The sequence below is a fragment of the Equus asinus genome, chromosome 10 (genome assembly GCF_041296235.1).
Source record: "Equus asinus isolate D_3611 breed Donkey chromosome 10, EquAss-T2T_v2, whole genome shotgun sequence".
Taxonomy (NCBI): Eukaryota; Metazoa; Chordata; class Mammalia; order Perissodactyla; family Equidae; genus Equus; species Equus asinus.
In genome coordinates this window covers 12,063,864-12,204,066 of record NC_091799.1, presented here as the reverse complement: position 1 = coordinate 12,204,066, position 140,203 = coordinate 12,063,864, and the positions used below count along the sequence as shown (strand labels likewise).

The 140,203-nt window shown below is 56.7% G+C and overlaps 1 protein-coding gene and 1 long non-coding RNA gene across 6 annotated transcripts; both read left to right on the top strand.

The window, feature by feature from the left end:
- The first annotated feature begins 66,182 nt into the window (after positions 1-66,182).
- On the top strand, positions 66,183-105,270 carry OLFM1 (olfactomedin 1). 4 transcript variants are annotated; one of them, XM_070518408.1, is made up of 6 exons: positions 66,183-66,679; positions 82,262-82,411; positions 87,368-87,523; positions 89,939-90,158; positions 98,010-98,116; positions 104,296-105,270. In XM_070518408.1, exons 1-6 carry the CDS (start codon positions 66,584-66,586, stop codon positions 104,968-104,970), a joined length of 1,404 nt encoding a protein of 467 aa, XP_070374509.1. In that variant the 5' UTR covers positions 66,183-66,583; the 3' UTR covers positions 104,971-105,270. The 4 variants fall into 4 exon arrangements, with proteins under 4 accessions (XP_070374509.1, XP_070374511.1, XP_070374510.1 ...); XM_044778432.2 differs by lacking the exon at positions 66,183-66,679 and adding an exon at positions 79,940-80,222; XM_070518409.1 differs by lacking the exon at positions 82,262-82,411 and having other exon boundaries at positions 66,199-66,679.
- Positions 105,271-115,960: 10,690 nt separating this feature from the next.
- LOC139046318 (uncharacterized) lies at positions 115,961-126,140 on the top strand. Of its 2 annotated transcripts, none has more exons than XR_011506178.1 (3): positions 115,961-116,510; positions 124,973-125,126; positions 125,455-126,070. It is a non-coding gene; the product is annotated as an uncharacterized lncRNA (long non-coding RNA). The 2 variants fall into 2 exon arrangements; XR_011506179.1 differs by lacking the exon at positions 115,961-116,510 and adding an exon at positions 120,740-121,651 and having other exon boundaries at positions 123,210-125,126; positions 125,455-126,140.
- The last annotated feature ends 14,063 nt before the right edge of the window (positions 126,141-140,203 follow it).

Here is a 140,203-nt window from a genome sequence, read left to right as displayed (position 1 = left end):
CCAGTGCATGCCCGCCCCTCCCCTGGGCACCAGCCGCCCGACCTGGCTGCCGGAGAATCGGTTTTCTCCGTGCAAAGGTCCTGGGCCCTCCTGAGCAATGGACTCAGCTCCAGAGCACAGGATGGGCCTGGGTGGACCGGAGGGGATGCCTGCACTGTCCAGAGGCCTGTTCCTTGCTCCTTGGGAGAGAGTGCTGTCCTGGGACATGTTCCTCCTCCTGGTCAACCCAGGGCATGACCAAGGAGAGGTGCATTTCAGCCTTGGAGTTCCTGAAAATCTCAGTTTTCTCTGCTCTGCTCTCCCTGCGAGACGTGAGCGCGAGGAGGCGAGGAGAAGCAGCGCCCCAGCCGCAGCAGCACTTTCCACGCAACAGGCGAAGTCTTGCTTCTGCGTCTCGCTCCCATTCTTGGTGGGGGAGACACCGGGTGGCTGCTCCTGCCCCCAGCCCCCAGGCTCCTCTGTGTCCTTGTCAGCATCAGCCCCTGGCATGGAAGGAGGAGCACTCACTCACCCCCTCACCTGGCTGGGCGAGTACCCTGTGCACGGATGAGTTCCAGCGCCTGGAACACAGAGGGCTCCGCGAACGCTCAGTGGAGGAACAAGACACCAACCGAAACTCCCACAGCTCACTGAAATGGCTTCTCTAGCCGAGCTCCAATTTTGAGAGATGACCTAGAAAAATGGGGGGTTTTAATCCATGTAATCCCAAATACGTCTGACTGACCCTTTGTCCCAACATCCCTTTCAGCCGAGACACCTAGATTGTTCCTCGTACCTGTGGATGCTCTGTGCACGTTTGTTCGAATGACTCAGACTCAGGCGGCCCTGGGGTAGCCTGAGCCCGGCTCTCAGCCCCTCCCCGGGCATGTGCTGCCCTTCTCTTCCTCCCACATCGCACCACCCTCCCGCCCAGAGCCCGCACTGGCTGGGGTGCCCTCTCCACCCTCTGTCCCTCTCCTGCTTCCCTGTAAGCAGCGCCACCACCACGTGCTGCATAGCTGGATCCGCCCTGGAAGCGTGAGCCGGGCACCGGCTCCCTCCATTTCCCCAAACTCCCAGCAACCAGTATTTTCCTGAGTAGCACTTATACTTTTCCTGCCCTGTGAACGAACTTTGTTGGCTCATTGGTCCTCTTTGTTTTTGTTTCTTTGTTGCTTTGTCAGCTCAGCCCTCAGTGTAGACTGGGCGGGGTGTGTGAGCTGGGCGGACCTCTTCCTGGCTGCTGGGCTGTGGAGTGAAGTGGCTACAGTTTCAAGCCGGAGGGAAACAGTATCCCCTGGGGGGTTAGAGCAGGTAGCAGGTGTTCCAGAGGCCCCGCCTGCCTTCCTCTGCCACACCCTTCAGCCAGCAGCTCCTCGCTCCCCACCTGATGAATACAGGGGCCGTTTGGACCCACTTCCATTCTCTCTACCTGATTCTGCAAACGAACCCATCCTGACTCAGTTCCCAAAAATGTACGTGGCGGGAATCCTCACGTTGCTTGACCGCATCTGCTTGGACACTGTCGGCTTTTAGCACCCTCAGGTATCACAACCTTAACTGATTAGCTAATTGTGAGATTCACTTAACAGCCCTCTCGCCTCTGAGGGCGGCCATCCTGTCTGTATTCACGGCGCCTCCTCCCCAGCCCCGGTCCGCTGCCTGGCACATTGACATTCAGTGAATAAATATTTGCCGAATGACTGTTTCCAGCAAAGCCTTCCCTTGGCTGGAGAACATTTAAGAATTAACATAGCTCCCAGCCAAGCTGGAGTAACAGGAGCCACAGTATTCTCCCTCCTGAGAGCTCAAAACAAGCAAACAAAACCCAAAATACTGGATAAAATATAGCAAACAATGGTTCTAAAGAGCTTGGACATCCCATGACGAAAGAAACACACCCTGAAAGGCTGGGAACAGAGGAGGCGAGCCCTTCGGTGCTCCAGCTCACTGCCTGGGGACAGCTTCCAGGCTGCCAGCAAGAAGGGGGAGCCTGGAGGTCCCCAAAGGGGAGGAAACGGAGCTGGGGTTCAGGGGGCCAAGGTGGCAAGAGCCCACAGGGCGGAGCACCCAAGATGGGGGAGCACTGTACAGAGAATTCTGGAAACCAGCAGAGGGACCCTAAGTTTTCAGTGAACCGGCACAGGTATGTCACGAGACTCCCTGAGGCCAGGGGATAAAACCACTCAGGATTACAAGGGACAATCCTGGGACACGCGCAAGACTAGGAGTAGCACCTGTTCCCCCAGCTGGAGGGTAGGCCATCATGTCACAGGGCCTCGAAGGCCACACTCAGGAGAGCCTCGCTCCCATAGTGAGGAAAACCAGCCCTAGAGAAAACTCTGCTCTGTTTTCATCTGAAAATCTCACCAAAAGGATAAAATGTTTCCAAGTAATTAACTGTGTCCCAGGATAAGCTCCGGAATATTTATAAGATTTTATAATCTTGAGTATCCAATAAATTAAAATTCCCGTTATCTAGCATCTAACCAAAACTGACTAGGCATGCAAAAAGCAAGAAAATACAGCCCACACTGAGGAGGAAAATCAATCATTGAGGGTGACCTAGAAATGCCACAGAGAGTAGATTTAACGGATAAGGACATGAAGTGCTTAGTACAACTGTATTTTATATGTTCAGAAAGCTACAGGAAAAAAAGAAGTATATTAAATAGAGACCCGGAAGGTGTAAGAAAAGAGCCAAATTAAACTTCTAGACGTGAAAACTGCGATGTCTAAGATGAAACATACACTGGATGGAATTATTGGCAGAACTGACATTGAAGAATAAAAGATTTGTGAAATTTAAGACATAGCAACAGAAACTTCACAAAATAAAACACATAAAAAGAAAAAGACTGAAAAAAATAGCAGAGCATGAGTGAATTGTGGGACGGCTTCAAGCATCCTGATATATATGTGACTGAAGTCCCCAAAGGAAAAAAAAAGAGAAAGGGGTCAAAAAAATATATGAAGAAATAAGATACAAACCCTTTCTAAATTTGATGAAAACTATAAATCCATAGATCCAGGAATCTCAATGAATTTTTTTATGCTTTTTTTTTGATGAGGAAGATTGGCCCTGAGATAACATCTGTTGCCAATCTTCTTCCTTTCTTTTTTTCTCCCCAAAGCCCCAGTACACAGTTGTATATCCTAGCTGTAGGTCATTCTAGTTCTTCTGTGTGGAATGCGCCTCAGCATGGCCTGATGAGCAGCGTATGGATCTGCGCCCAAGATCTGAACTGGTGAACCCTGGGCCGCCGGAGTGGAGTGCGCGAACTTAACCACTCGGCCATGGGGCCAGCCCTCAATGAATTCTAAGCACAAGAAACCCCGAGCATAACTACAAAGGCACAAAATAATCAAATTGCTTTAAACTAGTGATAAAGAGAAAATCTTAAAGGCAGTCAGAACAAAGAGGACACATTACATCCAGAAGAACACAGCAGATCTTTCATCTGGGACAATGAAAGCTACAAGAGAGGACAGCAACATCTTTAAAGTCTGGAAGAAAAGCACAACTGTCAAGCTGGCCGCTTTTGTCTAGTGTTATCGAGAAATAATTGATCTATAAGTTGGGGTTTTTTATTTTTTATTTTCGGATGTACATCGTAATACATTTTGAATTCTGTGTAGATTACATCATGTTCACCACCTGAAAACTAATCATAGTGCATCCCCTCACATGTGAGCCTCATCACCCCTTTTGCCCTCCCCCCCTTCCCCCACGGTAACCACCAGTCCATTCTCCGTTGCTGTGGGTTTGTTTGTCATTGCTTTTATCTTCTACTTATGAGTGAGATCATATGGAATTTGACTTTCTCCCTCTGACTTATTTCACTCAGCATAATATCCTCAAGGTCCATCCATGTTGTCACAAATGGCCGAGTTTCATCATTTCTTACGGCTGAGTAGTATTCCATTGTGGATAAATACCACATCTTCTTTATCCATTCGTCCCGTGATGGGCACCCAAAGTGTACAGCATGATGGTTTGATTTACATATATCGTGAAATGATTACCACAGTAGGTATAACTGACATCCACCATCTCATATAAATGCAATAAAAAGAAAAGAAAGAAATATTTCTCCTTGTGATGAGAACTCTAAGGATCTACTCTCTTAGCAGCTTTCCTGTATATCATACAGCATGCGACCCATAGTCATCATGTTGTACGCTGCATCCCTTATTTATCTTTATTTTATAGCTGGAAGTGTGACGCCTCCAGCTTTGTTCTTCTTTCTCAGCATTTCTTTGTCTATTCAGGGTCTTTTGTGATTCCATACAAATAGGAATTTTTTTTCTATTTCTGTAAAAAATGCCGTTGGAATCTTGATGGAGATGACATTGAATCTATAGATGACTTTTGATATTATGGAGATTTAAAAAATATTATTTGTTTTGACAATATTTATAGCTAATCAGCCAATAAAGGAGTTAAGTGAAATTTTCTAAAACACCACATTTGCTTTTTAAAAAGTTGAGGAAGAAAACAAAGAGAAAAAAGAATATATGGGATAAATTTTTTAAAAGTACCAAGACGGTAGATTGAAAACCAATAATTAAATGTAAATGGTCTAAGAGCCTAAATGAAGAGGCAGAAATGGACAGATTGGGTAAGTGAGCAAGACCCAGCGATATCCAGCTCATACGAAACCCATGTTAAATATAAAGACAGAAACAGGCTAAAAGTAAATAGACCAGGAAAGATCCGTCATGCTACACTAAGTGAAGCAATGCTGATTTGACTATATTAATAGAAGACAAAGAAGATTTCAGAGCAAAGGCATCACCAGGGATAAAAAAGCTCTTTTCATAATGATAAAGGAGTCCATTTATAGGGGGACATAAATTATGCACCTCAACATTTATGCGCTTAATAACAGAGCTTCAAAAACACACAAAGTGAAGGCTGATAGAATTGCCTGGGAGCTAAGGGCTGGAGGCTGTGTGCTGCCCACTGCCCAAAGCTGGGCAGCCTGGCCGTCCTGAAGGGGGTCTGGGCCGCGCGTCTCCGTGTCCACCCCTGGGCCCTGGGGCCCTTTGAGTTCCCCTGGGGGCCGTTCATCCTGGAATTGAGCGAGGACAAGCTGAGGGCCGGGGGCAGCAAGGCCGGGCTTCCCTGCTTGCTTCGAGCTTTAAACGTGCTGGGTTTTGAAGCACAGACCAAACCCGCACATAGAGACCTGCTCAAGTCCTAGACCCCCGAAGACTGCCTCCTCCGAGGGTGAGGGTGAGTTCCCCTCCCTGGAGTGTGCAAGGAGGGGTCGCCTGTTGGGACATCACAGGTGGGGGAGGGAGCGTGTGACTGGGCGTACAACAACAACAACAAGACGGGAACTTCATCGCAGGGCATGGTGCCCGCTTCACAGATTATCTCTGGAAGGTGCCCATGAGCCGTCGACATATTTGTTTAGGTGCTGACAAGACCTAGCTTCATTTCTCTTTCCCCTGGCTTAGAAACAGGGGGAGTCTGCAGAGGGTCCCCCTTCTCTGCAGGGGGAGGGGTCATCTCCTCCTGGTGCAATGTCAGAGGAGCAACCCCTCGGCCTTTCCCCACTCCAGAAACAGCAGGTGCAGGGGGCGGGGGGTGGCAGAGGGTGGGGAGGGGGCGGGCACTGGCGGGCAGTGCAGGGAGGGAGCCTGTGGCGTATCCGTCTTTCCCTCGCTGCCAGGGGGATCTGAGCAGCCTGGGTTGCAGTAACCTTGCCCTCCCCTGAGTTTCCATAGTTGCTGCTTTGGCCTGCCCCCGGCTGTCTCCCATCCTCCTCCGGGCCGAGCCAGAATGTTGTCTGTCGACGTCCACCGGCCCCGGAGATCCCTGCCGGCTCACAGGGTCTGGGCCGCTGCGCGTGGGATAAAGGCGTAACTTTTCAGCATGGAAACTTGGGTTTTCTGTGATTTGCCGCCAAACTCTGCTTTCAGCCCTGTGGGGTCGTGAGCTGGCTGCGATGGGGCCCAGCCCTTACCCCACTGGGAGGGGTGGCCCCCGAACCCAACTTCCTGTAAAACTAGTGGCCTCCTGTCTCCCCAGCAGGAGGGGCTACACCCTGGGAACCCCAGGAGCCGGGCAGCTGGTTTTCCCAGCCTCCGCCGTCCACACCTGGGACCCAAGCAGGTCTCTCCCCCATCTTCTTCAGAATGAGGGGCATCAGGGGGCCGCCTCCCTGCCCAGGTACTTGGGCGCATGCTTGCCTGGGGCTGGGGATCGGGGACCAGGCACCCTCCGCCCTTCTGCCCAAGATCCCAGCCTGAACTGGGAGTGCCGTGGGCATCTCCCTAACCTGCAGCCCTGACCGCGGCAGCAGCTGTCTTTTCAGGACCCCGACAGAGTGCTCGGAGAACTGGGCGGGGGGTGGGACGCTTAGCAGAATTAGAGAAAACCAGCGAGCATTCCTTCTCCTTTCAAGCAGAGTTTCGATCTGGGAAAACAGACTTGGTCATTGAAACCTGAGCAATCTTGCCTCTTCTGGCCACGTTGGAGAAACAGCCTCCCCCGCAGCATCGAGGGACAGTGGGTTGAGGGGTCACCCGGGGCCTGGGTTGGGTTTGGGGCGTACATACCCACCTGGTGCTGTTCCACTTCTCAGAGCCCCGTCTCTCTCACCTGCTGAGGGAGGGCTGTGGGACGCACCACACAAGGTCATGGTCACGGCCCAGCCGGTGGAGGGGCCGGTGTCCATGCTCACTGACTTTCTTGCTTCTGCCGCATCGACGGCGCTTGTCTGACTTTGCCCCCAGCGCCGGGGGGCCACGCCGTGGGCCGAGGGCGCCAGGCCGACCCCAGAGGAGTCAGGGGAGATGGAAGGTGAGCCTCCCCCGCGCGAGGTACTCAGCACCCGTCCTCATTTAAATTTGTACAAAAGAGATTTATGGATTTCACCGTAATTTAATTTTAAGACTTACTGCCTAATTAAATAGACTTATGAAGCCGTCGTAGTGTGTTTTAACATTCAGCCTAGAAAGCAGCCTTGAATGTCATGAGGGATTTTCATGTGGGATTCCAGGCCGGGTGGCCTCGCTCTCCTGTTGCTTGCAGTGTCCTGTCCAGCCAGGCCCCTGGCAGCCGAGGGTCCACGTCCAGGCGCTGGGGGCCGGCCGGTGGGCAGCAGCCCCAGTGCTGGCTGACTTCCTGGGGACACGCTGGTTTCTTCTTGACACAGGTGCCTCGACTCCGTAAGGTCTGAAACACCGGCCTGCGGGCGGGAAACAAAGGGTCCTCCTCCTCAAGGGGCCTCTCATGTGTTCGGGAGAAGCTGGAGGCCCCGTCAGCAAGGGGATGCAGGAGAAACGGACGCACAGGGAGAGCCAGCTTCCGGCTCAGAGCAAACGCCGCTAGAGGCAGAACGCATCGGACGGAGCCCAGGCCCTCTGTTCCCCTCTCACGCTTGCTTCTCTCCTCCGGGCTGCCAGTGGGCGGGGAGCCGAGAGGGCGTCCGTCTCGCGGCACGTGCAGCCAGGCGGGAGGCAGAGGGCTCGCTGGGCCCCCGACGGCCACTCCGTCCTGGGGTCTCAGGGGAGGGCTTCGAGGCGGGAGGCTGGGCCGGGGGATTCTTGAAAGGCTTTCTCCCCAGCCTCATGACTGCTTTGTCTCTTTGCACTGGAAGTAACAGCAGCACTAGGCCAGACCTCCGGGAAGTGTGTTCCTCCTTCTGCCGATGGGGTCTGTCGAAGAGCTTAGAATGTCCCCTGTCACCAGCACCCATCAGCTTCTTTTTTTGTCAGCATTCTGTTCTTTTTGAGTTTACCCCCTGCGGCTGGCATTATACGAGGCACTGGGAATTTGGAAAAGAAGATGGAAACTGGTGCATGCGGTGCCCCCCCGAGGCTGCGGGGAGCCAGACGCACACGTAGGTTCCGCGTCGTCCCCTGCAGAGCCCGGGGTTCAGTGAAGAGGCCATCGCTGCTTTGGGAATTTAGTGGGGAGGGGACGGAGGGAGCTGGGGGCCAGTGGGTCAGGGGTGCAGGCAGCCGGCTTCAGGCGGAGCACACCCCGCGCACGCCCCGTCCTCCCGCGCGAGGCCCAGCTGCCCAGAAGGCAGTCGCCCCATTTCCTCGGTCTCCCCCTCCCAAGCCCGCGCTGGGCAGTGGCAGAGCCTGGCTGGTGGAGCGGGCGGGGAGGGCCTCCCAAGTGCCTGTGAGCTGCCTCCCCACCTGCCACGGCGCCCTCCCCCTAGGAGACTGGGGAGGAGAGGCGTGGCAGGGAGCCCTCCCAGAGGGCCTCCTCCCAGGCGGGGCTCTATGCTCTGAACGTGGTAGTCCACCCAGTGGCTGTCCTGCAGCGATTTCTAGAAAGACTCTGCGCAGATCCCTGCCGAGGCCCACAGCGCCAGACCATACTCCGTGGCTGGTCTCACTAGTGCTTACTGCGTACCAGGCACCCCCTTCCGTTGGGTTTAATCCTCAGGATGCCCCCACTCTGTGGATGAGGCACAGAGGAGTTGAGTCACCTGCCCGAGGACACACAGCTGTCTGTAGGAGAGGGCCCTCATCACCAAGGGTCTGCATGTGAAACTCGGAAAGAGCCCCAGCCTCCCTGGACCACAAAGTCCTCTCGGCTCCTGGCTGTGAAGTCCTGACCCAGGGCTCTGCTCCCGGCGCCTGGCTCGGCTCTCCAGAGGGTTGAGGTTCCCGGGACCCAGGTGCGTCCTGGCGCCTCTCAGGAGCAAGCTGTGTGCCAGCTGTCAGTGCCGACCAGCTCACTAGCGGGGCGCAGGCTTCACGGCAGAAACGCGGCATCTGTGGGCTAGTGCCAGTTAGCTGAGCCTTGAGGCCGAGGAAAAGGGTGTCTCAAACGGTACAGATTAGATTTCCTTTGCAGCAAGGAAGTGTCAGTGGAGGTTGGCTGGAGCCCCGCCCGGGAGGACCTGAATCCACAGCTCCAGGCGTGGCCGGGCACCTCTAGTTTATTTACTTGTTTTTAACGTTTCATCATGAACATCTTCACAAACACCCAAACAGAGAGAGGAGAGCATATGCATTCCTCGCGTGCCCATCTCCAGCATCCGAAATGCTCCGCTGTCATTGTCTTTGCACAGAATGACTCTTGTTTCTTGTGGGAAAGTGGGGCTACTGGTCATTTGTCAGGCGGGCGGGTAGGAGGACTGGGCAAGGGGTGGCAGAGGGCCTACTGAAGAGGGACTCAGAGCAGAGTCTCAGTCTCTTTGCTGTGTGACCCTGGGCGGGTTCATTAACCTCTCTGGACCGCAGTCTCCTCCCGGGGAAAATCACAATAATGAGACCTCCTTCACAGGCTTCACTGCTGGACAGGACACTAACTTCTGACGTGCTCTGCTCAGAAGTTGGCACACGCTAAGCACCTGATCATCCAGAAGCCTTTTTACAATGAGAGCGTGGACGTGAGAGAGCCTTGAACGCTGTGCTCGATGCCTATGGAGGACGTGCCCGGTGGCTCCTTGGAAAGCTGAGTCACGCGGGGCCCTGAGCTCAGGCCGCAGTAGGCCCGGAAGGAAACGGGTCATTTTCTAGCAATGGGGCAGCCCGCCCAGTGGAGGGGAAGCCCCATTCCCACCTTGACTTAGGTTCCCGGTTCCCTTAATCGTTCTCCCAGCCTTGTTCTAGACAGATCTAATTCTCAAGCGTGCATGGGGGAGAAATCCCGATGATCGACGGCCCTCCACGAAGGAGTTTGCTCGGCTCCTCCCTCCAGATCCTCCCTGACCAGTCTCATCGACCGTTGGGATCCACATCACCAGGACAGCGGCTGCCGCCTCTCAGGACAGCCTGCGAGCAGCCGAGTGCCTGGGCAGCCAGGGGGCTGGGGACGCAGCCGAGCCGGGGACCAGGGTCCGGCGGTGGTGGGTGACGCTGGGCTGTGGGTCCATCCAGGGAGGAGTGTTGGCCCTGAGAGGAGGTCTCCAAGGCCAGTCTCAGAGTGCGGCCCAGACTCCATGGAGGCTCATGCACAGAGTCTGCGGGTGCATCCTCGTGCAAGGGTGACACTGCTGTCTCTTTACTGTGACCCACAGGAGTCGGAGGATTGAGAGAGGGGAACAGAAGATGCTCCTGGCACTTCAGTGACCCTCCCCAGATCCGGGGAGCTGATGGGCTCTGAGCTACAGCCGTGAGCTGGCCTCCTTCCCCTGGCCATCCCTGTAGGGGGTGGGTCAGGTTCTCATCTGATGGCGGAGGAAAGTGAACTCCAACAGGCGCAAGACTTACCAAGGCCACCTGCCCAGCGGACTGCCGAGGCCGGGCCAGAGCCCAGGCAGGGCCGACTCCAGAGCTTGGCTCTTAGACACAGCTGTCGAGGGGCTTGGATCAGGACTGAGGAGGAAAGGCAGGCTGGCACCTCACAGTGTCCTGGCTGGCCGGCCAGAACCAGGTGCGGCCCAGGGCTTCACAGCACCCTGTCCTCAGGTCAGGCTGAGTGGACCAGGGAAGGGTGACACGGTGTCTGGAGAAAACTCTCCTTTTCCCATCTTTCATTCCCTCCTCGCTCCCTCCTCCTCCTCCCTCTTCCTCCCCCCTCCCTCTTTCTCTCCTTCCTTCCCTCCTTCTTACTGCAAACACTTGCTGTGCATCTGTCAGGCACAGGGCTCGAGGGAATGCAAATTTGCAGAAACCTAGTCCCAAACCTTAGCTTTACTCTGTGAATTAATTCCCCTGTTTGTTTATTTTAAGATGTTCCCTAAGCCCCAAGGGCAGGCACTCGGCCAGGGAACGGGTCCTCGCCCTCATGGGGCTGACATTCAGGGCATGAGACCCACCATGAGAACTTGAACGTCAGTGAGGACAAATGCATCCGAGGCCGTGTTTGGATGTCTGAGTCAGAATTGGGCTGAGGGTCAATGGTGAACAGGATATAAGGACTCATCTAGACCGGAGACGGCCGAATGTCCAGCCCCACACTACCTTGGAACCAGCGCTGCAGGATGGGGTGGCGCCTGGCCTAGCCACTCACCAGCCACGTCAACTTGAGCCCTCGCCCCACTGCCCCCACACGCAAGTGGGATGGCATGCTGCAAGGCCCCCAGGGCCACGTGAGTGTTGAATGAAACTCTACTGACGACGTGATGTCTGGCGTCTGGCACGCAGGAGTTGCTGGCAGATGTTGAGTGAACCTGCTCTGGCAGAGCCGGGTGTCCTGAGCCGTCGCCAACGTGATGGCCTCCTGGCTGCCTGGGAGGGTGTGATCCTGATGTGACGCTGGCCACACCCTGGGACCCCGGCCCGGTGAGAGCCCGGCCCTTCAATGCAGCGTCCTCAATCCCCCACCAGCACAGCCAGAGTCTGTGTGACTTGCAGGGGGCATGGGGACGACCGGGACCTCTGCTGGGTTTCTCCAGGGGTTCTCACGGGGCCTCCTCCTGTCCCTTTATTGCAGTGACTCTGGAGAGAAAAAAAACGGGAGGTGCTAACATTTGCGAAATTCATCTCAAATAGTATTAGAGGGTGGTAATGAAAATGACTCATGTTGCAATGAACTGAGCCAAATCAATCGTGTTTAGGAAATTAAAGCCCTTTCTGTCCTCGGCAGCGTGGGCTTTGGGGAGCAGGGGAGACGATGAGCCTGCCCAGGGGTTTTCCCCGCAGGGCTTGGAGGACTCAGCTGGGATGGAGCCACCCCCCGGGGCAGATCCATGGCATGTCCCAGCTCTGGGTTCAAAGGGCCTCCTTGTGGCCTTGTCCCGGGACCTGGGACCTCCCTTGGCATTCGACGGTTTGCGCTCTCAGTTTTGTCCGTTCCTAACTGACCCTAAAGATTAGCGACATTTGTAGAGAAAGTATTCACTGAATCCTTGCTATGTGCCGGTGGGGGTGGGAGAGAACAGGGTAAAGGAATGAGACCCTTTCTGGGGCTGGGAGGGGTGAGGATCGGGGGGTGAGGATGGGGGGGTGAGGATGCAGGGGTGAGGATGGGGGCATGGGCGCTAGGAACGGAGGGAGGGAAAGAGACAACAAGTAAGCGAAGTGTGAGGAAGGTAATTCTCTAAGGTATTAAGAGCCGAGAAGACAAGATGTGGGGTTGACAGGAAAATAACCAGCTGGGATGGGGGGGTGACTTTAGATGGGGGCCCCTGAAGAGGTGACACGAGTGGAGAGCTTTGTGGTCAGGGGGCATGTGGCAGGGCCCGGCCCGGAGCACGGAGCACAGAGGAGAGCCGTCAGGAAGGGGCAGCAGAGAGCGGGACCAGTGGTGCGCCCTGGTGGTGGGGGGACGGGAGGGGGCTCCTGGGTGCAGCTGGAGCCCTGGAAGGTGCTGGGCACTGAGCGACTTGATCTGGGCTCTGCTCTTCAAGGCTCCGTCTGCCTCTTCTGTGGGGACGGGTCATGGGGCCGGGCAGGGCCGCAGAGTGCAGGTTTGCAGGGCGTCCAGGGGCTGTCCCAGGACGGTGGCCTGGCCAGAGTGCGGGCAGGAGGCAAGGAGAGGAGGACAAATGTTCAATGTATCCTGGAGGTGGGCTGACTGATGGAAAGATGCGATGATGTAGACGGTGGGGAGAGAAGATGACTCAGTTTCTGACTTGGCCGAGGCAGTGCCGGTGGTGTTCTCTCAAGGTGGAGACTGCTCAGAGGATGGGCTGCAGTGGTGTAAACCAGGAGCCATGTCTGGAACCTGCTGCCCTGAGATGTGTGTTAGGAAGCGCAGGGTGAGGTCAGGCGGGCAGATGAACAGCTGAGCCGGAGGGAGCTTCGGGCGAGGCCGGGGCCAGAGAGAAACGCACGGAGCCACTGGCCTACAGATGGCATCTTGAGGGTGCCCGTGGCAGCCCTGGGCCAGAGAGTGGAGGGGAGAGGGCAGGGAGGAAGCACTGGGCCCTGGGCATGGTCCCAACGGGCAGTGGGGCGGGAGTCTGGAGGAACACCTGTGCGGTGAGAGGAAAACCGGGAGCACGCTCCAGGAGAGAGGAGACGATCCCAAAAAGCCGGAGCAGAGGGCACGGGGTGTCACTGGTCACTGGGCAGCTCATCAAGATCAGTGTGGACGGTGCAGGGGCAGAAACCCAACCATAGCCGTCAAAGCTGAACTGCATGCTTGAGAAAGGAGTGAGCCCCATTGCGAGCAGAAGCCCCTTCCACCCTGGTGTCCCCGCCTGGCTGTGCTGGGTGCTCTGTGTGCAGCTCTGGGCCAGAGTCCGAGACAGCGAGCGCTATTCCCACAGGCACAAAGCCAGGACCTGCGAGGCACAGCCTGGGAGGCACAAACTCCACCTGCAAGAGACTGGGAGGGAGGGCTTCCTGGAGGCGGTGCTGTGAGTGGAGGCTCAGGGTCCATGTGTATTCTCTAGGTCAAGAATGAGGGAGGGCATGAGGTAGAAGGAACAGCAAAGCAGGGAAGGCTCTGGAGAGATGTGGGGTGTTTGTAGCTGGAGGTTGGGTGGGGAGGAGGGAGGAGGATGGGGGATCCTGGAGATGAAGCTGGAAGAGGCAGCTGTGTCAGAAGACGAAGGACCTTGGACGCCTTGCTAAGGACTTTTAACTGTAAATAGAATACGTGAGCCCAACACTTCCAGAGGACCACCTGGTCTGCACCATAAATGTATTACGTACTTTTGTCCATTATAAAATAATATGTATTTGTTATGGAAAAGACGCTATGGTGGGCTGAATCACGCCCCCATGAAGATGACGGTGCCCGAATCCCCAGTGCCCGAAAGGGACTTTGCAGAAGTGATGAAATCATGGATCTGAGGTAAGAGATTATCCTTGATTCTTTGGGGGAGCCCCTGTCATCACTGTGTCCTGATAAGAGGGAGCCAGAGGTCGGAGGAGGTGGGACCGTGGAAGCAGAAGCTGGAGCGATGCACTTAGAAGATGAAGGGTGGGGCCGTGAGCCAAGGGATGTGGGAGGCACCTAGGAGCTGCCACAGGAAAGGCGACTGATCCTCTCCTGGAGCCCCGGAGGGAACCAGACCTGCCGACAGCCTCATTTCAGACTCTCACCTCCAGAACTGGGAGAGGATAAGCCGTGTTGTCTGAAGACACGGCCTTCGCAGTGCTTTGTTCCAGCCGCGGAGGAAAGGAGCACGGAGGCCCACAAGGAGAAAGGAAAATACCGTGCCCACCGCTGCCCTTCCCCCGTGGGCGGCATCCTCACGGAATTCTGCTGTAAGTAGTTAAGACCAGACAGCTCGATATCCTGCCTTCTTCACTGAACTTTTACGATGAGCATTTCTCCCGTGTTGTTAACACCACTTCCCAACGTCATCAGTCTTTCAAAGTAAAGGGACGACATGGTCCGGACTGCCTTTGGAAAGAGAGCTCCGCATCCTGCCCCAAATCCTGGAAGCCGGGTGGCTCTTAGCGGAAGCCCCTGGCTGGCAGGGGTCATGGTGAGGGTCCTGGTTAGAGCACGAGGTCTCCAGGCCCCAGTGTCAGTTTTCAGTCACGTGAGGTTAAGAACCGGGCTTCCTGGTGGGTGGGTGACCTTCTCAGAGCGGCGACTCAGGGCACAAGCTCTCTCCCTCTTGTGCGTCTGTTGTCTTTGCCCGTGGCTTCCCGGGTCAACCTGCTGAAGGAGCTGCAGACGTGGAGGGCCTCCCTTGGGAGAACATGCTGGAAGGAGATATAGACAGACAGGGAGGGTCTAACTGGGAGAATTTTTTGGTTCCTCGTGGAAAAATCTCATCACCACCACAATCTTCCAAGCACGTGGCCACACCTAAGGGCCCCGAGGCTGGGAGACAGCGCCCGGCAGTGAGCCGGCCGGGGGAGGAAGCAGCTTAGAAGCCTGTCCAGCCGTGTCCCCGAAAGTTCAGTGATGCCCCGGGGAGGGGGGGGTGGTGGGAGCGCCTGTGTGTAAGCAGAACGTGGAGGCAAAGGAACTGATTGTCCAGCAGAGGACGGGAGACAGCGCCTGAGACCCTGGGAACAAGGAAGGACACACGGCCAGCAAAGCCGGCCTGAGTCTGGAGCAGGGAGCGCACGCTGTGCTGGGCGGGCCAGAAACAAGAGGGAAGGCAGAAAGCTCTGGATGTTTGACGGCCTGTGGAGCCTCCCTGTGTCAGAGCAGAAGGTGGAGTGGGCTCAAGGGCGGAGGGCGGCCTCCAAAAGGTAGCTCCCCTGGGGGCTGTGGATGTATCCTTATTTGGAAAAGAAAAAGATCTTCATAGATGTAATTACGTCAAGGGTCTGGAGATGAGACCACCCTGGATTACCTGGCTGGGCCCTAAATCCAATGGTGGGTGTCCTTCTAAGGGACACACAGAGGAGAGACAGACAGACGCAGGGAGCAGGACACGGGAAGATGGGGGCAGAGGCTGGAGCGACGCTGCTACAAGCCCAGGAACTCGTGGGGCCACCAGAAGCCGGGAGAGGCAAGGCAGGAGAGACCTGACTGTTGTAATCATCAAGTTTGTGGTCGTTTGTTACGGCAGCCACAGGACATTAATGCGGAGCGCAGTGCTGAGAAACTTCCCCCGACCCCTCAGGAAACTGATGCTGGAGGGAGTTGCGGTACCTTCCTGACTTTTCTGGAGTCTCCGAGAGCTCCAGGAAGAGGACCAGCTTGGTTTCTCTGCATCCACCGCCCTGCCTGGCCGCTGTGGCTCTGGGCCCGGGCCCTGCTGAACTGAACCGTGGGCCGGATCTGGGGCTCACCAGCCACGTGTGCGAGGAGGGCCAGGGCAGCCCTCGTGGAGGGCGGGGGCCTGGACGGCACTCGTGGCCTGAGCAGCAGGCCCAGGCTCAGAGGGAAATGGCCACCTCCTCTTTCCCAGAGACCGAGGCCAGAGCAGCCATCACCACGTGCAAAACAGGAGCCGTGGGGGTGGGCCGACGATCAGCACACGGGAGCTGCTTTCAAACATTGCTAATGTTATAACTAACGAAATAATTTCCCAAGAGAAGCTTCCTGTCTAGCAGAGCACTAAATAATTTGTTATTTTGAAACTTCTACAAGATTTATTTGATTAAAAAACCATCGACCATAGTTTTTAATCCACACATCCGCAGAAAATTCTTGAAGCCTCCAACTTATTAAAATGGAGAAATGAAGTTCACAGCGTGTCCCAGATGACACCCCGTCCCCTCCCCGCGTTCGGTTAGCCACCTGCCCCCAACACCTCGGGATGTGCGTGCAGGACAGGCCCAAGATTAATTTTTCATGGGGCATTGGACTGTAAATGGTTTTTCTATTTACTTATGTAACTCGTACATAAAAGATGATGGTATTTAATCAAATACAGGCCAACTGCAAATTATGTTAGACAAACAGTGTGAAAAAATTCAATATGCTAGTGACTGTTTCTGTACACACATATACATTATTGATATATATTTAAGAGTAGCAATCTAATTCATATCGTTAACCCTTGGCAAATACTTTTACTTTTTTTTTTTCTTTGAGGAAGATTAGCCCTGAGCTAACACCTGCCACCAATCCTCCTCTTTTTGCTAAGAAAGACTGGCCCTGAGCTAACATCCATGCCCATCTTCCTCTTCTTTATACGTGGGACGCCTACCACAGCATGGCTTGCCAAGCGGTGCCATGTGCGTACCCAGCATCTGAACCGGCGAACTCCTGGCCGCCAAAGCGGAATGTGCGCACTTAACTGCTGCGCCACCGGGCCAGCCCCAGTTTTACATTTTTGAAGTGTTGGCTTGTGGTTTAGAAAATTTTAAATACCAGCGCGGCGGGGGATTTCCTTGTATTCACTCCTCCGGGAACTTCAGCACCACAGAGTTCCAGGAAGACCCTAAAACTCCACTTGTTTTCACCTTTGCCTCTCTAGCCTCTAACACAGGGGTTCTCAAGTGGGGGAGACCCTGCCCCCCAGGGGACATTTGGCCCAGAGATATTTTTGATTGTCACCACTTCTGCTGGCGTCGAGTGGGTGGAGGTCAGGGGTACAGCTAAACAGAGAATGATCTTGTCCAAAAACGTTGGTGGTGCTGAGGGGGAGAGACCCAGCCCTGGCGAGAGCAGTGCCTGAGCCGGGAGCACATCCGAGCAACGGAACACACGCTGGAGCGTCACCTTCTCCTAGTCTGTGCACCTGCTGCTCCTGCGGCCGGGACCGCCTTCCCCGCTTCCCTGCTTCTCCTTTGGGACACAGCCCCGGGATCACCTCCAGGGACAGCCCCTCCCTACACCAGAGCTCAGGGCTGTCTCCACAGGGCTCCCAGGGCACTCCACACCCCCTTTGAGTAAAGCCCTTGTCCCAGGACACTTGCTAGTTAGGCTAGTGTTAGGCTAGAGTCTCCTCCCCAGAGGCTCTTGAAGTTCACTGGAGTAACCTCCATCTTGTTCATTTCTGTTTCCCCAACAGCCAGTGCAAGGCTCAGAGCCTACTGGTTCTGAAAAACTGTTTGCTGGCTGGCTGGTTGGACGGATGGATGCATGCATGCATGTATACATGAATGGGTGGATGGATAGATAGACAGATGGATGGATGGGTGGGTGAGCAGATACATGGATGGGTGGATGAGTGGATTGATGGACGCATGGGTGGATAGATGGATGGATGGATAGATGGATAGATAGACAGATGGATAGACGGATGGATGAGTGGGTAGATGGTTGGGTGGGTAGATACATGGATGGGTGGATGAGTGGATTGATGGATGCATGGGTGGGTAGATGGATGGATGGATAGATGGATAGATAGATAAATAAATGGATGGATGGATGGATGGATGGGTGGGTGGGTGGATGGATGGATGGACGGTAGGGTGGATGAGTGGGTAGATGGTTGGGTGAGTAGATACGTAGGTGGGTGGACAAGTGGATTGATGGATGCATGGGTGGGTAGATAGATGGATGAATGGACGGATATATTGGTAGATAGATGAGCAGATGGATGATGCAGAAGTGGACGGGTGAATGGATAGATGGATGATGAACGCGTAGATGGATGGATGGATGGATGGGTATAGTGGGTAGGTCAGGAGACTTGGCTGTAGTCTTCTTTCTGCCACCAGCTGGCTATTTGACTGTTGAAAGGTCAAGCGTGCTCTAGGAGTGTTTCCCCATTTAGAAAGTCGGTCTAAGAGCCTGCGGTTCGCTTCCGAGCAGGGCTGTGAGGCTCCTGAGAGCTCTGTGAGGTGGCCCTGGGGCTGCCATGGGGAACATGTCGGGTACCTGAGAGAAGGGTTGCCAGATAAAATACAGAACTCCTAATTAAATTTGCTTTTCAGAAAAATATCACTAATTCTTTTTAGTGTTTCTTAAATATCACATGGGGTATACTTATACTAAAAAACTATTCATTGCTCATCTGAAATTCACATTGAGCTGGGAATCCTGTATCTCCCTTGCTCTCCTGTGACTCTGCCTGTGAGGGAGGGAGGAGGGGAGGGAAGGTGTCCGTGTTTTTCTCATCCACATACTGTGTGAGGTTCTGATGCAGACTTTGAGTATTGCTGGCAGAAAAGATCTTTAGGTCCCTTGTAGCAGCCCCCGGGTCTTGTGAAGCTGGCAGAAGGAGCCTCTGCCACTGTGTGTGTTCCTCACGTCCCAGATGGCATGGGGTGGCCATGCAGAGGTGTTTCCGTTGGCATCGGAAGCTGCACCGGGCCCACCTGCCCCGTCCTGCCCCATTCTCTTCTGAAGCATCCTTTCTCTGTTGGGCCAGATCTCCAGCCCTCCTTCGGCCTGACTCCAAGGCCTCCATGGGCAGGGAGGGGCCTCTTCTGGGCCTTTTGAGGACAATTCCAGGCCCTTTCCATGTGGTCCCTCCCAGCTCTGCTTTGAGATGACAGATAGAATAATTAACTGCAAAGCAAACAGCAAGAAGTCCACTGCAAATTGGTATGTGACTGTGGGTTTTTACGAGCCCCAGAAAACCAACAAGTACAGGTTCAGAGAAGTCCCTGGCCCTCCGCGGAGAGTTCCAGCTGGGAGGCCCGGTGTGCGGGGAAGTGGCTTCCGGTGAGCAGAGAGGGGCCGCCCGTGGACGCAGACAGGACCAAAGGCAGAGCTCAGCCGGGTTCTCATCAGCAGGGGACAGGGGACAGAGCAGCCCTCCTGCGAGTCTTCCTACTGCTCACCCACCTGAGCACCAGAGACCAGGGCCCCAGCCAGCCCCTGTCTGGGGTGGAAGCTTTATCAGATGCCCCATTTCCTGTCTGTTCAGTAACTATTGACGGAGGCCCCCTCCGTGCCGGATGCTGAGAGGCACGGGCTCCAGGCCCTAGACCCCCGGGGAGTCAGCACAGCACTGCAGGGTGGGCCAGGGCAGGACTCAGCCCGAGAGAGTCAGGGGTCGTCCCCAGGAAGCGCTTTCTAAGTTGAGTCCTGAACACTGGCCAGGTGGCCTGGGAGGCTGTGGGTGTCCAAGCAGGGAGCGGGGCCATCACGTGGGGGCCTGGAGGAGGCGGGAGCTGGCAGAGAGGAGAAGCTGGCTCTGACCTGCAGGTGGCTGTGGGTGTGGGGAGCGAAGGGGCAGGAGGAAGAGGGTGCGATGGGTCTGAGATGCCGGGGCAGCATCCAGACGGACTAGTCCGGAGGGTTGTGGGTGCCGTCCCTGCTCTCCCAGGCCTTCAAGCTGGTGGCATGTTAGCATCACGGGGGCACTTTGAGAAAGCGCAATGCCCGGCCACAGCTTTAGAGCCCAGGGTGGGACCCAAGCGCCGGTAGCTTTCAAAGCTCTCAGGGGTTCCACCGTGAGGCCGCGGTGGGAGCGCTCACGGAGATGGACCACCTCAGCACATGCACAGACGAACCCGAGACTTCATGGTCTTTCTCTGCTGGGTGGTAGGTGAGGGGAAAGGAACCTGACACCGGAGGTCATGCGCCCTGAATTGATAGATCAAATCCAGACTCTGCTGGGCTTGTAGCTTTGCCGGTGCACACATGCATCCCCTTCCATCGCCGCTCGTTACGGTGGGATTAACAGCACCCTCGTCAGCAGGGTCTGAGGAGGAAAGGCTGGCTGTTTGCAGATGTCGGTGAGAGCCTCGGAGAAGTGGTGTGTACGCCCCGGTTCTCCCTGCTGAGGCCCCAGGGCCTCCTCTTGGCTGGGGTCTCACCAGCCAGGGGCAGCCAAGGCGACCCTCCCTCCAGGCAGCCCAAACCAGGGATGCAGACCCTCCCTGCGGGGCCGGGTCTCCACGACGCCTCCCCTCCTGGCTGCCAGCCACAGTCTCCCTGGGCATCTGCAGCACCGGCTCAAAGGCCGCTGTGACCCTCGGCACCGGTTTAACTCCGTTCCCCCGATTCTGAGACTTAGTGACCGTTCTCTGCTGAGTGGTAGGTGATGAGAACTGAAGCTGACACTGGAGCTCCGCTCGCCCTGAATCGATAAATCAAATCCAGACTCTGCTGGGGTTTTAGCTTTGCAGGTGCGCATATGCATCCCTTTCTATCACCGTTCGTTAAGGCAGCATTAACAGCACCAGAAAAGTTCTCCAAAAATAGGCTTAATAACAGATGCACCATGCAATTATTTTTCTTCGGGATCTTAACAATTCCTTCTCACAAAGATATTTTTTGCTTGGCTGAAAATATCCTCCGCTGAGCACGGAGACGGGGCCTCTCGGCCTTGACCGGCCAAGTTACGTCGGGAAGGTTTATGTGACAAGGACAGGCCTCCGTGGGGTGGAAGTGAGGTGGGTGCTGGGAGGTGGGATGCCTGACAGGGAGCAGGGCCCCCACGGCCTCTCTCCCCTCCCCTCCCCAGGCCCGAAGGTGGGCAAGAGCCGCCGACACCACATGGTGACGGTGACGAAGGAAATTAGAATGAGCCCTTGCTGAGCTGCCAAGAGGGGAAAAAAAGAAAAGAGAGGAATTTTCTCTGACAAAGACCTGGGAAGAGTTTCAGTAGGTGTGGGGCTCAGACCCCCTCTCCCAGTGCTGTGCGGAATTGCGCCTCCTCCCCCAAATTCACATGCCAGTCCTAACGCCGTACTTCAGAATGTGACCTTATTGGGAAATAGGGTCGTTACAGATGTCATTAGTCAAAACAAAGAAGCCAGGCTGGAGCAGGGTGGGCCCTAGTCCAGTGTGAGTGGTGTCCTGATGAGAAGAGGAGACACAGGGCGGGAAGCTCACGTGAAACCAGAGACGCACAGAGGGAAGCCAGCCTGTGACCAGGAGGCAGAAACCGGAGGGATGTGTCTACAGGCCAGAAGCTGAAAGAGGCAGGAACAGAAGATGCCGAGGGCCTCCAGGAAGACCCAGTCCCGCCCACACCTGGATCAGGACTTTATTTCTGTCGTCGGAATCCCCCAGCTTGTATGAATTTGCCCCGGCAGCCACAGGACCCTGACACACTCCGTCTCTCTTGCCCCAGGCATAACCAGGCCTCTGGGCAGCCTCAACTGCAGCCCCTCCCCTGGGTCAGGGGCTAGTGTCCCCCCGGGCAGCGGAGGAAGAAAGGGCAGCCAAAGACGCAGCTCTCTTCCTGACCAGAATGGCAGTCCCTTCACTTCTGTGTCCACTCGACATGGCCGGAGAGATTTGAACAAAGAGCACCGTTGTCAGCCCCAGGGGAAACGGGGTCTCATCAGGGTCCCCGCCTCCCAGCCGCAGGCCCATCTGCTGGCGGGTGACCCACCCTCTCAGAGGCGCACTTCCTCCGCCCGTGCAGTGGGGCTCCGAGCACCGGGACTGCCGAGAGCACTGAAGGCCGTGGGGTGGGAAGCTGTCCGAGGAAGGTGACTGCCTGTGGGGTGTCGTCACTCAGGGGGATTGGTGCTTGTAGCTGGGTCACCCCAGGTTCTAGACGCCCTGCTTGTAACGGGAGCTTCTGAAGTCTGGCAGATGTGGAAAAACTGAGAGATGGGGGCTGCGGCAAGCTCCCCTGGGGGGACAGGAGGCAGCGGGGACTTCTCCCTGGGGGAACCGCCAGTGGTGGTCTCTCCAGGGCAGGTGACTCTGGGATCTCATCAGAACAAGGCTGGGAGGGACAGCACACGCATCCGTCACAGCCGTCGTCCCCGAAGGTCCTGCCTGCTCCCTGCAGACGGTGACAGTCCTGCAGCAGGAGAAGCCTGCGGGGAGAAGGAGTAGACAGAGATGGGAGGACAATGTGCACCTGAGACACCCAAGATGGACCCAAGGTCACCAGTGGCCAAATGGGCCCAAATCCAGTTGGCTGGTGGCTCATGGCCCAGTGTAGGCAGATGTGGGGATCCCTGGGGAACCCCCAGGCATGCAGATTCCTGGGCCCCAGATTCTGGTTCAGAAGGGCCGGGCGGGCCCAGGGATCCCCCTGTTTGACACGCGGTCTTGCCACCTTTGCTCCGTTTGACTTCTCTGGATCTGAGAAGCTGACCTCTCCCACCACGCCTCTGGGCGGCCTGTCCATCTGTAGGGCTTGGCCCCTGGGCACACCCACGCACAGGTGGGGGAGCATCCACTGCTCCACCCAGAGCAAGTTCTTGACGCCCCGTGCCTCGGTTTGATCACTTATTAGACGGAAATAACCACGCTGCCTGCCTCATCGTGTCGCTGTGAGAACGAAAAGAGGTTTGGGCAAAGCACAGCCAGTGCAAACCCCATGTTGGCGCCACAATTGCAGGTCCCGGGAGCTCGACGAAACACCCAAGATAGGATAAGGGGCAGATAACTACCAGAAAGCGAAGCCTGCCTCAAAAGCATACAGAAAGTTGGGGACGACAAATGACGGTTTTAGATTCCAGCTGTGGAGCTCCCGTCAGAGGCTTCAGGAACAATCTTTCTTGGGTTACTTCACCCCTGGAAAGACGATCAGGAGAACCTGTTTCTCTGGGGAGAGCTGTTTTCCTTTGACACCAGCCTCATCCTGGAAGGGGGTCTGGATGTGTATGTAGGTAAACACGTGTTCATCAACGTATTTTGGACTAGTTTTAGATTTACAGAAAAGTCACAAAGATAACAGAGAGAGTCCTTGTGTGTTCCTCACCCGGTCCCCCTTTGTGAACATCTCACATGACCAAGGTCCATTTGTCACAGCTAAGGAGCCGACAGTGTCACTACGCCACCGTTAGCTAAACTTCAGACTTGATTCTGATTTCGCTGTTTCCCTAATGTCCTGCTCCATCCCGGGATCCCATCCAGGACCCCACATGACAGGGACTCATCCTGTCTCCTTGGGCTCCCCTGGGCTGTGACCGTTTCTCAGACCGTCCTTGTTTTTGGTGACCTGGATAGTTTTCAGGAGGCCCGGCAGTCCCTCCATTGGGGGACGTGTTTCTCCTGTCGTGGCGTTGGGAACAAGATTCCTTGGGCCACTTCTCCAGACTCCTCAGTCTCCAGATTAGACTGGGGTGACGGCTTTTGGGAGGAGGACCACAGAGGTGAGTGCCATTTTCATCATGCCCTGTGGAGGTCGTGCTGTCACCATGACCATCACTGTTGACGTTGACCTGGATCGCCTGGCTGAGGTCGTGCTTGTCAGGCTTCTCCCCTGTGAAGTTACTTTTACTTTTCCCAAAGGGGTGTGTTTTATCCTCACTGCTTCCTGTAGACACAGACTCATAGGCAAGGGGCCCTCCCCCCGGGCCCGAGAGCCTCCTGAATCACTGGGGACAACGCATTTATTACCTATTATTTCTTCGTGAGATGCTGGTGTGTATGTGGGAGCCATCACCTTCAGAGCATCCTAAGAGGGCCTGTGACCCCCTTCCAAAAAAGAAAAGACAATTAAAAGTGAGGGCACCCGTGCCTGAGGATTCAGGAGGCTGCTCGACGCAGGAAAGCTGCCCGGACCCAGCGGCTTCTCTTCCGGGCGCTGTTCCCCCTCTGCTCCAGGGGGAATGGGCTCGCGCTGGCCCGTCTGCCCCCCGGACACCTGACCTCCCTCTCACGGGGCCTCACCCTGGGCACCGGCTCTGCTGTGGGGGGTGGGTCAGCAGAGCTAAAGTCTGCACCAGCGAAGCCGAGGGGTGCCGTTCCATGGCTTCTTGATTATTTAAAATATTTATTTCTCTGTCCTGCCATTTTGACTTTCAAGGGGCCAAGATCTGAAAAGAGCGCTTGATTTAGTGCTAATAATGGCAACCGTCTAAACCGGGGCTGCTTCTAACTTCAAGTAAAATGACAAGAAAGGGGACAGGGGCTGACTTACGGAGCCCTTAACTGGAGAAGCAGCACTGGGTGGGGGGCAGTGAGCTCAGCCCTCGGCACATCCCTGATGTGGAAATCACCCAACAGGCCTGCGCGGGAGCCTTGCCGGCACATCCGAAGCCAGCGTGCTGCTGGGGAGCGGTCACCCCTCTCTTCCTCCCCGCAGAGCCCCCGAGGCCCCGCGTAAGCCATCTCCAGGGACGAGCTCGCCAGCCACCTTCACATCTTCTTCCTCTGTCTCTCTCCTTAGCTCCATCCTTCTGCCCTACCTGGATGTTCTCCGGGATCCTCTTCCTTCCCGGAGGTGACGGCCCATCCCCAGATAAAGCCCCAGCATGACTTTCAGGTTTGGTTCACGTTATGGGCTGAATTGTGTCCTCTGAATTCACGTGTTGAAATCCTAACCCGCAGGATCTCGGTATGGGACCGTATTTGGAGATAAAGCCTTAACAGAGGTGATTAAGCAAAACGAAGTCTTCAGGGCAGGCCCTGATCCAGTGTGACCGGTGTCCTTATAGAGGAGGGAATTTGGACGCACAGAGAGACACCAGAGACGTCACAAACAGATGAAAAGCCGTGCGGGGACACAGTGAGAAGGAATGTGCCTGCCGTCTGCAGGCCCAGGAGAGAGGCCGCGGAAAAACCAGCCCTGCCCACACCTTGATCTGGCATCCAAGCTGGGAACCTCGAGGGCACAGGTCTCTGGGGTTCAGGCCTCCTGGTCAGCGGGGCTCCGTCACGGCCGTCCGGCAGGAGCCGGCAGCTCGGGGCTCTGTGAATTCTTGCTTTCTGTTTCTACTCGCCTACTCACCGAGCCACATGTGAAGGCCCAGGGCCGGTATTTTAAGGCACCCATTTCCTCTCCTGTTTGTGGGGCCTGCCTGGGGTCCCTGGGGTGCCTAGGACACCAGCCGGGGGCAGAGGCCTCATCCTTATGCTGACCACCTTGCCCCAGAGTTGAGGCAGGTGGAGCTGGTGGCCCCTCGAAGGCCCTGCATGTAGGTTTGTAGGGGGCCAGGGACAGACAGCAGCCACTTCGATTCATTGCATTTGCTGCTTTCCAAAGTGGGTTCAGTTCCAGTCCTGGGAAGAAGCCCCTGGGGCCCCTAGGTGGATGTCCACCCCCACCTGCTGCAAGATGCCTGCATGGGCGGGGCCAGATGAAACACAGAACGTTCTGTTAAATTTGAATCTTGGCCATATGACCCACTAACTCCACTCCTATGTATACACCCAAGAGAAACGAAAACACAAAATCCTGTGCACGAGTGTTCAGACAGTGGGGTTCATAATGGCCTGAAGGTGGGACACCCCAGAGGTCTGTGTAAAAGAAAAAATTTGCAGCCGGCACGGGTTAGAAACATCAAGACAGATTTTGTCTGAGCTGCTGCACTAAGGAGAGATGCTTCAGTGCAGAACTGGGCTCGACTCCGAACACAGCAAAGGCGGCCGTGGACTCGCAGCCCAGGAGCAGAGCCGGGGCTCTGTCGGCCTCCTGTGAAGCAGACAGATTTGCCCACACTTTACAGAGCAGGAAAATGGAGCTCAGAGAAGTTTCGACTTGCGGAAATGGACTCAGCTCTCAAGTGAGGGCCCTGGAGAGCCGGGAGCCCCAGGACACGAGGAGGAGAAGCTAATCCTGCGTCGCTGACGGCTGGATCTGAAGGCGGCGGGTGAGGCCAGGGCCTGGAGGTTCAGTTAGACACCTGCCGGGGCTGGAGTACATGGACCACCACCTGCTTCTTCTCCTCACGGGCCCAACAGAGAAAAGGAGTCAGAGGCATGAGCCAACCCCGAGTCTGGCTGCAGGGCTCCGTGAGGACGCATCTGACGCATCTGATGCCCCGCAGGCCTCGGGCCCCTCCCCTTTCGCCTTCCCAGGGCCAGGGCTGGGTTCCTAAGTCCTGGACGGCCGGTGGAGCTCTAGGGCGAGCCCGTGAGGACGTCACCACGGGTTACAAATCAACAGGAAGGTCAGGAACGGGGCGGCAGATCTGAAGGTGCCCCGGGCGGGCTGCTCGGAGGGCAGCGCTGTGCCACCAGGAAGGGAGCCAGCCTCCTTGTCCCAGCGCCTGGAGGGTTCCGAGGCTCAGCCGCACGAGTGCCCCATAAAGGGAGGCAAACAGCTTCTAGGAAGCGCTGCCTGCTGTCCTGAAGGGAAAAGGAGATGAACCCATAAGTGATGCACTAAAAAGCATCCATTAGGAGGGAGAGTGAGAGAGAAGCCAGCTCTGCTCGGGGCTGAGAGCTGACAGCTGAAATCCTCTCTGTTTGTATTTGCACAGGTCTCACCCAGGATACGCGCTCGTTGCTTCCGAAGTCCCGGCCCATGGAGGCTTCCCTTCCTTGACACCCTCTGCCCGGGTGCGGGTTGGCCAGAGCCCACAGACAACCGGTGAGCAACAATAAGGAGAGCGAACCACACGGTTAAGAACTATGACCCTCTTCGTGCAGGTAGGTAAACAGCAAACAAGAAATGAAGCCACAGGTGGCGCGCACGCGTGTACGGGACGGGGCAGGAGCATAGACCCAGCTCGTTTCCCTTGAAATCGTGTGCTCCTTAAACTATGTTGTTCGGACGATAAATTCCTTGAAAACAACTACACACGTTCTTCCACTTCTCAACACGAGACGAGACTTGGCAGACAGTATGTGTCACCAATATCATCGCCGTTTACAGAGCCCCAGCTCCGTGCCAGGGCTTTGGGCTCTGTCACACGGGGGCCACCTGCCGGCACTGGGCCACTTGCATTCCTTGAAGTGCCATCAGATGGACACTTGAGGTCACCAGAGGTTGGTCACAGGGTCCCACCTGCCTTCTATGCCCTGTTAAATGTGTCACCCAGAAGGCATTTCCAGACCCACCCACAGCCTCTCCCTGAGCAGCAGAAACTTACATTGTCCAGGCCCAGTGTCACTGTCGCCCTCAAAGTAAGTGGGGGGGGGCAAGGACTGAGGGGCTGCCTCTGGTCTTCCTGCCAGGGGCCAGGCTGCCCTCTTGGGCACAGGGAAGGAATGGAGGTTCTTCCAACTCCCCTTCCAAGTCATCTCTTCCCGAGGTGGCACTTTGGCCCCTGAACAGTGAAACTGCAGCCTCTCGGGGCGAATCCCCACCATCACCCTCTCCTGTCCGAATGCTGCGTCCTCTCTGTGCTGCATGAGGGCAGCAGAGGCAGCTGACTTTCGCTATGCAGATCTGGGAGATGAGGCCATCATAGTGTGGCGAGGGGGCCGCATCTTCCTGCAGGCGCCGTGCAGGAGTCTGCCTCTCTGAGCGACGGTGACAGCTCTCCCTGCCCGGGTGTGCAGGCTGTTACAGGGAAGGCTGCTGTCTCCAGGCTGGCCTGTGGGCTGGGGAGCCAGGTGCCATCGGCTAGCGCCGTCTGTTTCTGCAAGAAGAACACTCAAGAGGATATGCCCAAAGGGACCTGTATCTCAGGGTCCCGAGCCCCCCGTGGTCTGGGCTGGAGATGGAGATTTGTGGACGGGCTGGTTAGCTGCAGATCCGGGCCAGGGCTGGGAGAGGTGGCCCCCGCAAAGGCAGGTCAAGGCAGATGATTTAAGTATCATTGTCACTCAAGCCACAGAGTTCTTTATTAAGGAGCCATCTGGGTGTCACTGGGTAAAGAAATCTAATCCGCCCACACATGGGAGAGGAAAGTGGATTCTGGGGAAGAACACTGGCCTGAGGGCAGGTCGCTGGGTCCCAGCAGAGACTGCCATTGGCAAGATGTGGGACCAGTCCTCACCCGCTCCATGGTGGCCACTGCGCTCAGGGGTCTGGTCTGTCAGCAGGTATAATGCCTTGCCCAGACCCCTCCCTGGGCCGTGAAGAGCTGGAGAGATAACGGATGTGTGACAGCTCTGAAGCTGGGATGCGTCACACCAATGGGAGGTGTTATTAAACCAATTTATTACCTGGGACATCCCTTCCAGCCACATCCACCTCAAACCAATTAGACTGAGAAATGGCTGCAGAGAATTATGCACTGGGAGTCCACCAGCTTGTTACGCTTGGGTTACAGGATTCTGCTTTCAGGGGTCCCTGCTGGGTCAGCTCAGCCTGCTGTGGCCCCCAAAAATATCAGATCCCAATTCCTGGAACCTGCAAATGTTCCCTTAGACAGAAACAGGATCTTAAGGATGTTGAGATGAGGAGGTAGTCCTGGGCTATCCAGGCCCGCCCGGTGTTATCACGAGGGTTCTTGAAAGAGGAAAGCAGAGGGACAGTGACACAGACACAGAGGAGAAGCCACGTGAAGATGGAGCAGAGGCTGGAGTGAAGCGGCTAGGGGCCCAGGAGTGCCTGGAGCCCCTAGGAGCTGGGAGAGGCAGGAAGACCCTCCGCTGGAGCCTCCAGAGGGGGTGTGGCCCTGCCACACCTTGATTTTGGACTTCCAGCTTCCAGAACTGGGAGAGAATAAATTCCTGTTGTTTTAAGCTGCTGGCTTGTGGTACTTTGTTATGACAGCCAACACACTGTCCCGGGGGAGGAAAAGACTCATGGGACCTGAGTGGATGTCTCTCCTGTCCCCGTGGCCTGGGGTTTTCCACCTCCAGGCGTGGACAGAGGACGGAAATAGCGGTCCAGGGCCCAGGCCGCGTGCACCTGCCCAGGGCCACCCTCACTGGGTCTGACTGGTGTGGGATTCACTGGTCATGAAGATCCCGCCCACTTCCGTGGGAATGATGACACCTCAGTGGAGCCTCTTTTCCGGGTGAAGAGAGGATACTGTGCACGCCTGAGTTAGGAGGCTGACTCCTCAAATAAGACCCAGAAAAGTCTTAGCGGCCCTGAGGCCAGCGGCAGCCAGCCTCCTGCACACAGAGCCCTGGGGCTTGTCCGCAGTCCAAAGTGACTGGCAGAGCTCTGTCCCGCTGCTGCCTTCCCAGCGTCCACATGCCCCATTTCACCAGCAGTCCCCGAGTTGGATGACTTCAGTGAGGATCGAGGGAGCTAGCTGGGCTTCCTGGTGGATGTCAGGGGACTGTCCCTTAGCCCCTGTGACCTGCACTGGTCAGTCACGGTGCCCCCAGCTGGCCTAACCCTTTAGTCACCTGCTCACGCTGCTGTAAAGAGCTTCCTATTGTCCTTGGAGGCGTGGGAGAGCCCAACAACGGGGTGGGCAGCTGGACACCAGGGAGAAGGAGGGAGCCCAGCTCGAGGACACGGGGTGATGCTTGTGGCTTCTGGGGTGGAGGGGCTTCTGAGGCTGTGGTGGATGACTAGATTGCTGGCCAGAAGTCAGGGCAAAGCTCTCCACAGCAGCTGCTGAATTCCAGGAACATTCTCTGCACGCCTGGTTCCTGGAGGGGGTGACGTTAATGAATCGTTGCCCCGGGCCACAGGGGTTTCTTAGGCTTCCAAATGCCTGTCTGAGGGCCCGCTGCCAGTCTCTCACGTGGCCCTTGGGCTCATTCACTCAACCTGTGTTTCCTAAGCAGCTGCTACAGGCAGCAGAGCATTCAGGTGGGACACACGGCAGGGAGGGAGCAGACCATCACAGCTCTCCTCGGCTCTCTGGCGTGCAGTGGCCCACGGCTCAGCCCCACAGCCTGGCCCTGCCACTCCTTCAGGAACCTTGGAGTCCTGCTCCAGCCCCTGCGGACCCTCTGACCTTAGCTCAAGGCACCAGCAGCCACAGGGTCAGAGGGCTCTGACCTCCAGCTAGACTTAGCTGGGATGCCAATGAGCAGCCCGTGGGATCTGGGCTTGGAAAGGCTTTAAGTAACAATTCTTGCTTCCCTTCTCCTAAGCTGGATTCTATTAGGGGGAAAAGGTGGTTTGCTGACTGCCTGCTGGTCCAGAATTTCCAGAAAGCCTCTTCCTGATTGGATTCTGTCCTTTTATCTCTTAAGCCCCAGAGTCCGTGAACGCAGCAAGGGCTGGGGAAAAGCGTGACTTAATTTTTGGCAGATGACTTTTCTCTGTACGAAGTCAGGTCTTAACGTGTGTTAACTCAAATACATTGATAACCAAATACCTTTGCTTATAAGCCTCTTTCCTCTGTGGATTTCAAAGCATTTTCGTGCTGAAATATGAGGATTTTTTGGCAGATTAGGCTCTCCCGGCAGGCCATCCATCATCCTTGTGCACTTGGAATAGCAATAATTGCAGCAATAATAATAATATTAGCTCACATTTGCATGGTGCTTTATGGCTTACAAAAGCACTCTACATGTTTCATCTCATTTCATCCCAGCAAAGACCCTGGAGGCAGACAGGAGAGGCGTAGAGCTGCCCTTGTGAAGAAGAGTGTGAAACCCACAGAGGCAGAAGGACAGCCCTCAGGTGTGCCAGACGGTGGCCCAGGTATTGAGACCCCGACCAGGGACCCAGGCCTGATCCTTCCCACCCCCTCAACCCTCCACCCTTCCTGGGACCAAGCATCCAGCACCTCTCTTGGTCCTCCTGGTCCTCCTCCTGTGTCTCTGACTGTTGCTGCTCAGCCTCTGACTTGTGAGCCACCCCCACCCGCACTTCCTGCAGTGCCTGAAGACGGGCGGGCAGCCGGGAGGTGAAGGCAGGAGCCCCAGCAGCCCTAGTGCCTGGAAACACCCCGTCCTAGTGCTGTCAGCTTCCCCGTCAGAGCCGAATGCATCTTGGACCCCACCTTGCCTGTTTTCAGATTTGAGAAGCTGAGGGGCAGGGGAGACGGAACGCCAAACCTCTGACTCCCCCTCTGCTCCTCCATCACCTCCAGGCCCAGGCTTCTCTCCAGCTGAGCTCACGAGTGGTTCTGAAGCCTGGGCCCCAGTGACGGTGCTGTCTGAAGGCCCCCTCTGCACTGGGAGTGGGCGCTCCCTGCCCCCCCCCCCCCAGGGCTGAGGCCATCAGGAGGGCTGCCCAGGAAAACGAAGCCCTCGGCAGGTGCCTCCTTTTCCTCCCAGCACCCCCGCTCCCCGAGGGCAGAGTCAGCCCATACCTGGGCCCCCGTCAGGGTACAGCGGGGGGCTCGCTCCTTCCCTGCCTGGCGAGCCTGGGACTCCAGAGACGCTCTCGCTTCCTATTACTAGAGATGGTTGAACTTCCATCCTGGACCACTGATCTGATGGTGGTCATGTGTCCTTTCTGGAGACCCTCAGAGAACCCCTCCCTCCAAGCCGAGAAGATGCTTCTTCCCCACTCCAAGCATCACCTGGATTTCTCTCCAGCCAGGGGCCCTGTAATTGGATAAATCAGAGGCAGGGGCTGTGAGCCCCTTCATGAGGCATTTCCCAAAGCTTGTTCCCTGGCCCACGGGGACTGAGAGGTTTGCTAGGAAGTGGCCGGCCTCATCTTTCCAGGGCAGACTCACCACAAGCAGCTCTGCCTGGACAGGGAAAAGTTGCCAGAGGCCATGACAATAACCAGGACCCCCTCGCCAGCAGCTCCTGGGGGAATTGCTCAATGTATTTTGGGAGGGTGCACAATGTTAGGATATTACATGGTAAAGAAAAGATTCACCATTTATAGATGCAACGAGACCTCAGCTCTATATACACAGACAGGCGCGCACACACACACATGCGCACGGTAGAAAAAGTGCTGGACAGAAGTGCTCGGAGCTCTGAGAGGGGTGACCCTGGGAGGCAGCAGTGGGAGGCGGTGCAGGCCGAGGCGGGGGAGGCTCGCAGACTGGGGCTGCCGTCCAGACTTCAGCATGTGCCCCCAGGCGCGCAGCCGTGTACAGGCATGTCCGCTCTCTGGCTCCGAGTCTCCTCACTGGTACCGTGGCGCTGGAAGGCTGGAGAGACCTTGCACAGCTTTGGGAGGACCGGGAGACGAGGCACGGGCTCCCGGCACAGCGCACGCCCAGCACGGCGCACTCCCTCGGCCCATGGTGGCTGCAGTTGCCATCTCTCCCTGGTGGGATGACAAGCTCTCCTTTCCATCTTTGCATCATGTCTGTTTTCTGCATCTTCTCTCGGGGTTGGGGATCGCTTTCCAATCAGGAGACGCTGAGGAACAGGAGGCCCAGCTGCAGTGCCCGCCCGGTGCGGCTGTGGTGGGGTGAGTCCGAGAGCCCTTGCTGGTCCCTCCCGGAGATGGTGCAGTGCCGCTCCCCCGTGCCGGCCCCTCAGGGTGGGTCCACCATCAGAGCGGCTGGGGAGCACTTTCTGGATGGCACCTGGTCTGTCCCCTCCCTCCTGTTGCAGCAGCTTCCTGGCTGCTCTTGCTAATTAGGGTTTGTTCATTATTGTGCTTCCAGAGGGAACACCTGTCCCCTGCTGGCGGTGGTCGGGCCCAGGATCCACTCTCCACGCCCTGCGCTTACTACCAGGCGGAAACCGATGGCCACCTCCTTGAGATGGAAATACCGACCCACATGCTTCGAAGCAAGCACGGAGACCGCGTCTGCCGGCACTGCCTTCGCTGTCACTGGCTTTCCTTTTTAAAGGGCCGTGAAGGGCGTTTATTCCCAGAATTTCTGACACATTGATGCCACATCTCCTCTTCGAGCTCACTCAGCCAGTGCAGACCCGGAGGGTCTGAGAACGCTCCCATGGGGCTGCGGCCAGACCGGGTCCTGGCAGGAGGGAGAACTTCCACTTTACGTGGTGAACTGGGGAGTGCGCGCTCCTGGGAGAGGAAACGGCACGTGCAGAGGCTCTGAGTGCTGGAGGCAAGGTGGCGTCCTCACGGACCAGGAGGAAAACTTCTCAGAAGGGAGGTAAAGGCAGGAAGTGGAGCAGCTGAAAAGGGCCCTGGAGTCCCGGAAGCTCGGACGGCCTGTGGACGGAGGGTGTGGGGACTGGAGGTGACGGCAGCCGTCAGTCAGGAGAGTGACAGTCCCTCGGTGTCGAGCCTGAACTGGAGCCTGGCGCACATCCGCCTGGCTCAGTGAGAACAAGCTGCCCCCCACCAGAGAGTTCCCGACACCTGCTGCCCAGCTTCTCAAACCCCAAACGTGCATCAACCCAACTGGGAGTGTCAGCCTCGCCTGGAGGCCCCAGGCCCTGTGCGTGCACGCCTCTCACACCCTCAGAGACTCATGTGCCTCCTGCCTGCTGTTGGCCACCCCACAGATGTCCTCCTCACCTGGAATCTTGGACCAGCGTGAATCCGGCTGAACTCATGGCCCAGCTCTGCCAACCCCCCATCCTCCTCTCATCCTCAGGTTGAAGAGTGGCGCCAAGCTCCCTTCGGGCACCCGCGTCTCTCCAGGGTCATCCCGGCCAGCTCTCCAGCCCCTGCCTCCCCCACCATTTCCGGACTCTGTTCTTTCCAGTTCCCAGATGCCTCCTGCCTCCGCAGTCGAAGCTGCTGAGTTCAGGCCACCTTGTTTCTCCCCCAGCGAAGGTCACAATCTGCTCACTGTTCTCCTTGGCTCCAACTTCACCCTCTGGGTCCATTCTCTACCTGGCTGCCAGAGTTCTCATTTTACCATGTTCACTCCTTCCACAGGCCCTTTCGGCACAGTCAGAGCACAGTTGGCCACGTCTAGAAATGTTTACAGATGTGTGTGTATGCACAGGTTAGTACACACAGGTAGCTCCTGGCTCTGTCTGCTGAGAGGGCCTAGAAGCAAGCACACCCCAAGGGCCACGAGCACACCAGCGCCCAGAGCTTGGTCTCTAACACCTTCCTCCAATGAGAGGACCAGGGGTCCCTGAAGAAACGGCTGATACTGAGACTGGGCAAAATGAGACCGGAGCATCTGGTAGTACCAGAAAGTAACAAGATGCTCACACACACACACACACACGCAAATCCCCAGTGATGGGGCCTGTCAAAGGGGCACAGGGACCAACCTGAAGGAGCTTCCAGTGGCCAAAGCTGGAAGAATTTGAGCAAGAAAATAAGGTAGTGTCAGGTTACATCTGACAAAGTGCAAAATAAGTATGCACACATCCTTACTGATATCAGAAATGATCGAATCGATCCAACAGCGGGGAAGAGGAGGGGCGCCTCTCCTGCAGAAGAATTCCAGATGATGTCCGCAGGCACTCCTTGCTCAGGGAGGCAGAGGCCAGCTCCCCGCTCCTGGAGTGTGGGCTGTGCATCGTGGCCTCCTTCCGAAGAGCCCTGGACCTGTGCCTGAGCCAGGCCACACGCAATGGCTGCTGCTGCCGCTCCTTGGCCCATCAATCCCAGAGTGTGGGGCAGGCTGAGCAGGGGGCTTGGTGGGCTCCGGATCAGTGGTCAGCAAGTGTCAGACCCCCCATGATGATGGGACCCCGGGCGTGGCTCACCACGTGGTCTCTCCATCTAAGGGGAGCGGCCGGCAGACCCTCGTGGCCCCTGCTCCAGGCTGGCGTCCCTCAGAGGTTCTCTCGGCAGGATGGGGTAAGGGTGAGCTGGAGGTACACAGCACAGGGCTTTGGCAGACGCTCCACCGCGGGCAGCCTCGTCCAGGAAACACTCCTGCCATGAGTCAGTCGTCCCCAGTGTGTCCTTCACATGCTTGCCAGGACCTCTGGCAGACATGGGGGAAAGGGCCGGGTGTCTGCCAGCCCCGTGCGCTCACCTTGACGGGATTTGAGAGAACAAGACGATGTTCGAGCATGACCTCTGGCTGGAGCCACCTCACTCTCCATCCTCTGTGCCGCGTACCTAGGGTGGCGAATTTCCCATGGGCGCCGTCTCAGGGAGCAGGGAGATTCTTTGCCCGAGGCCAGTGGGATTCAGAGGTAGAATGGCTGTGCTCTGAAAGGCACTAGAAGATCTTTTCTGAGTCAAAACTCTGTGCTCCAACCTCACGACAGAGCCTGAAATTCCACTGTGGAATCCCACTTGGGCACACGCATGGTTTCCAGAAGGTTCTTGCATGTCAGTTCCGTATGTCAGCACAGGAGCTAGGATGCTCTGCAGCTCCCACAGATGCCTTGACCCACAGATGCAGTTCTCTCTGCCTGGGCTTCCCGACACCGGTGCCCCCAGATCCGATATGCTGTTCAGACCGCCCTGCCCCCTCCTCCCTGTGGAACCGCCCTCTGCGTTTTGGCATCCTCCCGTTAGCTTTGATGGGCATGCCCGCCCCCATCCCTCCTCCTGACCCTGGACCCCACTCTCTTGGAGCCGAGGGCTGGGCCCAGGGCAGGACGTGCGGTGGGCGGCACATCCTTTATGACAGTCACTTAGTACAGGCAGGGAGAGTAGGACGGGGGCGGCTAGGTTTGGTAAGTGTGAAGAGGGGAGAAAGGCTAGAACCTGGGGCACCCACGGTGCAGGAAGGCAGCCTGGGTGAAGCCGCAGAGTCTGCGGCCGAGAAGTGCTTCTGAGAGGCAGGAGGAACCAGAGTGGGGCTCGGTGGAGATGGCCCGCTGTGCCACCCTCCCCACGAGCACCCACACCCTTGCCTGGCCCAGAAACTTCTGCCAGACTCCAGGCCAGGCACTGCTTGGCGCCCTTCTCCGGGGGGATGTTCCATGAGCGCTCAGCAGACTGCGGTGACTTCACGCTGCAAATGGGTATGAGACATGACAACCTCATGAATATGCAGCGTCGCTGCCTCAGTCGCCCTCTGCAGCTCTCAGGGGAGCAGGTGGCCCTGTGCAGGGTGGAAGGAGGGCAGAGGAGGAGGAGGAGGCCAGATCTGAGGGCCTGGCCTGTGGCGTTAGGCCGTCTTGGGTGTGCCGGGCACTGCAGACCCATCTGACCCCTTTCTAGGGGACCACTCTTTGGGGACCCTCTCAAAGATGGAAAACAGGCTTCCCTGGGCTGGCACTGTATTCTCCCAGGAAACGGGCTCTGGGGAGGAGGGGCAGAGCAGACTGTGCGTGATAGAAAACATCCTATGAGGCCCGTCTGCCCCGACGGCCTGCTCCCAGCAGTCGGGCCTTAGTGAGGGACGGCGGGCGTGCTCACACCTCCAGGTGCAAAGCTGTCCCTCACGGCATCCATGTTGCAATGGAGAAGGTGGAACTGGCCTACATATGCAATGACCAGGGGCTGGATACAGGCTGTGGGCGCCGCAGCCCCTGAGAGCCAGCCCTCAAACCCGTGCAGGGGCCTGGCAGGCTGTGTGCATGCAGTGCAGAGACGGCTGCCCCGGACGGATCTGAGCAGGGAGGGTGCCCCTGGGACCCTTTTTCCCCCTCCCCACCTCTGGTCCTGAGCTCCTGCCACATCGCCCGAGCCTGGGAGGGGAAGCACAGTGTGTCAGGCCTGGACCGGAGGCTGCTCGGCCCCCAGACTTGGCTCCGCTGCTCCTGACCTTTCATCCTCAACCCCTTGCCCTCGCCCTCGCCCTGCCCTCCAGGCCTTTGCCAAGTCTGGCCCCCTCCAGGTGAGCGCCTTCTCCCTGACCTGGGCCCAGATCCGAGGGCGCCAGGGTCCCTTGGGTGCTTTTGTTCCAGAGACCTGCGTCTGACGCTTATTTGGGCCATTGAGCCAATTTGCCTCTCTGGGTGGAGAACCAGGCCCAACTCACATCAACTGAACTATTCTGCCAGAAATTTCTAGAAAACACAGTGCTATGTCCCTGATTCCCTTCTCCAACACCCTCCTGCAAAAGCAGATGTGGCCAGGAAGAGACACCCACTCAGAGGCAGCCAGTTCATCTGCCTGTCGGCAACCAAGTGGATTCTTGTGAATTGCGAATTGGCAGACCTGTTCACCACGGTCGGCATGTGGGGGGAACACAGAGAGATTGGGGGTGTTCCGTCCCCACACAGGCCTGGATCCTGCCCCACCTCTGGCATCCTCTATAGGCTGCTGGGCACACCATCCCCTGGTGCCCAGGCAGGGGGCTCTCCCAGTCTTGAGGTCAAGGTCCTTCCTCCACCACCCGCTTAAGGGGCACTTCCTGCCCCAAGGGGAGCAGTTCCCACCCCTCCAGATGGGGCGGTTGGACCTTAACCACTGCTCCTGCCTTATGCACCATATCATGGTATCCACAGGGACAGCCAGTTGCAGTTCGGGGGCGGGGGGGTGTCTGTCTGTCTCACCGGCCTGTGAGCTCCATCATCTTGATTTGGGGGTGATTCTTTCCCAAGGCAGGGCCCCCTCCCTCTCCTGTGTTGGTGGCAAGGCTTTTCGTCTCCTGTCTTCATCCCCCAACAGTCTCAGAAATTGCTGAGCTCACACTCTGTCTCCTTCCACAGGTTGTTATGGATCAGAGCACTAGGCTTCCATCTGGGGACGCTCGGAAGGGCGAGGGGGGACCAGCTCTTGGAAACGGTGCTCTGCAGGGTGCTGAGCAGGAGTTCACAGTGCCAACGACAGACACAAACCTCCGCCAGAGCCAAGAGACGACTCCAGGGCCTGGGAACCGTCGGAGCACCAGCGATGGGGATGTCAGCTGCCCCAGCCTGGAACAGTCCGTGCACAGGCTCGGTGGTTCAAGAATCGTCCCAGCCCTCAGACCACCCCCTACCTCTAGTCCCACAGTCCCTGAGCTCCTGGGATGGGCCAGGCGGAGCCTGGCGTATAGCAATCAGGCCGTGTTTGCCGACTGCATTAAAGAGAAAGATGCTGGCATGTCATTTTTCAGGGGGAAAATCTGAGCCACAAACTCAGTTTTATAAGAACAAGGTTCTTATAAAAAAAAGAAAGGCTACATGGGAACTGGGTTATTAACACATTAGCGTCTTTATTTGGCCCATATGAAGTGTGTGAAATGAAGGTAACGATAAACAGGAATTTATTTCTCTAAGTGGTTTTGGCAGAAACACAGGTGATTTTCGCATGGCCGGCCAGCCCTCCCTCGCTCCGGTCTGCTCATCCTGGTTCTAGCTGGCAGCCTTCCCGGGGCCGCCCGCCGGAGTAACCTCTTTTCCCCTCGTCACTGCTTCCAAAGAAATGCCCTTTATTATCCCATTTTGCAGATGAGGAGACGGAGGCCCGGGAGGGGGGACTTTCTGAGGTCACAGGACAGATGCTGACTCGCCACACCCCCGGCGCACCTCTCACCTGCACCGTTCTTTCCGAGTCACACTTCGTGCCTTGTCGATTTCACTGGGCACAAGTCTCATCTCCTCCTTGGGCAAGAATGGTCCAAGATGTCAAAAGACAGCCGTCTCTGAGATCCACCCTCCACCAGGCTATGTGAGCACTGTTTCTTGTGGTAAACACACATCACATAAATTTTACCATCTTAACCATTTTAAGTGCGAGGTTCTGTGGCATCGAGCACATTCTCATTGTTGTGCAGTCCCCACCATCATCTCCAGGACTTTCTTATCTTCCCAAACTGAAGCTCAGTCCCCACTAACCCCTCACCCTCTCCCCTCCCCCAGCCCCGAGCCCCACCATCCTACCTTCTGTCTCCATGGATTTGACTGAATCGTACAATATTTGTCTTTTTGTGACAGGCTTATTTCACCCAGCATCACGTCCTCAAGCTTCCCCCGTGGTGTAGCATGAGTCAGAACGGCCTTCCTTTTTCAGACTGAGTAATGCTCCAGTGTACGATGGACCCATCCTGCTGTCCGTTCCTCTGCCGACGGACATGTGAGCCGCTTCCACCTTTGAGCTGTTGGGAGCAATGCTGTTGTGAACACGGGTTTGCCAACACTTGTTGGAGCCTCTGCTTCAGCTCTTCTGGGTGCACGCTCAGGTGGAGCGACAGAATGGTTCTACGCTTAGTTTCCGAGGCAGCGTCACATGGTCTTCCGGTGGCCGCACGAGGTGCCCAGCACAGTGCATGGGAACCCAGTTTCTCTGCATCCCCGCCAACCCTTATTTTCTGCTGTCTTTGTAACAGTCATCCTAATGCCTATGCTAGCATTTCACACGCTATCTCAGTGACTCTTCTTCTCTGAAACAGGAAGCTAGCGACTTTCTATTTGCAATTATCCCCATCTAAGGTTGAGAAAACTTGAGACGGAGGGGCTGCGTACGTAGCATGTCCCATGTCGCATGGCTACTGAGTGGCCGGTGTGCCCGAGCCCGCTCTCTCAGCCACTCCAGGTCTGAGCTTCTGCTCCAGTGGGGACACTTCACTTCTCACACAGCACGGCCTCAACCTTCTCTTGTCAAATGAGCACATCCCTGAACAAATGAATGGTGAATGAATGAATGAGCACCAGCGTGTGTGTAGGACTAACCAGTGGCCACCGTGGAGTATGGCTGATGGCTCCTCCTGAGCGAGGCTCTGGCTGGCAGGACGGGACAGCCGGCGGCTGGGCTCCGGTGAGCAGACCCTGGAAGGGAGGGGTGCGGAGGGATAAGAGGCTGCAGAGAAGGGGATCAGATTCACCTCTGGGGCTCTGAGAAGCCAGAGCCCGGCCACAGCGACCCTACGGCAAGAGGCCAGGGGAGCCAACCCAGGTGGGCGAGGGGCAGCTGGCAGAGTGGAATTTGCTTTTTCCCCAGAGACACTGGGCTGACTTTCTAGGACAAAGGAAAGGAAAGCTCTTTGAGGGGAGGGAAAGTAGAAGGCAGCTCTCGATCAAAAAATGAATTAGTCCACTCGATTTGCAAGCCGCTGTGCCTCCATTTGCCTGGCGTACGTTAACTGGTACGCTGCAGTGTCTGGAACCGATCAGCGTGGCTAGCTGGCCTGGCCCTGCTCCAGGTTGGGGGGGGAGGGATGGAGGGGTACCACACACAGCCCCTCCCCTATGTGGGGGAAGGCTGCCTCTGGGAACGAGCATTTGGGGCTCACACCTTGAGCAGCCTAAACCTCAGCCTGAACATCGTTACAGGATTCCTCAGCCAGCCAGGAGCTCGCCAGCGGGAGTTGCTGGAGGAGGATGTTGGGAGGGAACCTCTGTGGCTAAGAGCTGCATGTAACCATCCCATGTTTTATGCATCACCTGGAAGTCTGTCCCACTGACCTCCACAGGGAAAGGACGGGGCAAGAAGGACCCAAGGATCTCCAGCTGATCCCAGCCTGGGAGCCGACGCCTCCCTGTCCGTGCTACCAGGAAGCAAGGAGTTGGGGCTGGAGGGGAGTCCTGCACCCTCCCGTCTCCCCAGGAGATGCACACACGTGTGCACACACACTCACGCACATGCCCCTGCACACACACACACTCATGCACACAAGTGCACACCCAGCATTCTGGAACACTCTTGCTGCATCCCTACGGAGTGTGTGGTCTTCTCACACCCCTCGAGGATGGGGCTCCCGCACCATTCTGAGGCCGCCAGTCTTTGGTGGCCCTGACTGTTGGCTGCAGCCTTGCACAGAGGAGACCCGTTGGCCTCCTCGTCATGTCCCTCCATTGGTCCCAGTACAGACTCTGGGGGCCAAGCAGTGCTGTGTCCCCTTCTAGGGAAGACACCCGACACTAGAGGGTGGGGGGAGGCAGGACCCTACAGAGGGAATTCTAGCTGAGGGTGCAGGACGGGTCTGGTGGTCCTGGGAGTCAGCCAGCTCTCAGGGTTCTGAGATTCTAACCTAAATATGGACATGGGGCCCCTTTGCATAAAACTCATAGGTTCTACCCAACCCAGGCCACACTGTGCAGATGGCACCTGTCTAAGGCCAGGCAACAGGGGAGGGTGCCAACCAGAGCTGCAGACACACACAGCTCACCAGTGTGGTCTCTGCTAAGGTCACAGTGCCTAATCCTCATTGAGCGCTGACTCTGTGCCAAGCACTGTTCCAGGCCCTTTGTAAGCCTAACTCACCGAGCAGCTCTGAGGGATAAGGAAGTTGACACTCAGGCGGCATCTCTCGCTCAAGGTCACGGAACAGTCAATGGTTGGGATCTCACCTCAGGCCAGCTGAGTCAGAGCCTCTGGAAGGGGCAGGGGCCTCTGCTGTCCCCTGGGGTCGGGGGAGGGAGGCTAGCTTCCAGATGCCCGGAGCTTCGGCCAGCACCGAGTCCCATTTAGGGCACGGGGAGTGGTGGAAGGGTGAAAGACTCTTGCAGCTAGGTGCCAGGCCAGAAGATGAAAAGAATACGATAAATAGACAAATTCTTTCATTGGAGACAAATATTTATTCATTTGTTATTTTAATGAACAAAAGCTTTCACCATGAAATTTTCAAACATACGAAACAGTGGGAGAAGTTTGATGAGGCGCGCTGTGCCTGAGACGGGTGAAGCGACCGTCAACGCGCAGCCCCTTTCACGGGCTTGCTCCATGCCCTGCCCCCTCCTCAGCCCCTCTGGATCATTCGAGAACAAATCCTGGGTTCATATCCGTTCACTGATAAATACTTATGGATGTTTCTCTAACAGATAGAGACTTTAAAAATCATCTGGTAATACTGTGGTCATTCCCAACAAAGCGAACACAGTTCCTCAGCGTCATGGATGGGAAGTTCCCGTCCCCCCATTGTTTCTGAAATGTCTCTGGAGGGTATGTTTGAAATAGGATCCCAAGTCCTCATGTTGCATTCCACTGGCAGGTTTTCAGGGGCTCCTTCAATACATGGGTGCTATGGACTCTTTGTATCCCCACTGAATTCATGCATTGAACCCCTAACCTCAACGTGAGTGCATTCAGAGGCCCCCTGGTGGGGTTAGTGTCCTCATGAGAAAAGAACAGAGAGCTCTCTCTCCACCGTGTGAGCACACAGCCAGAAGACACCTGTCTACGGGCCAGGAAGCAGGCCATCCCCAGACCCGGATCTGCAGGCACCCCAGTCCCAGACTTCCAGCCTCCAGGGCATGCAAAATAATCTTCTCTCATTCAGGTCGCCGCATCTGCGGTTTTCTGTTACGGCAGCCCCAGCTGACCAGCACAAAGGGTCTCCCGGCTGGTGTTATTTCTTGCCTTTTTTATATGTTTTCGGTGGAAGGAATGGGATCCTTTGTCCTCTAGAATCCTCCCCGGGCTGGCGTTTGCTGACTGCACCCCGTCTCGTCCTCTCCTGTCCCTCTGTGCCCTGCGTTTCCTACAACGTCCTCAGAACTGAGGCCTGACGGGAGCCGGCCTCCATCTTTCAGCGAGAGCCCTTCCCTTGAGAGGGGAGTGGGCGCTCCCCACCGCACTGTTGTCCCTTTTTAGGGCGCGCGATGGGGTCAGCCTCGTCTATTCATTAGGAGTCCTCCGGCAGGTCCCGGCCGCACTGACGAGCGTGGCCCTGGTGGCTGTGCTTGCACAGGGGTGTAGCTGTCACACTCCACGTTTCTCAGCTGGAGCGTCTCTAGAAGGAAGAAGGTTCCCACCGAGGCTTGGTCTCCTCAGGAAAGGACAGAGGGACGCTCGACCCTCCTGGCATCAGCCTGTTTCCAGAATGATGCGTCTGTGCCCCAGAGTCCTCCTCAGGCACCGGGATGGCTTCCCTCAGCTTATTTCTAAGCTCATGAATTTTCAGCATATTTGATGTGTTTCAATCTACGACAGTTATTTTTATGCCCAAATTGTCTCATCATCGACTCAGTGGGAGCGTCTTCAAGCTGTCTCCTTTTAAATATGCTGTGCTTTTAAAAAATCTTTATCACTCGCCTACAAATCAATTTCCAGTTTGTGCAGAGTCAGCCTCCGATGGGGACCCACAGGTCACGATTCCCGTGCGCCCCTCGTCTAACCCACATCTCCGATCTACTCCACGGACGCCGCGCCCCTCTGAATGTCCGCCTCCCTGGGCCTCCTGCTCTGGCGGCCTTGGCAGGCGATGCCGTGGTCACCACGTTCTCAAGGGCTGAGTCTGAGAAGACTCGGCTCAGGTTCCCCCCAAAACAGCTCTGTGGACCCATGGAAACAGCTCTGGGAAAGAAGAAAGAAGGAGCAGCTGCCCGTGGGCTGTGGGCCCCTGGTCTGGCCTCCACCCCTGGCACAGCGTAGTGGTTAGAGTGGTCAGGTCTTGCATGAATTATATACGTATATTGCAATTTTTATCCTAGGGTTTACCGTCAGAACAAGAAATGTACAGTCCTCTCAACCTTATAAAGCCCTGGATGCTTTTGGCTTGAGGTCCTCCTCTTAGGCAGCCAGTTCTTCCGGGACCTGGACCCCATGCTGACCTTTTCTTTGGAAAAGTGAGATCCCATTTGCCACCCAGCTCACCTACTCTCTCCTTTGATCAGATTTCCATGAAAAACCCAATCAAAATAAGGCTGACGTTTCGCTGAGCTATGCGAGACGCCAGGATTTCTGGCTCATGTTTTCTCAGGTTTCGTGCCTATTCGATCACCGCCCAGAACTTTGCTGGGCACCTGCTTTGTGCAGGAAGTGTGTGTGCTCAACGCCGAGGGGGAGCCTGTGCGTGCGGTGCCAGTCAGCATCCTGTCTTCACAGAGGAAAATATGGGGAGTTATTCGCTTTCATTTGCGGTACAGAATGTCATTTTAAGTAAGATAAAAAATATATCAAAAAGGGAAATATGAATACGCATACATTTAAAATTCTGCAGCATATACCAACAAACAAGACTGCAAGAAGAGGACAGACCAAGAAATATTTTCATTACATAAAACTGAAAAAGTCGACATTAATTATTCATCACTTATTCCTTCAAAGAATATGCCTGCGTACTTAGTCACAGAAACAGGCAGGAATAATTTATTCACCCTCCGTCTCCCCGGAGGTGATGAAGGGGGAGGAGCCCTCGGCCGGTGGTCTTGGGCTCCCACCTTCTCTGGGGCACTGCGGGGTTTCCTCCTCTTCCATGAGTCTCTCCCAGTCTCCCAGATTAAGCGTCTCCTAGGCTGAGCTGGTCCTTCACAGCACACGCGAAAATTCCACTGAACCCTCCTCTCCCCACCTGTTCAGAGTCCCTCTCCCAGGTAACTTCATAAAGGCACAGGCTCTGTTTGCTTCTCAGGGCCAGGCCCCAGCATCAAGGCAGCACGTGAGGGCGTTGCTCAGTGAAGTCTGGCGGATTCACGTGCTTCCCATAGAGAATTTCTAAAGAAAGCACACGTGCAGTTTAAAAAATTTCCCTGTCTCTGTGTGACTCAAGGGACAATAAAAGGTTAAAAGGAGAAATGATGACGTGGAAGGGTGTACAATACTCATGAAGGCATGGAGCAGGGTGGGAGGGATCCTGTGTGCTTTTTTATTTTTGGTGAGGAAGATTGGCCCTGAGCTAACATCTGTTGCCAATCTTCCTCTTTTTTTTTCTCCCCAAAGCCCCAGCACATAGTTGTATATCCCAGTTGTAGGTCATTCTAGTTCCTCTATGTGATGCTGCCACAGCATGGCCTGATGAGTGGTATGTAGGTCCGTGCCCAGGATCTGAACCGGCAAAACCCCGGGCCATCAAAGCAGAGCATGTGAACTTAACCACTCGGCCTCAGAGCCAGGCCGCCTGTGTCCTTGTAACAAAAGCTCAGTTGCCTTTGATACATCTCTTGCTTTTTGCACAATAAGATGCTCCAGGGTCAACATCTATGGTTCTGGGCCCCAGACTGGACCAGGCATTTCCTGAAGAACTTTGGGTCCTGCAACTGGGAAAATAGTATCTTTGGACCATAATCTGGGTGCCGGCATGCGCATTGCTACTGAATTGTTGCTTCTAGGCCTTTTCAGTGGGCAGAGCGGATACAAACACACACAAACATGCACGCAAACACACAGACTTTTATGAGAAAATATATCACAATATCCTAGTGATATTTCTGATTCAAATATAGGATTACTGGCTTTTTATGTTGTTTATTTCATTTCATATTTGTGTCACCTTTCTCTTGCATTCGTCTTTATTCACAATTGCTTTGTCCCACTAGCTGCGTATGCACCCCCTACACCAACATAATCTTTTCAGAATAAGCATGTCAATATTTTCACTAACAACATGGTTTCCAGAAACAGTCTAAGATTGCCCTGCCTCCTGATCGGCAGGACACGTAAGATAGATCTCAGCGGCAGGCGTGGCGTTTGGAAGTTTCCTGAAATAATTCACCAGAGGACACGTGCAGAAGGGCCAGCTTCTCTCCCTGCCTCCTCCGCTCTGTTGCCTCCCACCATAAGTAGCTGTTTCACTGGATTTTAACATTTACTCTTCCATTTTAAACATAAATAACTCTGTGTGAGTGTGTATTTGCATATACTCTCTGTCTTCGCAGCCCCCTTTCTTAGATTAAAGGTGGCCCGCCCCACACGCAGATCTGCATCTTTCTTTTTCCGCCTGTGACGCGTCCTCGGGGTCCTGCCGGGGCAGGATGGAGGGGACGGCTTGGTTTTTCCCGTGGCACTGAACAACCGAGGACGTGCCATGCTTTGCTCACCTGCCCCTCACCGACAGTCTTGTGCCGACATCATTTTATTTTGTTGTACCGTACTTTTACCAGATTTTGCCAAATTTCGCTCCTTGGGGATTACAGCATTTTACGCTCTGCATAAATTTCCAGATGCTGCCGTAGCAAAGTAGCACAAATGGACGGCTTCAGGCAGCAGAAGTGTCCTGTCTCACAGATCTGGAGGCCAGAATGCAAAATCAAGGTGTGGGCGGGTCACGCTCCCCTGAAACCCACAGGGGAGGCTCTTTGCCTGCCTCCTCCAGCTTCCGGTGGATGCCAGCAATCCTCGGCGTTCCTTGACTTGTGGATGCACCACCCCAATCCCAGCCTCCGGACTCACACAGCTGTCTTCTGCCTGGTGTCTCTCTCATCTCCTTTAAGGACAAAGTCCTCTTGGATTGCAGCCACCCTGATGGCCTCATCTTAACCTGATTACGTCTGCAAAGGCCCGCTCGCGAACAGGCCAATCCACAGGTATCAGGAGTGAGGGCTTCAGCACGTCTTTTGAGGGACACAGTTCATCCCAAAATACATTCCTGCCAACAAGTACGGGGACACCGGCCTGCCCAGTCTCGCCAGCAGAGGAGAGGTCAGATGTTGAGAGTGTTGTCAATCTGACAACTGAGAAACGGTGTCTCCACGTCATTTTAATTGGCATCTCTCAGATGATGAGTGTGGCTGAGCGTCTTTGCAGACGGCTAAGGGCCAATTCCATTTCACTTCTTTTGAACGAGAAAAAGTGTTTATTGAGTCCCTCCATGAGCCAGGACTGCTCCAGGCGCCAGGTGTATAACCATGAGCAAGCAGACTCTATTAAGCTTGCCTTCTACTGAGGGGAAAGATGACAAATAAACGAGCAAGAGAAATACATAGTGTGCCAGATGGGTGAGCTTCCTGATGCCACTGTAACAAATTTCCACCGAGCTGGTGCTCATAACAACACGGGTTTGTTCTCGCACGGTCCTGGAGGTCAGAGGCTGAGCTCAGTCTCCGGGGCTGAGTCTGGGTGGGGGCAGGGCTGGTTCCTCTCGGAGGCTCCGGGGCAGAGGCTGTTTCTTGTCCTCTTCAGCTTGAGTGGCACCTGCTCTCCTCGTCCTGTGGCCCCTCCCCCCATCCACAAAGTGCGTCCCTCCAACATCTGTCACTTCGTCACATCCCCCTGACTCCTCTTCGGAGGACCACTGTGGTTATGTCAGGGCAATCTCCCACCTCGAGATCCTTAATCACCTCTGCAAAGTCCCTTTTGCCATGTAAGGCACGTTCACTGGTTAGGACGTGGGCAGAGTTGGGGACCACTTTCCAGCCCCCCACTCCAGGTGGTCGTAGATGCTCTGGAGACGAGCAAATTGGGGGAGAGGACAGAGGTCGCTGGGAGGGGGTGAAATTTAAGTGAGCCTCACTGATGAGGTGACATCTGAGCACAGGCCCGGGGGGAGGGCCTTCCAGGCAGAGGGAACAGCAGGGTGTGCTGGGCGGGCGGGGGCAGCACAGCACGCAGGGCGGGGGGCAGAGTGAGTGGGGGAGCTGAGGTCATGGAGAAGCTCGCCGGCCACTGCAGGAAGCTCAGGTCTTTCCCTCAGGGACGCGGGGCGCAGAGGACAGGCTGGGCAGAAGGGGGCCGATACGATATGAGCTTTTAAACAACGTCTCTGGCTGATGCATCAGGACTGAAGGATGAGGGCCAGGCACCAGGAGGACCATCTGCAAGGCCTCTGAGTGATTCATTAAGGATGTCCTTTATCCCAAGGCATGCGGCACTGGCACACAGTTTGTGGGGCCCAGGACAAAACGAAAATGTGGGGCTCCTTGTCCAAAATTCAGGAATAATTTCAAAACTCCAACAGCGGAGCATTGGGCCAAGTGCAGGGCCATGGGGGCTGCACAGGCCACGCACCTGTGAAGCCGGCCCAGCCGTGTGGCCGCGGTGCTGCAGAGTGGAGGGGCTGCAGATACACTGTGATGGTAGAGCCCTCGGGATCTGCTCACGGACTGGGTGTAGGAAGCGAAGCATCGAGAAGAGCTCTGAGGTTGAGCCTGAGCAGCTGGAAAGACAGAGCTGGCGCTCCCTGAGAGGGAGAGGGTCAGGAGGCGGAGCTGAGCACGAGGTCCGGCTGGGGAGACGGGTCTGGGAGCGGTCACTGTGCTGGTAGTGTTGAAAGCCTGGAGCTATGGAGACGCCAGGCCACGGAGAGACGAGCTCCAGAGAGCAGAGTCAGGAAACAAGGACAGGACGGGGGGCACCCCTCGACGGGGGCGAACCAGTGGAAGAGAAAGAGGAGTGACATGGAGACAACCAGGTGAGGGGTGTTTTCAGAGCAGGGAGAAGGTGATGTTTCCAAGAGGCCACCATCAGCGGCTCCAAATGCCACTGAATGGAGTAAGTTGTCAACGGAGGATGGACCTGGAGATTAGCCACAGCGATGGGAGGTCGTGCCGCGTGGGCGCTGGGCCAGGGAGGGGATCCTTGAGTGGTGGAGAGAGGGGAACTAGGGACAGCGAGTCAGACTGCTCTTTGGGGTTGGTTTAGGGTAAAAAGGGGAGAAATGGAGCAGAGTCTGCAGGGCCAGTGGTCTGGATGTCTTGGTTTCTCATTGTTGGCTTTTGTAAGACAGGAGAATGCCACGTGCATCCGTGCTGGTGGTGATCCCATAAATGTTAGCGGGAGTGAGGGTCAGGAGCCGAAGCCGCAGGCACAGAGGCTGCCCAGGCCGTGGGGTGGGGGTGGCTGAGTGGGTGGGCCGGGGGAGACGCGAGGCTGGCTAGCGGCTGGGCCTGGCAGTTTGCTGGCTGCCACCTGCCCTCCCAAGGATACAATGCTGTTCAGCATCTGTCGGCTCCCATCAAGGGCCATGGTAATGAGCAGAATGTCCTGTACTGTGTAAGCATAGGGTCTTTTCTGCCCTTCCGATCCTCTGGCTTTCACTGAGCTGCTGCTGGGCTGGAATCTCACCACCAGCGTCCCTGGTCATAGCACGCAGTCTTGGGCTGGACCTGGGCAGAAGGGGGTGGGGTGAGGGACATTCACTGCTGTCTCTCAGGTGTGTCCCACCCACCAGTGTGCTGGGCTGGCTGATGGAACATGCTAGAGAGTGAGAAAGGGGTGCACCAGTGACCCCACAGAGCCCCTTCCCCTCCTCCCACTTCGGGCCTGCAGGGAACATTCTAAAGGATGAGAGGGAAGAGAGAAAGGGCTGAGCATCCAGCAGGGAGTAAGACTGGGCCAGCCTCCCACGGGGCCAAGAGCCACTCCTGTCCAAAAGTGCACCCTTCTGCCTGCCCAGGGCCTGAAACCTCACCCTGGGGCATTTCTGAGACGCCCTCGCTGTCCTTTTAACGGAGATTTTCTGGTCACTTGAGGGCCTGGAACATGGGATGGGCAGGGGTTGAGGGGGACAAAGCGGTCATGCTGGCCTGAAGCAGGGAAGCGGGCACCTGGCCAGGAGGGCAGGAGACCCTCTGGGCTGCAGCTCCTCGGTGTCCCGGCTGAGGCTCTCAGCCATCAGGGGCTGGCGTCCGAGTGCAGGCCGGCCGAGGGCGCAGACGGAGGGCAGGGCGAGGAGGCTGGTTAGGGCCTGCAGCTGTCTTCCAAGGAAAGGACTATTTAGCTCCTGACAACTGCCTCATCCTTGCAGACTGAACCTGGACAGCCCGCGTGGGGACAGTGGAACAGCCCAGCTTCTCCCCGCCCAGGACGTCCCCATGCACCAGGGAGAACACATGGGCTTCTGGCTACACAGTCCCCTGCAGGGCACAGCCCTGGCCCCATCAGGCATGACAAGCCCTAGAGCCACAGGGCTTCCAGCGGCGTGGGCCTGGTAGGCGGAAAGACAAATGGACCCATGAAGGGGACCAGCATCCTGAAAGGAGATCCAATACCCAGAAGCTGATCCACAATAAAGGGGTGTTTCCAGCCCGTGGGAGACGCTTGGCTTATTCCGTGAGTTGGGACAAACTGGCTCAAACGGGTCCCCATCTTACTCCCTGCACCCAAATAAATTCCATAAGAGTAAGGAATTAACCCTAAAAGATGAAACCATGATCTTACTAGAAGGAAACAGATTTTGTAAAATATAATCTTCGAGTGGAGTGGGCCAGAAACCAAGAATCCATGAAAGAAAGATGGGTAAATACCCTATCACAACAATGCAGTCTTTTCACACAGCAGACGACGTCTCAAGCCAAATGGTAAACAGAGAATAAGGTGCTTTCGACAAGTGACCAAGGCTTAGTTTCCTCAACACTGAAGTTCTCTCACAAATCCTGCAGCGAAGAACCAAGAACTCGATAGGAAAAATAGGAAAAGTATATGAACAAAGAGTTAACAGAAAAGGATGTACAAATGGCTTTTAAATGTCAGGAGAAATGTTCGATAATTTTATCAGAAACATGAATTAGTGATCCCACGTGTGACTGGAGCATGCCCATGAGGTTTTGGAGGAAGTGTTGACTTGACTCTTTGGAAGATGGTTGGATAATGTCCCCTGGAAATAAGGATGCCCTTACTCCCGGTCGAACAGTGTAGTCTTACCCATGCACCTGTGCCTCACGTCTCTCCCTCACCTGGAAGGTGCCACACTCTCGCCATTCCCTGCGGCCAAGACCCAGAGGGGACAGAGGGAACGGGTTAAGCTAATCTGAAGCAGGGCGGAGGCCCACTGGAATTTGGAGGGGGCTATCAGCTCACCAAAGACGACAAGGCCCCCTCGGTGGCATCGCAGCTCCGTGCAGGGGCACGCAGGCGGACAGGCACAGCAGAGGGATTAGCATGCACCGGCAGCAAACAGCGGATGCCTAATGAGCACCCACACGGACAAGGGGACGACCCAAACGCAGACCTACCCTGAGAAATGCAACTGGCCGACAAGCGAGGCCGAGCGCGGTGCGGGCGTCCTCCATTCTCCCGGCGTGCTGAGCCATCCCGCATTTCCACAGCTACACACGCCGTCGTAAGAGCTGAAAAATCAATTTCAATGGGAACTTGCCTGAGTACGAAACGTTTCGTTTCACTGCCTCTCTTCACACTCCAAAATTTGTCTGGATGGGTAATTAAAGGACCTATTTTCTTCTGCTGTTTGGAGAGCGAGAGGCTGCCTGCAGAGAAAGGTGCTCAGGGAAAAGACAAGGAGAAAAGCCCACTGACCCACAAAACGCGGGATGCCTGCATTTCCACAGCAGCTCCCTAACTGGGGGAGAGGGGCCCTGATAAAGGACACTGCCTGTTAAAAGAATGGCTGCCCCATGTGGCAGCAAACGGGGATGGATTGACCTGTACCTGCCAAGAGAATTGCGCTGTTCAATCAATACTCTTCCTCTGTAACAAAACACAGTGTATCACATAATTAACCATTGCTCCCTGAGTAAGCACTTGGAAACTGGATCCTGGGGAGACGCTCATCTGAAAGTCAGTCTGGCTGCACTGTCTGCAGAAGGGAGATCTGGCCACTGCCATCTCCACCCGCATCTCCATCTCCCCCTCCACCTCCATCACTATCTCAATCTCCATCTCCACCTGTATCTCCACCTCCACCTCCACCTCCACCTCCATCACTATCTCAATCTCCATCTCCACCTCCATCTCCCCCTCCACCTCCATCACTATCTCAATCTCCACCTCCATCTCCATCTCCCCCTCCACCTCCATCACTATCTCAATCTCCATCTCCACCTCTATCTCCACCTCCACCTCCATCTCCATCTCCACCTCCATCACTATCTCAATCTCCATCTCCACCTCCACCTCCATCTCCATCTCCACCTCCATCACTATCTCAATCTCCATCTCCACCTCTATCTCCATCTCCACCTCCATCTCCACCTCCACCTCCATCACTATCTCAATCTCCATCTCCACCTCTATCTCCATCTCCACCTCCATCTCCACCTCCACCTCCATCACTATCTCAATCTCCATCTCCACCTCCATCTCCGCTCAGCTCAGCTCGGCTCGGGCCTGGGCAGAATCGTGTGGGGATTTCGTGCAAACCCCACTCCCATTTCCAGGAATAAAATCAGTCCTGTCCATAAACCTCTCCTCACGTCGTGTCCATGACAGACTGACTGGGAAAAAATCCTTGTGAGGCACCGTTGCCCGGCCTGACTACAAGCCCCACACTGCCCCACCATCGCTGCTAGCACCCCCACCTCTACTTCTGGTTCATGTGCAAAGCCGAGAAAACCGCAGACTCTCTGTGACCAGAAAGCAGGAAGCCGTCCCCGGGTGCACAGCAACCGTGCTGTAGGTGACACGGGCGTGATCTGCCATGTGGGTGTCCCCAGACCCCACGGAGCCAATCCTTGGTAGAGGAAGGTGGCCCTTCCACTCACGCCAAGACAGGAGGGCCGGAGATCAGGTTCCTGGTGTGGAGGTGGGCCCTTATCTGTGGACTCAGTGAATAATGTGGGGTTTTGAAGTGAAGAGCAAGACATGCAAACCAGTGTGGCAGGAAGACCACTCGTATGGCAGACATGGTGGCAGGATGGACTTAATGTGGGAGAGACTGGGGCCGGGAAAGTCCTGAAGTTCACTGCAGGGGTTTAGGTGACCATGACGGGACCACTGCCCAGGTCAGGACTGGGCGGGATGAGAGATGAGATGTGCCCATGCTCCTGGTCCTCAGCAAACTACCGCCTGCAGGGTTAAAGGATGCCCATGTGACCATCACGGGTCTTGCCTACTGATGTGTGTTTGTCTGTTCAGAAGCCTTTGCCAGCACCTGCTCCAGATCCCAGGCACTGGGCCCATGCTGAGCAAGTCAGGGATGGCCCGCCCGCCACAGCTCGCTGATGCTTTCACTTCCGGCGGACGCAAAAAGATCTGGGCCACTCTCGTTCCGAATCAAAGCAGTATTCTAGAGAGGGGAAAAAATCATCTAGATATTTTCAACTAAATGACCCGCCACAGAGGCCCCTGCCCTGCCTTCCCACTGATGCTTGGCCTGCCCTCTCTGTGCCCTCTCACCTCACGTCCCAAACTTGAGAGGGGCCTAGCCTTGTGACAGCTCTTCCCCCTGCTGCCCCATAACCCTGGGCCAGTTGTACTGAGGCCTGCATGCTTGGGGTCACCAGACCACCCAGGGGGCCGGACACTCAGGAGGATGAAGGAGAAAGGAGGGTGGTGAGCCAGGCAGTGGTGGAGAGAAAATGAATCTCGAGGCACGTGTGGGGATCTTTCCTCAGTTGCAAGATTATCAGACCTCGAACTCCGGAATGCATGCTTTGTCCTTCTCAGAGACAGTTGGCGGGTACCAGACTAAATGAGTTCATACCTCTAAAGCCCTGTAAAAGGGCCTGGCACACCGTAATTACCATGTGAGCACTGCTTTATATAATGACAATGGTTATGAGGATTAGTTGAAGAACAGCAACCTTGAATAGTACCTAGCACAATGCTGCAAATCAAATAAGTGTTTAGAAAAATAACTGTTTTGGACAATCCGATCTGAGCGCTCTAAAGCAGAAGACAGAATAGTCACTTATCCGTTATCATTATTAACACTCGCTCGTTCATCAGATGCTCCCTGTGGCAGACTGTATTTTCCAGATCCGGCCAGTCCATGATCTCCTCTCCCCCACGCTCCTCCTCCACCATGCTGGCTCCCTCCTCTCATCTCACGGCCCAGCCTGTGGTTCCTCTCCTTGGACACAGACAGACTTTCTGCTGCCCCAACCACCAGGGGACGGAGGAAGCGATGCCAGTCACAAGATGCCCTGCCTTTCCTTCTACTTGTCCTCGTGGATGGCCTTCCTTCGCACCCAGCTGCCATATTGGGAGGAAGCCAGGCAGCCACATGGACAGGCCAGGTGTAGGTACCCTGGCCGACAGCACCCCCAGCTGTGGTCCCAGCTGACAGCCAGCATCAATGGCTGGCATGTGACTGACGAGACTTCAGGTAAGTCCAGCCCCCAGCACACGGGTCTTCTCCAGCCTTCACGCCATCCCAGCTGATGCTGTCGGGAGCAGAAGCCTTGCTCAAAAGGTCAATTTGTGAGCAAAGTAAATAATTGTTGTTGTTTAAGCACAAAGTTGAGGTGTCTTGTTAAGCATGATAGGTCCCAGGGCAGAGCACGGTTCCCGGAAGTGGGGAAACTGCCATAACCCAAACCTAAAACATATGACGTTGGCTTTGACACCAGGTGGCTGGAGGAAGCTGGAGAAGCAACGAGGAGACGTTTGGTCAAGACCAAAGGTCCGTGAGAGTGCTAGTGGACAGTAAACGGACCTGCGGAGGCTGACGACAAGGTTTAAAGGGAAGTGTGTGAATGCCGCTGGAGGCCTCGAGGCCTTGCTGTGCTGGAGCAGAAAGGCTGGTGCCACTGCCGCCTGTGGTTTCGTGGAGAAATAAACTTGATGAACTCAGTGAACTGCCTGAGGAGTTTCCAGACAGAATATTCAAAGTACCACCTAGCGACTTCTGGAGCCAACAAGAAAACACTGGAGGAGAGAAAAGTGTAAGGTCGACCTGTAGACATAAAGGGACCAGAATTGGCTGCGTTTGGGACAAGCACAGCCTCCCCCACCTCCAGGTGGTAAGCGATTCTAAAAGAAAGAAATGGCGTCAGGGTTCCATTTCCAGTGCAGATGAATTAATAAACCGATCCTCTCGCAAAAACCAACTGTAAATGCTGGACAAAATACAGACAATTAGCTGAAGGCTCTGGGGAGTGGGCTGAAGCAGGCAGCTGTGGGGCAGGATGCAGGACGTGGAGGCCGAGTGCGTGGGCTGAGTCTCACGTGTCCGCAGCTGTGTCCACAGGGCTGCCGTGGTCACGGGGCCGTGCCGGGCAGCGGGAACGCTAACGGGAGAACCTGCCATCCTTCTGGCTGAGGGAGCGTGGGAAGGAGCCCCGGGTAAGCAGGGATGCTGGAGAGCGGGGCGGGGCTGGCACCCAGAAAACGAGAGAGCCAAGGAGGGGCCCACATTCCACGTAAAAGCTCTGCCTGGAACTCTGAGGGACCCTGAAGTGCGTGGGTAGGGCAGATGGAAAGCAGGCTGAGCTGAGACTCGGGCTCCTGACGTCCACAGGGCGACAGAGTTTACCATTTGGGTCCGGCCAAGCAAACTCCTGTTAGGAATACCGACCCTTTGGAGCAATATGACAGAGTCCAGGGTCTCACAACAAAGTAATAATAGTTTCCAAAAGCATTCCACAGTTGGAGAGTAAGGAGAATGTGACTCATTTACAAGGAAAAAGACCCTGAGATGCACCAAATGCTGGAATTACTAGGTAAAGACAGCCTTTTTTTTTTTTTTTTTTGGTAAGGAAGACCAACCCTAAGCAAACATCTGTTGCCAATTTTCCTCTTTTTGCTTGAGGAAGATTGTCCCTGAGCTAACATCTGAGGACAGCCATTTTTGACTATGCTCAATGAGGGAAAAGAAAATACCCTCACTATGAATGGAGAGATAAAAAATCACATAGAGAAATAAAAAATAGAAGAGGTATCCAAATGGGAATTTTAGACCTGAAAAATAAAACATCATGAATAAAAAGTAAGAATTCACCTGATGGGCTTAATCGGTAGATTGGAGATGACAGAAGAAAGAATCAGTGAGCTTAAGTATAGAATGATAGAAATCATACAATGTAAAGAGAAGAGAGGAAGAAACACAATGAGATGCACAGCGTCTGAGACAGCGTCCTTAAAGTCCTGAGAGAAAGCACCCGCCCAACCCAGAATTCCACATCCAGTTAAAGTAGCTGCAACAGTGAAGAATCAGGGCATTTTCAGTTAAAGGAAAACAAAAAGAATCCTGCCTAGGGTCTACACAGCAAGGAGCGCTAAAGCGGGTTCCCTTTAGGGGAGTAACGATGCCAGGTGGGAGGGGCATCTTCAGGGATGAAGGAAGAGCCGCAGAAGTGGCGGGCAGACAGGTAAGCAGAAAGCGACTCTTTTCCCCTTAATTTCTTGAGAACACTTATGACTGGTTAAAGCGAAAAGTGGACGTCGTCTTTGGGGTTTATAATGTGCATGAAGTAACACATTTGACAACAACGGCATAAAGGAGGAGGATGTGAATGGACCCGTAGTTTGTAAACTGGTGCAACATTAACCCCAGCAGACTGTGAAAAATTAGGGAACGTATATGGTAATCCCTGAGTGACCACTGACGTGACAACGCAAAGACGCGTAACTCAAAAGTCAAGAGGCAAATTATAATGGAATTATTTTTAAAAAATAGTCAAGCAATCCAAAAGAAAGTAGAAAAGGAACAACAGTAACAAACAAAAACCAGAAAACAAATCTAAACAGTACATCTAAACATTAATCAAGGAAGGGCTCCAGTTAAAAGGCAGAGTTTGTCAGAATGGATTAAAAAAAAATGAGACTCCACTCTCTACTGTCTACAAGAGAAACACTTTAAATATAAAGAAAAGAACAAGTTGAAAGTCAATGGATGAAAATATGTACGATGCAAAGAGAAAGGAAGAGAAGTTGAGGTGGCTTTGTTAATATGAGATGAAATAGACTCCGAGATAAAGCCTGTTGCCAAAGATAAAGGCGGACATTTCATAAAGGTCAAAGGGTCAATTCATCAGGAAGACAAAACGATCGTAAATGGTGTGCACCTAATAACAGAGCCTCAAAATCCACGAAGCAAACCTTGACAGAACTGAAGGAAGAAAAACAGCTCCACAATAGCAGTAAAATATTTTAACACTCCTCTCCCAAAAATGATAGAGGAGCCGCAGGAAAAAAGTCAATAAAAACGTACAGGAGGGGCCGGCCCCGAGGGCAAGCGGTTAAGTTCGTGCACTCTGCTTTGGTGGCCCAGGGTTTCACTGGTTTGGATCCTGGGTGCGGACATGGCACCACTCATCAGGCCGTGCTGAGGCAGCATTCCACGTGCCACAACTAGAAGGACCTACATTTGAATATGCAACTACTTACTGGGGGGCTTTGGGGAGAAGAAGAAACAAAATAAAAGAAGAAGATTGGCAACAGATTTTAGCACAGGTGCAAGTCTTTAAAAAAAAAAAAACATAGAGGAGCTGAACGACACCATCCATCACCTTGACATAATTGATACGTTTCAGACACCACAGCCCACAACTGAAAATGCACATTCTTCCTAAGTGCATGTGGTCTGCTCACCAAGACAGACCATATTCTGAGCCATAGAAGAAGTAAACGAAATTTGAAAGAATTGATGTCAGACAGAGCATGTTCCCTGACCACAATGGAATTAAATTAGAAACCAATAATAGTAAGATGTATAGGAAACTCCCAAACATATGGATGCCAAATAACCCATGCTCAAGGAAGAGCTCACAAGAAAAATTAGAAAATACTTCAAATTGAACGGTAATTAAAATACAACATATGACAATTTATGGGATGCAATTAAAGTAGTGCTGGGGGGGAATTTATAGCTTTAGATTTCTTATGTCAGAAATAATTAACTTAATGCCAATAAATTCAACATTAAAAACTTAACAAGAGAATATCATGAAAAAATGTAGGCCAACGAATTTGACAACTTTGTTTAAAAGGTCAAATTCCTTGAAAAATACTACTCACCAAAATTTACACTAGATGAAAGAGATAATCTGAATATCTTTATAGCTATTTTTTAAAATGAGTTTTTTAGTAACAGCAAACCAACCTTCCCATTAGGAAAATTCCAGGCCCAGATGGTTTCACTGGTGAATTCTATCGAAACAGTCAAAGAAGGAGTAATGTCAAATTTGCACAAACCCTTCCAGAAAACAGAAGAGGAGGGAAAGCTTCCCAACTTGTTTGATGCGGCCAGCATCGTCCTAAGACCCAAACAGACAAAGACATTACAAGAAAAAAACAACTGCAACGACACACCAATATTCCCCATGATCAGAGACATGAAAGTCCTTAACAGAATGTTAGCAACTCAGGAAATCTAGCAACGTAGGAAAAGCTTGATACATTCTGAGCAAGAAGGGTTTATCTCAGAATGCAAGGACGGTTTAACATCTGAAAATCGATCAACGTAACGTATCCTATTAACAGAATAAAGGAGGAAAACCATAGGATCATTGCAATTGATACGGAAAAAACATTTGACAAAATTAAATATCTAATTATAATAAAACTCTCAGTGAACTAAGCACAGAGAACCTTAATGGGGAGCTATGTGAAAGCTACAGCTAGCTTCATAGGTGGGGGTGCATGCTCTCCCCCAAAGATTAGGAACAAGGCAAGGATTCCCACTCCTGCCACTCCTATTCGATGTTTACTGGAAGTTACCAGAACCTCCAGTAAAAGGACGACAGAGAAATAAAAGCATACAGACCTGAAAAGAAGTAAACCAGCCTCCACTTGCGGGTGAAATAATTGCTTGTGCTGCAACCACGGGAAAAATGACCAGAGACCTCCTCTGCAGCCTCAGATGGTGCCGGCCCCTCCTGCATGTCTCAGTTCCTCCCTGGAAACTCTGAACCATCACTTATGGAACAGAAACTCCGGGGAGGCCTCTGACGAACCCTTCCTTCCTCTGGGGCCCTGAAAGTGCCCCCTTTCCAGTCTCAGTTCCTCCCACTTCATGCAGCAGTCAGAACTTCTTTTCTTTAACTATTTATTTATTATTTTTGGTGAGGAAGATCGGCCCTGAGCTAACATCTGTTGCCAGTCTTCTTCTTATTTTTTCCCCCCCAAAGCCCCAGTGCATAGCTGTATATCCTAGTTGGGAGTCCTTCTGGTTCCTCTATGTGGGACGCCACAAGAGCATGGTCTGAAGAGCGGTGGGTAGGTCTGTGCCCAGGATCTGAACCAGTGAACCCCAGGCCGCGGAAGCAGAACACGAAAGCCCAACCACTTGGCCACGGGGCCGGCCCCACAGCCCAAATTTCTTAAGTGAAGCTTTCTCACCAAAGCAAGGACTTTTAGAAAAGGGCGTGGAGGTCGAGCGGTTACCTACTCCATGTCCACGCGTTGGAACGGCCAAGGCTGTCAGTGATGTCTCCTAGACAGCAGGTTTGGCACAGGCTATCTCCAATTCTTCTTGTTGTTGTTGCTGACAAAATGCTAGCTCGAGAGATCATGGAAATGGACGTGTCTTGTCTCCTTTGCCTTTCTTTCTAAACGAGCCCCCTTCACCAGTGCATTAATAGCCTTTGATTTTATGTCTCTGTCCTCAGATTGCACCAGCAGAGGAAGCCTCAGACATCTGAGAGAGTGCATCTCTGCAGATATACGTTCAGGGTCCAAGTGGGGCCCCTCTTGGGGGCGGGTGGGGGGCAGCTGTAGGCAGGGCAGCCGGGCAGGGGAGAGCCCAGCTCCGGATCCTGGGGGTCCAGTTTTCAGGCAGTCCCTGCCACATCCAGGCCCTGGGACCCTGAGCCAACGACTTCCCTCGTTTCTGCCTCAGTTTCCCCATATGTAAAATGAGGCAACAGCAGGAGAGAAATAGGGCTGTGAAGAGCATGGCCCAGGGCTGGCCCAGGGTAACTGGTTAGGAAGTGGTAGCTCTCCGACCATCTGTGTGTCCCCTGATGGCTGTTGGCTACAAGATTGGAATTCGGAAGCAGGTCTCCAGCTCTGGGAGAAGGGTACAAGATCAAAGCAGAGCCTAATCCCAGCAAGGCCGTGTGGTGGGTGAGTGGGGCCCTGGACCCGCAAAACTGCAGCTCTGCCGCCACCCGGGGCAGGGCGCCTAGCATTTCAGGCCTCGGTGTCCGCCCTGTGCAAAGGTGGAGGGAGCGTGGCTTAAACACAGAGGCAGTGAGCATACTCTGCAGGGCGGGTACCCAGCACTGTGATGCACAGAAGGTTTAATAACTGGGCCATCCTTTCCCTCTCCCTCCACCAGGAAGAAACCTGAGCACCTGGCAGGCTGCCCCTGTCTGGGAACCCTGCCCCAGAAATCAGCCAGGCCCCGGGCCGAGGATCTGGTCTAGCTCTGGGGCAAGAGGCGGGGGCCGTTGAGCTGGGACCCAGCCCCACAGCGACAACGGATGGCATGCCCTGGCCTCAAGGTTGGGCAGGTACGGGGCCTTCCACCCAGGTTCTCACTGGTTCTGGAAGGCAGGAGGGCTAGCCCATTACCTGGAGCCCTCCACCCTGCTTGCTGAGTGCCCTCAGGCTGCAGGGCGCCACGTCAGCCCAGGACCCCACCAAGGATGTCCTAGGGACCGCAGGCTAAGTTGCTCCCAGGGCTGCCTCACGACCCTGGACTGGGGGCTGGGCTCTGTGGAGGACCCCTCCTCTGCCCTCAGCTCCCGCTTCTCCCCAAGGAGGGGTGAACGACTCATGCTCTGCCAGTCTCTGCATCGTGGTCTGTATGACTTCCCTGCTGGGGAGGCCCATCGGGTCCCCGGGGGCTGCCTCTTCCAGCCGTCCCCCTCCACCTGTGGTCATGCCCTTGGACGGCAGATGGCCCCACCAGCATGCTACTTGGCTTCTCCTCTCGGCATCTCCTGCCAGGCTTCTCACACCTACGACACCCGACACGGAGTTCCTGACTCATTTCTTTCTGCGTGTCCTCCATGCAGTGGAAGCCCATGACCCACCTGGAGCCCCAAACCAACACTTCTAGAGGATCCTGGTCCCCGACCCCACCCCTGGCCACGGGCACATCCTGTCTCCATCTCTCAGAACAAGGTCCTCCACCCGTTACACGTCTCCCTTGGCACCACCACCACGCTCAGCCAAGGCCGCTCATCTGTCATGTGACTCCTTTCCGCGGCCCCAGGACAAGAGCCCGCCATGGTCTCCCTCTGGCTCCCCTGCTCCATTCTCCACAGAGACCGGAGGTCTCAAGATGCAAATCAGCCTTGCCACTTCCCTTCCTAAAACCCTGCTGGCTGCCTCTTAACGAGAGCCAAGTCTAAGGGCCTTTCCACAGCTGCCAAGCCATCTCCATTCCCCACACCTCTGCCCGCACCAGCCACGCGGGCCTTCTCTCTCTTTCCCCAAAGTCACCAGGTCTCACCCTCTCCCAGCCTCTGTAGGATGCTCCCCTCCCCTTCCTGGGTTCCTTCTGAGGCTCCTCCAAGGGCCCGGCCACCTCTCCATGTGACTCTCGGCCCAGCATCCTATTTATTAACTTCACAGCACTCGCCACAATCAATATTTACCAAGTTCTTTCATTTGCTTGCTTGTTTATTTTCTGTCTCTGCTGTAGGCTGAAAAATGGCTCCCCAAAAGCTGTCCACATCCTGCTCCCTGACCCCTGTGAGCATTACCTTCCATGGAAAAACGGTCTTTGCAAGTGTGATCAAGTTAAGAATCTTGATGGGGACAGATCACTCTGGATTATCTAGGGTGGCCCTAAATGCCATCACAAGTGTCCTTACAAGAGGGAGCCCGAGGAAATTTGACACACACAGAGGAGAGGATGATATGAAGATGGGCAGAGAGTTTGAAGATGCTGACCTTGAAGACTGGAGGGATGTGGCCACAAGCCAAGGCTGCCTGGAGCCTCCAGGGGCGGGAAGAGGCAGGAAAGCTCTTCCCCCAGAGCTTCTGGAGGAGCTCAGCCCTGACGGCACCTTGGTCTCAGACTTGTGGCCTCCAGGACCGGGAGAGGGTAAGAGTCTATTGCTTTAAGCCCTGAGTCTGTGGTCATTGGTTATGGTGGCCACAGGACACTAATACAGTCCCAAAAAGGACATAATTTGCTTTGCCTTCAGTGTGCTCTAGTGGGGGAGAGAGAGAAAAAATAAATACATATTATGCCAGATGGGAAAAAGAACCAAGAAAAAAAGCAAGTCAAGGGCTGGAGAAAGCTGGGCCAGACGAAGATGCCCTGCACATCAGGAGCTCAGGGAAAGGCTTCCTTGAAAGGTGACAATAAGCTGAGGCCTGAGTGACGCCAGTGTGGGAGCCACGCGGGTGTCAGGACAAGAGAGTTCCCGAGGAGGGAACAGCAAGTGCAAATGCCTTGAGGCAGGTGTGCCCTCGGTGTGTCCCAGGAAAGCAAGGAAGACGGTGCAGCCAGAGAGGACTGAGCTGGGGGAGAGGGAGGGGCAAGATTAGGAAGGTGATGGGGCCTCATGACAGAGGACATCACAGGACAAGGTAAGCAATGACCTTTGCAGGGTTAGGAGCTCAATGAGGCCCGCATCGGGCGGCACTGGCTGCATCCGGGGGCTGGAGTAGAGCGTGTGGAGCCGTGTCTGGCCCGTGGTGGCTCTTCTGAGAGCCCGATTTCCTCGGTGCTATGAGAATCGCGCTACCGGCTGTGGACAGAGTGTGGGGAGGGCAGCATGCGTGTGGGAGTGGCCAGGAGAATGGGAGCTGGGGGCTGAGGAAGGACTCCTGGGAGCCCCGGGTGCCCTCAGGAGGGAGGTCACGAGTTCCAGTGGGACCGAACTGCACGGCGGTGACCATACAGCCCAGCTGGCCACACAGGAGTGGGAGGGGGGGGGGAAGGCCAGCTGCTGGCGGCTGAGAGTGGCTCCCAGGATGGTTCCTGGAATCCCAGCTGGACAAGGAGGAGGGGTGGCCACAGGGGAGGTGACTGGAGCCAGCGGAGCAAAGGTCCCAGTGCTGCTGGCTTCTTGAGGAAGACCTGCAAAGGACGGCGTGAGCGTCATATCCCCTAAGGCCCTGGGGCTTCTGAGAGAAGATGGGCCTGCCCTTAGCACAGGCTGGACGCACAGTAGGGCTGGGAATGGTCCAGGCAGTGAGCTCTCTGCTGCCATGACCGCCAGCTATGCAATGACAGTGACCACGTCCAGGAGGCAGGCCAGCAGCTGTGCAGGACCAGCTGCCCTTTCCCTCCTGGTGACTTCTTAAGGTTAGAAGCCAGTGGCAGGCAGGCACAAGTTCCCAGAGCTGATGAGGGGAGGCAGTCTTGAGTCCTGGGTGTGAGCCCGTCACCATCGGCGCCTGAAGCCCCCAGGAAGCCCTCTGCTGGCCCCACCTGTCACACAGTGGGTTCTCAGTCAACACCTGTCATTCACCAGAGTCAGTTTAACAAGGACTATGAGGGGGCCGGTGGGGGGCAGGGAGGCTGAGAAGGAAGTGGAGGCCCAGGGCTGGGGAGGCTGTGCAGGGTGCTCCGCTCAGCACAGGGAGGAGGGTGAAGCCAGGCAGCCCGCCGGCTCTGAGCACAGGCGGCCGGACAACTCACGTGGGTTCGGGCCGCGTTTGCTGGGAAATTTGCAGAGAGGAGAGGGGAGAGTTAGTGCCGTTGCCTTGGCAACCATGCTGTCACATCGTAATGAGGCTGGCGGTGGAAGGAGGCTTGTCTTGAAGGAGTTCGAAGCGTATCGATTTGGTGGCACCCAGAGGAGCTTCGGCAGGAACTCGGCTCCTTTTGGGGCACTCGCTGGCCCGAGTTCCATCAGCAGGACAGCAGGGGGCGGGGGGCGGGGGGCGGGCATACCCTGGGACCTGCTGTACAAGCTGAAGAACAAAGTGGCATCTGAGGGCTCTGTACCCACTGGGTCACGTCCCAGCACAGCTCGGGGGCTCAGGGCTGGCGTGGAGGGACAGGAGGCAGAGGCCACCAATCTGGGGCTCTTCATGACTTCCCACATGAAAGCCGGTGGGGTAAGAAGAAAGACAAGAATCTAAATTGGCCAGCAGAGAGGTGTGGCAGTGCCGCTGGCTGTGGCCGTAGAACCCAGAATTCAGCCAACCTGAAAGCGGGGAATGGAAGCGAAGAACTCAGGAGGCGCTGGCCCAGGAGTGGCATCGGATCCACGTAAATCCAGAACTAGCACCAACCCATGAGAGATATTGGTTGCAGGAGTGCATGTAAATATCATAAACCCCGTCAATGTAAAAATAATATAAACACCAAAAATTCGGGGAAGGCAAAGGGGAGGCCAGAGGAAGAGGAGGCGAAAATCTCCCATCTTTCATATCGGACGTGGTTAACATGGTGAGAATGGAAATATGTCTGACCCCAATGGTTAGCGGTCGACACAAACTTTTCTCTCTTTCTGTTGGAAGCTTCTCCTAGGAGATAACATTCTGTGTGGTGAAGATAAATGGGCTTTTACTAGCAATTTCTCCAGTTTTGCTTTGGTTTCCCATCCCTCTCTTAAGTTTGAGGACAGTCTAGGATCCTAAGTGGCAAAGCCTGTGAGGGATGACCTCATTCCCTCACGGCAGAGTGTTGATCATCTTCACCACGAGCCTGCCTGTCCTCTTTGTTTCCAGTGCTGTGCCATGCATGCCAGGCTCCATTTTCGGCATTTCTCATGTTGGGGTTATTCGCTCCATCAGCTGGCAGGTCGGGCTGGGCCCGTCAACTCCCCTCCAAGAAGGTGGGGGCACAGAGGGTGACGTGCCCACAGTCACGGGGTCGGAAGTTGGTTTGTGGAGGACACAGCCCTATATTCTTCGTTATCCTTCCTCTGCACACACGCACACAAAAATATCTGCATGGTGACCCCCAGTGACCACACGGGTTATTCTGGGTGGGGGGCTCTTGTTGCTGCTGTTACATTCCTCTTTGGATTTTAATTTTTTTAAGCAATACAATAATGTCTGTATAATTTTTAAAAATAGCTTTATTAAGATACAATTCACATACCACACAATTCATCCTCTTGAAGTATACGACTCAATGACTTTTGGTATATTACTTTATTATTTTTTAAATTGTGGTAAAAATCACATATATACAGCAAAATACATATAAATTCATATGCTAAAATTTTAGCCATTTTAAGTGTACAACTTAGTGGCGTTAATTGCATTCGCCATATTGTGCAACCATCACCACTAGTTCCAAAACTTTTTATCACTCCAAACAGAAATTCTGTCCCCATCAAGGAACACTGCCCATCTTCTCTCCCTGCAGCCCTTGGTAACTTCTTGGTACTTTCAGTCGCTGTCAATTTGTCTCTTCTTGGTCCCTCCTGTTAACTGGAATCGTACAGTCTTTGTCCTGTTGTGACCGGCTTCTTTCACTTAGCACCATGTCTTCAAGGCTCATCCACGCTGTAGCAGGTGTCAGAATTCCCTTCCTTTTTAAGGCTGAATAACGTGTATGGACATACCACATTCTACTTATCCATCATCTGTCGATGGACACTTGGGTTGTTTCCGCCTTTTGGCTGCTGTGGATAACGCGGCTAGGAACACGGGTGTACAGATATCTGTCTGAGGCTGCTTTCAATGCCTTGGGTATACACCCAGAAGTGCAATTGCTGGGTCAGACAGTTGTATGACTTTTTTAAAATAAAAGCAATTCTTGCTAAAATTCGATCTTGGATCTCCGTCCCCCTGAGGAAATCACCACAGCCTTGCTCCCCAGTCTCTGGAAACAAAACCCCAAACACCGGGCTCGTGTCCCAGCTCCAGCGTGTGTCGAGTCCCTCCCTGAGCCTCTGTCCTCTTCTGGACACCGTGGACGGCAGCAGGGACCCCAGGGAACCGTGAAGGCTGAAGGAGAAACTCAGGTGGAGGGCCCGATGGCCTGAAGGCGCTCAACGACTCGCAGTGCCTTCCTCCTCGTTCTCTCAAGTTTCTAAATGTGCCCACCTCTTCCTGTATCTGATCTTCTCAACAGCCTCTGAGATGCAGCGCTGGGATCCTTCACTCCCATTCTATGGGAGTGCAAACTGAGGCTCAGAGAGCCGCCACCCGGAAGAGCCTGGACAACAGCCAGTCCCTCCAGCTCCCAGTGCGGTGCTCTCGCCACCACTTGCTGTCTCGATGGCGATCACCAGGAGGCCAAAGGGCCAAAGGGCCAAGGGGCTCACAAACACCTTTCCAGCATTCACACTGAGGACACTCCGCTTGATAAAAACAGACGGGGGTGGCAGAGAGAAAAGGAACTCCCACAGCTCCACCTTCATTTTCTCCAGCACCACCTCGTCTCGGCATCTCGGGGTCCTCCCCACCTGAGGGCTCACCACCAGGACCTCTCTCTGCTTACATGCCTCCAGGGGAGGGAAGCTCACTCCTCACCAAAAAGCCCAGCCCCTCTTTCCTTCCCAGTAACATGTCCCCTGGTTGTAGCTCTGCCCTCTGGTGCTCAGAGAACAGAGTTCCTCCATGGCAGAGCCCCTCAGGGGAGGCCATGGCCGCTCCACCCGCCGTCTTCTCTTCTCAAGGTACACATGCCCAGCTCCTTCACCCAACGCCCAGAGAGCACCTCCTCAATGCTGGGTGGCACGGTGATGGGGCAGGAGCTGGCATCTGGCCCTTGCTCTGGAACTCTCTGGGTGAGCCCCTCTGAGTTACGCCCCCCAGGGCTCCAGTTTCCCCATCCGTGATATAAGAAGTTCTCACCACACCCCCTTTGCAGCCCTGCATTCTGTGATTATTGGGTCTGGAGCCTCTTTCCACCAGATATTTTCCTTATAGATTTTATTTTCCAAAGACTAAATAGTAAACAATAAGAGAGATGCTTCTAAATACCTATTGCGACTTTGGCTTCTCAGAAAACTAAGGTGCTTAGGGACTTCTCCCCTGCAAAATGGGGAATTTAAATGCAAAGTGCAGTCCCCAGGACAGACTCCCTGTGGTCTGAGACCTGGCTCTCCGGCTTGGCGTACATGTGAAAGGAGAGCAAGGGTGACACGGAGACAGGGAGAGAGAAGGGCATCTCCATACCTCCTGGGGTTGATCTCCAGGCCTGGGAGTACGAGGACAGGCAGGGCTCAGCGGGTTCTGGAAGCCCACAGTGCTGGCTTGTGAGCTCCTCTCCTAGGTTCTGGGGTCGAGGAAGGCACCTTGAGTGGGCAAAGCTGTGTCTTCTGTATCCATGTGAACGCAAGCACACAGTGCAGACCCACAGGGACACTTACAGGCCTGCAGATACCCACCCCGCATGTATGCATACAGACCATGAACACAAGGACAGACCCACAGCCACACGCTCTGCACCGGGATAGGAGCTGTAGCCCGCAATGTCTGTTCCCTCTCCATCCCATGCTGACCATCCCAGGAAGACAAGAAAAGGGCCAGTCAGCGGGCCAGCTGCCCTACTGTCTAGCTCTGTGCCCATCCTCGCCACCCTGCCCCTGGAAGCATCCTTCCTGGTCTGAGCTTCATCGAAGGGTGACCTCTAAGGACACATGCAGCTTTTGCCTTCGGTGCTTCCTGGAGACTCCAAGCCTTTGGATCCTAGGCCCGCGCCCCAGATCCTCCCCCAGCTGTCATTCCCACACTCCACTCTTCGGTCCGCTCTAGGGGCCCATGTCCCCAGCGCTGGCCGCCCCTGCACCGCCATCCCGGGTCCCAGGGGTCCGCAGTCCCGTAGCAGCTGAGGCCAGTCAGGAAAGAGCTTTCTCTCCGAGTTAAATTTCCCCCGCCTTTTTGATGTCACATCCTGTCCCAGCCTGCTTCCCCGCCGGCCGCCGCCGCCCTCCCCCTCCCGCGCGTGAGCGTGGCGCCCGGGTCCCTCTGCGCCACCCCGCCCCCGCCCCTTCCCTTCCCTTCCCAGCAAACTTTTGGCACCCACCGCCTCGAGCCGCGCATCTGCGCTCCGCGGGGCGCGGGAGCCGTCAGGAGGAGGGGCGGAGGAGGGGCAGCCCGCCGGCCCCGCCCGGCCCAGCCCTGCCCGGACCGCGCGGAACCGCGGGACGCGATCACTATGCAGAGCGGAGGCTCCGCGCAGCAGACCCCGCGCGCCGCCTGCTCCGGGTGCTGAAGGCGCGGGGACACGGCCAGGCGCCGCGGAGCCAGCAGAGCCGGGAGCGCGAGCGCGTCCGCGTCCACGCAGCCGCCGGCCGGCGAGACCCAGGGCTCCCTGCATGCCAGGACGTTGGAGGTGGCAGCGAGACATGCAACCGGCCCGGAAGCTCCTCAGCCTCCTCTTCCTCATCCTGATGGGCACTGAACTCACTCAAGTACGTGCACCCAACGCCATTTTCCTCCCTGCGTGCAAGGCGCCCGCCCGGCCCCCAGGGAGCCCGGCAAAGTCGGGGAGCGGTTCCGCGCAGCCCCGCTCCCCCTGCCTGGGCGCCCGAGCTCCGGGGTTAGGGAGGGAGCCAGGGCCCTACCTGGGTTGGAGGGAGGGGTGCAGGCTGACCCGAGACTGGGGCTGGCCTCCCAGAACCCCCCAGCCCTGACTCAGCGGGGCTGCACAGCTGCCCCTCTCTCCTAGGACTCCCCAGCCTCCCACTCCCGCTGAGAAGTTCAAAGGGTAGCACGAGGGGGTCATTTGGCTGCTGTTGTCATCTGGGGGGAAGACAAACGGAGCAGGGTGTCTAAGCCCCTGGCATTCTCAGAGGTGGATCTGACCTAACTCCCACCACCCACACCCTGCACCCCTCTTCTGGAGCATCCTGCATCCCCGCCTATGGGTATAAGGCTGCCCTTGGGGCTCCCCAACCAGGCAGTGGGAATTGTGCCGTGGAGACCAGACAGGGAAGGGCAGGCGGTCGTTGTGTGTGGGGCTGGGGTGTATTGTGGGCTCAATGTGGAGGGCTGAGGGGGTTGTGGCCACATGCGCGGCGTGAAGTGTGAGTGGCAAGCCACCGTGTGCGTGTGCGCGGACCACTGGGCATTTTAAGCAGGCTTGCCATCCCCTGAACAATGTATCAATAGAGAGCCTGTCTCAGGCTGGTGTTCTCCATTTTAAAAATTCATTTCGGAGCTGGCAGGGCTGGGGGAAGGAGAAGGCTGTCTGGGAGCGCCCGGCTGGGGGTGTTGCTTTGGCACCAGGGTGCTTGGAAGCGTCTGTCAGCTTCAGGAGCCAGGCTGCACGGGAGTGACATTAAAATGCCCTTTGGATGGTGCCACTGTGCCACGCTCTGAGCTGAGAGACGCTGGTCCTTTGGAGCTGCTTGTCCAGGAGGTGGATGGGCTGCCAGCTCTTGGCCCCAAGCCCCAGCTGCCCCAACCCTCCTTCTCTCCCTCCCCGCCTCCCTCCCTCTCAGAATAAAGGAGGAAACAAAAGAGAGAAGAGAGAGAGAGAGGTGGATCACAGGAGAGAAGGCTCTGGAACAAGCTTCCCTTGTTTTGCCTTGAAGCCTTTGCTGGCTCTCTGGCTCTGCCCAGGAAGTGCAGCCCCACCCCCAGCCTCTGGAGGGTTTTGTTGTCACCTACCCTTAGAGACCGCTGCCCTGGTGCCACCCGACAGTCAGCCAGTTCCCCTGGAGAGGCTCTGCCTCATCCCCGGGAGAGAAGTTTTCCTGGCAGTGGGGAAGGCCCTTGTGAGTGGTGGGCTCGTGCACTGTGGGGGGACAGTTGCTTGCATGCACGTGCACACTCACACATGCTCACACCCACAGCCATGAGCACACACGAGCAGAAGGGAGCCAGGCAGGTTCTGATTAGCATGTGCCTTACTTTGACGTCTCGGGAAAGAGATGGCTGGTCCCAAGGGCCCTCCAAGCCTTAATGGCCTTCTTATTCCAGGCACTCTGAACTTCCATTCCCAGACCACAAGATGCTTTTCCGCCCTAGGCGTTCCTCTGTGCACGTTTTTAAAGACCCCCTGTGCTTGGAAGAAACTTTTGGTTCAACTTCAGTTGGAAGCTTTGTCTCAGTGGTGAAAGTGCTTGTCCGTCCACACCGTAGGCGCCGGCCATCTGACTTTAGTGCCAGCCCCTGCACACACCCCTGCATCCTCACCCTGCAACCTGACTGTCCCCTTCAGCACCCTGGTCAGCTCCCCGGGCTCGCAGCCCTCCCTGGGGCCGGGAAGGGATGATGTTGTTTTCTTTGGGGGGTTCTTCTTTCTGAAGCTGAGCTGTGGGATCTCTCAAGGGAGTGAGTCCCTTAATGCAGCCAAGAGGCACCTCCCCCCTCGAGTGTGGCCCTGCCCTCCCCGGGCCTGCCTCTGAGGTTAGGTTTTCAGAATCTTCCGTGGGAGGCCTTTTAGCCCTAATTGTAGCGGGATTCTGGGGCAGAGGCTCAGCTGGCAAAAATCGCTGTAAGCATTTCAAGTCTAAGAAGGGATCAGAGAGTGGCGGGCTCGGACCAGCTCCAGAGAGGCCGGCTACCCTGGTCCTGCCCAGGTGAGCCCCACAGGGTTGGACGAGGTGCCTCTCACCTGTAGCAGTGACCTCTAGCGTGGGGACTGGGGTGGGAGTGGGTGTGGGGACAGAGGAGGGCTCCTCTGAATCTGAGAGCTATCTGGGGACATCCATACCCAAGAATCTTGTGACTTACCTTTGTGAAGGAATACGATCCCTCTGGGCTTTAGGAAAAGGAGAACAGAGCGTTGGTGATTGAGTTAGGTTGAATCCGTCGCCCACCACCCTTTTGCGCTCCCTCTTTAGATAAATTGCACCCACAGCCACACCTCACTTTTAGGGCCTTTCCAGGGACACAAGCGTCCATGGCCGCTGTATTTGTGGGTGAGCACGCATCGTAATGGGGCCAAGTCAGAAACGTATGGATTTTACCTGTGCTTCGCAGATGCTGCTTGAAGGATTCAGGCAGCCGGGCGGGGGAGTGGAGCACATGGCCGGGCCATCTGTTCTCCTGACAGCTCACTTACGAAGAGCCACTCAATCAAATGCCAACTGCTGATCGATGGCCTACTATGCGCCAGGCTTGTGGGCCCAGCTGAACTTTGTTCTCAGACAGAAAGACGTTTTCCTTGGTCCTCTTCCACGACTTTCAGTGAAAGACTGGCGTTTCATGCTCCTTGAGAGGCATCATAGGGAGCTCCCCAGCCAGAGTGCAGAGGAGTTGCTTTCTCTGTCCTGAGGGAGGTGGGGCAGTGCTGGACCTGCCTGAGCTCCTGGCCCAGCTCTGGCCCACCCCAGCGGTCCATTCAGATGGAAGCGTGTCCCCTGTATGTGATGGCCTCAGAAGGCTGGGAAGCTCTGTACCATGACCTTGAACCCAGCTGCCCGGACCCTCCCACTCCCAGCAGGCACTGTCTGGTGACCTTGAGAGAGGCTCTTAACCTCTCAGCCTGAACTTCTTCCTTTTTAAAACAAGGAGGATTAAACTGGATGATTCTGGAAGGTGTCTCCCACTGCAGACCCCCGCCCTGCTCTTTCAGTGGCTCACTCACCCGTCCCTCCCACCTGCAGCTCTCGGGGGCCAGCTGGTCGGGTTTAACTTGGTCAGACCTGAGCTTACGATGCTGAGTGAGTCCGAGCCATGCCCGATGGCGTCTGGGCCGCCGAGCTTTGTGGGAAGACCCGGGGCTCTGCCGTCATCATCTGCTGTAGAGGCATAAGAGCTATCCGAGCACTCTGGGATGGGGGCGGAGGGAGGAGCGGTTTCTGCCTCTCGAGCTGGAGGAAGCGTTGCCGGAGGAGTGAGGTGTGAGCCGGGTCCCAAGGTGGCCCCTGGGTCCAGCACCGAGCCAGGGGCAGGAAGACAGGGAAGGAACAGGTGGGCAGGAGGGAAGCTGCACACAGAGGCTGCAGCATGAGAGGGACCGGAAACCTGGCCCTGGTGTACGGAGCTCAGTAAAGGTGTGTTGAAGAACTTGACTTATTTTAAGCATGAAGTAGAGCCCTTCTCATTAGCTACGTGAACCCCAGGCCGGGTGTGGCCTCTCTTAACAATGTAACATCCCCCGACACCCTGATGTGGCGCCAGCTGTAAGTCGGCACAGAGCGTCCTGGAGTGCCAACTGTTACTGTGGTTGTTGAGCGCCTTCAGGCTTTATGGAGTGACTGCTGTGTGCTCCATCCCCAAGTTTGACGGGCTGTTTGCTGGTCTAGGCGCCTGAGTAGAGATGTGAGCAGACCCTGGACTCTGCTCCGGGGGGAGGTGTGTGGGTGCTGTGCACGGGCAGGGCAGGGGTCACAGAGCAGCTGGCGTGGGGTCAGCCCCCTCAGAGTCCCACTGAGGCCCAGCGCCTCAAACCTCTTCTGTCATCCTCAGATTCAGCTCCTTCTACAGTGGAAGACCCCAAGCCACTCCCCTGAACAAATTTAACGAGAATAAAACAGCTGAATTTGGTCACCTGCTTGAGGCTAAGCTTGGGCCATTGGACCCCGCTGACTTCCTGTCCACCTGCCCCAGCCCCTCAGCCCCCAGCTTTGGGCCCACATCTTCCCTGGACGCTGGAGTGCTAGTGCGTGTCAGGGGGCTTGGGGAGCACTGGGGTCTCTTCCTGAGCCAGTTAGTTCCCAGCGCACGGAGTCTGTTCCATCTTTGCACTGCTGATGGCTACTGCCTGGGCAGCCGGCCTCCGGGCCACGAACAGCGCTCCGGGAGAGGGGGGCTCCCATCTCCCCTGCGGGCCTGCCTCCCTGGACCAGAAGGCACCGTGACACCAGGGGGGCATTAAGCTGTAAATGCTCAACATGAGGCAGCTGCTTCGTCTCTGAAAGCAATTTGCTTCTCATTCCACTGACTTCAACCTTCCCCAATAAAAAGAAAGGTAATTTTCTGCCTTGGGTTGTATTTATTACTAAAGTTATCAGGCCCTGTAATCAGTATTAACACCACCGTGTAAAGTAATACAAAACTAATTACTAGCTAAGCTGAATTAGATGCATGGCCACCGTGAGCTGAGCCGGGCTGACGGGGGGAGGAGCCAGTTTTCGGCTCTGGAAGATGCTCTGTGGATGCTTCTCGCTCTGGAACCGACGGCCGTAAGGTTGTTCCCACGGCTGCCGAGGTAAGGGGAAGAGGAAATGGAAGGTGAAAAATGCATATCTGTTCATGTTTTCAGATTAGTACACATAGAAGAATCTCGCCAGGAGCTTGAAGCCCTCGGGATAAACCCGTAATGAGGGTTAATATTTTCTGAGTGTCACTGCGTGTCACCCTCCCTGCCAGGAGCTTAATCTGGATCAGGTCACAGCAGTCCTGGCAACCCTGTGTTACTGTCCTCATTCTCGAAATGAGGAGACCAAGGCTCGGGGAGGCTGGGGACCCTGCCTGGTGACCCCGCAGCTAAGGGACAGACCCCGGACAGGAAGTAAGTCCCAGTCCCAGGTCTGTCTGACACCTGCGTTCATGTTCTCGTTAAGATGGAGAGAAAGATAAAAAGTAGAGAAAACAGCTCAGTATCACTGAGAACCAGTTAAACATGGAGGCGCCGGATCATGCGGACCTTGGTGGGAGCCATCGAGCTGTGTTTCCGTAGCTGTGGCCAACGCTCCACCTGCTGCTGACCTTGACGCTGGACTGTCAGAAGGAAGGGCAGGGCACGGGGCGGAGCCTTTAGTTTCTTTCCTTCCACTAAGGATGGGTGACCTCCGACCTCCGACAAGTCCCTTCCCCTGGGGATGGGAGGGGCGGCCGAGAGAGGACGCCCCGGTTCCTCAGCTCAGTTCTCCCAGGCATGAATCAGGGTTCACGGGGGGCGCTCAGCACCCCCTCGAGCAGCCAGCATTTGCTAGATGCCTGAGAGCCGAGAAGTAAGAAATCGGGCAGGGACGCAGTCGGCTGGTGTAGCCTCCAGTTCTCAAAACCGCCTGAAACGTGCAGTTCTAGTTACACCTGCTGCTGCACTTGGTGGAGTTTGACGACCTCAGGAAGTGATGCAGCCACAGGGAAGAGGATGTGCGGCCACCCGTCCGTGACCAGGCCTGGCATGGGGCTCCACGTCCGGGGAAGGCTTTCTTGTTAACACTGTCCCCCCCTTCTTCCGTAGCTCACTTAAACCTCGTGACAACTCCAGCAGTGTTTAAAAGACGTGGGCTTACGGATCTGCTGGTTCCGCTCTTGGCACTGGGGATTTCACCTGGATGTTCCCTGTTCATGGTTCAGTGACGTCTAAAATCTGATGGTCAGTAAGAGAGTCGGTGACCAGGAAGAGTCTAGATTGAAGAGTCTGAGAGAGGGATGGGAGGATGCTGAACGTCAGCCTTTGTTCACAGACAGATGTGCAGGTTACTAACACCCACCCAGAGATGCTCAGCAACAGCAATTCAGTTCCAGCCTGTCGTTTTCGTGGGTGCGCAGGATGCCCCCTGGGAGGTTAAACGGCGCCCCAGAGATTTCCATAGTGTGTGAAACGGCTCTCACTGGTGGTTCTGGAAAGAAAGTTACTCCCACTTGCTTCAAGTGATGCTGTGGGTGTCTGAAAGTCAGAAAAAGAACAGAGGTATATTTGTAAACATGGTCAATAATTTTACTAACACCCAGGGTGTTGGTTGTAAATGTGACCGCATAGCAGGACACAAAGAAACCGAGCCCGCCGTTTGGAAACAATTCTGCTCTCAGATTTGTGAGTCCCTGTGCCCAAGGCTCCCACACGCTCCCACTCCCCGGGCAGCCCAGCCTCCGAGTCTCGTCCTGGTGGCGCACAGGCAGGACCAGGTGTGAGTGGCAGCTGGGAAGAGGACTTTGACTGAGTTGCTCCACAAGCAGCATTGGAGGGGTGGTATAAAGTGGGGAATTTCTCCAGAGACAACACCAACTGTTGGCAGAGGTGGTGGAGAAGGTTTCTGAGGCCAAGTCCGGGCTCAGCAAGCAGAGGGAGGGTCCTCATGGGTTGGTGAAGGTGGCCATGGTGCTGAGGGCGAAGCGTGCGCTCTGAGGGCGTGGCCACCCGTGGGAGCCGTGTGCGCTCTGGCTGGAAGGAACTCAGTGTCTAGGATCTGGCAGCACGAAGTCCTCTGCTCTGAGCAGATGCTGCCTTCTGGGGTGTTTCCTGCACATCAGCTGGACCTCGGAGTTGACTCTTAGATGTTTTTATAATAACATCACCGTCTAATTCATGTCAGGATCAATTAATTCATGTCAAGATCAATTACTTGTTCAACAGAAACCAGACTGTCCTTCTCATGCATCATGGAGCGTTCCCTTGCCTGGAAAGTAGGGATCGGTAACATTTGTGGGGCCCCCGAAACCACAAGCTCAGCCCAGAGGGCATGTGCCTGCTGAATTATCTTGTCCGTGCTCTTCACGGTGCCACTCCCAGAACCAGACCCCATTTCTGCTGAGCAGCTGTGGAGCTGTGGCCTCCCACGGTCTGGACGTGAGCCAGTCTGAGGCAACGTTTATGAAAGCAGCATGGAACTTTCCAGAGTGGGAGCAGAGGGTGTGGGAGGAGGGCCAGGGTGGGCCGCAGACCACCAGCTCACTGGACGGACAACGACCCAGGACTGAGGGCTGGAAACGGGGTGCATCGGGGTTCGGTGGGAAAAGCAGTCCCGTGAGAGCTGTGGGTCAGCCCAGTGCCCTCCCTTGTGGAAGCAGCGCCCCTGTCTGGGGGGATTTTGAATAAAGACCATAAATCCCGACACCAGAGAAGGAGCTTGAACCTGAGTGGAAGGTGGAAGGTCAGTGCTTGGATTAGCAACAAACCCCACATGGCAGTGGCTCCCAAGGACAGTGGTGCATTTCGTGGCACAAGCTGCCACAGTGGCTGGTGAGGCTCTGGTCCCTGTGTCTCTCTGATCGCGCTTTCCTCATGGCAGAGGCGGGGACAGGAGCGCTGCAGACATGTGCACGGCTGGCTCTGATGGCTTCTGCTCAGGGGGCGCAGCTGTCCCTCACCTTCCCCTGGCCAGAATATCAGCCCATACAGCCAAGCCCGACATCGGTAGTGGCAGGGGACCCTCTGTCTAAGGGAGGTGCTACAAGGCACATGGGGATAGGCCGGGAGGAAATCTTCTTATGGGAAGGGCATGAGGAGAAATAACGCCGTCCACCGCTGTCCTCCGGAGTATAACCCAGAGGCCGCAGAGGGGCTGGAATGAAGGGGACATTGCTTGGACTGCCCGTGGTGGTCCTCCGTGGCTGCTGGGAGAGAGGGTTCAGGAGACCCCTGAGCTCCTCCCAAGGTGCCCAGCTCGAGACCAGGTCCTTTCCCAAGAACATGCTTCCGCCAGCAGAGCGGGTGAATGGGAAGGGTGCCTGCGGGGTGCAAGGAGCACAGTGGCTCCGTGTGGGCCCCTCCTCTCTCCTCCCCTCACTTTCTCTTCCGCCTCTTTCTTCCCTTCCTCTCCTCGCCCCCCTCCAGCTATTTGCAAATAGCTTAAGGAAAATACGCATATTTTTAAACAGCAGAAGGGCACCCAAGCTGTGTCCTTTGGGGTGTCTCTTTGCCAAGGAGCACGGGGGACTGGCCCGGACCCCAGCAGATCCTCACCCCGTGGACTTCGGTTTTCTACCTGTGGAATGGACGCGCTCAGATGTGCCCTCCTTGCACAGCTGTTGTGGGGCTTCCCTCAGTGATGCTCCAGCCCCCACAAGAGCCTGTCCCCTATGAGAATTACAAGGTCACAGGCAGGAGGATGGTTTCACCTAAGGTAATGTCATTTTGAGAGCCACGAGCCCCGGGGCTGTGGGTGTGAGCCTTCCTGTTTTCACGTGTGCAAGTGAATTTGCGCAGAGCCCACCAGGGGCAAGCACCAGGGTGAGCACCGACACCCGGCCCTTTTGACACGTCCCAACAGGTGGCCCAGCACCGTAGGCCTGGACCAGGAATCGTGCAGGGGGCGTGGCCTCACAGCCTTCCCATGGGCTCAGCCCACGAGGGCCTAGGAATGCTCAGGCAGAAATGTCTCTGGTGGGCCACCATGCACCGTGGAATTGTGCATGTGGCGGGCGTCTGTGGCCCCGTGGATCACGCTGCTCCTGGGGCTTGTGAGCTTTCACAGGGGCCGTGTGCTGTGGTTTGAGCGTTGGTGCCCCCGCCCTTCATCTGACGAAATCCTAACTCTCAAAGATGATGGCATTAGGAGGCAGGCCTTTGGGAGGTGCTCTGCCCTCATGAGTGGGATTAGTGCCTTATAAGGAGGCTCCGGAGAGCTCCCAGCCCCTTCCACCGGGTGAGGACACAGTGAGAAGGCGCCAGCTATGAACCAGGAAGTGGGCCCTCCCCAGAACCCAACCCTCCCGGTGCCTTCGTCTTGGTCTTCCAGCCTCCAGAACTGTGAGCATAAGTTTCCGTTGTTTATAAGCCACCCGGCTGGTGCTATTTCATTATAGCAGCCTGAACACACTGAGACGGCACGACATCTGGAAGGCAGGGGGGGCCACAGTTTTGAGCTTGGCCCTGGGAACAGCTGGCTCACACAGGACCTTGGACAGGTAGCGCTGTCTTCCTCAGCCTGCAAGTTCTCCTCTGCAAAGAGGAGCTGGCGTTAGCACAGCTCACAGGCATCGTAAGGAGGAAGGGACGGCAGGCACTTAGTTCGAGGGTGTCTGGGGCACAGCACCTGCTCAGTCGTGTCATGATGGTTATTCAGAGTTGCTAATATAAGCGAACCCTTGCTTCAAGGGAAGGCGTGTGGAAATTGGGGTTCAAATTCCTCCTTGGGAACACATGGTGTTGGCCGACGCCGCGGATCCTGTCATCCAAACGCCTTCCCTCTCCAACACTCCGTAGATTGCTCGTGGAACTGCTGTGTGGCCTTCCGGGTCAAATTACACTTGCTCAAGGCTTCTCAGATGGCCCCGGCACATGCGCTAAAAGCAGTGACTTCTCCTGCTGCATCGCAGGTTCCAGACCTGGAGAGGACTTTGGTTTGGGATGAGATGAGGTGGAAGTGACCTACCTTGAACCTCTCATCTGATTACAGCAGCAGGGGTGCAGGCTGGAGTGACAACACAGGTGTAGATTACAGCAGCATGGGTCCTGCAGGTTCCCGCAGCTCAGGTGCAGGTGAGGGCTGCAGGGGTGCAGGTTACAGTAGCACAGGTGCAAGTGAGAGTAGCAGGGGTGCAGGTGCGGGCAGCTCAGGTGCAGGTGAGAGCAGCAGGGGTGCAGGCGAGAGCAGCAGGGGTGCAGGCGAGGGCAGCTCAGGTGCAGGTGAGAGCAGCTCGGGTGTAGGCTCCTGGTTGGGTGGGGAGCAGGGCTGTAGCCACTGCGCACCCCTGTCCTGTCCACACACTCCATCTGGGAGGGCGAAGTGAGAACAATGCATCTGTTCAGTTCTCTATAAACACAGACAAGAAATGCAGAGATGATGACTCGGATTTGAAGGCACCGGAGTGGGTGTGAGTCAGCCTCTCCTCCCATCGCTCTCCGTGCTTTGGCCTCCCGGGTCAGCTTAGTGCCCAGAAAGCTGCAGGAATTCCAAGGCGCGGTCCTCGTTTGGCAAGCCCAGTGTGAGTAACCCACAGCCGCATTTTTAAAAGACCACTCCTCGGCTATGCCTTAGGGGGTGCTGGAAACCCTTTCAGCTCCCCAACGCAACTGCTAGCTCAGGAGAAATAAGATAGGGGGTTTCAAATCTCCAGGCTGGCCCTAATTGCCTGTCCCCTCGAGGGTCGGAGAGAGTCCCTGGGCCAGTGGAACTGAAGGCAGTTATCAGTCCCCAGGGCGTCTCGCCTCCAACAGTCCTTGGGAGCAGCACTGTTCTTATGGTGGCAAGCCACCTGGATTTCATTTCCTCCGTCGAGAAGCCCAGCCAAGTTGGCAATCTTCAAATTTAGAGCACCAATTGTAAATCCTTGCGGGAACTTATTGACGTGGAACCCAATCAGAAGTTCTCCAAACAGGAGATTTGTTCGTTCTTTTTTTATTCTTTGTATCTGCCCATGTGGGCTTCACCTTCCTAGAATGTGGCTCTGGGTGCAGGCAGTGGTTTCCGTCCAACAATACCTCCTCCACACCTGTCTATATCAGCAGCATCTCTTGCGGATGGTCTTCAGCCAAAAGCAGCTCTTAAGAGAGGTGGCAGGGGCCAGCCTGTTGGCGCAGCAGTTAAGTGCGCACGTTCCGCTTCGGCGGCCTGGGGTTCGCCGGTTCAGATCCTGGGTGCGGACATGGCACCGCTTGGCAAGCCATGCTGTGGCAGGTGTCCCACATATAAAGTAGAGGAAGATGGGCACGGATGTTAGCTCAGGGCCAGTCTTCCTCAGCAAAAAGAGGAGGATTGGCAGCAGATGTTAGCTCAGGGCTAATCTTCCTCAAAAAAAAAAAGAGAGAGAGAGGTGGCAAAGGTCTCTGGGGGCATGTTGCCCAGCTCTGCCTCTGGTGTTCTCACCAGTGTCCCCTCTGAGCAAGTTTGGCCTTTGGACAAGGACTGGCACTCTTATGGGACGCCAAGCCTGCCCCTGCAGTAGCTCACTTCGTCCTCACGACATGCCAGGGAGAGGAAGGCTACTGTTATTACGCCCACTTTACAGATGGGGAAACCGAGGCACAGAAGGGCTAATTACCTCCTTGGTCAGTGTCTCACAGCCAGTAAGTGGCAGAGCCAGGACTCGAACCCAAGCTGCCTGGCTCCAGAGTCTGCCCGTGGAGCGCGCACGCTAAGATGCCTCACTGGTCACGGTGTCCACTCGGTGGGTTGTGGGGTAGTTTTGTTCATGCGGGGTGCCCGGCTGTGGCAAGTGGCCCAGAAGCTGCTGCCCTGGTCACAGTGTTGCTTCTGTCCTGTGGCCCACAGTGCACTGCATCCGTGCTTGGTTTCGGTCCGGGGTCTGCAGCACGCCGTGCCCCACATCTTGTGCTCAGTGGGTGATAATCTGCCGCTTATGAGATGGGTGGTGGCAGTTCTGTAGATTGGATTGGGTGGGATTTGAAGTTATCCCAGGAACATAAGTGGTCCTTGTCCCTCTGCAGTGGGAAGCGGGTGCGAGTGATTTGGGCGGGCGAGGCTTGTGGCGCTGCATCTGTGTCCAATATGTGTTGAAAGAGAATGGAGGCAGGTCCTGGTGGCTGCTCCTCCGGCACCCAGCGGGTGTGCCTTGGTGCGGCGGATTCCGGCGGTTGGAGCAGAGCCTGCAGTACCGGCTGGCACTGGGAGATGGCGTCCTGCCCCAACTGTTGGCATTCGCTGCAGCCAACCCAGGTGCTGCCACAGATCCTTGTATGAATCAGGACAGCAATCCGAGGCACCCCTTCAGCCCGTGGGTCTCACCCCAACACTCGGGCCAGGACCATCCTGGCTGTCACTGAGTCCCCTCTACAAATGGGGACGGAGCAGAGAGAGAGGGAAGCCCTAAGAAGGTGGTGTCCATCTTAGGCGGCCGCCAGGAAGGCCAGCTCCTTCCTCCCAGTGCCGGTCTTTCAATCCCCATGCAGGAAAGGAGATTAATTCTCACCCAGGCAGAAAAGTATGGTGAGTGATCTGGATGATTCCTTCCTTCCCAAACGACTGAGAAGGCTAGATGGAGGCCTGGAGGACGCGTCTTTCATCTCGTGCACATTCTCAAGCCCTATTAAGGTGTTTGACCGCGTCAGGCCTGGCTTCTCAGCAGACTTGCACATGTCCTGGTGCTGATGCTGCAGACGGCTGGGGGCTGTGGCAGGCTGCCCTGCCCCTCTGCCTGGGCACCAGGACTCCAGTCCCCCCACACAGGGACATGGGGAGCCGGTGAGGACACCCACCCCTGCCCCCAACCACAGACCCCAGGTTCCACCCACACCCCACTTCTCGTGGTGGGGTCCCTGCAGCTCCCCGCCCACGCCTGAGCCTCAACCCTACACCAGCTCCTGCCCTGAGTGCACTCTCCTGGTGCCAGCTTGCATGCCCACCCTCACACCCACACCCAGGAGCCCTCGCTGGCAGTGCTGCAGCTGCCAGGAGACTCCCGACCTCCCAAAGGCCCCAGAGCACCTGGCTGCGCTCTCCCAGGAGGGGCTTTCCTCTTACACCCCTTCCCCTCCCCACGTGCTGGGCTGGAGACCCCGGCCATCCAGGGGCTGCTTTCCAGCTGGCCAGGAGCTCGCCCTTCCGCTTGGGTTTCAGGCAGCGGCCCAGGCTGATGGGGAGCCTGGAGTGACCACGCAGTAGGTCCCCAGCAGTCGGGGTGCAGAGGGCCCTGGGAGGGGGTGTCTCAGAGGGGTTCCTGGGCCTCGCTCAGCCCTGTCCGCCGTGAGGGTGGGAGGGCAGCGGCCCATCCGTGCATCTAAGGCCGCCGCCCTGCCTTGAGGGGACTTTTATGACTTGGGGCACGGTGGTTCGTCTTTCCTCCCGGGTCACCCCATTCCAGCTCCTCGGCGACGGGGGTTTGCAGACATCGCTGCCAGCAGCCAGGGGGCGGCGGGGAGCCGGAGCGGAGAGGAAAAATCCACCCATTTCCTGGGCAGATTGCGTCGGCCGCCGCCCGGCCGTGTCCCCGCCTCCCGGCCGCGGCCCCCGCGCGCAGCCCGCGCCGCGCTCAGAGCCAGAGCCGGGCGGCCCTTCCCGGCGGCGGAGCGCAGAGGGACGCGGCGGCACCAGGCACCCGGCGGCGGCGGGGCGGGCAGCGGCCGCCGGCGGCCACTCTCTCTGGCGCCCAGGGGCGGCGCAGCCATGGCCGGGGCGCGCGGGGCGGCGGCGGCGGCGGCGGGCGGGCGGTGGCGGGCAGAGGGGGCGCGGGGACACGGCCGGGCGCCCCTGCCCGCCGCGGTGCCCGCCGCCTGAAGGCTGCCCGGGGCGCGGAGCCGGCGCCGGCGCGGCGCCGGTGCAGGCGGCGACTTGAGGCGCGATGTCGGTGCCGCTGCTCAAGATCGGGGTTGTGCTGAGCACCATGGCCATGATCACCAACTGGATGTCCCAGACGCTGCCCTCGCTGGTGGGCCTCAACACCACCAAGCTCTCGGCGGCCAGCGGCGGGACGCTCGACCGCAGCACCGGCGTAAGTGCGCCCGCTGCCCGCCTTCGGGGGGCTCTCCTCCCGCCCCCTCCCCGACCTCCAACCCAGGGCTGGGCGGGCGCCGCGCGGGGCGCAGGGCGCAGGGGCAAGGGCGCACGCAGGGGGTCCCGAGGCGTCTCTTCTGCGCTGCGGGGTGACCCTGCTCCCCACGCCCCCAGCCCCGGCCACTCCTCCCGCCGCGGTTCCCCGGCAACGATTCCTTCCTTTGCCTGGTCCGCTCGTGGGGCGGGGGGAGCCTGCTCGGGCTCAGAGGTTCGGAGTCTTCATTCAACTCAGTCGTCTCTCACTGATAACGTTAGGAGGCTGAGGCGCGGGACTTGGGGATTTGTCCAAGGTCACTCCGCAAGTGAGGGGTGGAGACGCCGCCGCTCCATCCCGGTCTGCCTCGTCCAGCCAGGGCTCTGAGCGAAGCCCGCCCTACTTTGTAAAAGCCGGACTGGACCCGGCCCCGGAGTGGGGCCCCGCCCGGCGGCGGGCTCGGGAGCTCGTGCCCTCGCCAGCCTGCGCGTTCCCAAGTCCCAAGGCGCCTTTCCCTCCGCATCCCCATACGGAGGTCATTGGGCTCCCGCGGAGGAGAGTGCCGTGGGGGCCAGGGTGGGGCCCCCCAGGAGCCACTCGCGGCGGAGCTTGCCCCCTTGCCTTCTGCGCACCCCTCCCGCCCAGCCTCTCAAATCGTTTCTCCTCTTCTTTCGATGCCTTGGGGGAGGGGGCGAGTGGCCAGGGTCGCTTCTGGGCAGGGCTGACTTCGATGGTGGCTGGAGCCGAGGCTGAGCCGGAACCACCCATGAGCGACAGGCCAGGCGTGCGCGGAGGAAGGGGGTCGCCCAGGCCCGGCTCCCTCTAAGCTGAAAGGAGAGGTGAAGGACACGAGTCTCCTGCCGGCTCCCTCTTGGCTGCCAAGGGCGCAGTGCTCTGGGAGGAGGTCTCTGTGTGACCCCTCCTTAGCGCGTTCTCACGTTCACCTCACCTGCTGTTTCCAGAATTGCATGCACAGTGTTTCCTTCATAATGACTCTGTTCCTGTCTCTGGGCCCTTGGCTTCTGGGGCTGGAAATGAATGAAATGAAATGTATCCCTACTATAGATTCTCCCACCCTCTTCTCCTCCCCATCCCCGGGCTAAAAATAGCAGCGAGGTGACCTGAGGCCGCTGGGCAGGCTGAGGGCGGCAGGGCAGGGCAAGGATCTGTGTTCAGAGAGTGTTTTTGGATGGCAGTGTCCACCCTGTGTACCTGGTGGTCAGGATCGCCTGAGCTGGGCTGCAAGGTGACACCAGCCTTGTCACCATGTCACCAGCCATGTGCAGCTTTGGTTTCTTGGTGGTCCCTGGGCACACCTCAGGTCTGAGGTTGGGTGTGACCCCTGCACAACATCACTGGCAACTTGGTGACATCCACCAAATGGCTTGTGGGTGGCAGCCTGTGCAGAGTTGGCAGCCCAGCGTTCTCTCGGGCCGTCTTCGCTGGGCTGCCAGCAGGAAGATGGCTGGAGCTCGGGGTCACCGCAGCTCTGGGCTCATAGGCTGCTGGCTCCCGGCTATTTCCACGGGTGCCGGGTCTCCTGGCGGTAGGGAGCGGCAGAGCGAGGCTGTGCCAGCCACCCCTGCCTGCCTTACGCGGAGGAGATCTCATTTCTGAATTACATGCCCACCGTGAGTCAGCCGGCCGCTTGCTTCCCTCCCTCCGGCCACCCTTTCCTTCTGCCTAAAGTAGCAAATTGGTCAGATGCCAAAACCCCAAGCATTCCTTACGCTTAAAAATCCCTTGAATTTAAAAGTAAAATGTGAAGAGTTGTGACTGTTTGACTCCTTTCCAGTCCTGGGGACCCTGATGGGAGACTGTCTCTTTGTTCCTAGGGTCCCCTCTCCCTCACTGTGGTCAGAACTTGTCTTTGGACCATTTCTTTCCGCCTTTCCCCCGGGGTTGGACGTGGACCATCTCCCCTGCTGGTTGCCCCTGGTACACTACGTTATGATCTCCCTTTCTCTCCCTCCCTCCCCCTCGCCCCCCCCCGCCCCCCCCAGGTGTTGCCCACCAACCCTGAGGAGAGCTGGCAGGTGTACAGCTCTGCCCAGGACAGCGAGGGCAGGTGCATCTGCACAGTGGTCGCCCCCCAGCAGACCATGTGTTCTCGGGATGCCCGCACGAAACAGCTGAGGCAGCTCCTGGAGAAGGTGAGTCTGCGCAGGGTGTGTGCGCGTGTGGGCGTCCTTGCATGTGCATGTGCATGCCCACACCAGCCGCAAGGCTGGGCTAGCCTGCAGGCTGGTCCCAGCTCCAAGGCCTCACTCTTTCTGGACGTGTCCTCGCTCAGAATATTTGTGAATGAATGAATCCATGAATGGCTAGATGGAGACTCCCCAGGCATGGCCCAGGAGGAGAGGAATAGACCCTTCTGGTCACTGCAGGCTCCACTGGGGAGCCATGTGGGCACGGGGGACGGGGTCCAGGGCCCTCTCCCGCTTTGCTGTCTCTCCAGGCAGCGCCTGTGGTCTGGAGCCCCAAGGCTCAGAGCCGCCCCCAGCAGCTGCCTGGGAGAGTGCCCTGGGAGCCAGCGAGACCTGCTTGGGCAGCTTAGGTGATGGGATCTGTTCCCCGCCTTTGAGCGGTTGTTTCCCACCGCAGATGCCTCCCTGGGACAAAAGCAGATTCAGTTGTTACCTCGGAACCACCTGGGAACAGCAGTTGCGTACACATTTTGAATCCCTTATTTCACTTACTCTTCAAAGAGGCACACGAAGCGAGTGAGATTTTTCTCCATTTCGAGAAGTGGGAATCTGGGTCCAGAGGTGGCCTGACTTACCCCAAACCCACAGCTGCTTTGCAGAGAGACAGCCCTCAAACCACAGGGCTGCCTGCCCACTGGCCTGGCGTCCTCTGCCCCCCACAGAGGCTGCCGCTCCTGATGGATGCAGCCAACTGCCTCCCGGAAATGTCCCCCCCAGACCCCTGGATTCTCCGACGACCTGAGTGTCGGGGCCCCTGGGAGATCCTGGGGGCCGAAAGAGAAACAGGCGGCCCTTCTGGTCCATTCACCACCCTCCCCCGAGGACAGAGGGCATTCTACATGGGGACCCCTCACACCTGAAAGTGAGGTCACACTGCACACATGTACACACAGACAGAACAAACACACACACACCCCACACACAAACACATACCACATACACAGTCAGTCGCGTCCATACACACACCACAGGCACATCACACACCGCAAATACACACACACACCACACACAGAGATCACACACAGACACATACACAGCAGGTATGCACCACTCACAAACTGCACACTCCATGCACAAACACACGCATATACACACACACCATATAAATATATGCACACACACACACACCCCTAGTAAAGCCACGAGTCTCCGTGAGTCGAGGAGGATGGGAGGAGGCAATCGTGGATGGGGCGTCGTGCCTGAGGATGGCCGCTCTGCTCCCTCGGGGGGCTGCCCTCGCCACTCGGGAGGGTCATGGAGCCCCCCGGCAGGACAGGATTCTTCAGTTGGAGCTCAGCTTGACCAGAAGCCTCCCACGACTGCGGGCAGGGCGGGTCCCTTTCCTGGACTCAGTTTCCCGGCCTGTCAGGGGAGAGGTGGGTGGGAGATCGCTGGGGTGCCCCCAGCTCTGCCCGTCTGGGAGGACCTGTGGAGGGACCCTTGTTCCTTGGTGAGAAGAAGGACTGGGGGAGTGCAGAGCGAGGGCTGGTCCCCAGAGCCTTCTCCCCTGTAAGGGACAGCTGCTCCTCCCCCCATCCTTAGCCAGCCCAGGAAATCATTTAAGAAGTATTAAAGTGAATTGCATTTAACAGATCCCACAAACATTTGTTAACAGCAGACTAGACTAAAGCCTGATGGGCCTTTAATTATTCGAATTAAAGAGGAGGGACTGCAGCTCCAGGGGCCTGGGAGGGGGGCTGGAGGGCAGGACCCCCACCCGTGCTCTTGGGAGGAGGTGCCTGGTGGGTGACAGAAAGCTGGAAATGGTTCCAGAAAGTTCTCTGGGCCCTTGGGAACACAGGCCTTGGGGCTCTCCGTTCTGCCCTTCTGTGCCACAGCATTACTGCTTAACACTGAGCCCTGTTCTAGACCCTCGAGGGCACTGTTTTCAGAGGGCAGAAGCTGTTTGTCACGAAGAGGGCCTCCCTGCCTCGTGTGTGGTTCCGAGTTCTGTCATGGGGCTGGGGGCCCAGTGGAGCACATCCCGTGTAGTTCCGTGACTCTCCAGCCTGGCTTCACGTTCAGATCTTCCGAAGGTGGAGCCGTGGGTCCTGTGCCCAGAGGCTCTGAGTTTAATTGGACCAGAGTCCTTGGGAGGGGCCTGGCAGCTGCACAGGGTTGAGGACCGCTGGAGACCCACAGATGCAAAAGGCAGGCAGGGACCAGGAGCTCTGTTCTCTTTGGAGATGCGCACCCCCGCGAGTTTGAAAGTGTGGTCTTTGGAGTCAGTCTGGGCCTTGACTCATGTGTGACGGTAGATAAGTTGCTTAACTTCTCTGAGCCTCGGTCTCATGTGTAAAATAGGACTTGAAATAGCGTTTACCTCCCTGGGTTTTGGAAAGATGGAATGAGATAGATAAGTGACGGGCTCAGCACAGTGCTTGGAGCGTTGCAAATGTTGCATCAATGTTAGCAAGTGGTCACTCCCTGGAGGCCAGCGGTGTCTGCCCCTCCCCGTTCTCAGCACCTGCTCCACCCGGGGCGCGGCGCAGGGTAGACTGTGTCAGTCAGCAGCCGTGTGACCGTGGCGCCTCACTTGGCTTCTCAGGGACGCATCCTGCAGGTGAGAGAGTGGCCAGACCGCCATCTTCTGAGTGTGAGGAGATCCAGCAGAGCGAGCGCGGCTTCCTCCCGCCCGTTATCTGCTCCGTGATTGGCCAGAGAAGGAGGCGTCCCTTCTGGGCGGGAAAGACTGTCGGAGAGTCTGTTTCCCTTTAAGGCAGCTGAGTAGTTCGGCATCTTTCAAATTTGTTCTCTAAATTTAAAATTTAATCACATTTAAAATTTGTTGAAAGCGTCCCTCCTCTGGCCGGTGACCAGCCCGTGGTGCCGCGTGTGGTCCCCTGTGAGAAGTGCGAGACCGGAGCCGGTGTCGGCCCAGCAGCTCCTGCTCGGCACGTTGTGGCCCCAGCTTTCCTGGATTTTGCCCTCACGGGAGGAAGGGTCCTCTCAGGAGGGGAGGGGGCAGGGGTCGCGACGGCAGCTGCTCCTTGCGTTCCCTCCTCCCAACCATACGGCTGCAGGAGGCACTCCTGTGCATAGGTGCTGGGGTGACAGGTGTGAAGGCCCAGTCCCCTTCCTCCATGAGTCACCAGTCCAACAAGGTAGTTGAGACAGCTGTGTGGGTTACTGCTGTGCAGGCATTGTGTTAACAAGGTGATGCTGTTTCCAAGGAGTGTACAGCCACTTCCGGCTTTGCTCATCGTGGAAGCCTCCCTGGAGGAGGTGGCATTTGGGCTGGGCCTTGAAGGATGAAGGGAGCCAAACATCATAACATTTCTCAGAGAAGAGCAGTAGTAATTCAAAGTGACGGAATAAGACAGATGAGGGGAAACAGGGAGACGTAGGTGAGAGAGCAAATATATTTCAGTTTCCCACAAAATGTCTAAAGAGAAGGGCTCAGAGAGAGTCAAAGTCACCCACATATTATATTTCACAAGCATGACGTTTTTCGGGGTTTTTGGTGAGGAAGAGTGGCCCTGAGCTAACATCTGTGCCAATCCTCTTCTCTTTTGTATGTGAGTCACTGCCACAGCATGGCTTGATAAGCAGTGTACGTCCACACCTGGGATCTGAACCTGTGAACCCCAGGCCGCTGAAGCAGAGTGCGCAAACTCAATCACTGCACCACTGGACCGGCCTGTCACAAGCCTGAAGTTGTAAACTGAATTCGTGTCTGTTACTTTCAGACAAGAAGCCATAAAGTCCTGGCCTTTCTAAACGCTGAGATGAGCAGTGTTGGTCTTTCTCCTGCTGGGCAGCCCGTGGTTGCTGTCTCTCTTCTATTTTGTTTTATCTGAGGGGTGGAGGATGCACTGTAAGAAATGGAAACCACACTAGCATCTTGTCACTGACCAGGCAAAGCGAAGCCTCATACCCAAATGATTTTGTTCCTAAAAGGGAGAGTATTTTCCAATTCAGCAAAAAATCAGCCGTGGAGATTTGCAGCTGTGGAGGCATCTTCCTCCTCAGGAATTGGATTAGATTCTGAGGAAATGACCCAAACGCCCCTTCAGCAGTCCTGAGCTTCCTTCCACCTCCCCTCCCACCGCCCCAAAAGCGTTTGCACAGAGTGCAAGCCAGTTTCCTGAAAATAAAATGCGCTGGCAGGGGGCTGCACTAGAAGTGTTTTTCTTTCAAGCTCCCTGGAATCCTGTTGAATATTAAAGTTCCGTCTTGAGGCGAGACTCAATTCCGATCTGCCCATAAAGATGTAAAACAGCGATTCTTCATTTGCAGGCTGATTGATTTCCGACTCTGTGTTCTGAATGGACGTGGTTGCAGAGCAGTCATCCCCCTATGATATTGTGGGGGTGATGGATGGCGTGCGAGATGGGGGAGAGAACGCTCGATGCGCAATCAGGGAGGGTACGGCCCTCGTTCCCTCGTTCTGCACTTATGCAATCAGCCTCCTCAGCAAGACACCCAGCGAGACTGGGGGAAAGAGACTCTGTAGCTGGGGGTGGGGGAAGCCCAGCCATGCTGTTCATCTTGGTTGATATTTGTGCCTGCCTGACCGACTTCATCCTGCAGAGTAAAGTGGCTAGAAACAATCCCCCCCCAAAAAAAAGAAAGAGAAAAAATGACCCAAAGCCGTATGCCTGGAGCTCTGAGCAGTGAGGAGCTGTAGGCTCCCGCACCCCTGATTTGCACCCCTGGGTGTAAGAACACGTCCGGGAAGATGGCAGAGGAAATGTTTACCAAACCAGTTTGCTCTGTTCAGGGACTTCTTGGTCAGAACAACCCCTGATGCTGGTGATTAGCTAGTGAATAATGCCTGGGCCACGGCTGGTTCCCAGCGTGTTGGCGAGTGGAGAAGGTCACTGTCACGTATTAGGAGGCAAACAAGGTCATTGGGCGCCTGCCGCAGCTCCTTCCTTGAACCTGTTGCCTTTTTGACAGGTGCAAAACATGTCTCAATCCATAGAGGTCCTGGACAGGCGAACTCAGAGAGACTTGCAGTACGTGGAGAAGATGGAGAACCAAATGAAAGGACTGGAGTCCAAGTTCAAGCAGGTGGAGGAGAGTCATAAGCAACACCTGGCCAGGCAGTTCAAGGTATGTATCTACCTCCTCCCCCTCCTCCTCCCCCTCCCCCTCCCCTCCTCCCCCTTCTCCCCCTCCCCCTCCCCTCCCCCTCCTCCTCCCCCTCCTCTCCCCCTCCCCTCCTCCCCCTCCTCCTCCTCCCCTCCTCTCCCTCCTCCTCCCCCTCCTCCTCCTCCCCCTCTTCCTCCCCCTCCTCTCCCTCCTCCTCCCCCTCCTCCTCCCCCTCCCCTCCTCCTCCCCCTCCCCCTCCCCTCCTCCTCCTCCCCCTCCTCCTCCCCCTCCTCTCCCTCCTCCTCCCCCCTCCTCCTCCCCCTCCCCCTCCCCTCCTCCTCCTCCCCCTCCTCCTCCCCCTCCCCCTCCCCTCCTCCTCCTCCCCCTCCTCCTCCCCCTCCCCCTCCCCTCCTCATCCTCCCCCTCTTCCTCCCCCTCCTCCCCCTCCTCCTCCCCCTTCTCCTCCTCCTCCTCTGTCTCCTCCTCCTCCTCCTCCCCCTCCTCCTCCTCCCCCTCCTCCTCCTCCTCTGAGACACTGGGCTTGTTTTCCCTTCGTGCTTTCCTTCCCCTTTGCCTCCAGAAGTAGCGGTTTGGGGTGGAGAAGGAGCCCAGCAAGGTCTGTTCGTTGCCTTGCAGACAGCTGCTGTCCCCGGAAAGGGAGCAGCAACCTGCCCTCGCCCTAGTTTGGCAAAAGCCCCCTGGAAAGGGGCAGACTCGAGCAGCGGTGTTCAGCACCCATTAGCTTCTGAGGCTGGGGTCCCAGGTCCTGGCTGCTCGAGCCAAGTCGCAGATTAGCTGGGAAGCGACACGATTGGTCCTTGTCATTCCACAGCTGCTGCAGGTAAATTACATTAGCCGAGGATTAGCCTAATTGATTAGAGCCATTCCTGAGTAGGGATCACTCAGGGCAATTTTTCACATCTGACCTAATTTAGCTGTGACGAGGCACACTGTAGATTTGCGGGGAAGAAAGAGAGAGACACCAATATCTTTCTCACTTCCTGGTAAGTTTTCCTTTCCTCCGGGTAACTCTGGACATGGTAGCCCGAGTTTTTTTGACCTAAAATTATATATACATATGTACAAATATGTATATATACACCTATAGTTTACTCAGCTTCAAAATGATTAAACTGAGAAATTGGATGCACCTTAATTAAGGTATACATGCATGTTAATTAGGAATCTGGCCCAGATATAAATGAGCAGGTCAAATTACACATTCCCGCTTCACTGGAAATTGCTGATGCTCTGTCTTCCTATCCTTTTTATGCTAATGTTTTCCTTTGATGTGCTCCCTGCATGAAGCAAGAACTAATTCGCTTTTTAAAGCGATGCATTATATAGACGAAATGGCAAGCTAATGAAGTTATAAATCTATAGTATAAATAAAATAATTGCAGGCCTGATCCTGTTGAGAGGAAATGAGCCGATGGCTCTCACTGGAGGCAGGTGGACAGGTCGTCCTTGCTTCTGATGTGTCATCAGGAATTATCTTGGAGAGAGATTTTGATTGGCCTGACCAAAAAGAGTTTGTGTCTCTCCTTGAAGGGCCAGCCCCCGCTTCTCTTTGGTAGATTCAGATTCCTCTAAAGATGAGGGTGTGTTTAACAGTCGTGGTCTAGCTCATCTTTGCAAGCATTGTCCACACAGGCATCTTTCCCAGTTCCAAACTTTGGGGCAGGATGGCTCCAGGAGAAGAAATGCAATCTGTTGCCTTTTACCATGCTTTAATTGCATTAAAAATTTCAACAGAAATTGTGAAGGAATCTATGTAAGTGTTCCAGCAGTCTGTTTGGGCTAACTTGAGCACTGAAGTGTGATTTTTTTTTCTGAGTGACCATGAAAATATCTGTCTACTAATGGCTATCTGTTTAAGGCAGGCTAGTAAGCTAGCTCTTCAACAGTGTTTCATTTTCTTGCTTGCAGGGCTAACTTAAAAGAGTTTTTTCAATGCTGCAGTGACTGAAGAAGCAGTCCACTCCCATGTACCCATGAAAGAGGGCCAGAGAGCTTTTTGCACCATGCATTTTTACTATTATTTTCCAATCGTTAGCACCATATCACTAAGGAACCTTGAATACAACCAGGATCCTCCTTTGCATGCGACTATAGATGCATTTCATGAATAGTTTGAACCCTTGTCAATGCATTTTTTTGAAAAAGAAAAAAAAAGAAACTTTGTGTATGTGATTTAAAGCATGTAACCTTAAGATGTTGCATTCTAAACTGACAATAAAGACCTTTCCCAAATATGTTGGTGTTCTGGAGACTGTTTAATATACTCTTCTAACTCATTTGGACCAGAATAAATAAATCCATAAATAAAGCGGGAGTATGCACATTTTCCCTCACCTAGGGAGAAGCCAGGCCAAGGCAGGGTGTTACGAGTTTTTGCACGCATCGCACTGAACCCAGCTTATTTTGACCTTGCAGGCGATAAAAGCGAAAATGGATGAACTTAGGCCTTTGATCCCTGTGTTGGAAGAGTACAAGGCCGATGCCAAATTGGTATTGCAGTTTAAAGAGGAGGTGCAGAATCTGACGTCAGTGCTTAACGAGCTGCAAGAGGAAATTGGCGCCTATGACTACGATGAACTTCAGAGCAGAGTGTCCAATCTTGAAGAAAGGCTCCGTGCATGCATGCAAAAACTAGGTAGGCTCAGAACCCTGCGGGGGCATGGCGCTGGCTGCCCGGCTCCCGTCGCACACAGGCTTAGGGAATGGTGCTGAAGTGGACAGCGCCCGCCTGGCTTCAGGGAGGCCATGGCTGCATAGGCGCCTGGGTAGGGCTGCCTCGAGACAGAGCCAAGGAGTGTAGGCGGCCCCCCTCCTACGGCATTGTCCAATCCCGTGCAAAGGCCGGCTTGCAGAGCCCATGGAGTTGCACATTTGGAAAGAAACAGGATGATATTAGATGTTACATGCCTTCTGAAGAATGTGAGTGTGCGCACATGAGTGTGTGTGTGTGTGTTGGGGTGAGTTTTTAAGACACGAGGTTTACTTTGTTCTTGTTTTAAAGATTGGCCCCGAGCTAACATCTGTTGCCAATCTTTTTTTTCTTTCTCCCCAAAGCCCCCCAGTGCATAGTTGTATATTCTAGTTGTAGGTCCTTCTAGTTCTGCTATGTGGGACGCTGCCTCAGATGGCTTGACGAGTGGTGCCAGGTCCATGCCCAGGATCCGAACCAGCAAAACCCTGGGCTGCTGAAGTGGAGCACACGAACTTAACCAGTCGGCCACCGGGCAGGCCCCAAGACACAAATTTAATAGGGCTGGACACGTATATCTCAGATTCCCTCCAGGTTGAGAACAAGGGCTGATGAAGCTCCCCAAGATAATGAATCGTGCACAGTTGGAAGAAAAAAGAAAATAAGATATAATCACATCACAGTTGAAGGTTTGCCATTCACAGCAAGTAAAGGAGCCCCTCTAACAGCTGGAAGGAGTGGCACCTGCGAGCTGATGAGCTCTCTGCTCCTGTTCGTGTTTTCTAAGACGGACCCAACGTGGGCCACCCCTCTGGGTCCTTATTCTTCACTGAACACCCACTTACCTTATCAATGTTCCTGTTAGTTACTTTAACAAATCTTAACGTATTGGTCTCTGAGTCCACTTTTAAATGGTACATTTTAAATCCCAATTCCATTTTTAGGTTTTCTTAATGAAGATTAGCCAGCCTTCCTCACCAACTGTTTTTTGAACACAAAGCATGTTCGTTTTCGTATTGTATACTTTTCAGAGTAACTTAGGGTAATTTTAGGGTAATTTTGGTTTGTGACGTTTTCCTTAGGTTTGATCTGATGTTCTGATTTGATTTCCTTTTTAGCCCCTCCCCCATGAGCACACTCCGAATGCCTTGTGGTAAACTTAAAGCGTCCCAAAAGAACAAATGCTTTTTAAACCCCTGGTGCTGTTAGTCAGGTGGAGGAGAGAGAGTATTCAGAAGGCAGAGAAACGAAGTCAGCCAAGATTTTCATTTAAACAGGTTGCAGCATCTAGGCCGTTCTTCAATGCTGGTGTAGGCAGCCTAGTAAAGGCGTACATTTGAAGTTCTCTGGTCCTAGACGGAAGACAGTGAGAAACGTTGGGAGTTTGAGAATGGACCTGTTCTACTGTGTACGCTTTCGCTCTGTCGCACGAGGGACTGTTTCCTGCATTTTTTCAGTGAAGTGCTGCGTGGTGGTCAGGCCCAGTGTGTTGGCGGCTGGGTGACCTGGGACAATCCCAGGAGGGGTCTGGGCTGGACGGTCTCTACCAGCTGTTCCCATTTTGACATTGCCGGCGTCGGGGTGAATGTTTGAAATGGTAATAACTATAGGGCTCTATTAATGATTATAGAACTATATGATTCTTTCCATTGGGCGTGGTCTTCGGGTTTCTACCCATAATGACCTTGAGCTCGCCGTCGCCACTCTCTCTCCAGACACTTCCACTGAGGGTTCTCTCCTCTGAAAATCCATGTGGCTGGGCGGGGAGGAGTTGTTTGTTATTTATTGCCCCACAAGCAGCATTCTCCCCTCCCTGGTGCACAGACTGTGAATACCAGGGAGGGGCCAAGATGAAACCTCCACGTCTTCCAGTTAAGTGCTAAAGGAGGAAAATGGAAATGCAGAGCCAAAAGTTACAAGTGGTGAGAAGCTAAGGGTCTTTCCAAGAGGGGTGGCGCCCCCGGGCCGAGCGTCCTTCCCATTTGTACTTGGCCTATTTTTAGAAGCTGGTGAATTCACTTTACGGCTTAGCAGCTTGGGGCTTTCACATGGTCTTCCCCTTGCGCTGCTAAAACATTTGATTTGGGAGAAAAGGGAGAGGATGAAAAGGCCCCCAGAGGTCGTGTTCCCCACCATTGGAGCGCGGCCGAGTGGTGTCAGCCCCACATTTAATTCTTTCTTCAGAAAGACCGTGACATGGACGTAGTCAGGCTGAGTTGGAGTTTGCAGGTGGGGCCTAGAGATCTGCATTTAGCCAGCACCCGGGTGACTCCGATGAATGCCAGACTAGGAGAGCCCCGGGTCTGGGGGAGGCAGTGTCGTAAAGCAGTAAGTGCCACTCGACAGCTGCGTGACTCTCCCAAGGCATCTACCAGCGGCCTCTTGGTCTGCAAAATGAAGGTATAGGAGTCTCAGTGGCCTAGGGTTACCGTGCGAGTCCATGGACGTCATTCACGTCACAGGCTCCACACTATGCCCGGCGCAGAGTAGGCAGTGGTAGGATAGATAGGTCAGTAGTAGACGATAGACAGATAGATAGACAGATGGACAGACGATAAGTAGAGATAAATTACTGATTGGTATGTATATGCGCAGACAGATGGACGGACGGACAAATAGCTGGATGGATAGATAAACAGATTGATAGATAGATGTAGCAGCTGCTGCAGCTGCCTCCCCCTCTTGCTAGGTTTTCATTCAAACTCAGTAACTTGAGGATCCAATTAATACCGTGCGGCTGCTTAATTTGGTCTTGCTTTCAGCCTCGCAAATAGGCCCCATCTGCAGACCGCCCTGGCAGCCTGCTTCCTTGGTGGAGCTTGCCGGAGAGCATCAACAGAGGCAGCCTGCCTTCCATGCTGGGGCCCGCGTGCCCTGGGAGCGTCCTGGGGGCAGGACTTCTGCAAGACATGGCCTCTCGGTAGCTGGCCGTTTCCGTCCTCCCCCCTGGACTCCTTGACTCCTTGGCGTGAAGTCTGACTGTAGGTTCCCTGGTCTCGGTTACCTTCCTGGTGTGACAGCGGAGAGAGGGTCTCCCTGCAGTTCCCCCCAAAGAGCTCTTAATTGGTCTCTCTGTGGCCTCCCTCTCTTTGAGTCGATGTTGCTGACAATTCCTGACCCCAGAACATACACAGAGAAAACAAAACGAGGCCTGCGGCTTCCATTTGTTTTCAGTTTCCATTTTTAAAGAGCCCTCCTCCCTAGGATGGTGTGCTTTTCCTAAGGACCCAACCAGAAACTCAAGTCTGAGCTCTTGTTTCCGGGACGTCCCGGGGCGTCCTCGGGGAGGGAGGCAGGCAGTGTCTCAGCGCTCCCTGTGGCTCTGCTTGTCCCCAGGCAAGGGAGCGGCAGAGCTGCCCCAAGCCCTGAGCCCCACCGAGCTGGGGCATGGGCCTCACTGTCACTGCTTGGAGAGCCTGGAGTCAGATGCCCCAGCAGAAGCCAGAGCCGGGCTGCCCCACGCAGCGTGTCCTGCCAGGGCGTGTGCCTGCCAGCTTTGCGGAGGGGCTGGCTGGTTTTTAGGGCTTCCTCCAGTGATCCCGTGCTGGGACTTGGTTGCTAAAGGCTTCCCCAGGAAGGGCCAAGGAGGCAGAGAGACCCGCCCCCACCTGCTCCCCAGGGGCCTGGATGGAGCTGGCGAGTGAGCTGCTGGCGAGGACAATGGGTGGAATAGCACCCGTGGAGTTTGCACTCAGGATTGAGAGTTACATTTAGGATCCCTCAGTCTGCAGGAGAACCCGCTAGGACGGCAGGGAGGAAACGAACTCAGATCCACGTGCCGCCCATGGGAGCTGGCCTGAGTCGGATCCTGGCAGGGCAGGCTTTCCCTTCCAGGTTCCTTCAGGGAGTGCTCGGGGTTGCGTATGATGAGGTCTGCTGGTGGCCCACCCTGCCTTGCCATGAGTGTCCAGGAGGGCCACTGTCTTAGGGCCCCCTCCTGGTCTCCGGGTCTGAGCACGCGGCCTGCGCAGAGGCCGATCTGTCTCAGGTTATCTCGTCTGCAAGGACATTTGTCTGTCCGAGCTCCCAGCTTTGCAAACTTTTCCGGCTGAACTCTTCAAAGCCTCTAAAGGCTCAAGGCTGGGACCCAGGGAGGTAGGCCTGGGCACGGAGCAGTCCCAGGACCCCGTCTGCCTGCTGCGCGGCCGTCAGCCCTCTCAGTCTGGCCTAACTCCTTGGCGGGCGTATCACCCAGGGCCTGCTCCAGGCTCCTTTGGGAGGTCATCAGCCCTGTTGTTCAGAAGCAGCTCCCCTCCAGGAATAGCAAGAGGCAGGTGATTCCACGTGTGGGACGCCACTCGGTCCAAGCCCCCAGCTCTGCAAGGTGGCCTCCCTCCTGGGACCCGTCCTGGGTCCCCCGGGGCAGCCAGGCCCTGCCAGCTGGCGTGCTGTCCCCGGAGCTCAGCCTCCGCCGAGATGCACCGGCACAGGGCCAATTCCTGACTCTCCTCTCCTCCCCTGCCCTCTGCCCCTCCCCGTGCATGCATCCTGAGCACTCGTGACGGGAGAGGGACACTTTCCTGAACTGATTGTGCCAAGACTCCACCTCGAGGCTCTGCCTTGGGGCTTTTTTAGCTCCTGTCAGTTCCCGAGGTCTTGGCAGAACCAGTCTGGACGGAGAACCAAAAATAACTCTCTGACTCAGGCCTGGGCGTCAGGGGGGCCCTCCTGCCCTCCGTGGGCCCAGGAGAACTGAGCCTGCAGCCAGTGGGGTGAGGAGCAGGGCTCCCGGCCAGCAGGTCTTGCTCTGCCCGCTCTAATCTGTGAATGAAGGCTCCTCCGAGGGGCTGGCAGAGGGTGGCGCCTAGCCCCCAGCCAGCCTGCGCTTGGTGAGGGAGAAGGGGGACCTCAGCCGGGGTGGGGCCGGGGCTGGCGTGCAGCAGAGCTTCCCCCTGCACACCAGACTGGGACCTGCAACCCTTCCCCAAGCGGCCAGCTCCCCCTTCTCCGCAGACACAGGCCACAAGGTCCAGGATGGGCAGGACGCAGTGCGACAGTCCCAGACAGCCCGAGTGGACTTTGCTGAGAATGAAACCCCCTTTTCTCCACGTTTTCAGTCTGAATTCACAATGACGATAATGGCTGCTGAGCCCCACTGAGCACTTCCCCCACACCAGTCCTCCATCGGTTAGTTAACTGCTTAATTCTCACGACCACCCTCTGAGGCGGTATCATAGTTATCAACAAGGCGCACTATCGGTCTGTGCCCCGCGCAGGAGAGGGTGGCCCTCCTTCGCCTCCTGTCCCCTCTACTGGGACACAGAGGGAAGCCATAGATGGGTGAGGACTTTCTGAGGTGACTCATTTTACCTCTGAGTACCCAAGAGATGAGTCATTCATTCGTTCATTCCTTCACTCATTCTTGGACGACTCCCCAGCCTGAGTCTTGGGGAAATAGATGAGGGCAGTAAGACCCAGATGCTCCTGTCTGTGGCCCAGGAAATGCATGGTCACCAGCACGGGCCAGTGAGGACAAGGTGGGTGGAGCTCAGAAGGGAGACATCTCTGGAAGAGATATCAGTTTGCGTCAAGGGGGTTGGCATTCCAGTGGAGGGACCAGCTTGAGCAAACGTGTGGCATGGGGAAGTCTAGGCTGGCGGCCAGGCCTGTGAGCCGAGCTGGGGTGTTGACTTGCCGTCTTCGCCTTCTGAGTGTGATGGGGGGGACAGACGTCTGGTCTCCTCCGGGGGAGGTCATCCCGCAGAGGAGGGCGTGGCTGCCGCAGACGGGGGACAGAGCTGTCGAGGGAATCCCCAGCACCTTGGGAAATGACTGAACCCACAATGTGCTACGCGATGGAAGACCTGCAGGCTTTTCCCCAAACTGTGACACCCCTGGGGGCGATGGCTCCTTCTCCTTCCAGGCGGCCAACAGGACCACCGCCCCTCGGCTCAGTGGTGGGGAGGCCTTCCCCAGGAGATGCTCAGGCGGCATGATGCTGTCTTAGTGGACGCTGGAAGGGCTGGAGGAGGGCTGTTGATGGCGAGAGATGGCTCCTGTTAGTGACTCCCAAGTCCCCCGAGTTCAGAGGGTCTGCTGTCTCCAGGGGTAGCCCAGGATTGGAACAAAGAGAGTGCTGGGGGGACAGCCTTGGGGCCTGCCTCTCCTGTGCCCTCCCTCCTCCAGACGAACCCTTAGAGAGCCCCACACCGAATCTTCAAGAGGCACGTGGGGTGGAAAATTGGTCTGAGGCTCTCATGGGGAAGCAGTCTCTCACGAGGTTTCCACGCGCCTGCCTTCTTGGTGGTGTAGCTGCTGGCTGACCTTGGGTATAACCCTCAGGCCCCTTTCTCCTCCATCTCTCCTCCTTGAGATGGTGGGTTGGGAGGAGGGGATTTGTCCAGAGAACTTGCTCTGATCCTCAGCAGTGACCCCAGCCCGTCTGCCGACTCGCCCACCAGCCCTGCGAGCAATGGCTGCTGCTGGGAAGCCTCGGGCCGTGAGGGGACAGTATTTATGTGGAAAGGCACATAATTCCTCCTGAAAGCAGACCAGGCGAAATAAATCTGGAGAAGGGATAGGCAAGTAAAAATAGTCCTGCGTTTCTTTTTCCAATCTGGGCCAGAGGCAGCAGCCCGGGAGCGGGCCGCTGGGACTCAGGAGCAGGGCAGTGTGACTTGATGGGAATTTGGGTGCAAAGCCAGCCTTTCTTCTGCTCGCTGTCAGCTCTTAATCCCTCTTCAAAGCCTCTGCATTGCCCAGATGCCCGTTCTCCTGCCAACACAGAGAAACTGCGGCGCCTGACGCTGGGCTGGCTGTCGGAGCTTCCATCTTCCCGTCTCCGTACGGTGATGCTAACGGGTATCCTCACCCGCTTTACGCTCAGGGAGAGAGCGGGGGGCACCCCAGACTGTACAGAGCTGGGAGTAAGCCCCACCCCAGGCCAGCCTGCGATGCCTAGCCCACCCCCCCAGTTTTCCGGATTATCCTGGCTAAACCATGGTCCCCAGGTTAAGTGGTGGACAATCTTCTGAAAGCCCGGATCATCTCTGAACTTTGCAGACTGCTGTGTACATATGCTAATCGTGGCAGCTGAGCAGAGCCACACAGACCTAGGAAGTCGCACGCCGGCCTGGCCTGGAGGGAAGGGAGGACATCACAGAGGGCAGACATCTCCCCAGGGCATTCGAGGTTCCCTCCATCCCCCTGGCCCTGCTCTGTCGATACCGTCAGAACCCTGGCTCTCCGGCCCCAGGACTCCTGTTCCAGGCAGGAGAGAGATTCTCGCCCTGCGGGAAGAGCTGGCCCGCCCTCCGTGGGAAGGCGGCGGCCTTTCGCCTGGTCCAGCTCAGGCCGTGGAAGGGCGCAGAGAGGCGAGCTCTGTAGTGAAGCGCACCGTCCCTGTTGCGTCCTGAAACAAATCGCGCTTGGCACACATCTTGCACTGAGCCTCACCCCGTGCCAGACCATGCAGGCTGTTCCCGTTGCCTTCTCTCCAGCAGCCTTAGGAGATTGGTCTGCTGCTGTCCCTGTTTCCCAGAGCAGGAAACCGAGTCTTGGCTAAGTTATCTGATCCCCCAGAGCAGCACCCTCACCTCCAGGCCTGTGTGGGTGGAGGTGGTGCGGCCCAGGGGCACGCACTGCTCCCTCTCCTGCCCTCCCTGACCTCAGCTGCCCTCTGTGGCGGGAGGGGATGGCTTCTCTGGCCTTTGGGGTTAGGGGTGTCCCCAGGAAGAGCAAGGGCACGGGCGTCTTTTAGCAGCATCCCAGACTGAGGGGGCAGAGGGGGCCTGCGTCCTCCCTCAGGGACAGTCGGGCACTCACTCCTCTTCTCCTGCGCTGTGCGCTCTCTTCCAGCATGTGGCAAGCTGACCGGCATAAGTGACCCTGTGACTGTCAAGACCTCTGGCTCGAGGTTCGGGTCCTGGATGACAGACCCTCTGGCCCCAGAAGGTGATAACAGGGTAAGTGCCCCATTTGTCTGGCCTGGGTCTAGGGGTCGTTTGCATCAGGGTGTCCTTGTGGGGACCAGTGGGTCCCTTCTCCATCCCCTGCCTTTCTGGCCCTCATTCCAATGTGCCACCTGCCCGGCAGATGCTCCTGGGGCTGTGGACTGAGCAGAGCTGGGTGCCCCCCAGGATTTGTTCCTGGGGGACTCTGGGGAGGGGCTGGGTCCCTTGCTGAGGTCCCTGTGCTGACGTGCAGTCACAGACCACAGGGATGGCAGCGATACAGGGATGATGGTGGCAACTGATGGCAAATGACGGGCCCCTGCGATGCCCCTCCCCAGGTGTGGCTCTGCCCTTCGGCACGCGGGCCGTGGGTGCGAGCGGGTGGGCGATCAGTCTGTCTCTTCCGCTGGAATGTTCCGGACGTTGCCATCCCTGCCCCCGTTTCAGCGAGAGACTCCGTTAGGCCTTTCTTGTTTTAATGACATCTCATTTGTATTTCATTTGCCATTCCTTTCATGGCTGATGGAAACTCATGTTCCTTTTTGATTTAGGAAAGAGGCCATGTTCTTTTTTCTAGAATTTTCCCCCAGGGTAAAAACTCAGAAAAGAAGAGAGAAATAAGCACCACGTTTGTCTCCATCGGGGGCCTGGGTTCTGTTGTTTGAGCTCCTTTGGGAAATAGGGAGATGGGGGCTGACACCTGGCCTGCTCGGCCCCTGGACGTTAGGACAGCATCATTCTAGAGCCTTCCACCAAAGGAAGATGCGGGCCAAGGCTCTGGGTGGAGGAGAGAAGCTGTTTGGGCTTTCCTGGCTCTGGCGGTCCCCCACCTGATCGCTGTCACCCACACTGAACAGTCAGCCGTCTGGCGCGTTTCCATCAGCCTCTTGCCTTCGGGACATTTAGAAAATAAACACTTAAAAAACCTCAACTCTTCCTCCAGGCAGAATTGAGAGAGGAGCTTGGAAATCTGAGGCCCTCTGAGCCTCGTCCAAGGATTTTGAATGGAAACGAGTGGATCGTGTTCTCTCTCTCCTGACTTGTCCTGTCTCTGTTCCTCCCCCGCCCCATTTCCATCCCATCGAAGACAACATGAGGCCCCATCTCTTGTATTAAAACATGAAGGGCCCCGCGCCTCTGGCGCACTGTCTCCTTTGGGGTTGGACGGGTGGGGGCGCTGACGGACGGGCTTCCTGGAGGCCTCTGCGTTTGTCTTTACCCACTGACCTCCAGTGGGAGGAGGTCCCACCTCTCACCCTGAGCAGGCCAGCAGCATCTTCCTAGCCGCTCATCCCAGTGTTTGCTGTGGAAAGTTCTGGAAGTCTGGTTGCAGACTGCAAACCCAGCATGCGATTGGGATCGAGTATTTTGGGGATGAAGGTTGTTTCTGTGTTATTTTCTGAATCGTGATAGCTAGCCAGTACTCGCAGGTTTCCTAATGATTTAATTGGCTACTTGTTCCCCCACTGTCCTTTGGATCTGCATCCCGACTGGAAAGCCCACTGTGTTCCGAGTCTGGTTGGGAGCGCGCTCTTGCACAGATGTCAGTGATAATGACAGTAATGCAGAGACGGAAACGAGACGGTGAGCTCAGACCTGAGAGCAGGCCCTGGGCGCAGACGCCGTCAAAGTCCTTGGTGTGTATATTGACTCCATTCACACGAGAGAAAGACCTGGTGCCCAAGACGCAGCTGCTCCTGATAAGAAAACCCAGTCCAGAAGGGTCCGGTGTCTTGCCCAAGGTCTCGAGAAAGGCTGGTCAGTGGTTTTGTTAACAAATGTCCACAGCAGGCCCTGACGCTCTCAGCTGAGTCTCCTGATGCCCCCAGTCTCCCTCTCCCCGCCTCCTGCCTACGGTCTGCCCACCCACCACGCGCCCCCCAAGAACCCAGGCAGGCCTGTGGGGGCCTGTGAGCCGGAACCAGTGACCTCAGTGCTGCAGAGAATGAACCCCTCTGGAGGATTCCTCCTGGATCCGGCACCGTGAAAGTGCCGCTGGGCACCAGCTCTGATGCCAGCTCCCTTTGTCGTAGTCGCCAGTCCAGTGATCTTTTCTCACATACCAGCTGTCGGGGCTCCTGGGCACCTGCCATGTGCCTCCCCCGTCCAGTGAGGGCGTGGGTTCCACAGCCGTGAGGCGCTGAGGATGCTTTTGGTAGTTAGACCTCTATTTTCTGCTTGATGACTTGCTCGCCCTCCAGGAAAGGAGGCCCTGAGGATGGACAGAGTGTGCAAGAAGGAACCACGGGAGGAGGAGGCCTTCGTGGGGGGCGGGGAGGGGACAGGGCTCGGCTGTCGAGGACGCTGGGGGTCTGGTCACTGGGGGTCGGCTCTGAGCACTCTGGGCAGTCAGCAGCCCTGCCCCCAGCCAGTTATAGCCATCTGGAGCCGTTTGCTCAGCACAGCTGCCTCCAAGGCCCAGCCTGCTAAGTGACACGTCCCGGGTCCTGCCATTGATCTGGAAGAGCTCTGTTTTGTTTTGTTTTGATCTTTTCCATTCTCCCATCCAATTTTGATCACACACACGCAGGAGACCAATAACTCGCTCCGAAAAGCCCAGAAATCGATGTCAGCTCAGAGCCGCTGCCAGGGGGGAGGGCGTGGTGAGAGGCTGTGGCTGAAGACGAGGGGGTGGCACTGCTCAGGAGTCCTTTGGAGGGAGCCCATCTAGGGGACAGGCCTGCAGAAGAGCCAGCGTGGCTTTCCGGTTCCCGCCGCCCTGGCGCCGAGCTGTTAGAACAAGGTAAACGCGGGGTGCCTTGGCACGCATCCTTCCTTGACTCGTTCATTAAGCCCCAGCTGTGTCCCAGACACGGTGCTGGGCTCCGGTGCTCTTCCACCGTGCCCAGAAGCAGCCTTCTCTCAGCAGTGAGCGGCCCACGTGCTTCTGGTGGAACTGGAGCTCCGGAAGCTCCCGCCCTCACTCCAGGCTCTCAGCCCTGCCAGACTGTGCCCCTCCCCAGGAGACCCTCTCCCCCAACTCTGAGACGCACAGCCCGCCCTGACTATGGACCATCCTTCTAGACTCCAGCGACACCTTCCCTCTTGTTGGCTTGTTTCTGCCCTAGAAGTCCCAGGCCGCTCACATCAGACATCAGAAAGGGGACCAGCTGCCCCACGCCACCCCGGGAAGCTCATGTTCAGAGGGGGCGTCATCATCACCAAAACGCTGTCATTTTACAGACAGCAATGAGCTCACCTTAGTGTTTAGAAGTCCTCCGTGTCATCTAAACTGTGTCAGAGCCATCCAGCTATTGTATAAGGGTCACACTGAGTCCCTTTTCCTGAGGGTCCGATTATCCGAAAGGCGCTGGACTGTGAGATGTGGTCGGTGGTCGGCAGGTGCTCGGTAGACATGGGCCCCTCTGTCTTTTCTCTGAGGAGCGGGGGACAGCCCTGCTGCGGCTGCTGACCCAGTGCTCCCCGTCACCCCTCACTTCCCAGTGGGGTCTCCGGCAGGAGTGGCTGGCGCCTCCCTCCCGCCTCCTCCTCCGTTCAGCCAGTGGCTCCCTTTGAAGCATCTTTCCCTGCAGCCCAGGCTCCGTGATGGTGGCAGCCCTTTGGGAAGACACACGACAGGTGCTCAGCAAACCCAAGGGAAGAGCAAACTCAGCCGCAGTGACTCAGAAGGCCCCTGGGCCGGCAGCCCCTCGGCAGCTCCACGGAAGCTCAGCCTTGCCGGCACACTGGCCTTGGACCTGGGACGAGGACAAGAGGACTCACTGCCTCTTTCGTCTGGGCTGGGCCCCGAGCTGGCCCCTGGTGGGGACGCGGGGAGAGGAGGGCTCCGCACACTTGCCGTGTAACTAGAGTGGGGGTTTTCATCTTGGCTGGTGCCCTGTAATCTGTGAGCGGATTTAAAAGATCTTGGTGCTGAGGCCGTAATTCAAGCCAATTAAATAAGAACGGCAGGACTAGGACCCAGACACATGGCTTTTTAAGCTCCTCCGGTGAGGGGCCCAGGCCAAGAACCTCCACCAAGGGGCCAGTGTGGTCAAGCCCATGGTAAGCAGCTCAGGCCCCAAGCCAGAGGGTCCAGCCTTGCCTGCGTGTGAGAATCGCCTGGAAGCTTTAACCAGCATGAATGCTGGGCTCCACCCCCGAGACCTGACGTAACTCTGGGCTGTGAAGGCTCCCGGGGCCTCACCTCCAGTCGGGTCGGGAGCCACTCGTCCTGGCCTCCAGCAGTTCCGGTACCGTGGTTCTGGGCGAGGCCGGAGAGCTCGGGGGCGGCATCCTGGAGGTGATGGAGTCCATGTGGGCTTGGGACTCGAACAGGAAGGGGAGGGAAAGGCGTTTCAGATGAGGAGAGCAGAGTGAACAGACTCTGGGGCTCCACGCATGCGTCCCTTTTGCAGCGCAGGGCTTCTCATCGGTGACTTAAAGCCAGCAGGTGACAAGCCAGTCATTAAACTGCACCTCGGGCTGGCTTTCCTCCCACCCTAAACGGCATTTTACACAAGTGCTGTGCCCTGGGTCCAATTTGCCAGTTTACAGGAGGAAAAGGTGGTTTAAACGTTCTTAGTGACTTGATGCCGATTTCCCCCAGTTCTGCCCACAGGAAGGGGGCACAGCCTCAAACAGGCTCCCCACTAGCACAGGCCCACTCGTGCGGGAGGCACACATTTGCACACTTTCAAAGAGTGTTCTCTGTGCTGAGATAGGAAGTGGCAGTTCCTTCAGAGGTGGGTCGGGAGAGGGTCCAGGGAGGAATGTCATTTGAGCTGCGTCTTGAACGAAGCAGTGAGCTCCCCGTCTCGGGAGAGAGCCAAGCAGAGGCGGGAGGGTGCTTTTCCACAACACGATCAGAGGAGGTTCCCCACATCGCCTGTGTACCCCCCACGCCCCTCACGCTCTGCACTCACCCCATGCTGATCTGTGACCACATCCTTGGGGACTGGCCTGTGGGAGGCTAAGGGTAATAAAGGCCTCAAATGAGACGAAGTTTAAAAAAAGAAAAACTCGTTGAAAACAAAAGGCGCATCTGCCTCTGAGCCGCTGAATGGACGTCTCAGGAACAAGGTTATGATTTTTTTAAATTTTTAATGCTTGCGTAAAGCTGCATCTGAAAGCTCGCATGTCCTTGGGCTCCCGCAGCCCGCCGGGCTCTGATGGACCAGCAGCTGTCTCGTTGCAGACGGGCACCCGAGTGGCATTCGCCCGGTGGCTTCCTCCCACTAACGGCCTTGCTTTCTAATTTGCTCCCGTGGTGGTTGAAAATGACTAAAGCGTTTTGTACAAAGTCTAAACGGTTTTCAGGTCAACTGGCATGGAAGCAATAATCAGAAATCTCTTTCCTCGGGCCGCTGCCGGGTTTGTTGTTGATTTTGACCCTCTGGTCCTTCTGTGAAGCTCCCATTCTCCTGGGGGAGGCATTTTCCCCGGATGGGGCGTGGCAAAGAGTGAGTACCCACGGCATCCCAAATGCCAAGTGGGTATGTTCCACCTGCCAGGTGGGGTGACTCAAGCCGGCCGCCGTGACCGCCTGGTAGGACAGACAGGTCGGCCGTACTCGCCCCCTGGAGTTGGGAGGTCGCCCTTCCTGGTGACCTTGATAGTGGGTCAGCACTGCAGACGAGAGCCGCCCACTGCCCTGAGCATCCACCCTCCTCCGGGGGGCAGGTGGCCCTTCACTTTCCAACACCGTCCTGCTGGTTTGGGGTTTCATACGCTGACGGGGTTCTCGCCTCCCCCAGATAAGCGTGAACCCCTGCTGTGTGCCCTGGGCCGGGGAGAGAGTAGAGAGAGAACCAACTGACGTGCCCGCGCTGACCCACGGCCTGGGGGCACCCTGGGCAGGGGGCTCGATTTGGGCGCCCATAGTGGTTTCCTTGCCACCCACTTAAGAGAATGCAGAAGGCGGCTGCCACCGTGCCCATAGGGACAGTGTGGGTGCCCCGGCCTGTCAGCTCCCACACTCGTTCACAGAGGGTCCTTTCCTAGCCTTTCTCCAAACCAGACGAGTGTTTGTCTGGTGGGGAGACAGTCCTGTCCCCCTTTGAAAAGTGCCCTGTGGGTTTGGAGGAAGGACGTGACATCATTTAGTCTTAATTATTCTCTCCGGTGCCTTCAGCTCCTTCTCTGGGTACTGAGTAAGTTAAATTGCAAGTCTGAGCAGGGACACCGTCCCGGGGGACCCCCGCCCGACCTCCTTCAGAACCACCGGCTGACGAGGTCTGCTCTCTCCGCAGGTCTGGTACATGGACGGCTACCACAACAACCGCTTCGTCCGCGAGTACAAATCCATGATCGACTTCATGACCACGGACAATTTCACGTCACACCGCCTCCCGCACCCCTGGTCGGGCACGGGGCAGGTGGTCTACAATGGCTCTATCTACTTCAACAAGTTCCAGAGTCACATCGTCATCAGGTTCGACCTGAAGACGGAGACGATCCTCAAGACGCGCAGCCTGGACTACGCCGGTTACAACAACATGTACCACTACGCCTGGGGCGGCCACTCGGACATCGACCTCATGGTGGACGAGAACGGGCTATGGGCTGTCTACGCCACCAACCAGAACGCCGGCAACATCGTGATCAGCAAGCTGGACCCCATCTCCTTGCAGGTGCTGCAGACCTGGAACACAAGTTACCCCAAGCGCAGTGCAGGGGAAGCCTTCATCATCTGCGGGACCCTCTACGTCACCAACGGCTACTCGGGGGGCACCAAGGTCCACTACGCCTACCAGACCAACGCCTCGACCTACGAGTACATCGACATCCCCTTCCAGAACAAGTACTCCCACATCTCCATGTTGGACTACAACCCCAAGGACCGCGCCCTGTACGCGTGGAACAACGGCCACCAGATCCTCTACAACGTCACCCTCTTCCATGTCATCCGGTCCGACGAGTTGTAGTCGCCTCTGCCCGGAAGCCGAGGGTCCGAGGCCTCCCCCACGTGGAAATTCCTGTGAAACAGCTGCCAAAATAATGTTACTGAGACTAACAATACTAATTTTGAAAAATCATCAGCAATGTGGATTCCGGCGTCGCGGGATGGCGTTCCCTCCGTGTTTCTCCAGTTCAAGCCGGAGGGTGACACTCTTGGGAAGAAACCCCCGTATTTGCAGCTGGAACTGCAGCCCAGGGCTCCCTGGTTCTCCTCCCGCCTCCCGCCTCCCGCCTCCCGCCCAGGTCCCCTTTCTGGTCAAATAATATACCAACGAAGGAAGGCAATGACTGTTGGCCAACTCTCGCCCGAGAACAACCCACTGTTAGGATCGCATGGACATTCCCTTAGATGTGGTCGCTCCGATGGACGTGATTGCCGCGTCTCATCGAGAGCCCCCGGCCGCGCTCGGCGTGCGGAGGGGTCGTCATAGGCTAGTTTAACTCGCATCCCCTCACAGCTGCTGTCTCTCGACCGTGTGTTGTGTCCTAGATTAACCGTGCTGAGACTCCAAGCAGCCCGTGGACCCGTGTCTAGTCCCTGCCAAGCGATGGTCCGAGCGTGTGGAACAGACGGTGGCAGTACCCACGTTGTTCGAATCCGCGTCCCCCGTAGATATCTTGTGCAGCGTCTGTCTGTTGTCCCCTTGAGGTGGTAGCTCTGTGTGTTCAGTTTATGCAATGGATGTTGTAAATGCAATGCTGTAGTTTGGATTAATAAGTGGATGGTTTTTGTTTCTTAAAAAGAAAAAAAATAATCAGTGTTCACCCTTAGAGAGAGATAATCGAGTTCATGTTGATAATAGTCAAAGGAATTCTTCTCTTCTTGTTAAATTCCCTGAATAACGTAGCCACAGTTGAGAAGGGCTAACCTAGGGAAGCTTCAGTTTCCAGCGGGAAGGGAGTGTTCCTGAGGGCCACAGTGCGTGGAAAGTACATTTTTTAAATCAAAAAAAGAGGGAAACTTTGTACTATCCAGTTATCTAAGGAACAATAAAAATGTTAGGAGGTGCTTTCGCTTCGCTTGTCGTTTCTGAGGGTTTTAGAAACGATGGAGACTTCTGAATCCTCGCAGATGTGTTCCAGGGTGTGAGTGGTCCTTTCAGGAGAGGAAGCAAGGCCACGTGATGGACACAGTCCCCTTGGGTCTCCAGGCACCCATCCCCCCAAAAGTCGTCACCCGGAGAATCAGCTCGGAGTTCCCTTCCGCCTGGGGCGAATCTGAATCCCAGGGCTGCACCCCTGGGCATCCACCCCACACCACCACCCCCACCCGCCGGGCTCCTCCAAGGACACCGCCGGAAGGAGTGTGGCACAGGCTCCAGCTCCAGGCATGGCGGGGGGTACCAGCGGAGGACCTGCTGGAGAGTCGGCGAAGGTGAAGCCAGGCCCTCTCTGGCCGGGCCGCTCACTAGGAGCTGTGGTGGGTCCAGGAGGTGAGCAGCCGGCCCTCTCCGGGGTCTGGGTCCCCAGGCCTTGGAGACGGAGACCCTCGCACATCCGAGGAGCCAGGCCAGCACAGGCCACGGCCGTCGCTACCGAGTCTGGCCCTGCCTCTAAGCAGGCCTTGAAGTCTCTGTACACAGGCCACATCTCAGTGTCCCGTGCTGTTCTGGAGCACCCTGGGGTCTCAGGCCAGCCAGGGAAGAAACGATGTCACAGTAACTCTCCTTTCACGAGACCGCCTTCCATCCGGCCCTAGCAGGAAAGGACCGGATGGCGTATGGGAGCCGCCCACCTCCTCCCCTTTCCTCTGCTTTGGGGCAGCTGGCTCCCCTTGGCAGTGTGGGTGGCAGGGCAGTGACGTGGACATTGGGAAAAGCCTGGCAGACCCCACGAGCCCAGCCCAGCTGGCGCTGTGCTCAAACCAGTGAGCAAATGAGCTGACTTGTGTCCAAAATAGTCTTCCTGAGTTTCCATCATTGGTCCTGGAAAGGCAGCTGGGCTGGCACCCAGGCAGTGCTGTGGGCAGCCCCTTAGATGGTGGGTGGCTGATGTTCGCAATGCTCGGAAGGCAGTGGAGTGAGTCTGAGAACGTCCAAGAACGGACAACGCTGGTCCCTGTGCCCACCTGGAAGCTGGAGTCACTGGAATGGTGAGCTGGGGGCATGGGGACTATGCCCAGCTTTGTCACAGTGGGCGCCCTTGTGACCCGGCCCTGGCCAATAGTTGGGAAAATATGGGATGAAAAATAGGGCAAAGACCCCCTGGTTCTCCTCCCCATCCTCCTTCTGGTCAGGGCCATGCCCATGGCCAATTCTCCCCCATCATTAGGATGCACGGGCATTTCCTCAGATTGTGGTCGGCTCCTCCGGATAAAAAAACGGGGTGAGCCCTAAACCGCAGAGTGGGGAGGGAGGGAGACCCAAGAGGCATCGGGAGCAGCTCTGGGGACGGTTGGCCACCAGGTCTTGATTCATCCTAGGAGCCGTTGGCTCCTCCAGGACCCTTCCTCACTCAGCCCAGGGGCCACGTCTCTACCCCTGGAGTGGGCCCTCAGCTTCTGGATCGTGACCACCTAGACTCCACTGCAGGGGGACAGTGCCGCCTCAAACCTGGCATGCCATCTCTTGACCCCAGTGCACCTCGGCCCGTCCCCTCTGCCCGCTGCCTACTGTCCACTCCGACCTTGCCAAGCAGGTCTCCACCTCCAGGCACACCGAACTCTGGAGCCCCGTGGTGCCCTCCCCCGTGCCCTCCCCACCCTCCTTCCTCCCAACCTTGTCCAGAGGCCCCAAGGCCCCGGCTCAGAGGTCCCTGCCTTCCAGAAGCTTCTCATTTCGCATCTCCTGGGAGAAATGGTTGCTTCTTCTTGAGTTCTTCTAACTCCTCCCTCCATCGCCCTTCGCCCGTCTGCCCCTTCTTCCCAACATCTATGATTCTCTTACACCCAACACACTCTTTGGGATTTGGGGGGTTTTGGTATTTACCAAGCCCATGACAAAAAATCCAAAAACTCCTGTCTTGCTTTCTTGTCTTTGCCAGCACCTGGGTTTTCTTGGGCCACAGGAGTCAGAGACACCCTGAGCCGTGACGTCGGGAGGGGTGGGAATCCCTAACCTTTACTCAGGGCCTCATTAGCCGGAAGTCTTCCCTGAGAAGACGACTGTCACACCGAGGCAGGACGAGCTCACAATGACAACTTTAGAAGTGGGAGGTCTCTTCATACTTTTATGTTGACAAATTATCTTGGGGCGACACGGGGTGCAAACTCGCCCCCACGAGAGGAGCCGCTCTTTGCTAACAGCCCCGAGCCCAAGGATGCAGTGTGCGTGGCGCCGACGGCCCCCACGTGACACAAAGTTGTCCAGGCGCATTCGGTCGGGAATGGCTCTGTCATTAGAGCTCCGATGATTTCCCCTTAATGACAGAGGAAGAAACGAATGTACGAATACCCATCCTGAGTCACCAGAAAGTAAAATAACGCCCTGATGGGTCCAGAACGGACCTGCTGTCCCAGACGGAGTCTTTGCTGGGGGAAAATATTCCTCCAGGATATTAAATACGTGAGAAAAATGGTTTCATCCAGAGACCAAATAAAACAACCCGCCTGCAACTGACGCTCCCGGATTCCAATAAGCGAATATATTGGCTGATGGCAGAACATCTGTGGATGAATTTTCTTTATTAAAAGTTTGGCCTGGAGTCAAAATCCGGCAGTTTCTTGGGGAACTTGGAGGCCTGAGCGTGGGGCGCTGGGTGCCGTAAGCAGCTGGGCCTGGAACGCCTCTTCTCGAAGGAAGCCCATGGCAGGGACCCCACTCGGGCGCAGGTGAACTCCTCCTCTAGCCCCTGCAGAGTCAGGGTGCCATGTAGCATCCACAGAAGGCAGGCGGGGGGTGGTCCTCTCCCTGTCCCCGCTCTTCCCAGTGGGCGGGAAGGAGGCAGCCGCTGCACGTGGAACGTTATCTCTTGGGTTCTTGGGAAGCGCAGGGTCGCCATGCAGGTGCCAGGGCCGTCCAGGAGACGGGATCCCAAAACGAGGGGTGTTGCTTATTCCAGATAGCTGAACACACCGAGATGGGTGTCAGGCTGGTCTTTTATTAGGACACTTAATTCCATTCGAAGATGACAAGTGGTAGCTTGAGCACAGACCACACTTGGAAGCCAATGTTGGCACCTATCCCTGCCCCCGTGCGTCCCCTCGGCCTCACACCACCTGTAAGGAGGCGCCAGGCTCCCTGTGCTCAGATGGAGAAACTCTCAGGGCAGCTGATCTTCCAACCTGTGAAGCAGTGTTTATGTCCACAGGACGGCACCACCTGACACAGAGACCCATCTGAAATGGGTGGGGCCCTCACGTGTCGCTGGAGAAGGTGGGTGAACCATTGGGCGCAGGCTGAGCTGGGATTCTGGACAGTGAGTTGTTCGTCGTGGGGAAATGAACCCCCAGAGGCAGCTCTTAGAGGCTGCAGCGGGGATCGGGCGGGCGGGGGATCCAGGTGGGAGCCTTGTTCGACCACCTGCATAGGCATGGCCCAGAAAGACACACATTCAGGAGGAAGTGGCCCTGGGGACGGCTGGGCTGTGAAAAGCGAGGTTGAATCCCTGGACGTGACAGAGGCGGGCTGCCCCATGACCCAGGGAACTCAGAAGCCAGATGGTCCATCCAATGCCGTGTGTCGTCAGGTTGTGGAGGAGCAGGGGCTGATCTGCTCACCATCAGATAAGATGTCCTTTCCTTGGTGGCCCAGACGTGTGGTACTGAGAAGTTCTTGTGGGAACAATGTCCATTTGGTTTCCTGTGAGTGAATGGATTTTTAAAAGGTCCCCTGTACCAAGATTTTGTTTTAATAAATCCATTGTTAGAGATTATTTTCACAGGCTAGGAGAATGAGAAATAGAGTCCTTTGAAGTCAACAGTAAAGAGAAGCATCAATTGGAGCCCACACCGCACTCTTCTTATACAAAAAGCCCCCAGTTGTATATTACTCTGTATCTGGCTGTTTTCCTGGAACCATGTTTCCTACAGGTAACTTTAGGAGCATGGAACTCTGCCTTGTCCCTTTTCATGGCTGTGTAGTATACCATTGTGCATTGGGCTTAGTGTTTGCAACCAGCGCCCCCGGGGTGGGTATTTGAGTTGTTTCTAATACTCTGCTCTTAAAAAACCTCCCTCAGTGAACAACCTTGTGCAAAATCACATTGTGTCTTTGCACATGACGTGTGTCTTTGGAATAAAGTATCTGAGGGCAAACTCTTGTGGTATTTTGCCCGATGCTGTTGAATTCCCTTCCTCAAAGGCTGCTCCCAGCAACGGAGCAGATTGCTGGACCCCACGGAGCGTTGGGAAAATCTTTGGGAGATTTCCAGTCACGTAAGTCAGATGTGGTATCCCCAGCAGTTTGCATTTTTATTTCTCTGTTAAGAGAAGCCGGCATCCTTTCATTTGTCTCGAGGCCGTCGGCAATCTCTGTCTGTGAACTTCCAGTTCCCAGCGTTTGCCCACTTTTCCCTCCTCGCTGGTTGGTGTTTCCTCCACGCACACGCTAGGAGCTCTCCCATGGGCGGGAATCAGCCTCTGTCTGTGATTCTGCAGGTTTCAAACATTGTGTGGTTTGTCGTTCTTTTCTTGATTTTGGTGACAGTGGGTTTGTTTAACTGTAGTCAAATGTCAATCATTCTCCTCATGCTTTTGAGTCGCAGTCAGGACACTCATAAGGAATTTGCCCGTTTTCCTCGGCGCTGGTATGTGGAGGCCGTCAGTGCCTCCAGGTTTATGTCATGTGAAGTGGGTCCACTTCCATCCTTTTCCCAAAGCCTGCCCGGCGGCCCCACGCTAGTTAGTAAACGGCCCAGCTTCCCCCCTGAAACCTCTGCCAAGTGTCCCCGGTACTTGGATCTGTTTCTGGGCTCTTCTCTCAGTGTCTGTGTTTGACGCTGTCCCTGGAAATGCCAGTCCAAGGGCCCACTTACATCAATTTTGCACTGGGTGAATGTTCGTGGCCTCTCTGATGTGGACACCTAGTCCACTGCTTTTCACAGAGCTCTTGAAAGGCCTGTGTACAATGACGCCGAACCCCACGGTGGCGAGGTCTCGCCCGGGGATAATTGCTAAACCTGAGTGGGATTTTGTGCCTTCACCGATTCTGTCGGATCAGCAAAGATTAAAGTGGTTTCGGGATAATGTGTCGCTGTGAAGCGGTTCTGTGTTGTTTTAAATAAAGTGCCCACATCCAGACACTGCCAGGACTCTAAAGCAGAGCTAGGTCCTGACCTCACAGGGATTTTCGGGGAGATCCCTGCCCTCCGCGGAGCTCTGCTGTCTCCATTTCACAGAAGCCGATGCGGGAGATGAAGCCGCCAGAACCGCTGATCACTGGCAGGCTGGCCCTGAACTGCGCGCCCCGCCCTCCGCTGGCCGCTTGGCACACACGGCCGGTCCTCCAGCTGGTGAGTCACTGGACACTTATTCATCACACAGCAGGCAGCGGAAGGTGCCAGAAGGGTGTGCCGGGCAAGGAGCTGGGCCGGTCCTGCAGCCCTGGGTGCTGGTGAGTCACTGCTGCCGGGCGCTGAGCCGGGTGCCGAGGGAGGCAAGGCCCTGGCCAAGAAAGGCCAAGGCTGGCGTCTGTTTCTGCTCCACCCTCGCTGGGGGGGCCGGCAGGCGGGGGAGCAGGACCTCTCCTCTGTGTGCCCTCCATCCTGCTGCCCCCGCCAGTGCATACGCATGCACGTGTGCACAACGTAACAGCACACACATGCACACACACACATGCACATGCACTAGCTAATTCCAAGCACGTGATCAGACGCAGAGCGGCTGCAGGTTAGGACACAGGCCTTGGAGGCTCACCTCCCTGCTCCTTCGAGGTGAACGGAGCTGCCAGTCCCCCCGACTGCTTCCGGGGAGACCTCCTCCCACCTGCCCCGGCCCTCCAGGCAGCCCGGCCCGGCCCCAGCCCTGTGCCAGCGCCGGAGGGCGGGGCCCAGTTCAGGCAGGAAGTCATCAGCCCTGGGCTCCAACCCTGCCTCCACTGCAACACCCGACCCGGGGCCTCAGTTTCCTCTCCTGGCACGGGGCCATCTGATGCTGGTAGACGTTCCCCATTCTCAGGGAGCACTGCCGGGGCTGGTGGGAGCACCAGGCATCACGCCAGCAATTTCAGGGGTTCTGGCCCGAAGGACCCTCTGGGCCTCTCAAGACTCCCGATCCTGCCTGTGGAAACCTGGGTCCCCGCAGATGGTCCGCAGCCCTCTGCTCCGACTCGAAGGTACCGCCTTAGCAGGTAAGGACAGCGAGGTCCAGAGAGACTAGTTAACACCTGAACAAGTTAGCAGAGCTGGTTAGTGATGGAGCTGGGACGGGAGCCACGCCCCCCACAGCCAGCCTCCAGCTCCTGCTGAATGAAGAGCCCAGTTTGGATAAACTGGTGGATGTCCTGCCACCGTCTTCTAATTGGCCAGAGTTTCCAGAATTGCCGGGAAGGACCCCGGCTCCCCCCGCAACCCCAGAGACCCCTTTTCTTCCTGAGTCGGACAGGAAGGAGGGCTGCGGCAACGAAAAAGTCCCCAGCAGCTGGCTCTGTGGAAAGAAACAGTAATTTCCTTATTGATCTTTTCCTTGCCGCTGCCCGCTCGAGAATACGCCTCCAAGAAGGATGTTGTTGCTGCACGCGCTTCATTGTTTCGTTTTTGCTTATTGAATTCCTGTATTATTCCTGGAGGATTCCCCTCCTTTCTGTCTCTCTCCAACAGCTCCTCGCTTCAAGGACATCAACGGCTCACACAGGCCTCCTGAAAAGCATGTCCTTTGCCAGCAACCACAGGACAGACCCCTCGGCTGTCCCCAAGGCAACAGACTGCAAAAGGTGCCCACCTGGCCGCCGGCGTCGCGACCCTGGCCTTCCCTCCCGGCTGCTCGCCCCTGCCGCTGCCTCCTCTAATTAGCTGGACAGGCTCTCCCATCCGCTCCCGGCCGCCTGTCTTGCTTCGGCCGGCACGCGTGGTCCCGGTTAAATTGGCTGTGGCAGGCCGTAATAAAGAAGAAAACAGCGGCTGCATCAGGCTGTTCCGAGGAGCCGCCGACGCTCACGCTCACGCGGGAAGGGCCGGGAAAGGAGACATTCAATTAAGGTCGTACGGCCGCTCGGCGGCTCCAGGCCTGGGCTGCACATCTCGGAGCTTCGGAGATGACTGACGGCCAGACCGAGAGTTTCCTCGGGTCCTGTCTCCCACAAGGCTGTCCGTCTGCTCTTGTCCCGCGAGGGCTGGTCTGAAAGCTGCCCCGGGCAGCGGTCCTCAAAGTTCAGTTCTGCAAATGTTTAACGCGCGCCCAGCTCTGTGCCGAGGGTCCAAAGATGACACCCCCGCCCCCAAGGGGCCCTCAGTCCAGCAAAGGAGACAGAGACAGACAGTTCCAAATGGTACTTGTGAGTCCCAATTCCCAGATACAAAACCAGCAGCTAATTTCACCCACAAAAATGCAATAAAATAGCAGAAAAATGTAGGCAGCCTCTGGAGCCATTAATGATTCTATCAATACAGACTTAAAGTAACCGGAAAGGCGGTTTTCTGGGTACCGAACGTCTGTTCCTAAACCTTCCCCTGCTCTGGCTCTCCCCCCTGGGTGGGCTTCTGCGGGGCCATTTTTCACAAAGGAAGCCAAAAGGCACACACACGAGTGTGACACCCAGAGAGCCTCTGCGGACAGTGAAGGAGGTGTAGACGTTGGGAGTTAGTGTACAGATCCCTGCTCCAGCCCGGCGGCTGTGTGACAGAGGCCCCTCAACCGACCTGGAGGCGCGTGGGTTCCGCAGCCGTAGAAGGCGGGTTGAATGGGACCCACGCTCAGATCGCCTTGAGGAACACCCAAGCCAGCCCTGGGAACGCACCGAGGCAGGGAGGCCACACACAGGCTGGGGCCAGACGCCTCGGAGTGGGCATGGCAGGCGCCGTGGGATGTGGCCACTGGGCATCAGCGGGCCCAGCTAGATGCTCCTCAGCATGCCCGAGTACTGGGCACTGTGGTCGTGGCTCCAGACTGAGCCCCTTGAGCCCATTACCTCATTTGGTCACCTCAGCAATCCTGCTACTCAGGCTGGGGGCAGTCAGGTAACCCCCAGCGAGCCTCGGAGGCACGCTGGCAGTGCTGACCGCCTTGCCATGCTCACGGACCAGGCTCATAGACCACGGAGCAATGACTGGAGCAACAACCCTGTCAAGGAGCCACGAGGCCACGCGTTCAAGAGGAAATTGCAAAGAACCCTCTGGTGCTCGTCTCCAACACCACACGGCTGAAGCCTCATGCCCTCGCTGACTGTTCTCTCCGCCTGGCACACTGGCCCCAGGTGTTCACCTGGCTGATTTCTTCTCCACCTGCAGATCAGCTTGAATCGATAGAAGCAGCCCGTTCACGAGTGTCTGTCTGTCCTGGGAGCAGGACTCGGCCTGGTCTGGCCTCAGCGTCCTGGGGAAGGCCCACTGCGAGGCTTGTGATACACCGGGTGGCATCTCCAAGGATCTCCTGTCTACTTCCCAGAGTGACAGTTGGGTCCTGGCGCAGAAAGGAAGAGAAGGGCCCAGGAAGCCCCAAGTCCCGGGATGCCCAGGCCTGTCACCCCTCTGTGCTTCTGCTTTAGTTTGAAATTGCCCCGGCCCCTGCTCAGGGACGAGAGGCAGCCAGGGCCCCTCTCCGCTCTCTGCCCACCAGCCCTCCTGCCAGCGAAGCCGCTCCCCGCCCCCCCACGGCCGTCTCGGCAGAGGAGCAAGAAGCAATTTGGTGTGCGTGAATTATTCAGAGCAGCCGAATGAAATGAAGGATTGAAGCAACGTGCACGGATACAGAGAATCAGAAAATAGATCCCAGCTTGAAAATATGTACAGGGTTGATCCGGAAAGCAAATTAGCAGCGAGTTACAGAAACATCATTGGATTAGATGCAACCAGTTGTTTTGAGCACATTATGCATAAATTGTCTTCCTCCACGCAGGTTTGCTCTGCGCTGTGGCGCAGGCTTTTGGGCAGTGTTGGCTGGCGTCCACCCCTAGCTCCCCTCCTTATCTCAGGAGCTGCTGGAGGACAAAGGCCCCTCTGACCGCCTCATCTTGGTTCCCCGGGCCTCACACGTGGCCGGCACACTGTAGGCCTCCAACAGATCACCATGGATGGATGAAGTCGTATTTCCACTTACTTCGCATGAGCCCCTCATGTGTGTCGCCACCCCCCCCACACCCCAGACTAGGTCCCTGACCCTGGAAAAGCCCCAGCCGTGACCTCAGCAGCCTGAGCCTGGCCGGCCTTGCATCTCACCAAGGCGCCTCGAGACCAATGGCTCACGCCAGTGGGGTGGACGCCTCATAGAAATTGTGCTTTCCCTGTCATTGTAAAGTTACCCCAAATCAGCTGCTGTGGCATGGGGTCTGTCGCATGCTTGGGGCCATCCTCGAACACACAGCTCATTTAAGCTGAGCCGCAAAGTCTCCTGCCTGCCCGAGACAGGGGCGCACCCTGTGGGAAAAGCCGGGCGGAGTGGTTGTACAGATATGAAAGCCATCCAGTAACAAACAAGCCAGGCAAATGCCTCAGGGACCTAGAATTTTCCCTGCAAGTAGGTCAGGGCGGCGTGGCCACTGGGTCTGGGGGCCCGGGGAAATGGACGTTGGCGCGGCCTGCCCCGGGGTGCCTGGGAGAATCTCTGCATGAGACTCCTAGGCGACCCCCCCCCACGAGAGGTGAGGGGTGGGCATGCCAGGGAGCCGCGGCTGTGGTCAGGGGTCACCCTGCCTCCGACGGGCTTGCTGAGCCTGGGCGAGGCCATGGCCCTCTCACCCTCTTTTCCCCTTCTGAGCAGCCAGACCGTGTTGCTCAAAAGACCTAAGGCCCCTCTATTCGACTGTGCTGGGGCTCCGTTCACTGGGCGCCTGCTGTCTCAGAGCCGGGCCCAGAGCCACGGGGGACACAGAGACCCATGGACCCAGATGTCCACACAGCAACAAGAGGGCTTGGGGCCTCGTGAATGGCCAACAGGCCCAGTTCTTCCACGGCTGCCTTGATGCGCTGGTGGATCCCGGCCATAACTGTCCTCTCACAGCCGTCTGTGAGCTCAGGGCCCTCACGGCGGGATCGGGGATGCGTTCAGAGAGGGGAAGCGGTCCACATCAGGTGTGAGGAAGGGAACCGAGGCACAGGGCTAGGACGAGGGGGAGGTGAGTGGGGCACCGAGGGCACAGAATTTAAGGCGGCAGCTGAGAGCAATGGCGTGCCAGGCCAAGTGGCTCGGGGGAGCAGCTGGGCTGGCCCCCTGTTTGGTCTCCGCTGTGGCCTCACTTTGGGCTGAGGAAGGGCTGGACTCCTTCAAGCCTTCAGAGGTAGAGCCACCAAGGGGGCAGGTACAGGGAGGGGGCGTCAGCTGATGCAAGGAAGAGCCTTCCCACAGTGGTGAGCTTCCTGGCACTGGGGATATGCAAGCAGAGAGGATGAGATGACCAGCGGGGTGCTGAGGACATGTGCCACTGTGTGAAGGGAGAGGCCGGATCGAGTGACCTCCGCCTCCCTCCCAGCTCCCGTGGTATGTAAATCTGATTCTCCCAGCAGCCTCTGCCAACTGAGTTTCATTAAGGGGCAACCCGCAGGCCGAGACTCTCCTGGGAGCAGGCGCCGGCTGGGTTGGGGTAATTTCCCCACACTGCTCCTCCAAGATCACCGGCCCCACCCCGGGACCATCTGTTTGCACACTGCGCCAGGTCATTTTTAGACGCAGCAGCAGCATGACCGAGAAATCTCTCCGGCTCTGGAAGGCCCGCCTGGCGGCCCGCGGTCAGAGCTCAGCCCCCAGGGTGACCTTGAGCCTCCGTCTCAAAGTCAGCAGAATTTGGTCGTATGAAGGGGAGATGCGGGGCTTGCGGACTGCCGGCGTGGGCTGGGCGGGGGCAGAAGATTGCAGTCTCCGTCGCTTTCTTAAACAAGTTGTAAAATGGATTGTGCATATAAAGGGCAGCATAAAACAGGGCCACGCGGCGAGCTCCGCGGAGTCCGCCGACTTCATAAATCAGGGAGGCGGCTGCAGGGGAGCCTGCGTCTCCCTTCCTGGGTGTGAAGTGATTGACTTTTAAATGGGGAGAGAAGTTGGCCCAGATGCCCCCGGGCGGCCAGGGGACCCAGGACGGAGCCCCGGGAGGGGAGACCAGGGTTTCTAAAGGGCGCCTGCCGAGGTGGAGGACGGCAGCCTAACGGCTCTTGGAGAAGCAGCACGGCCTGGCGCTGGCCTCCCCGTCGCAGCCACAGCCACCCACCTTCCGAAGGCCTGCCATTTCCAGGGGCCGCCTGTGCCGCTATTGGCAGATTTAGAACAGACCCCTTGCATGACACCACAGTGCCCCTGGGTGTGACGGGTGGGCTGTATTTTTCTGACACTCTGTGATGAATGGCACAACGCACGCCCCAGGTTTCCTCGTCTCCTCTCTTCCACGCGGTGAGCAGGGATCCAGGCGTCTCCACCCGTGAGCCTCCAGGGTCTTGCAGAAGGAGACAAGGGATGTGAGAGCCAGTGCCACGCAGGCTTCATGGCTGCCTCCACGTTTCATTGGCCTCAGTCGGTCCTGTGACCCCAACCTGCGTGCGAGGGAGGCTGGGAGGTGTAGTTTCCTGCATCCTGGGGAAGGAGGAAATGGAGGATGGAGGGACCCAGTGCTTGCCACGGTTGATGAAATAACAAACATAGATCTCTGATTGGGGCCGGCCCAGTGGCACAGCAATTAAGTGCACACGTTCCACTTTGTTGGCCCAAGGTTCACTGGTTCGGATCCTGGGTGCGGACATGGCACCGCTTGGCAAGCCATGCTGTGGTAGGCGTCGTACATATAAAGCAGAGGAAAATGGGCACGGATGTTAGTTCGTGGCCAGTCTTCCTCAGCAAAAAGAGGAGGATTGGAGGCAGATGTTAGCTCAGGGCTAATCTTCCTCAAAATAAATAAATAAATAAATATAAAGAAATAAATATTTAAAAATTTAAAAAAAAAAAAAAAATATATATATGTACATATCTGAGCCCTTCTTGGGCCACACTGGGGAAACACTGGCTTTGGCATCAGAGAGCCTAGGGTACACTGCTGGGTAATCTCAGGCAGGTAACTCAACCTCTCTGAGCTCAAGTCTTCAGTACCACAGTGGAGTACCTCCCCTGGGTTGGCGGGGCTGTGAGGGTTAGATGCACCGCCCAGCACAGTGCCCCGCCCAGCAGAGCCCGGCCGCATCATCTTTACGTCGTTATCGCATTTCATCTTCACTCCGGCGGCAATGTGGACTGCGACACCTGCCAGCATGGCCTTGGCGGGTTGCCCTCTCCTCATTCCTTCATCCCTAAAGGAGAGGCCGGCTGGGAGACTGGGACCAGCTCTACACCCACACAGTGGGTAAAGGGTGACCGTGGTCCCCCAGAGAGGGAGCGGGCCTTCTCGAGGACACAGCCAGCCCCGGATGGACGCTGCGGCTGTCGGCAGGGCGTGACGCGCCGGGTGGTTTCCGTGCTGGCCGCCCTGCCAGCCGGGTGCTACTACTTGCCCATTTTCAGGTGATCGTGCTGAACTGCTTCAGTCGGCATGCGAGGACGCCCAGCCGCGAAGCATCCGGACCCCATCGGCGGGCAGTGGGCGGCCACTGAGGGCGCTGGGCAGGGGACAGGCCACACCAGCGGTTTTAAGTCCAGGGCTGGGGAGGTGGACCGTGACGCAGGCAGCCGGAGAGCGCCACTCGGGTTTCCTCCCCAGCAAACGGAAAGTAAGTGGCTTCTGAAATTCAGGCTGGAGAAGGTGAGGCCAAAGCCAGAGCAAGGGTCTTCCCTCGGCCTGGACGCGCCAGGAGGCGGCGGGCGCTGCCGCGGGGGCCTAGTGACACACAGCACAAGCGGCTGTGCTCCCACTTTTGTTTCTCAGGAAAGCAAACCCCAAAAGTGGAGGGATGGGGTGGTGGGGCCGGAGTCCAGGCCTGGACGGTGACAAGTCAGGGCCCTGGTGGAAGACCCCAGCTGGAAGCTGCCACCAAAAATCAAACAGGAACGGCCTGATGGGGCCCAGAGACCCCCGATCAGGGGCGGCAACGGCCTCTGCTCGTCTCTCACACTGGACTCGTGCCTTCGTGGCGGCTTCGCCGGGCTGACGCTGACAGGGGGAGCCTGTCTCGGAGGACCTGGCTGCATCACCTAGTTGCTTAATGATGGTGGGAGGAGCCGGGAGTAATCATCCATGTTCACATCTTGTTTATTCTACATCCGTCGTTACGTTTGCAACCAGAACAAGAGCATGGTGCCTCCAGCTTATCTGATGGCGGCGGTCGGCCCCCGGCCTCAGGACTTAACGAGGATCGTGCCCCCTCAAGCCTCGGCCACAAGGGTTATTCAGGGCCCAGAGGTGCTGTTCTCAGGTGGAGCTGAAGCCGGAGGGCCAGAGGTCAGGCTGGGTCACACACAGACGAGGCTCTGTGGTTGACAGAATAACAGCCAGAACCTGGGACTCTGTGACCTTACGAGTCAAAGGGGACTTTGCAGGTGGGACTAAGATAAGGATCCTGAGGTGGGAGAGGATCCTGGATGATGCAGGGGCCCCATGTCATCACAAGGCTCCTTATGAGAAGGAGCAGGAGGCTCAGAGTCAGAGAGAAGATGTGTGGATGGAAGCAGAGGTCGGAGGAGAAGACCTTGCTGCCCCTGGAGCTGGAAGGAAGGGCCGCGAGCCAAGGAATGTGGGCACCTCCGGCACTGGGGAAGGCCCAGAAGCAGGTTCTTCTGTGGAGTTTCCAGGACCAGCGCAGCCCAGCTGACACCTTGATTTTAGGACATATAAATCTGGTGTTTTTTTTGAGGAAGATTATCCCTGAGCTAACTACTGCCAATCCTCCTCTCTTTGCTGAGGAAGACTGGCCCTGAGCTAACATCCGTGCCCATCTTCCTCTACTTTATACGTGGGACGCCTGCCACAGCATGGCTTTTGCCAAGCGGTGCCATATCCGCACCCAGGATACGAACCAGCAAACCCCAGGCCGCCAAGAAGCAGAACGTGCGAACTTAACCACTGCACCACCGGGCCGGCCCCTAAATCTGTCGTATTTTAAGCCACAAAGTTTGTGTAAATTGTTCCAGCAGCCACAGGAAGTTCATGCAGGCTGATATTGTCCACTGGAGTCTGGGGGAGGCTGCAGAGGGAGCTGGACCTTGGAGGAGGGGGCCAGTGGGAGGAGAGCCGGGCTCTGTCCAGAGACCCGGGGATGCCCCGGCTCAGACACCTGCCTGCAGCTGCTCCCTGAAGAAAGGAAGCCTGGGCTTTCCCTCCTGCCGGAACCACCCCCACTTCCTACAGGTGGAAAGGGAGCAGGGGTCACGGGAGTTGGGTCTGGGTGTGGGGTCTCCTTCCTCATCTTAACAAGCCTCGGGCCACATCACCATAAATGACCAGCATGAGGGGCCCCGGGGGAGTCTGTTCACTGCTGAGTGCCCCTCGGGGTGGTGGGTGGGTGGGTGGACCCAGCGGGTGTGGGGGCAGCTCCCCATGCAGCCCTCCACCTCCACGTCACAGCACATCCTGGGGCAGCTGGTCTCCAACCTGGCCTCCTGCTAAGGTCCCCAAGGGCAGGGGCCACTTCCAACCCCTTCCGCACCAGGTCCTCCAGCCCCCAGCCTAGGCCTGGCACAGAGGGAGGAATCAGAGAAGGAAGGAAAAGGGGGAGGGGTGGGGGGGAGGAACTGACAGAGAGACGGATGGGGTAAGAGGAGGGACAGAGGCCGAGGGGCAGGGAGGGCGGGCGCTCCTGGCCTCTGACCCCTGGCTGCCCTTGGGTGAAGCCCTGATGAGGACTGAGCCCACGGCGACCCTGAAACCCAGATAACAAGCACGGCTCCGCAGGGCTTTTCAGTTCGAGGCCTGCGATGGATCGATATTGGATGATGACCTTGTTGTTTAACTCCCAACAACTACTGGGGATGGAGGCCCCCCCAGGGGAGGGAGGAATCTCTGCCGTCTGTGACCCGGCCCCAGTGGGGAGCCGGCTGGGCAGGAGAAAGGTCTGTGTGACAGGGACCCAACCTTGTCCTACCAGGAAGCCAGAAGCTGCTGGAAACCTCTCTCTAATCCCGTTCTAACCCCATGATCTAATTTCCCGAAGGACTGGGCTAAAAGACACCTGGGGGGTGAGCGACAAATTTAGACCGTGCACGAAAGTGCTGAGTCACGGCTGCCTGCTTGGAAAACAGCGAGCTAATTAAGTTACTGTCGGAGGAGAGGCGGCCGCAGAGGAGGCAGTGGAAAAAACCAGCTCGCAGAGAACCGAGAATCACCCCGGGCACTGTGACCCCACGGCCGCCACCCCGCTTCTGCTGTCCTGCCCGAGCTCTCCAGAGGGGGTTGGGCATCCCAGGACAGCCCCCTGTGTTAGAGGCTGTGAGAATGGGTGCACGGGAGGGAGGAGCTCGGGCGCCCCCACACCCAACCCCCACCCTGGAGGAAAAGGCAGAAAACTCAGGGGTCTGCGTGGTGAGTCCAGCCCACCCACCCCACTGGAAGCCCTGCAGGCCGTTGGCTCCCGGAGGGCAGAACTGCAACTTCCAGCGCCTTCATCGTCCAGCATCCATCCGACTTTCTTCCCTCCCCGGGCACCTGGGGAGCCTCTGAGCCCCGGTGTCAACGAAAATAATCCGTAACCAATCTATAAATGAAAATTTGGGTAAGTTTATTCTGAGCTGAAATCTCAGGACCATGGCCCGGGGCCTTTCTGCCCAAAGGAAGAAAGGGCACCGAAGAAGTGGGGTGCAGAGTGGTTATATACCCCCATACAGGACGTTTCACCTATGATTGAAATGTCCCTCCCACAATAGTCACAAGATTGCCCTGTTGGCACGGCACTTGATGGACACAGCAGGTAGTCGGTCCGCTATCTCGGCGGGCACAGCAGGAGGCAAGCCTATTGTAGGTGAGCGCAGCAACCAGCTTCTAGCCTAAGGAAAGATGCTTAATCCTTAAGGGAATGACAACGTTGGGAGGGGGAGGGAAGCTGCACCTTTATCTCAAGGGCCTTTGTTCTTGCCATAGGGAATGTCTAAAGCAGATATACAATGCGTACTCAACAGCCACGGTCAGGCCCTTTTGGAAAGACAAGGTCAGGCCGAATTAGATTTACATCAAATGGCTTCCTCATATTCTCCAATATATCCTATTGCGTGCCATTTTTATTTGTCACCGGGGTGTGCTCCGAGCTGGGTTAGAGGAGTGAGCAAGCTCTGCCCTCAGAGCTCACAGTCTGGCCATGAGACGTCTGGGGTATCGGGTGAAACTGAGGATGCTGTCGCTGGTACCACCCCCAGGGAAGGAAGTGAGTTCCTGGGTGAGGCCAGGCTGCCGGAGGCAGGCAGGGATGGTTAGCGCCTGGATCTGAGCAAAGAGATGGCATTTGACTTGAAATGGCTCGATTAACAGTTGCTTGCAGACGCCCATTCTGGGATGGACTGTTGCACGGGGTGGGCACAAGGGTGGACCCAACCCCTCCCTGCCCCCAGGAGCCCAAGTCCAGGGGGATGTGCTCCCCATTCAGACGTGTAACAGGCAGGATAAGGCCATGGAGCTGGGTTCTCTGCTCCCTGGACCACCGCGATGCCCGGCCTCACCTCCCACGCCCATCTTATCAGCACAGCACCTGGGGCCTCAGAGAGGGAGTGAGTCTGCCCGGACCCTGAGAGACCTCTGTGCCGGGAAAGTACCCCCCGCTTGGCCGGGCTCACCCAGGCGGGCTGTGGAGGCTGCATCTCAGTGGGAGCTTCTCCCCTCAGCAGGAGAGGTACCTGGGGGGCTGCTCTGCACCCTGCGGCCCAGGGCTCTGCTTGTGCCTGGGGCTCGCTGGTCCTAGCCAGAGACGGGGTTCAGGCAGGAAGACATGCCCCTCTCCAAGACTTCCCCTCAGGGTGTCTGAAGCCCCTCCCCAGGGGACGGACCTCTCCTTCAGCTAGGGGCAAGGATCACCCCAGGGTGCCTGTAGACACTGCAGGCAGGGGCAGAGGACCCATGTGGAATCCATTCCTGAGGATAGGTTTGCAAGGAGGAGACAGGACCATCAGGACCTGGGTGTACAGGCCCCACCCCCTGCCGTCTGTCCCCGACAACCTCGCAGCCTCATGCCCTCCACACTCTCCTCCCCACACTTTAGCTGTTCTCGGCCCTGACATCTCGCTCTGACCGCCAGGACTTTGCTTGGGCTGTTCCCTCTGCTAAAAATGCTTTCCCCGCGCCAGGTGGGCCAGCTCTTCCTCATCCTCCCGTTCTCAGAAGAAACGTCACACCCACAAGGAGACTCTCTGCATGAGGGTCAGACTTGGGCAGCCCAGGGATGGTTTCACAGCTCAGCTACAGGACCTGGAACTTTCCGGCCTCCATTCTGCCTTCCCTAGGGGCTGGCCTTTGTCTTAATGGCCCAAGATGGAAGCCTGAGTTCAAGCCATCACATCTTTGTTCCAGGCAGCTGGATGAAAGACGGGACAAAGAAGAAAGGAGTCGTGGGGTACTCTCCAAACTGCCTTTTAGGGTCTGTTCCCAGAGCTCACATATGGCACTTCTGCTTATCCCATTGGTCGGTACGCAGCTACATGACTACCTGTCATGCAAGGGAAGCTAAGGAAAGCCAAGCGCCTTCCCACCAAAGCTCCCGCTGGCAGAGGAGGACGCAGCGGTCAGGGACATGGCCTGAAGTGGCAGACCCAGCTCTGCTGTGCTTTGAAATCTCCCTTGTGATCTCAGGATGCCGGGATATTCTGCAGTCTGTTCCAGGACAGAGCGGCCTCGGTTTCGCAGTAAAGCAGTTCCCAGCTCCTTCCCTGCGGACCTCGGAGGAAAATGGCGCAGCCTGGGGACCGCCACAGGCTCCTCTGGCTTTGGGGCAGTGAGGGGATTGACAGATGAGGGGGCAGGAAGGAGGAATGCGGTGTTTGGGGGGCTGTGTGTGCGCACACACCTGTGTGCTCCTATATTCTCCTAATAATGGCCACACTCCCTATTTTACGTTTAAACGTCTGCAGGGCCTGGGCCTTGCTTGCTCAGCAGGAACCCCCAGGCCCTTTACAACCACATGTCCTTCTGGCTCCCTGCTGGGCAGGCAGCCCAGCTCCCGGGATTTGTAACGACCTGGGCCTGGCCCGCCCAGATCCTCCCTTGTCCCACGAGAAGAACAGTGCGTCTTACGGTGACACGGAGCCCCTCCATGTGAGCTACCATTCTGGGAACGCTGGTCGTCCCAAGGACAGCCCTCTGGCAAGCATGCAGCCTTTGTCCCTCTGCCTACTTAAGCAAGCTTCTCTTAGGGGGCGGGTGCACACTGCCGTCCAGCCGGCCGCCTCTGGACACGCTCCCGTAAGTAGAACCCAATAAACCTATATGTCTTGTTCGCAGTCTCCAGGTTGTTTCTTCCATCTCTCGGCACGATATCCTGCCGCCCTAGCCCAGCTGGGCCTGTGGCCTGACAATGTCATGTCACATTTTACAGCTAACAGCTTTCATTCTCAAAGGTGCTTCAGACTCTCTTCATCTCCTAGAGGAAAGAGATTCTTCTGCAGATGAGAAAACAGAGGACTGGAGAGCGAGGCGCCTTGCTTGCCATCATCCGGCTGGTCATCAGCAATGTCTGGATGAGAACCCGGGACTCCCGTCCTCGTGCAGCGTGTTTCGTCATTCCGCTGCCTCATCGGGAGCCCCGGGGGACCCACTGTTTGGCAGAGCCCTCTCTGTGTCTGTGAACCTGGAGGTCTGACGGGCTCCCGGCCAGCCTTGAGCAAGGCCCTGTGCGTGGCCAGAGCCCTGAATCGGTCACGCACGTGACTCCAAGCATCTGCATCTTCCAGGAAGTGATCCTGTTAGCTCAGGAGGAGCTTTGCAAACCCGGGGGCAGTTCCAGCTGGAGAGTTCAGACTTGTTAGAGGTGGGAAGGGTGTGAAAGAGTTGGGTTGCATCGAGCTTTAGAGCGGGACCAAAGGGCCGGAAATAGGCCAGCCCTCCCTGCCCGCAGGCCCACCGCACGCCCAGCGCAGCCCGGGCCAGAAGGCGGCACCCAGAATATACGTCCCCTCGCCAGGAGCTGCTTCTCTCAAGAACAGACGAGCCCAGCAGACAACTCTTCCCAGAGCCGAGTGGCAGCACCGAGGCTGGTGACCTCCAGGCAGGTAGGGAGCCTTCTGTCTGTCAACTTTCCCCGTATCCTGCCCTCCCTCCCTGGTGGCATCTCTGGGAGGGAGCAGCTTATTGCATTGAGCTGGGGGGGACATTGAGGCACCCCGCTGTGCTGGGGGTGGGGCGTCTCTCCCCATGTGCCTTCCCCCCCACGTCATCCTGCCTGGGGACCCCATTCACCAGCCAGCCCGCACTGACCGAGCTCCCGCTGTGCTCCTTCTGCCTCTTCAGCCTGGAAGTCCAGGCCCTCTGGACCCCACCCTACCCCAAGCCGTGGCCGTTCCCCCCTGAGGCCTCATCCTGGGCCCTCTCTCTCCACAGCACACATCCTGGGCCTCTCCCTCCTACCTCTGTTCAGAATGGTTCCCCCACCCAGAAGGCCCTCCCCTGCCCTGCCTTCTCTCTTGGCCCCGCATCTTACTCACCCCCCAAGCCTCAGCTGGAGTTGGCTCAACACTACGAATCAGCTGCCCCTTGGTCCTGACTGGTGGTCGGTGAGACCGGTGCTAGAGAAGGGAGTCCTGAGATGACGAGAAAGAACACAGGCCTTGGCTTCCAGGAACTCCCTGTCTGCAGGTGGAGACAGGCAAGAGACCGCTGGGCACAGGGCCAGTGATCAATGCGCCCACAGAGGCCCGTGTGCTCTACAGGAGCCCCACTCCCACCCCACGGTCCTGGGTCACTTTCTTCTCACTTGTAATTATTTCATCACTTTATTGTCAGCATCCCTCACCAGAATGTAGCTCCACGAGGGTGGGACAAGCTCTGTGTTGTTCATCAATGTATCCTCCACACTCATAATACTGTCTGCCAAGAGCTCAGATGTGTTTGTTGGGTGAATGATGGATGGATGAATGGATGGATGATGGAGGGGTGAGTGAGTGGATGGATGGATGAGTAGATGGACAGATGGATGGACGGATGATGGATGGATGAGTGGGGGATGGATGGATGGATGGATAAGTAGATGGATGGCTGGATGGATGGATGGATGGATGATGGAGGGGTGAGTGAGTGGATGGATGGATGACTAGATGAACAAATGGATGGATGGATGAGTAGATAGATGGATGGACGGAAGACGGATGGATGAGTCGGGGATGGATGGATGGATGGATAAGTAGATGGATGGATGGATGGATGGATGGATGAGTAGATGGATGGAAGGTAGCTGGATGGAGACTGAATGATGCTGAGCTGTCCAGTGGCATCCTCTCCATTTGGCCTCACTGACCACTCAGTAGAGATGCTCCCTTCGGCCCCGTCCCCCTCCCCTGCTGCATCCTCCATGGGAGTTATCACCACCTGCTATATGCTCTGTGTTTACTTACATACTTGTTCACTGTCCATCTCTCTGCTCTAGGGCCGAGATTTTTGTCTGCCGTGTTTGCTGCTATATCTTCAGGGCCTGTAAAAGTGCGCCAACACTTAGTGGGAACAAAATTCTATTTTGTTGAATGCATGAATTGGTGAGTGGACTAAGGAAAAAACACATAGAGCACTCTTCTCCCAAATAGGCCTCCACTTCATGTCACCTTAGGAGAAAAGCCCTCCCAGGCCCCTGTCCAAAATAGCATCACCCCTCTCTCCGCCCTCCTGACTTGCCTTATTCTTCCACACAGCGCCTTTCACCGCCAGACACGTCACCTGCTTCTTCAGTCCTAGTCTCTGCCCCCTTGATTATAAGCTCTGAGGAAGACACTTTGTTTTCTTCCCCGCCAGATCCCAAGAGCCTAAAATGGGACCTGGCTCATTGGAGGGGCTCTATAATATCACGGATCGAGAAAGTGATGTCCCAGCTGGGTCCAGAGGGAGGGCTAGGAGTTAACCGAGAAGCCAAGTCCGAGCCCCCAGGCCTTAAGGGGCCCTTCTCAAGTGAGCAGCTCTGTACCACCGGCCATCTTCAGAGTTCCTTGGCTTGTAGACCCATCACCCTGATCTCTACCTCCATCTTCACGCGGGTTCTCCTGGTGTATGTGCATGTCTGTGTCCACATTCCCGCATTTCATAAGGGCACAGCCATGTTGGGTTAGGGCCACCCTGCCGAAGTATGATATCATCTGACAATTGCATCTGCAAAGACCCTATTTCCAAATGAGGCCACATTCCGAGGTCCTGGGGGTCAGGACTTCAACACACGACTTTGCGGGGACACAATTCAGCCCATAACAAGCTCGTCACTCCCTGCTCTCTGCTGCTCTGACCTCCCACGTCACACTTGGTCCTCCCGCTCCCACTGACTCCACGTTATCCCCCAGCCCTCACGTGGAGGTGGCTGCCTAACCCGCCCACAGGGGTCTCAGGGCTCCGTCCTGCTTCCTCTCCCCACCCCCCTGCCTCGCGCAGACCTGGGCACCTAGAGCACATCACGGGGCTCTCAGGAATTGACTGGAACGTGTCGCGGCCGTTTTTCATTCCACCAAATCCACGCCCGCACCCCCACAAAAGCCAGAAGGAGGATTCGGGTGACAGAGAAGGGCACTAAGAAGATCCACAGCCCAGGAAGGACAGGGAGTGCGTGCCCTCCAATGCCACGCGGGCACAAGCGAGCTGGCCCGGAGGGCAGGACAGCAGGGGTCCTCAGGGTCCCCGCCAGCCCTGCCCTGGACCACGAGCCCCGAGGTGAGGTGGGCTGATGTTTCTTTGGGAACTGTCAATCTGTGTTTCCCGGAAAGCCCTCGACCCCATGTCTCCTCACCACCCTCTTGGCTCCCTAAGGCCACACACAAGAAGTCCGGCCTTCCTGGCTCTCAAGGATTGGGGAGCAAGGTGGAGGGGCTGACAGCACCAAAAATACACCTGCCACAGATGGCCGTGCTGCGGCCTCGGGACAGAACAGCAGGTGTCACTTTGACCCCAGGCTGACGTAATTCTGTCTCGGGAGGAAGGAGCTTGCCGAGGCCTGCAGGGTAGGCAGTGTGGCTCATCCACGACAGGTCCCCAGGCTCTGACCAGGGCCCCGAAGGCGGGCCTGGAGATGCTGAGCGAGGACTGCAGGCAAGGGGGCCGATGGCTCTCCTCCTGGGCATTCCTTCCAGCGACTGCCAGCACCTTCTCCAAGCCACGGGCTGGGCCGTGAGGCCTCCGAACTCTCTGCAGAAAGCCTGCTCTTCAAGCTGAGGCTGCCCCGGGCTCCACTCCAGTCCTCCCCCGCCCCCTTGGCTGGGGAGAAAGTCCGGAAGCAGACTGGCCTGCATCTGCTGAGCGCCCTCTCTGAGCCGGACCCCCCCAGGCCCATGGCTGGAAACCCCCTGTACGCGGTGAGGGCTCCCAGGACTCCGAGACCCTGTCCCGCCCAGGCCTCTCCTCCCCACCCCAGGTCCACACCTCAGCTGCCCGCCTGACGTCTGCACATGGACGTCTAGTGGAAGTGTCCACCCGGCGTGTCCAGAGCAGGATGCCCAAGGTCTCCCATCACTGCCAATGCCCCCAGAACTTCCCACTCACCACGCACCACCACACTCTTCCGGCCACTCAGACCAGAGACCCAGGAGGGGCATGGGTTCCTCTCTCCCTCGCCCCAACCCCCGGCCAACGTGAAGTGGTGTTGACTTGGCTCCTAAAGCATCTTCCAAATCATGCGCGTCCCTCAACCTCACTGATCCCACCCTCACCGAATGTCTTCATCTTCTGGACCAGAGCGGTTGCCTCCCACAGGTGCCCGCCCCCCCTCCCCCTGCACCCTGTCACCCATCACCAGAGCGGATGCTTGGCCTTCCTGCTCCCAATGAGCTCCTGGCACTGCTTCGCCCCACCACCCTCCAAAGCTCCACCCACTGGCTTTTGTCCATCAGACTGAGCGTCGCCCAGGACTCTGCAGCTGGGACAGGGCAGGGCCTGGGCCTCCTCTGGGGCTGCCTGGCCCAGGCCCCCTCGCTTCCCACAGCCCTGGGGAGGGCAGACCTGTGTTCCTCTGCCTCCTGGACTTCTTCCCTGCTCTGAGTCCATCCTGTTACTCCCAGGCCAGCACTTTCCACCCACAGAGGTCAGAGACGCTAGAAATGCACAGAAGGATGTGACGTGACAGTGCGGCTCCCGGACCTCTCCCCCCTAGCTCTGGGCAGCACCATCCTCCCCCGCAGGCACCCCCCCAGGGATCAGGGTAACTCCTGAGAGGCGCGCAAATGTGTGCACAGGTGTGGATCGGCGTCTTGGGGCTCCGTAACCACTGACCACACACTGGGTGCTTTACAACAACAGAAGCGTGTTCTCTCCCAGCTCTGGAGCCCAGAACTCCTGGGCCAAGGTGTTACAGGGACGTGCTCCCTCGGAGGCTCCAGGAGAGGGTCCTCCCTGCCTCTCCCAGCTCCTGGTGGCACCAGTGTCCCTCGCTTGGGGCCACATCCCTCCGGGCTCTGCTCCCTCCTCTCGCAGCCTCTCCTACCCTCTCTTCTTCCTTCCTCTCTTCTCTTCTCTTCTAAGATCACAGTCACAGACTCTGGCGGCACATCTTTTGGGGAGACACCATTCACCCCACTACAGTGTGCTTTTTTCCTTCTCATTTTCTAGCACCTCTGCGCCCGCAAAAGCTTTTCCCCCACCCTCCTCTTTACAAGGGCAGCACCCAGACTGTTTGTCCCTCTGTCGTGCCCGGTGCAGGCAGACGCCCCATCAATGCTTAGCCTTCTGCTCCGTGCCATTCCAGGTAGAGGGTGGTGGACAGCGGGAGTCCCCAGGAGGCCCCCTGGCCCTAGACTAGTCAAAAACTCAGTGTGGACCCAGCTGCCTGCACAGCAGCATCCACAGGCTCCCTCGTCCGCCTGTCACAGTGTGGCCCAGACTCAACGTGGGAGGCACGAGGTCAGACTCGCTGGAGGATTTCCACAGCGGCACGTGGTAGATGTCCGGGCCTCCACTGCGGAAGCTGCAAGCAGACCTCGGAACAAAGAGACAAATTGGCACCCAGAGGTGACACGCGGGCGGGCAGAGCCCTCATCAGGCCCGCGGCTCATTATGGCTGCTCAGGCAGCAGCCACGGGGGCGAGTTCACACCGCGGGCGGTGCGCACACTTAGATCTGATTCATCACCATTTTACAGAAGTTCAGAAATGAGGAGGAGGGGAACGTGTGACCCACTTCTGCTGGCTGATGGGCACCGGCGCTGGCAGGAACACCATGGCAACTAGATGCACCAGTTTCATTACATCAGCCCGCAGAGCCTCCTCTCCAAGGTCAATGGGGACAGACAGCTTCACCCCTCACCGTCAGGGCAGAGAAGGAGAAGGAGAAACCGACCGTCTACAAGAGGAGCCTGCCTGCACCGCCCTCCCCGGCCAGGTGTGCCCAGGTCTCTGCTGGAAGGACGCGGCCACGGATCGGAGCCGTGCCCAACCTCCTCCTCTGCTTCGGAGGGTCCCACGCCAGCGGGCCCCCTGTCCATGTGACAGTTGCCTGGTCTGGCAGGGCCAGCCTCATTTCTTCTCCTGGGGTTCACCTGCCCACCTGGCCTCTGACGGGGCCGTGGGCACTCCCCACCCCAATGCCACCTGGAGTGCTCGCTGGGGATGACGGTGTCTCGCTCTCACTGTGTGACCATGCAAGGGCAGGGCTCTGTGTGTGTGTGAGGTCACTTATCAACCAGTGTTTATCAAGCCCTCGCTGCCTGCCAGTGCCCCACTAGCACTCCTGCTGTGTAGGGCGGGTTCTGTGTCCTCCAGTGCACACTGCCGCGGGTGTAGACAGACGGGAGGAGAGTGATTCCAACTGAGGATGACAGGGGAGGGCTTCACGGGGGAGGCAGCCTCCAGACTGGGCCTTGAGGCAGGGAAGACAGAAGGATTCTTCCCTCTTTGGGGCAGCCCTTAAAGCCCACTCACTCCTGATTGCACAGAGCCCACGACCACCTGCCCACGACCACCTGCCCACGGCCACCTGCCCACAGCTACCTGCCCACGACCACCTGTCCACGGCCACCTGCTCACGGCCACCTGCTGACCTCTGCTGCTCCCCTTCTCTCTCAGCCAGCTCTGGGCCTGCTTTTCCTGCAACCTCCCTTAAATTAGCAAAGGCTGCTCCTTTCTCTGGTCTCCACTTAGGTGCCTCTTCTTCCAGGAAGCCTTCCTTGCCTCCTAGACCTATGAAATCGAGATGCGGTGCAAACAGGGCCGTGGGTGGTGCTGGAGTCTCTCATTGTCCCTTTAAAATTCACTCGATGGGGAGGTTCTTCAACACTGGATGAAGTCTCAGGCTGGTCTGTGACTTCTGGTCATTGAGCCCCACTTTTTCCTACTTTGTCCAAAGATGTGGCTTCAGTTTAGAAAGAAGATTGTCTTGTTCCCAGTGAAAATGACACTGACAAACGATTGACCATTAACTGTGTCCCTTGCCCTAGCTTAAGGGCTGGGCCAGCTCTGCGACTCGATCGACCGGGGTACGGGCCAGCCTTCCCCGTCATGGCCTCCAGCTTCCTCCCTCCACCCCCCCGGTTGCCGACCCCCAGGGGCTCAGTCTGGGGAAGTTCCTACTGGCCGTGCTGTTGCAGGACAGGCCACAGTCTCTGGACCAGGCAGACGCTCAGAGCCGATGCGCTGGCACGTGGGCGCATTTGGGGCCTTTGGGGGGCTCCCCAGGGGTCTGGCCCTCTCCTCTGCCTGGCTTCCCCATCCCACACCTGCAGACCCTTTCTTCAGGGTCCCCCACGCTCTGAAAGAAGCCCTGAGGGATCCAACCCCTTTGAGATGACCCCCCATGACCCTTCTCCCATGAGACCCAGGGCCGAGGTGTGTGCTGATAGCACTGTGGCCCCGGTAGGAGGGACCCTCGGCTCCCCGACGCCTCCTTCACTTGCCCCTTAGCTTCCTCCATGTGTCCCCAGCTTTGGGATCTCTTCTCAAGCTCCTAGAGCGGCCCGGTCACATTCCTCACTCGTCCTCTGCCCCTTGGCGGAGAAGCTGGGGGAGACCCTTTCTGTCCTGCGCACGCGAGAGCTTCTTCCATCCTTCAAACCCATTCTCAGAGATTTCCTCAGGAAAATATGCATCTTTTTTATCTTTTTGAGGAAGATTAGCCCTGAGCTAACCTCTGCTACCAATCCTCCTCTCTTTACTGAGGAAGATTGGCCCTGAGTTAACATCCGTGCCCCCCTTCCTCTATTTTATATGTGCGACGCCCGCCACAGTGTGGCTTGATAAGCGGTGTAGAAGTCCGCACCCAGGATCTGAACCAGTGAACTCTGGGCCACTGAAGCAGAGTGCACGAACTTAACCACTGCGCCATCAGGCCAGCCCCGAAAATGCACATCTTGGTGTGCAGTCTCATTTGGATTGCAGGTCGACCAGATCCTGGTGCTTAAATCAGCCAGGATGGGTCTGACATCATCCCAGTAGCTTAAAACAACACGGGTTTAGGTCTCACTCACGCACGCGGATGTGGTGGGTCAGCCGTGGGCTCTGCCCACTCACAAGGCAGGCTGGCTGAGGGGCCCACGGGGAATGTGCTGATCCGGGAGGTGGAGGGAACCGGAGCTCCTGAGGGTCCTGCTCAGATGATCAAATGCTCAGCCAGAGGTTCCACATCCCTCTCTGCTCAGAGCTCACTGGTCAGAAGCTGTCACATGGCCTGCCCACCCACAGGGACCCAGGGAGTGCCACCTGCCCTCAAGGCCTGGAAGGTGGAGAGCCAGAGACACCAGGCGAACAGAGCGATGAGGCCACAGCAGGCCACGGGGGCCGTGAAGGCCTCCTCTTGCAACCTGGGCCCCTCCCGAGGCCGCGTCCCACAACCGCCTGCACCCCTTCTCCTGGTGCTGCAGTCCCCTGGGGCTGGGAACCCCCGACGGCAGGACCAGCTGAGTGCCAGGCCCCTGCGCTCAGTGTTTGTTAAATTAATAAATCACGCGTGGAAACTGCGGCTGCTCCGGGTTCTTCGAAGGCGGCGCTCCCAGGAGGCTCAGTCTGCTCTCCATCTGGGCGGGGGAGCCTTCCTGAGGTGTGATCGCAGCTCCTCTGGTGGCAGGCCTGGCTCTGACGACACTCAGGGCGGGCACAGCTCCCTTGGGAGCAGAGGCCCCCTCCACCCCCAACAGTCACATGGGTCCCTCTCCCGGGGCGAGAGGGGGGCGCTCTGCCACCCTCCACTCCTTCCTCCTCCTCCTCCCTCCTATCCTCCATGAAGGAGCCTAAGGTCGGGGAAGCACCTTGGCAGTTGCTGGTGGGGTGGAGGTGGGGAGCATGCACACCAGAGTCCGCAGGGGCCTGACGGCCTGTTTCCCAAGTCCCTCACTGCTATCCCCAGCTGTCACCCCTCACCTCTCCTGCCACCCCAGCCCTCCCCCACTCATCCTTTCCTCTCGTCTGTCCCCAGCTCATATAGTGGCTTAGAGAAACTGGCCTTGGGGGCAGAGAGACGTGGTGGCCCAAGCTCAGCCTGAGACGCAGCCTGGGGCAGGGGTAACTGTTCTGCAAATAGAGCCGGTTCCACGGGGTTTGTGTCCACGGGGTTTGCGACTATCCGCTGAGCAGTGATGAGTAATCCCGTAGCTGAACGCTGTGGCTGTGACACAGTGGACGTGGACATCACGGTTAGGCGACAGCCTCCAGAGTCTGGCCTCACCCTGCCTTCTCTCCCATCCCCCGTGCCCAGCCCGCCCTCCTGCCCTGACCTCTCGCCCTCCCACCACCTCCATTCGGCCACTTGTGCCGTCCCTCTTCCTGGCTGGTCGTCTCCCCTTCTCCCTCCATCGCAAGCCCTCACGTCACTCCTGCATTTGCAGTTGCAGTGTTTGGAATCAGTGTCTCTTTCCTCTGAACCCCCGCCCCTTGCCCTTTCGCATGACATCTGTCACAGTGACTCCATGGTCCCGTGCCCTCTGAGGCTGAGGCTTCCCTTCCAGCCCTGAGGTTGGCCGAGGTCAGCTGCTCCAGGCCGAGCGCTTGTCCTCCCTGGGGAACAGGAGCAGTTGAGGGCGCTTCTCTGGAAAGCTGAGAGAAACCCCGAGAGAGGAGATGCTCTGGGCCGGGTGGGAGGCCTGGGGTGTGCGACGGCCACACGGACCGAGCTGGGGACGCTCGGGGGCCCCTGGGCCTACTTTTCCCAAGTGTGGAATGGGAGGGAGCAGGTCAGGGCTCTGATCCCGCGGAGGGTGTGGGATGCGCTTGTGGGAGGGGGCCAGGCTTGTTCAAAATGCAGATTCCCGCCTCCGCCAGGGCTCTGGTCAGGAGCGTCTGGGGGCCCAGGGGGCAGTGCCAGGGGTTTCTCCGGTGATGCTGATGCAGGGAGTTCTCCTTCACCATAGTGAGATTCCCCGTGAGCCTCCAGGTCAGCCCTCGGGCCTGCTGCTTCTGCAAAGGGAAGGGGTGTGGTTCCCTTGGAGGCATGGTGACATCCACCACCCCCAGAGCCGAGCTGGCTGTCCCATGCCCCCGTCTACGGAAAGAGGTGGCCAAGCACTGGCAGGAGGGATGGTTCGGTCTTAACTGTCATTTCCCCGAGGCTTCATCACACACAGACTAAGAAAGTTTGCTTAAAGGTATTCCTTAAAGGTGTGGGGCCACATGGGGTGGCATTCAGCCATAGGTCACAGAAACCTGACCAAGGCGACTTATTCAAATTCAGGTTCATTATTTTCACTTAAGTCCAGAGATCTGCAGTCAAGCCCGCTGTGGTAATGCCACAATGACATCAGGGACCCACTCACAGCCTCTTGGTCACAAAATGGCTGCAGCCTCCCCAGACATCATTCACATTTTAAGCTGGAGGAAGGAAGAAGGGTGAAGGGCAAAAGCTATGAGCAGCTGAGTCTTCCTCTTTTGATGGAGAAAACAGGAGCTTTTCCAGGAGCTCCACCTGCCAGACTTGTGCCTACATCTCCGCCAGAACTGGGTCTTGGGGCCATCGTAGTCTCTGGTGTGTGTGGTCATGAATACCTGCAGCTGAGCGTGTTGCTGTGCCAAACCAACAAGCTGCTCCTGAGGAGGGAGGGCTGGTGGGTGTTGATTAGGTGAGCTACGGCACTGGCCCCTGGAGGTGCCGTCACCCCCAGGAGGCAGATGGAACTCAGGCCAGAGGGGTCTGCGCTGGGCTGGGGGGGAGGCACTTTCCTCCGGCAGAGCAGTTCGGAGCGCACGTGGTTAAGTTAAGGTAGAGCTCCTCGGCTGCTCCTTCCTTGTTAGCTGCAGAGAAGGCCACCGCTCTCCGTCCTCTCTGACCCAAGTCGTCAGTGACAGGGGAGAGCGTGTGACAAGGTCCTGTGCTTGAGGCACTCAACCTGCACACGGCCTGACGAATTCTGGCCACATGATAGTGCTCACATCACACATCCCATCGCATCAGTCCACTGCTGCCGAGACCCCAGGGCCAGAGGGCCCCCAGACCGTGCGTCTCCCACCCCCCTCGGATGTGCTTTCCCTGCCCCCCTGGGGAAAACTGACCTCTTCACTCCCTGAAAACAGCCAGGCTTTGGGCCCAGCAGCCTTGGAGGAGTGAAAACTGGATTCAAAGGATCCGGCAAGCGCTGTAAGAAAGGGGCAGGCGTGGGCCTCGGGTTCCAGGGGCGCCGACTTCAGGTCAGTCACCTGCTCGCCCTCTGAGGGCTACCACCCCCTGTCCTGCAGCCTGGCGGTCGCTACAGTGTGAAGCCTGGGACAGCTCGCACCATTCCCCAGACCCTGGACAGAGCTCTGAACCTGCCTCTCAAGGCAGCCATAACAACAGGAAGAGTAACCTCACATCCGAGAGCGTGAGTTCTAGAAACAACCGTGAGGTCTGGTCTTGGCTGCCACTTCCAAGGTTGGAGACCCTAGAAATAACTTTTTTTGGGGGGGAGGGGGGAAGATTAGCCCTGAGCTAACATCTGCTGCCAGTCCTCCTCTTTTTGCTGAGGAAGACTGGCCCTGAGCTAACATCCGTGCCCATCTTTCTCTACTTTACATGTGGGACGCCTGCCACAGCATGGCTTGATGAGCGGTGCATAGGTCTGTGCCCAGGATCCAAACCAGCGAACTCCAGGCCATTGAAGTGGAGTGTGCAAACTTAACCGCTATGCCACCAGGCCGGCCCCTGGAACTAACTCAGATTTCTCTGAGCTCAGATCCCATTTAAAGCCCTTTCTAGGACTTGAGATGAGGGAAGGTTGTCATTCTGACCATGGCTTCTCCCACATGACCCTCACTTAGAGATATTTTGCCTCTCCTCCTTCCCTCCTTCCTTCTTTCTCCGTCTTCTGACAAGATGCTTTATGAAGAGCGTGAGGAGCCGCTGCTTCTCCAGCACGAGTCCGTGCCAGGGCCGTGCCGAACGCCTCTGCGCGTCGTCTTGTGTCGTCTTCACAACGACTCCCAAGTCACTGCTGCCGCTTCCCCAGGTCACGGATGAGGAAGCACCAGCCGCCGCTCGAGGCTGCAGAGCCGACGGGGGCAGAGCCAGGAGCCAGACCTAGGGCTCGCCGACAGCAGAGTCTGAACTCAGACCTATCTTGCTGTAACATTCCTTTAACATTGTTTTTTTAGTTCCAAAGTGGTAATTGGAAAATGCAAAAAAAAAAAAAAAAAATCAAACCAGTGAGGTTTTCTCGCGCACACACGCAAAAGCTTAGTCAGAAATCAGATTTGTCCAGCCGTGTTCTGGCGAGTCTGGAACGCCGCTTGCAGGTCAGGGATGGGGGCTGGGGCGGAAGAGGCTCCCTGGAGCCCGAGCCCTGCAGCTCTGTGCCCATCTCCAGGGTCCTCTGGGACCCGCGTGCCCCTCCTCCAGGGGTGGGAGCAGAGGCCTTTCTTCCGGCTCCAGAATCAAGGCTGGCACGTGAAGGTTAGTGCGTCCTCTGGGGAAATGTCCCCTCCCCCTCCGGGAGGACAGTGTGCCTGAACAGGACGATGTGACAGCAGAGGGGCTCTGAGCTGGGTCTAATTAGCTCTTCCCAGCACCGGGCGGCAGGTGCAGAGAGCTACGGAGGGCGCGCATCAGGTTGGAGGGGGAGGAGCAGGCAGGTCTCCTTGCAGCCCAGCGGAGGTGGAGCGGTCCAGGGCCCGGGGGAGGGGCACCAGCGCTTCCCGTTCACTCAGCTGAGGAGCCCCCGGCCTTGGGGTGAGAGGCCCCGTCCCCAAGGCTGGCCCTCTCCAGCCCACAGACAGGGCCCAGGCCTCGGCTCCTCCCAGAGCTTTGGGACTTGGGGCTCCATGAGGAGGCCAGAGGAGGCGTCCCCAGCCTGCTCATCCTGGGAGTGGGGAAATGGTAGGTTTGTGTTAACCTTACTCCAAATGTCCTTGGATGTCCAGACTCCTGCAAGGAGCTGCTTAAGTCCAGACAACGGAGGGCCAATCTCCCAACACTGAAACGAGCTTTCACCGTGAGGATGAACAGAAGCCCACAGACGCCAGCGTACTCTGCAGACACTGACTCCAGTGAGGGGACGGCACTCCGCCCGCAGCCCCTGCCCCAAGTCCCAGGAAACGTGGGGCCGTGTGACCGGGCAGCGTCCCCTGGCACCCCGAGCCTGCTGCAGAGCCTCCGGGCTGCCTGCCCGATAGCAGCGACCGTCCTTGGCCATCACGTTAGTGGGCGCGTGGAGGGCCCGGAGAGGAGCTCCCGCCAAGGCCGGCACTGACGCTCCCTGGGGAGGCAGACGGGACCGGGGCGGAGTGGACAGCAGAGGCCTGGGTGCTCGTCCTGACCCCGCCTCCCACACCTTGGGTGGGTTCACCTCCCAAGCTGGGCTCATGCCAGCGAACTGGGTTGACGCGACCATCCTCCCAGCCTAGGTCACGGCGCGTCTCAGGGCTCGGTGAGAGGAGGGTGGAGGAAAAGTGCTCTGCAGACCCTGGCTGGAGCTGGGGGGCATGGGCAAGGGAGAGGCTGGTGGGGCCTGCTTGTGGCAGCGTGGTGCTCACCCTTGGCCGGGGCAGTGGGACCAGGTCAGGCCGGGCAGTGACTGGTTTGTTCCCCGTGGAGGGAGACGCCTGCATGCCTTGTTCCTGCCGCCTGTCAGCCCCGATCCTTCACTGTAGGGTGGCTTCGTGCTGCTGGAGAACAGCTTCTGGACTCACAGGGGGAGGGAGGTGATGAGACGCCCTGGCCTCAGAACGCCGACAGACTGGGCTGGGTGACGGACGGTCCATCCGCAGTCGCTGGCTTCAATAAGCATCGACTGGATGCCCCGCTCTTGAGGGGTGTCGGGAGGTGAGGTGCGTGCGTGTGTGGGGAGAGCAGCCCAGGGACGGCCAGAGACAGTGAGGCCAGGGCAGCAGGGGCCCACGGGGCACAGCGTGGGGCGTCTGGCCCGGCTCTGCCCTGCTCCCCCAGCTTGGGGCTACCTGGGCACAGTCGCTTTTCCTCTCTGTGTGGGAGCCTCTCCGTGGGGTCCAGGTTAGCATCGCCCCGTGTTCCACAGAGCACTGGCCCCTCCAGATGGTCTGCAAGGACAGAGGAGGAAACAAGGTTAACCAAGTCCGGGGACTGGGCCTCCAATATGCTCACCCAGGGCAGGAAGGAGCAGAGGGCCCTTTTCCACGGAGCCTCCTATAAGCGTATTCCTGGCTATGCTTCGGTTGTGTGAGGATGCTGGCCATGAGGAGTCCATGTGACATCCCTGGGCAGCCAGGACCCTGGCCAGAGAGCTGAGAGCCCTGGGCTCACGTGGACGGGGACAGGAGTTCCAGCTGGGGACCCGAGCGTGCCTCCAGCTCTGAGTGTCCCCTTCCCCTGCTTCCCCCGACCACAATGACTGTCCCCCACCGCCCTCACCTGCTTCCTCCCAGGCCCTCCAAGGTCTGGGACAAGGTGGTCAGTCCGGGGTCGTAGGCAAGGACCACCGAGGGGGCTCCAGGAGGCCGGGCTGTGGGAGCTGGGAAGACCCTGTGGTCTCGAGGCGTCTTTCTGCTGCCCTCCCAGAGTCTGCTTGTGCAATCCCATGACTGTGGCTTTAAATCACGCGGCCAGGGCATTCATTCTGGAGGCTGGAGCCCACATTTCTCGTGGCTAACGCATTTCTCAGGAAGGGACATGCCGCAGCCGCCTATCAATTCAGGAGGTGCTGGGGATGGCTCCGCGCACCTAGATGGAGACGGATGTGCGTGTCGGGAGCGGGGGCCTGCACAGCTCAGAGGGAGACGGATCTCCCGCACGCCATGGAGAGGCAGCTCATTCGTTTGGGGGCGAAGGAGGGAGGGTTGGGGACCGAGCCTCCCATTTGTCTGACGACGCAGCCGAAGCTTCCTCACTCGGCTCAGCACCTGGCTCTGAGCGACGTGAGCCCATGGGATTGAGGGCCAGAAGAGCCACGGGGAAGAGTGGGCGCAGCTGGGCAGCCAGTGGGGGTCCCCAGAAGGCAGCAGCCCACAGGCCTAGCATCTAGGACGCCAGCTCTAGTCTCAGGTGCTCAGGCACTGACCCGCCGCTTGACCTTGGAGTTAAGGAATCTGAAACCATGGGATGCCAGACAGATGGCAGTGGAGCGCATCTGATCCGGCACCTATCCCTCCTCCTTGGCCCCGAGCGAGGCCTGTGGAGTTAGCGCACGGAAGACACGCTGATTGCTGGAAGCTGCAGAGTTGTGCTTTCTGGTTACGTGGCAGAGCCTGGCGGAAGGGGAGGGAGGAGGGCCGTCTCAGCGCCCCTCTCTGTGGAATGGGAGAGCTGAGCCTCCAGACACTGGAAGGCTTTCCGGCTCCAGGTCCACAGCCCGGGGGGCTGGACACAGTCGGGGGAGTCCGTTTCTGCATTCTCACTCTGGCACAGACAGGAAGCTGGGTCATTTCCAGTGTCTACCCTGCCCCGCGCCCCTGTTCATCTCCATGGGATTTACTGCTCACGCCCTGTGTCCCAGGGACTGGGCTGGGTGTGAGGCCTGAGCGTGAGACAGGCGGCACGACCCCGGCTCCCGAGGAGCACACGAGTTGGGGGGCATCCATGAAACCACAGCTCCTTAAGAAGAGAGCCCTGGACCACCCTGCACCTTTCCAAGAAGCCTGCGCTGGAGGCGGCCAGAATCCTGCCCATGCAGAGCGTGTTTCACCAACACTCTGCCCTTCCTTTCTGTCCTCGCCCTCCTTGCCAGCCTCCACCTCAGGGCCTTTACACGTGCTGCCCTTCTGCCCACAGCATGTTCTGCCAGATCTCGCACAGCTGGATCCACTCCTCC

Coding starts and splice junctions, on each gene's coding strand:
- OLFM1 (XM_044778432.2), top strand. CDS start 80,073: ATGTCGGTGCCGCTGCTCAAGATCGGGGTTGTGCTGAGCACCATGGCC. Junction 80,223..82,261: donor CGCTCGACCGCAGCACCGGC/GTAAGTGCGCCC, acceptor CGCCCCCCCCAG/GTGTTGCCCACCAACCCTGA. Junction 90,159..98,009: donor TGCATGCATGCAAAAACTAG/GTAGGCTCAGAA, acceptor GCTCTCTTCCAG/CATGTGGCAAGCTGACCGGC.